General features: G+C 42.6%; 1 protein-coding gene across 1 annotated transcript; it reads right to left on the bottom strand.

The window, feature by feature from the left end:
- Positions 1–6,330: 6,330 nt before the first annotated feature.
- Positions 6,331–107,645, bottom strand: ephb2b (eph receptor B2b). The gene is made up of 17 exons (XM_054617772.1): positions 107,633–107,645; positions 106,025–106,132; positions 79,110–79,189; positions 67,778–68,462; positions 39,942–40,097; positions 37,560–37,895; positions 23,277–23,401; positions 21,841–22,003; positions 19,476–19,584; positions 18,160–18,224; positions 16,357–16,479; positions 15,916–16,163; positions 10,964–11,179; positions 10,450–10,599; positions 8,463–8,656; positions 7,439–7,594; positions 6,331–6,439 (listed from the first exon to the last, which is right to left on the bottom strand). The coding sequence occupies exons 1-17, from the start codon at positions 107,643–107,645 to the stop codon at positions 6,331–6,333; spliced, it is 3,036 nt and encodes a 1,011-aa protein (XP_054473747.1).
- Between the last annotated feature and the right edge of the window lie 17,889 nt (positions 107,646–125,534).

Raw genomic sequence — 125,534 nt, 5'->3', positions numbered from 1 at the left:
CGGCTCCAGGATGTTAGCTTGCTACGTCTAGGGGGAGTAGGGGAGCCATAACACATGTTACTACTGGAAGTTGGGTATTTTAAAATTATAGGAATCTCACCAAGCATAGGTAATGCTGCTCTGCAAGAGAGCAATAACCACTGAAGCAGTCAACTTGAGAAAAATGGGTTTAAAGTTTCCAGGTTGTCAAACTACAGTTGCCTTCATTTTACGCCTTTAAAAGCTGATTATTATTATAGCCAATATTTTAAAACCGATACTGCACTTCTCTTTAGAATCCTCAGAAAATACAAGGGAAAATGCATCCACAAACAGAAAGTGTTCTTTCAGCTTTCTTCAACTAGTTATTTTAAATAAGTTTTTTTTTTTATAATTTACAGTATGTAGTTAAGGGCAAATTAATATTTTATTTATTCTTTTATTATTTAAAATTATATTATTATATAGATAAGATACAGTGTTCACAATTTAATACATTTTTAAATGTGAAATAAAGTTTTAACCACACCAAAATGCATAAATCCCAAGAGAGTCAAAAGCTGAAATGGCAGCTAGTCAGTAGCCTGTTCGCTTTAGAAGCTAAGCTGTTTTTCACTCCGTCTTGATTTGATTTGGCCACAATACACATTTAGCTATTATCTAGAATGATTTTTTTAGCAAGATTTCTGTTCTATAAAATGTACATTTGCAGATAATAACTAGGCAAAAACAACAAATGAGTTAAAAACTTAGTTTTAACTTTAACTAAGGCTAACCAGCTAGCTTGGATGCAGTAAAGCTCACTTGCGTTAGCCGTTTCTCTGTGGAGAGAGTTCAATGAGTAATGTTCTGTTTTGCAATAACTGCACATTTAAAAGGCAGTTTCAGCAAAAAATTATGCATTTTAAAATATCCTCATTAAAATAGTAAAGCAGTCAACACTTTACACAATTTAAAAAAGACCAAGTTTGCAGTTTTTGCATATTGGCTTTTTCTAAAAATAATGTCACATTTACTTGCATTTTACCACTTATAATAAATAAAAAAAATCCCAATTATTAGTCACATGATCATCTTCAGGTAATTCAAATAAAATTACAAAATATGTTCAACCTAATTCAACAGTTATTAACAGCATTTATTAAAAGTCACATTTACTTGAAATTAAAATGTCAGTTAGGTCCAACAACTGTTTTGGTTCTATGCCTACAATAAAAAAATCTTTAAAAACAAACAATATTTGAATTGCGCTGAACTTTAAACAGTTGCTGCACTATCATCATAAAATTAAGAATAAAAAATAAACAACACAATGTTATAGTTTAGATTTACAACGAATAAATAGACCATTCGTCACTGTTTTATAACAGATCTTATTTTTTATTGAGGAGAGTCAAGTTGGGCTTTCCATTTTTAGAAAATAAACCAATGACAATATTACAAATAATGAAATTGTTACATCATTCACAGGGTTACAGTCAATATACATTTATACAGAAATACAGGATCTCCCACATCAGTCACAGTGGTCTGAACCGGCACTGGTTTTACAACGTGGGCCTCAGAGGACCGGGGAACACGTGGAGATCCCCGTCCTGTACTTGCCAACAGCCAGAGTGGTAGTGGGAGGGGGTGTTCATGGGGACAGGGACGGAACAACAGAGGGGGTGGGGGACACAGGGTAATGTAGGGGAAAACAGGTGGCGTAGTGGTCCGAAAGTTTGTCCAACAGAGGGAAAGACGGGCTGGTTCTGAGCAGCAGCAGCAGCAGCAGCAGCCAGTGTTTGTCCATCAGCAGCCTGAACACTGGAGCTCAGCCTGCTGCAGCATTCACACACACACTCTGCACCTGAAAATATCAACCCAACGAGCTCCATCTGACCACCACAGCTGCAGAGGGCGCTGTGGCGCTTCGTGCAGGGCCCCATTTAAGAACAGGAGCCATTTTCTGTCGGCCCACAGCAGGAGGCCGACCTCTCGCTCTGACCGTGCTGTAGTTGGGCGGCGTTCAAACGCAGCCCGGTGGGCACAAACTGGCACGACTAGTGTTTATGCACTTTATCATGTAACAGCAACACTGAGACTTAACGGTTTTTCCTCCGTCCTTCAAAAATTGGCACACGGTGAGGGCAGGACTGAGTGGTTTTCACTTTGCTTCACAGATGTAAGAGGAGAGAGAACAGTATATGTTTTTATGCTGAAAGTTGCAGTTGGCAGACACTGTGCGAAACCCCCACGAGCGTCGCGACCACACTGCGTCTGCTTCAATGTCCAGAGGAAAACTTTAAAAACTTTATTTATTTCTTTAACTAGACTAGCTGGAATCAGCATGTGTGGATGGCAGATTTTGGCGATTTTAAAAAATTGACAATAAAACTACATCAGAAAAGTTAAATTATACATATTGTTTCTAGAAAGCAAACAGTAGAAAACAACTGCATTTAAAGGGAAATGAGCAAGTGAATGTAACATAAAGGGCACAAATACCTTTCTGTATATACATAGTTGACATACAGTGGATTTTAAATTTCCCAGTCATCCAATGTTCAGTTCCTTACTGTGAAAGCCATTTACAGTAATGGACAATAATTTAAGTTGAATGAAATATTTCGTCTGATTTCACAGAGGCGACAAAAGAATAGTCACCATATCGAGTCAAATTTCTTTTAGAAATATGCCCTCCATATAAACTGAACCAGATGATAGTAATTTGGCTTCTTTACATTTTGGACATCAGGGAGTTTTTTCACAGCTTTTGCTTTGGTGTAAAGAAATCAGCCAACCTGCTGTTGAAAAACACGTCAGTACCACTTGAAACACTTGACATAAATGCGTCAATGTCTTCTTCCACTTTCATTGCTCAGCTTGAACTATGTCTTTTTCTTTGAGCCATCAAAATAATAAAGATACATAAATACTTAATGCAGTGCTCTCAAACACTCCACATTCAATCAAAAGGTTTTCTTAAAACTCCTTCAGATAAAACTGAAAAAAAAAAAAAAAAAAACCCACCCTTCAGAAGGAGTTCAACAAACCGTATCCTCTAAGCGGCAAGAAAGTACTGGCAGTATGCAACGTAAAGTCAACTTCAGCACTATTTTATGTCTAGCAGTAAGCATGGCCGCCCTGTTTTAAAGTAGTTCCTTGAAGCAAAGTTCAAGGATAATTGCTTGATTAATAACCCAGCGTCCTGGCAGAGTCCGTGGACGAGCATCCGAATGAGCTTTAATGGGTCCGGAGCAGGAACTCACCAGCCTTGTGTATACATTAGATTCATTTCTCGAACAACATTAAACGATTTTCCTGACGGTGGAGTTTCTTTTTTTTTTTTGCCGTACCGTGAGAAGAGGTGCAGCCCTCTGCCTCACAAAATAAAACTGATGAGCTGTTAAGTATTGAGAAATGGAAAAAGGAAGACAGTCTTAAGCTCCAGTTTATAAAGCAAAACTGCATGTTGGCATCAGTGGCATTTAGGTCACAGCGTCACTTCTCACTGGCTTCTCTCCACGATGACTAACAGCTCGTGATTGTCCTCCTCCTAGTTTCAAATGTTAAAAAAGCTTCCAGGGAAATATTCATTATTGTGTGTTGCACTAGGGATGGATATGACCAAGGAGAGGGCTGTGGGGCAGAAAGAGAATAAAAAATCCCTCCACTTATGTCCTTGAATTCTCTAGAAGGCCGGGGAAAAATCGACATGGATGCAGTCACTGAGGTTTCTCACCTTCTTCCACCAGGGCTTTTGAGATAAAGCTGTCCGCTGGGACGCCACAAACAAACTCAGGTCAAGTCTGAGGATTTGGTTCAAGCGTACATGGAAGCATTGTCCAGTCTTATTCTTTTTTTTTTTCTTCTTTTCCACATACTTCAGTGCCGTGCAGCATCAGGACAAGACAAGACACAACTGCCCCACTGATGACTGTCAGTCCGGCCTGCTGCTGCTGATGCTTATAAAGTCGCAGAGACAAAACCAGACAACTGCTGAAAGCCGGCTGTGTGGAGATCAGTGGGAGCGGCAGACAGGTGGCCGACAGGCATTAATGTGATCAGAGAGAGGGGGAGAGAGAGAGAGAGAGGGAGAATCAGTGCCTGGACAGAGCGGCTGTGATTCAGGGGCGCGGCCTCCCCGCTGCGACCGGACACATCTGACCGATAGTTCACAGCTGGACGTCCATGTCTGGCTGTCAGGTCTCGGAGCGGAGCCCAGTAGGAGCTCTGCACTGCTGATATCATTTAATGGCTGTGTACATAAACCCACGCCTGCTTCACTGTCTCCAGGGAATCACAGCATTGCAACAGACTCCCATCTTTACGCATGACCCTTTACGCCAGGTAACCAATGACGACGTAAAACAATGATTGACAGCTGTGTACTCGGGAGACAGAATCGGACATATCATAAATGTGTTATAACGTCTGTAAAATGAAATCAAAACCAGTCACAGGGAAATGCTGTTTATCTACATGGTTTTGTGCACCAACATGATTCATGTTTCAAAATAAATGTCTAAGCATTGATGGAAGATCCAGAGTGTTTGTTGGAGTCAAACAATAGACTCAGTGCAGAAAAAAAAAATAAAACCCACTAAAAGTAATAATAATAACAACTCAATAATATCCATACAAGAAATTGCAAAAATATAACACGTTGCATTTTTTGTTTTCTTAATTCAACAAAAGCCTGATTGTAAAGTCTATTCATGACTGCATGTGGTATCAAAACTTTAATACTTTAAACGTAAAAATGTCTTTTTTCAAAAGGAAAACTGGAAGAAGAAGAAGAAGAAGAAGAAATGCGGAATATAACGCAGCCACATTACACTCTGTAAAGTGTGTCAAATCCAAGCTCCTACCAAACAGAGTTCTAGTAACTGCAGCAAATCAAAGCACTGTGAAATTAACCACTCACTCAGCATGCTATCAAACACGAGTCCCGACCGCTTCTTTGTGCACGTGGGTACGTGTGTGTGTGTGTGGGACGTGTGCACGTATTCACGGTCGCCGTTGGAGATGAAGGAGGAAGCTATAACAGGACGTACTGTATGTGGACTCTGATGTAAACAGTAGAACCTGTTTCTTTTTGTGTGAATCTTTGTAGGATGTTGTATTTTTTTTCTTCCTCTCTCCACAAGCTATTTTTTCACTAAAGAAAGTAAAGAAAGTGATGTTGAAAACAACTTAAATCCTCCCTGTGGTCAGTTCTTCTGCTCCCCGAACTGATCCGTTACGACTGTTTCTGTTTCATCTTGTAATGGCAGGTCAAGTGCATCTGATATGTACAGTACAGGATCGATGACTGGGGTGCAAAAAAAGGGGGAGGAGTTCTATTTGGCAGGCTGTGAATACTTCACTGTGGAAGAAAAAAAGAAACAAACTTGTCTTTTTGTCTATAGTGAGAGGAAGCATGGTGAGACGGAATTCTTCATCACAAAAATTTCACACAATATAGAAAATTACTTGCAATGAAAAACAAAAGTTTTTTTTTTTCTTTCTTTTTCTTGAGTGTTGATTTCTCTGTGTGAATTGTCAGTCTGAATGGATGTGGTTTTGACATCAGTCTATGCCAAAATGTCCATTTCATGTTTTGTTTTTTTTAGATCTCTTTTCTCTCCTGGGGGAAACAGTTGGGAGAGCGTCTGGTCTCTCACTCTCCTCTCTGGATCGCCTTTCAGAGGGCTGCAGAGAGCTCTGTTTCCTCATGAAGTCCAAAATTAAAAATATTCAAAGACAACATCCACACCTTGTTGAGGATGGCCTCCTCAACTCTTCCTTGTTTTTTTTTTGTTGCCCTTTTAAAGGGTAGCTTTCCTACTCAGTTCGTCTAGTGTACAAGCTTATATCATCTATAAATTTAGATAAACTCCTTGCATTTTCTCGGTTTTCTTTTTTTTTTCCTTTAAAAAATTCTTTACAAAGTTATCAGAAGAAACAAACCCCCCCCAAAAAAAAAAAAAAATTCAATGTCAAATAAAAATTCGGTGGAAGATTGAAAAAAAAAAAAAAGTGTTGCTGGTCACTTCCCATGTTTCTGACTCCATGGATGGGTCGGCTGCGTCCCTCTGATGCCTCATCACTTGGACTTTTAGTTTCCACAACTCTCCACAAGCTGATCCCAAAAGATGCAGGGAGGGAGAGTGGAGAGTGGCGGGGATGGGACAAGAGGACGGAGGGAAGTGGAGAGGGGAGCGGGGTGGGTGGGTGGTGGGGTGGGGGGAGTAATGGTGGTCTGGTTGGAAGACCAGATACACTATAACGCGAGGAAAAAAAAAAACCAAAAGAAAAAAACATCCACTCCATCCTCTGCATCCAGACCGCCCTTCCCTCCCCCCTCCCCCCTCTGCTCCGGGAGGGTCAGACCTCCACTGACTGGATCTGGTTCATCTGTGCCCGCATCATCTGGACGCTGTTGAGGATCTTCTTTTGATGGCCCGCTAACGTCACACCAACCCTCAGGATGTCTCTGTGAGGAGAGACAGATGTCAGGATTGTGTTACCCCGGACTATAAACACCCCTGCCGAATATATCTACTGTATAGTATCTATGCATTCTATCTATCAACAACATCATGTCGCAGCAGAAGGCACGACTAGAAGGCTAGCAGAGAACAGCTGAAAAATCGAGATGACAGCAACAGTAACGGGCAGGAAACAGCTGCGTGTTCATCCATCTTTGAGGCCAGGAAGCTTTTATAATCCAAGAAAAATGTTGATATAACCGGTTCAGTGTATTTTTTTCTGACGTCTGACTCATGCAGTAAACCCCTCCCATCTAACACCACCAGAACAAATGCAAAGAATTACAAAATCACAGCATCTCTTTGAGTCAAGTGTATTGTAGACGCAACTTAAAAATAAAAAGCAAGTTCCTCTCTGTATAAAGGCATTGGCATTGGCTTTCTTATCCATTGTTCTCTGGATTCTGACTCTCAGCAGTAATCACGCTTATTGGATTACACATTACAATCTGTTTTGTTCTTAGAATTGAAGCTCCTCATCTCTGCGGGTTAATCTCTGGCTCGTGACGCTTTTATCCATAGACAGGAAATGATTTGTATCTGTTTCTCTACAGGTGGCATCCTTAACAAGATTATATCTCGTGTTTAAGGAGGATTTTTTCTTTTCTCCTAGCTTTTCTTTTTTTTTTAAGATAACCAACCCCATATTATGATGTTTCCTCTCAATCCTTAAACCAAGGTCAAAGAGACGCCTGCTGAACACATGGCGGAGAATAAAGGGCAATGTTATGGCTTTGAGCTATTGTGCCCGCTGCTCAGGCTTCCAACTGCAGCGTTACGATCTGCTAATTACATGCAGTGCAGCTAGCGTCTTTTATAACGGGCCAGAGGCTGAGTCTGGTGCTCGTTCAGGTTTTTAGGGATATAAACGAGACTCTGCAAACCACCACAGGATAGTTTCCCTCGCGGTTATTAGAGCCAGAACGGGAGTCATCAGCACTTACTCCATGGTCATCTGGGACACCACGTCGAATGTGGAATAGTCAGCGCTGGCAAAATTGTCTTTGTACTGGCCCATCTTGATGGCATCCAGCCACTCGTCCACAGTGCTGAAGCTGGAGAAGTCTGGGATGCTGCGGTCCAGGAGGGGGAGGTGAACGCTGATGGGGGATACAAGAAGGAGCCGTTAAGAATAATGATAATACGGAATGGCAGGTTTTAAAGTCGTAGACAGCCCAGACCACCTGCATGTGATTCAAACATGAATTATTACATTAAGTGCAGAACTCGCAGAATCCCACTGGCCTTATCCATGAACCAATATTTTCCAAACTGATTCCTCATAAAGTGTACTTTCCAAATGAAGTGATAGGCTTTTAGGAGCCAATATATCCCCTCAGTGTCTGTGGAAAATCTGGCTCTCGGTCCTGCACGGCACCACAAATGAAAGTACAGACGGACGGGGGATAATGGAGATCAGTAAACCCTTCGCTCTCAGAGGAAACTAACACCCAGAGCAGAAAACGCTTCAAAATGTTTTGTTTTGAGAAACAGAAAATGCTTCAATCCAGGTTTTGCCTGAAGCATTCGTGGAAAGGATTTGATCTATCAAAGCCGAAAGGCTTTAATTTACATAACCGCTCGGCGCCACGAGAAACAAGAGACACTGTGCTCTGAAAAAAAAAAAAAGAAGCAACTGTGCCATGGATGACACTTTGGCAGGAGCATGAATTTCCTGTGAGGAAGAGGAAAGGCTTTACATTAAGGGAAGATTAGATGCATTATATTGTTCAAGATGTTATCCACATCAATGTGAAATGATGCTAAAACCAGAGGCCTGCAGAGACCAGATAAAACACACATGCAGATCTCACACAGGGAGTGAAATGCAGTGCAGGGGAATAATGAAGAACACACTTCTTTTTTTTTTAACACTAGCCTGAACCATATGTTGTGACTACGAGTGAGACTGACAGACAAAGTCAATCACATAAGACAAATTTGATCAACAGCCTAACTTGCGCTCACCCTGAAGATAACGGGGTCATGGCCTTCAGCGTGTTGGGATTGCGGATCATCTTGTCCAGGTTGTTGACGATCTGACTGAACTTGGGCCGGTTGTTGCGGTCCTTTTGCCAGCAGTCCAGCATGAGCTGGTGCAGCGCGCTGGGACAGTCCATGGGTGGAGGCAGCCGGTAGTCCTGCTCGATGGCGTTGATGACCTGCAGGGGGAGACAGAGATCTCTGACGGTTTGCTACGAGGCTCCACAACGAGGAGATCCATTGATGGAGAGGAGAGAGAGAGAGAGTACGATCCAGTGGAGGAAAAAGTACTCATTCTTTACTTCAGTAAAAGTACAAAGACAGTCTGACAGTATAAATACTACTTAAGTAAAAAGTACAAAAGCATTTGCAACCAAAGGTTCATTGTTAATTGTGATGTATCAATGCATAAGTAGCATTTTTTTCTGTTGTAGCTGGTGAGGTGGAGCTATTAATATCTACTTTCATATTCAGTAAGACTGTTCCAAAAGGTCACAAGATAGTTTGGAGGGGTCGGGAGATGATTTATGTGTAAGGAAAGAAAAAAGTTTACTTTATAAAAATGGAACTGTGAGAAGTTTAGAGGGTGGAACTGCTAACAACTCACAGACGTTATAAAGTATCTACTTGAGGCCACTTATCACATTTCAGATGAGTCACAAACTAAAAATGACTTCATAATCTTAACCTGAAAAATGACTTGCTGAAGCTGTCAGAAAAAAAAGTGTTACATTACCCTCTGAAATGTAGTCAAGTAGAGGTAAAAGTAACATAAAATAAAATTTAAATACTGAAGTAAAGTACAGTTACCTCAAACTACGTACGTATATACAGAATAAATTTGTTTCTATCCACCACTGAAACGGTCCAATAGATAAACATCCTCTCTTCTTTATAGAAGTTATTGGTATATAATAAACATGCTGTGATAGAGTTTTAGGATTATACCCCCAATTTAAGTGAATGGTCTTCTGATGAACTTATAACAAGAGCATCTGTTCCTCTCACTGTGTGGTGAAAACAACTGCTTTAGTCATTACTGTGTGTTACCGACTTACAGTGCAAACTCTTAAATTAAAGTTATTACTCAAACACATATAAATGCATAACTACATCTATTTGTGCACAAATCACCACGTTAGTTCTCCCTGTGTGGAGTTGTTAAACACCAGTAAGGCCATTAAGAACATAAACCTTATTCCACCAACTTCACATTCCTGCCAGATGTGACCTCATTCCTGGCCTTCGCAAAGTATTTAATGCTCTCTCTCTCTCTCTGCAAAGCCACATTAAAAATTCGTCTGGCTTGGGCCGGTGATGTTGTTGGTCAGGGGGAACATAGAGGTGGTGCACGGTTAACGGAGTGAAACAACCCCGGAGGACACTTGTGAGGAGGACGCACAATCCCCTGCTCATTACCGGGGCCATTAAAGGAGCTCCATTCAGAATAAGATTAATCTCATTCATGAGACCTAAGAACGTGGGACCCCGATGGAGCAGAAACACTATCTGGAGCTGCTAATAAGATAACCGTTGAGGTCCTCAGACCCTCTCAGCACATTAGTGTTCTCACTTTCAATTTGAAACTATTTTCATTATCTCTCTCCCCATAATTTGCTCTCTCCTGCGCTACCCAGAGGGAGATAGGAAATGGAGGCTCAAGTCAAGAGCAGAAATTGTCCACTGAGCACTGCCGTGCATTTCAAATGATCTGATTATGTCTCTGGTGAGTGTGGGGGAATTTTCATATAAAACCCATGAGTGAAAGCTGCTGTTTAGCTGCGGGAAAGCAGATACAATGACAAACCGTATCTCTGAGGAGTCTCAGGCTGTAATGAAACTCAGCAAGCAGATGATGTGTGTGTGTGTACTGAGGCCTTGTTTCAAAAAATGTTTAGTGGGGGGGGGTTTAAACTAAAGAATCAACAGCAATTTAAAAAACAAATTGACTTAAGGCAAGTTAAATACTCACGTCTTGATTGGTCATGTCCCAGTAAGGCCTCTCTCCGTACGACATGACTTCCCACATGACGATCCCGTAGCTCCACACATCACTGGCCGAGGTGAACTTCCTGTACTGGATAGCTTCGGGTGCAGTCCATCGGATAGGAATCTTCCCTCCCTGCGAAACACAAAAGAGCACAACGTCAAGAGCAGAAAGCGAGACCGAAACCCGACCGTCACAGTGTCCCGGCTCCGGAGAGAGACGGCGTTCAGGGCAACAATGCTGACGGTAATCCAAACTGGGAGGCGGATATGACAAAACCCCGTGGGAGTAAAGTGTGGTACATGAAATACTGGAGGAGGAGGAAGGGAAGGACAGGTGGAGGGATGATGTTCGTATGGATAGGGAGAGAACTGTGGTGTGCATCAGAATTTGGCACTGGATAAATAGGATTCTCAATCAGGGTTCATCATTCACAACATAATTAAAAAAACCTATTCTAGAAGGCTGTTTGACCAGTGGAGACTTGATTGTTTCTCACCAGAGCGCTAGTGTAGGTGGGGTCCGATGTGTCATCCTCCAGGAAGCGCGAGAGACCAAAGTCGGACACCTTGCACACCAGGTTGCTGTTGACCAGGATGTTTCGGGCAGCGAGGTCGCGGTGCACGTAGTTCATGTCGGCCAGGTACTTCATGCCCGAGGCGATGCCGCGCAGCATGCCGACGAGCTGGATCACCGTGAACTGCCCGTCGTTTTGCTGTGAAACAGACATATTGGGTTACAATATCTTTTATTAAAGAGGCGGCGCTACTAGAAATTCTGGATCACTTGAAAAATATGTGCATTCATTTTAATATTGTAATTTAAGTCAAGCACACAAACATGGTGGGCTTTATAGTTAGTTATAGTTTTCTGCATTAGTGTAGGGGCTTAAAGCAACACAGACGGGCGTTGTCTCAATAAAGGAAATATGGCGTTTGAATTTCAACATGATACAAATACTTCACACAGTGGCTTTAAGACAAATACTTTCTTTGTTTCACTCAATCAAATTTGAGGATTTTCTTTCTTCAATTATTCTTTAGAACTCTATGCAGACCCTATTAACAAAAGGTGCCATTATTAAGACACAAGATGATTCCCATTTGACTGCTTTTCGTCAAATTCCAATTATTTCTTTTTACACATGTCTACTTGTAACCCAACCCTGTGTGTGGCTGATGCAGAAAAGTTACTTTGTAGTATTAGTTTCTGTGAAGAGGCCCAGCCGGACACTAACAGCCAGGTTTGGGTTGGGCTCAAAAAGGCCTCACCAGGACTAAGCCGGGTCTGGGCTGGCTGTCTACAGCTGTTCCCCTCCACGGTTTGGTGAGGGCTTTACCCCATGCATGGGGAGCGTCTGGAGCGGTGGCGCAGCTGTGCCTCCCAACTGTGCACACCTGCACTCTCCCCACCACCCACCACGACGCCAGGAGCACACGAGATTCCAGAGAACGGGGCCCTGGAGTGGGAAGGGCAGGCGAGCAGCGCCCCGAGCACAGACGCACGCGTGAACGGCCTGCACGACCGCTCCACTAGCCTATTTTTCTATTTCAAACACTCTGATGCTCATTAACGGAGCGCACGCTTCTCCTCACGTCAGGCTGCTGCTCCTCGTGTTACACAGCAATTAAGCAGAATGCATTATTCATGTAAACTTTCTTGCAAACAGACATTGTAACCTAGAGTAATCCCTGTGCTGTGTTTGCATTTATTTTAATTGGAAAGATCCCTCCAAAGTCTTTTAGGTCAAGTTAAGTGGAAAAAATAACCATGAATTTGTAGAGCTGTGTGAACAAAGGTGTAGCATTATTTATTTATATGTAAATAACGTTTTATCTCAAAGGCGGACTTTGGTTCGGGTTCAAGCCCCGAAGGAGCAGAACCCTATTGCTTATGCGTTGGTTTGTTATTATTTGTTGTGTGCCACAACAGCTCAAATTCCCACGAGCTGGAACGAGCTACAGACATGAAACTTGGCCCAATAACTGGAAATAATGTGCAGGTTCTCGCCAAGAAATATGACTCCACTTAGCAACATGGTGGCGCTGCAATTAACAACAAAAAACACTTATCAAAAGTCATGAAAAGCTTGTTCACAGCTTATCTATATGGCAAATCATACAACCATTGGGCCAATTATCACCCAAAAAAAATACCCTGAGAGTTTAATTCAAAACCACTGGGGGCACAACAAATGCAAGAAAAAAAGCGAGGCACAACACTGATTAGGCTATAAAACGTATATTGTTTGTCCAATCAATACAAAACTCGCAGGATATGTTTCATGACAATGTTGAACCACGTGTATAACACTATTTTGAAATTGCTCAATATGGGGCGTCACTAGTTCCAAACTTGTGCACCACAAATCGGTTTGTCCAAACATCACCAAATTAAAGAATTGCAACTTGTCCCCAAATGCCAAGAAATACGACTGGTGGGATTTTGAGTGTGAATTTAGTGAAAAGCTGCATACATTGTGATGATGAAGCAAGTTTGTGATTGGTCTCACTCCTCCTAAAGACAGAATTAAAGCAGCTGAAGGGACTTTGGTCAGCGTTGTGAAGCTGCTTGCTGCTGCCTGAGGCTTTGATTTTGGAAATAGAACTGCTTCCTTCTGTTGAGTCAAACAGGGTTTTAACCTGCAGCTATATTTCTCTTTACTTTCACTGCTTGTAGTTGGTTCCAGATAGCAGTCCGGCTCAGATCGATCTATTCTCTTTGTACCCAGCAGGTCTGTCTGCAGGAGGCAGCAGGGAAGACAGCAAAGACTGCAGTGACCATTTTAAACAACCGCCCACCAATCACCTCAGAGAAGACACAAACCATGTTCCGAGGCTTTGACACTGTCAGCATTTGTTGTCATAAACTGTCACCGCGAGTTGCCACAGAGGTTCCCCGTTGTTTTGAATACAATGTGCTGTCAAATATGCTTAGCAAACACCTACATATACACAAACACCCTTCACCGCGAGATCAAATTCCAAAAAGAGCTGATGCGTTGTGTCTCTGAGGTCGGAGGCAGAATGCAAATAAAGACCGAGTCTGAGCTGTGTGCTGACAGGAGCTTGCATGTATTCTTCCCGAGGATGGTTTTGATGTAGGCTTGCAGCAGAGGGCTTAAACTGACGATCACAGTGGATATTAAACCGGGGGAAATCGTTTAAAGAGGTAGAGACTGTTTTCAGGAGATTTAATGATGCTGTTCAGTCCTTCAATCACAGTAATTCACATGGAATATTCTTAATCATCGCATACATAATTTACTGTATACTACATCTGTGGCCAAAAAACAATACCAACCCTCTAATTTACAGTGCTATTGTTCTACGGTGCATAATGCAGCATAACATTTATTTTTTTTTACTTCAGGAATGCCAATGGCTTTTTCGGCCTAGAAAATAAAACATTCCCTCCAAAGAGAGAGAATTGGCAAAACCGTTTAGTACTCCTTTGAAGAGTGTTGGTTATAATTCAGGACTGTACATTCACAGACTGTTCATTTATAACGTGGCCTTCTCACTGCACTCACACGTGGCATTCTCGCTGCACTCACACTGGCATACAGTACTCCCCCTTTCACATTAAATAGTGAGTTCCCATTACATCATTTAAAGTTCAACTAAAATAGACTTTTATTTTTTGCCAGAGATCCTACATAAACCCCAATTTCCATAAATCAGAGGGCTTTTTCTGCTCCTTCCCAAAAAATGTGAAGAAAGCAATTAGCAAGCATGAAAGCTTACGAAAAAAGTTATATTAGAGAGAAAAAAACTTCCCATCCCAAGACGGATGGCAAACGGCCTTGTGACATCTCATCTAGTAGCCAGATTCATTTTTTTTCATATTCATTTTTATACATCTGACATCTCATATTAAGTCTTGCAAAGTATTAAAATTATTTATGCTGGTCGTAAACGGGGGAGCATGGCCGCTTCTCTGTAATATCCCTCTCTGGTTAGATTACGAAAAATAAAAATCCCATGAACTTCTGAGCTCGGCATATTTCTTGTCAGGGTGGAAAATAAGTGTGTGTCCCCTATATGCATCCTTATACAGTCCTGCATAATCAGTAATGGACTGAAAAAACAAGGGGGACATCACAGAGAATCATAAGTCCTGGATTCTAACGAGCAAATGAAGGACAAAATATTAAATATAGAGAGAAAACGTGAAATAAATCAATAGTAGGGGATAGCAGACAACCTGAGTGTTAATAGAGAAGCATGACTTCTTAGACGGTGAATACCTAAGGAACTCACGATTGACAAGACTCTGTGAATAATAATGTTTCCTTGAAGTGGGATTATTGTGCATGAGTGTATAAACCGTGTCAAATTACTGGACAAATATGTGTACACGCAAGAATGTGTCTGTGTGCAATGAGGATATAAATCAATGCATAAAGTCAGCTGTCATAACAACTAAAGTTGAGTATTACGCAGTCTGATTGATTCATCTTTTTTTATAACAAGTACAACTCAAAATAATTAACAGTCTTACAATATGTAGCTGAAACTGAAGACTAATAAATTCACTGGCTAGAATGGCAACTAATTGTTGGGAATAAATTTACTCGGCTGCGGTTGAGAAAATATTAATTCTGTGAGTTGGCGAAACAACAAAAAGAGAAATCTTGGCTGTTTTCTGGTGAATAATTTGTTCTTTGCATGCCGGAGGTGATTGCCTCTAATCAATGTCTTCTTTTTTTCCCTTTTTTAAAAAATGCATCACATTAAAAGCTCTGAATTAAGACCTCTGTGTCTGATTGTGAAGCTAACATTGTTATCAGCTGAAGCAGCTGCAGTGCAGAGCTGTCAACAGCAGCAGTAGCTACAGTCAAGTTTGTCATTATGACCAACTATGCAACTTTTATAATAATAATATAATTCAAATGAATAAAAATGTCTCAATATAACTGATTTAAATAAACCACTAATATAATATCTTATTATTCCGACAGCCCCGTTTCCGACAGCCCCTGAAAGTAGCAGGAGCTCCATGCTGCATGTACGCAGCTCTTCGTCAGCTTGACTTTTATCTTTACTTTTAAACAGTTATATTTTACTAAACAAAGTTTCTACTCACAGGAGGGAAGCGTACATTATCTTCTCTTCTATCTCAATATAACTGATTTAAATAAACCACTAATATAATATCTTAATAAATGTTTAATTGGTCAGTTTTCTTAGTAAGCACTTGGCAAGTTCATGTAGAAGTTGATGTTTCTCTGACTGAAGCAACATAATTAAATAGCAGTATCAGACTCTATGGAAGAAAACAAATTACCTTGAGTTTATGCATAACCATATCTTGTTAGTAGAACACTGCAAATTGCAGAATTCACATCTAATTGCAGAATATGCAATTAGATGTTTTCTTCAATAGGTCGTGTTCTAGGTGAGACACAGAAACGAAATGGACAAACAATCAAAAAATCTGCTTTCTCACTCTGAGGAAGGAGTCCAGAGACCCGTTCTCCATGAACTCGGTGAAGATCATGATAGGACTGCTCTTGGTGACCACGCCCTCCAGGTGGATGACGTTGGGATGGTCGAACTGGCCCATGATGCTGGCCTCGCTGAGGAAGTCCCGCCTTTGCTTGTCAGTGTAGCCAGACTTCAGGGTTTTTATGGCCACAAACATCTCCCTTTTACTTGGGATCTTCAGGTTTCCGCTACACACCTCTCCGAACTCTCCTGTGAAGCGGTAACATGGTGGGGAGAAAAAGAAAAAAAAACAATGGTGCTATTAAACTCAAAGCAATATGAGTGAGTAACAGTAAGCTGTTTTTAGGGACCCATTTGTATTTGGAAATCAACTCGATGCAAAGTCCCGAGCTATTTTACAGCGTTATATTCCGTCCACGTATCAGTGAGATTTTTCCATTACCTGCACCAATGACCTGTTCAATCTTCACACAGGATATATCAATCTCCTTGGCAAACTCCCTCACAGCCTCGTTGGGGTCCTCATATGTGAACGGATCAATATATATCTTCATTCCTGGAGTCACTTGGAAAAAGGAAAGAGCCTCTGTAATATTTGATTTTTTGTGGCCACGCTTACACTCCTATGGGCTCGACAGTCTGATGCATTCAGCCACATTAACAATCAATTCACATTCACACATTACTGTACAATTATGTGATTTCTCTTTTGACATTCAGATGATGAATGTTGAAAGATGGAGGGAGGTGGTGTGGTTACAAATGGAGGTTGTGACTAGTGCCTTGTGGCTACTGTGCGTATCTATTCAGCCAGCAAGGACATGGAACCTGCAGTCTTCCTAGCCGTGATAAGGCACGTTAATATATATAGATATATCGTCTGCTGTGAGTCATAGTGCCATTAACACTCAGGAGAGAATCCTGGACCCTATATCAGCATCGCTCAGCTCCACTCCAAGAAATAAATTGGCTCTCCTAAGCCCCGATGCCAGGTAAATTGGCTTAAGGTGGCCTTTAAGTGTTCTGGGACTTAAGTGTCCTGAGTTTTAAATCCGATTATTCGGCTCTCACCTCCACATCAGGCCTGAGGCTATTTCAATGGATATGAAACACATGCCCGGTCTGCTGCAGAGCTAGAAGAGCATGCGCACCGTCTCAAAAACCTGGCACGCTAATGCTGAAGAAACGTGCTGCAGAGATGAACAGATGGAGAGGATCTGACCAGACAAACCCCCCTCCCCAGTACTAAAACCCTACAATCTCTACCCAAGCCGCAGCGCTGTTCGACAGACCACCCTCCTATGATGGCAAAGACCACCAAACATAGGGGCAGAAGAACTGAACTGAGACTGGTGTGAGGACAGGATGCGCACAGGAACACGTTGGCTTCTGCTAATAGCTGTGAAATACTGGCACACTTCTCACTCTATCACAGACTGGACTTCTCTGCACAGTGTGGTCGGATTATACTGGGAAAGCTATTACCTTTTTTTTTTAAGAAGGGAATTAACATGAAAATGATGAAGCGAGGTGGTAATTACGCAATCAAATAAACAAATTAAGATGGGGTCATAAACTTGAGGTGGGATCTGCGTTTTTTTTCCAATCATGCAGGAGAAAGATGGATTAGCTTTAATATGTTAGGCGGAGCCACGATGAAATTACTTCTCTGCTCTCTCTCTGATTCATTTCTGAATTATTGTCATTTAAGCTCTCTCGCTACTGAACTCTAAGCTGACAGAAAATCATTGAGGAATTCCATTCATTCACAGAGTCTTTGGATTTTTTCTTTTAACAATGGCAAATGACTCATGTGTGCATTAGCATGCTAATGGCGTTAACAGGAGTGACGACTGACCTATATCGACCACAATGGATGTAGTTGACTATGAAATGTGATGATGCACAGAACACACACTTGACATTGTTTTTTTTTGATGTGGTTAAATCCAGGCTCCGAGTGAGCAGAGTCAGACAACAGGCAGGATTACTAGAAGTGGTGGTGGGGATGGTGGTGGTGGGTGGGGGACGGGCAAATGAAGCGGTGCTGTGCTGGGCCGTAGCCAAGGACACCAGCGTGCAAGGTGGTAGTCATGGAGACAGGTGTGTGAGGCAGCAGAGAGGCTGACTGACGGCGGTGGAGAGGACTGTGTGAGATGGTAGTTATGGAGACAGGTGTGCGTGATGCTGAGGGGGGAGGCGCCAGCGGTGAACGCAGGCGGAGGGGAGTGGTGGGTTTACTCACTGTGGCCGCTGGTGTAGTGCTGCAGTTTGTCCGTGTATTCTGAATCAGCCCGGTCAAAGCCACGCCTCCTGGGGGGAAAGACAAAGAAACTCTAGCTCCGGTTCAAAAAGAGAAAGCAGGGAGGGGCAGGAACACAGATCAAACAGCCCCCGGGTCTACCTACACTGAAGATACACCGACAAGCATCACATGGAGAGATAGAAAAAGCCTTTTTTCTGCTTTTGGAAAAGGTAGCCAGTCAGAAAACACAAACCTGCCTCTTCCTTTCCAGTGCACATGAAGTGTTTCAGAATGATTGTTACATCTCACAAATTCTTACTATAAGTAGCTAAAGATCGTGAGCAAGTCATTATTACCAGTTTTAATTAAGATGGGATTATGACATAGGTTGTGTGATGCATTGTGGGAGAGTTATTGGTATCAGTATTCTACACTATTTGTCAGCTAAGCTTGAACTGGCGAGCAGCTTGATGAGGACAGATTCAAATATCTTTTTAACTTCTGTGGAAGGGCCATAAGAGTGCATTAGAACCTTTTTATTTCTTTGACTGTCCGACTGGCTCTCCCAACTCTCAATCACACACTCGTTCATTTTGGCCCTGGCGATGTTCCCAAACGATCCCACAATGCAGCGCACAACCTATGCCATTAAGCCGTCATTGTCCAAGAAACAAATATACTGGAGGGAATCTACTAGCAGAATATATAGTCAGAAATTCATCTTGTACAATCTCTTCTGTGAATCAGAACACTGTACAGGAGCTATGCTGCCTCAATATGTGTTGGCTCCGGCGGGAAGTGAAACTCTAACCTTGGCAGAGTTACAAATGTTTGATACCCGCTGAGCAGGAGCAACTACAGAACTTTAATGTTGGCAATGTTGACTTTTATATATTATTTCTTCTGCTGAACGACTGGAATTTATTAAGAATTAATATCTTCCAAACCAGATGGTTTCATCTCTGCAACATGTACAGTTTTAATAAGAATCTGCTATATTGGCCAAGTATTATGTACACATATGAGGAATTTGATTCTGTTTTTTTTCCTCGATGCTCTCAATGGACTTGCACGCAGCTCCAGGAGCAATGTTCGGAAGATGGATAGAAATAGACTTACTTTTTAAATATGCACATTCAAGCAGGTAAAATCTGCAAATTGTAAACAAGAATACCAAAGAGCAAGCAAACAGACTTCAAATAACTACATTGAATAAAATAACTAAAAAAGGAGAGGAATTCACTTTAGCAGCTAGTGCAGCTGCATTATTGGCTCAAAGGCTCGTTTATAAAAAGACTGGGACAGGACTGACTCACCGGTTGCAGACGATGATGATGACGACCACAGCGATGAGGAAGACCAGGCCAGCTGCTGCCGAGCCGATGATGAGAGGTAGCTTCTCCTGAATACTGGTGTTGTATTCCGCTATAGAAAGAAGAAACACGTACATAAACAAAGTGCCATGCACACACACACACACACACACACACACACAGAGTCACAAGCTGAAACATATGGGGAAGCATCTGAGCCTCTACATATGGAGGGAGCAATGGGTGACAGACAGACATACGGCTGGATGAACCACTGATCATCTTGGCATCTTGACTGGCAGCATGGCACATTTATTTTTTTCCCCAAAGCCCACTGAATGTGCTCAGACGCCGCGGATATGGACAAATCATCTGGCAGAAAGCGTGTGAAGCGAGCGGAGAGAGCATGTTTGGGTGAGACCCAGGCCGATCGGGCAGCCAAGAGCAGGAATCCAGCTACTGAATGGGCACACAGACGCCGAGCCAGGCTCTTCTCTTGAGCGCTGCAAATGACACACGACTGAGCAATTTGAGCCAGAGACGGGTTAGTGAGGTCCCCCCGTGGTTTCATGTGCTTCTGGGTAATGTAAATAAGCATGATATGAATATTTACTGTTTCAAAATACTAATGTGGTTTTAGTTGTAATATGTTTTGTTTGACGATATTTTATATATAATTACAACTGTGTTTTACTAAGTTATTCATTATTTGTTTATGCACCAGAATCCACTTTAAGTGCCCACGGGATGAGTTTTAGTATTCGACAAATACATAAATATATTTTCTTACTAACTACATTCTAACTACATAATGGTGTGTTAACAACATTTGTGAAATGTTGATGTAGTGCTTTTGAATGCTAAACAGAGGGTGTTAAAGTCAATTCTTGAACCAGAGCAGCTGAGGACTGTTGGTTTATTATACGCCTGTACATCTGTATCGGATATATAACCCTGAAATACAGCAGGCATGAATTTGAGGTACCACTAGCAAAGTACTTAAAAAGAAATAAGGGAATTTATGAGTCTTGAGTAACAGTGGAAAATGGGTAAAAAACACAAAATCCAGTTGATACTGTAATCAGATTCAAATAATTTAACATTCCACAGGGGATTTTATTAGGATCGCCAAATACATTTGCAGAATTTACTTCATGGTCTTTTATTTAACATATATATCTGCTGTAGACCTTTAAGCCAAATGAGGGAGCCTGAATGTTTGTATTATTCTGATATTTGAGGCCTACTATAACACTGAATCTAATATGAAAGGCTAGAGTACATTCTGTTTGGTTTACTGATGAGAGGAAAAAAGAATAATAATTGTATTCAATTTAATTTATTTGGTCTCATTTAAAAAGGAATTTAACATTTGTATATGTTTTCAAAGTTGTGATTTATCAAACATACATATTATCAAAATTGCTGGTTCAACTATTCAAGATAATAAAATAATATGTTGAATGGCAGTAAAAATTAACAAAATGGATAGCCAGAAGGAAAGTTTCGGAAACACTGGTTTAAGCCTTTTTTTCATTTTACGAAAAAGACTCATCTTTCCTTTGTGGTAACTTTTTCTTTCCGTAGTTTAAGAATTTTCAAATCTGTGCTCATCACAAAAGTGCATTGTTTACTTAAAACTATGGTAATCAGTGTCTTCTTTCAGCAGGAAACATTTTGGCTGCATGGTCACATAAAATCCAGGTGAAAATCCCTTTGGAGTGATCTACTTTTCTTTAAAAAAATTAAAAAAATTCGGCAAAAACTGAAAACACTGAGCCTGATTTACCCTGGGTTTACTGAATATTTACAGCTGTGAGTCAGTTTTGATTTATCTTTAGTGCTGGGATCTGTGCATGTGGCAGCATCAGGGATGTTGGTATGAAGGTTCGGGCTAATGATGGCCCTGGGCGCTGCAGGCTGAAGGAAATGAGATGTTCAGAGGGGGAAAACCCAGACCTTGGCTCTAACATTAACCTACATGACTGATGTTTACCGACCGAACGTTCCGTCTTCTACCAGCACACTGTGCAAAGATAAGACAAGTTTGACCTCATCCTTGACTTCGAGGCAAATAGCGAAAAGCCATCTTTGGCAAGAAAAAATAGGACATGTGTGTACCGCACAAAGGAAAGAAATCATGAATGCTGAAGCATGAATGAAGAAATAATTGCGAGGTATAATGCGTGGGATGTTTCCCAACCGTCTGGTTTTTGGAGTGCTCTAACTGTTTACTCCACAACAAGATTCCCTTTCATTCCCGCAGCTGTCTGCATCCATGCCACACTGCATGGTGTGTGTCGATGGGCCAGGCATGAGAGGCGTTAACAGCTCCGCGTGCTTCGGGGAACATTAGCTGAATTCTCACCTTCAGTCATGGTCTGGAAGTACAGTTTGCCACTGTAGCGTCCAAAGCCGGCTACGGTGCGGGCCCGGACCAGGAACACGTAGATGCTTCCTGGCTTGAGGCCGCGGATGACCACCGTGTTGGTCTGGCTCCTGATGGCGGTGGCGTTATATTCCGATTGGTCCTGGGAAAAGAAAAAAGGAAGATATGTTGAATTAGTAATTACAGTCCAATTGCAAAGGCTAACAATTATGAAATTCCATGTGAATAAATTACATAGTAGGCTAAGGACTCAGAAAGAACGAATGATCAGCAGTATCAGCTTACACAGCACTTCATTTAAGTATTTATTTATATATATATTTATTCATTTTATGTATAATTTTATAGATCATTATAGCAATTTAAAGGCAAATGATACTTTAAATGCCTCGTTACGAAGCACGAAATGCACCAAACACCATCCGGATCAAATCTTATACTGGAATCTTATTTTGCACTGTAACTGAGATACTGAGAGCAGGAATAGTACAGAGAAAAAGGCAGCGATACTCATCTCCACATTTATCTTCCAAACAACCACAGTAACCACAATAGAAAGTAATCTGAATGATTTGCCACCACATAAAAAAAGCTTTGTGTTTGATAAATCTGCAGGGATGAAAGAGGCACACAGAAGGTAGTTTTTAAGAAGGTAGATTCGGTGGCAGTTTCAGGTCAGGCGGCCTTTCTGAGCCGCGCCTTCTGATGATCAGAGCTACATTTCACTGCCGCACTCCTGACAGGTCTGAGAGCAGCGGAGACTGAGACTCTTTTTTAGCTGCTCCCTTCAACCCGCTGCTCCTCGCTGCACTTCTGAGCCGCAGCAGGGGCCGGGACAATTGTTTTGACAGCTCTCTCCAGCAGTGTCAGAAAAGGGAATTAGACTCAAAAGTGGAACGGCTCAGCGTGTAGACTGAATAAGCATCGACAAACGCTCTGTGTGTGATTGTGTCCCTGCGTCTGTGGATGGCTGTGTGTGTGTTTTTTGTGACTGAGACTGTTTCTTGTGAGAAAGTATGCTGATTCGGCGGAGCTTGCCCTTTCAATACTATTTTTACAGCAGTCGACGCACCATTGTTTAAACCGCAAGCCTCTGCGCATCAATCCCCCGTGGCCCTGCTGCAGGGCTGAGAGCGGTTTCCTTTTCCAGTGACTGACCGTGATTATAATTGAAAGAGAACAAGCAGAAGTTCTGAGCAATGTTTCAGAAGCTCGGACTGCATGCCTCCTAGGATGTGCTGTTATGCAAACGAGTGTGAGGGGACACTCTGAATTTAAATGCACAACTAAACAAAAGAGACAGTTTTTGTTTTTTTTACCATTAGCGTATAATTTATTTAGGAAGTGGAACTTGGTTTAATATGGATCAGGGAGTGAGCTTGGGGGGGGAGAATGTGTTGCTGCATCACTGATACCTTTTCATAATACTGCAGCTCATAGTCCAGGATGACTCCGTTAGGCTGGTCAGGCTGGGACCAGGAGAGGGTGATGCTGTCCACCGTGCGGCTGACCTGGTGCATTATGGACACTGTGGACGGGGCTGCAGGGAGACAAAGGGAGAGTTTGTTAAGGATGATGCAAATCAATCACTGCAGACTTCACAAGTCACGCACAGAGAGTTTTATAGCATCTTTAATCTCAGAGACAAACACCGGCTTCTGCTAAGGTGTAATACGTAATGCCATAAACTCTCTGTAATATACTGCAGTCTCCGTTTTAGAGAGTCTCGCTGCTACACATGCACTGCAGGATGGCAAGTTACAACACTGGCTAAACCACATAAGCAGCCTCGCGGGACTTCCCAGTGTCAACTGTAGTTTTCATGTGATTAATTTATGCTTGTCAAACGCACTGATAACAGACCACCTTCTCCAAATAAATCATTTTGAAATCACCAGACCACCATGCTTTACATGCAGGGAGCCCATTTTGTGGGCCACATAAACTCAGCAAGCAAATACTGTAAATCACAAAGTCACAAAATGCAACACATCTTTTTAGTGCAGTGTTTTGTCCTCTACTTTTTAAATTTGACTTACTGAGTTGTTTGTGTATGTAGAAAACAGTTTAAAGGACCATAGCAGATGTTTTCTATGCTACAAATCACATGCGTTTTAAATTACTGCAAAAGGTTTTATTTATTTAAATTTTTACATTATTTTTGTTACTTTCGAGGCACATGTTGGTTTCCTCTGCTTCTCAAAAAGGTATGAAAATGAACACTTTGATCTTTGAAATGGCTCTTTATGGAAAGGCCAACACAACTCTATTATTTATTTCCCCAGGTGACATTGACTTGAGCTTTAAAAATCAAGTTACCAATGCTGTTGCATTTTAGGGTTTGTGAGACATTTGGTAAAAAGCAATGTTTTAAAGAAAATTTAGAGTAATATTGTTTTTTTTTTTTACAACACAGACATTTGCTTGCTGATTATTACCATTGGAATATTGCAGCATCTCAGACTGCACAATCCGCTTTTGTCAGCATATGCAGTACCACTCACTGATAATGCAACTTCACAAAAAACAAGTTGTGAGACTGTAATGGATTACCTTATAAGTCTCTGCAAATTGATTTTTAATGCAACAGAAACAATATCTCTCTCAAAGACAGAACATCAAACTAAAGACCAATGGGAAACTATGGGCTATCATATGAAGTAAACATTTTTGTAAAATGATTTAGATTTTTTTATGATTTAAAAAAAAACATTTTTGTAAAATGATTAGTAAAATCTCACACCATTGGTATGGTCCTTTTAACAAAATTACTTTAAGGTATAATGGCCAGTGGTCATTAGGTTGTGTTGGACAGTTGATGATTAGTAAGTTAACCTCAAACACTACCTCAATAGGGATAGTGTTTCACACTATCCCTATTGAAAATATCTTTACAAAAAAGTATATTTTCTTTTAGTTTTGGGTTACTTTATACTAGTCATACATTTTCTTAAAACAAGCAACAATGTCTTCAACATTTCATAAGCTAGTGATACCTTTTCCCATTTCTTTTTTTTGCATTAAAACAAATAAAATAATTTAACCCCATTGCCCAGATTTTATTCACATGTTTTCAAGTGAAAACAATTGTCAAAGACTCAGATTTGTTACATCATGGGTGGCCCACTATAGTCTTGCATAGCCCTGGGACATAAAACTCGGTACATTCTTTTCAGTACAACCATAAGGTCAGGGGAGCGTGATCACCTCACGTCCTCCAACAACCATTAAGATTAGTTCAGGGTGCCGTGGGTCAGTGTAAAGCTAAGAGAGGCTGAAGATAAAAAGCTCTGTCTGGGGAGCCTGGCAAGGCCTGAAGGCCTCTATGTCTGAGCCGCTGTGTGTGTGTGTGTGTGTGTGTGTGTGTGTGGGTGGGTGTGTGTGTGTGAAAGGGTAGGGTGGACTCAGAGAGAAGGAGGGGTGCTGGGTTAGGATTTATGAACACCAAGCCCCACACTCATCCCCTACAGGCCCGTGCTGCACACACACACACACACACACACACACACACACACACACACACACACACACACACACACACACACACACACACACACACACACACACACACACACACACACACACACACACACACACACACACACACACACGCAGCCCTCAGCCAGCAGCACAGTGGCTCCCCTGAGTCCCAGCAATAAAGAGAGAAGTCTCTCCACCGGCACGCGTTCTCTACGGAAAATCCACTGACTGGGAAATTACAACTGCCACGCCTCCATAATGAAAGATTCTAAGGCTGCATTTGTGTGTGTTTTAAACCGTTTGTATATAATATCGATGCTGTTCATGTAAAGAAATGCTCTTGCATCTACTGTCCTGAAGTAAGGCGAGAAAATATAGCATGTAAGTGACCACAGTGAGTCAGAGCCAATGATAAAAAAAGAAGTCCCTCATTCTCATCAGCTAATCAGTCCAGCCCACGGCCCTCCGACCCAAAACGAAGCACCCACCTAAGGCAACAAATTATGATGTCTCATATAAACTGTGATGGTCAACGGGACTGAGCATGTCCTCATGCGCTGCTGCCAGCAGATAATAAATAGACGTTCCATATTTCATCTCAGCAAAGCACTTACACCATGATGGCCTGCGTCTCCGCAGCGGAACATACATCATGCCGCTTTCCTGGAGCCGGAGGTACAGTAATGTATACATTCAGTCAGGACGCCGGTCTCAGGAATCTCCTCCATCTCACTGTACACACTAGTTTGTTTGCAGTCGCAGGACGACAGCCTAATAAGGCAAACAGTTACTCTAAGAGGAGCTCACGAGTATCCCATTACGGATGTACATATATTCAAGACTGCCACATGGCCTGTTCCTGCATAGCATTTCCATTAAACACACGGCACAGCCATGCCTAGTAACCTGATACAGAGCCAGGGAAACAAAGGCAGCTCATGTATTCATGTACAGGGGATGGACGCATGCCAACATGAAAAGCTGTTGGAGGAGAACACTGTGGTTTTCTTCTGCTAGAGAACAACTTCCAGACAGCAGGGTGGCAGTCGCCATGTCTGAGCCCGAGAAAAAACGATAAAGTTTGGTGTAAAACTGGGATTAAATTAAAATGTAGGCATGTTTTTTTTTTTTGTGCAAAGTTAATACTGAGTCAAAACATGAAGTGTTGAAACATTCAGCGTGTAGCTATATAAAATATAGCTATACAGCTGTGTTGAGTATTTCAGGTCAATTCAGTACATGCATTTTTAAGCTAAACTGACTTTTTCTACAAATTGGCTGAGGAATGCAGTGGTACGCCAAGTCGACGTTTCTCTGCAGCAATGGTCCACATATGAAAACCATTTTCGTACATCTAATTTATGTAATCTACAAATCTCCATTGTACTCCAGAACTTCAAGTGTAGCTAGAATCCCCCCAAACTTAATCTATAATTTACAGGCTTGAGTAAATACTTGGTTTTCATTGTGTCAACATCATTCCATGAGTTATGCCGCTAAATGCATGTTTCAGTTGTTTTCAAGCGCTTTTCTTTGTTTTTGCAATAATTACTGTTAAACCACGTGGATTGCACCCCATTAAAGACAATTACAAATTAAAACAATAATGTAAAAAAGTTTCCCCATCATTTATATACTGGCGACTAACTAATCATAAACTATGTCAAGTCAGATAAATATCTTCAAAGTGGGTGAGCTCCACTTTCACCGGGATGCTTTATTTATAGGTTTTTCCTTGATGAATGCTCCATTCATGTCCTTAAAACCAATGAAGCGGTCATGATGACAAAGACAGGGATTGTAAGTTTACATAATTAAATTAGATGGATGAATTGTAAAGATAAATGGCCCTGATGAACATGTCTGTAACAGGAGTTTCCCATATACCACCGGGAGAGAGAGAGTCGCAGCCATAATTTCTCATGTCAAAGACGAAGCTGGAGATGCATCACTGATGATTATTAATGTTACATACAAGGTGTTTCATTTTCCCCGTTTCCCCGAGACACACAGTGCTCAACGTGGGATTGTGTGTTTAACATCAGTTCTACTACGACAACATTGTGTTTCATTTATTTTTCTCCAATATATCCAAGTCTGCAAAGAGCTCCAAAAGACAATAAAGAGTTTTAATATGCTGGGGCCCCAGGAGGGGGCCTTGGTGTCCATCTGAAACATTCAAGGTTGTATATCGCATGGCTTGATTGTGAGAGGATGGGAGGCCCCAGCTGTTGTCAAAGAATTAGGTTTCAGACCCCACATCATTACCCAGCCTGGGATCTGATATGAAAGGCTGCTTTGGAGTCTATTCTACCATGTCGCTCTGGCCTTGGCCCAACAACACAGAACACAAAGGGCTCTGTTTTGCTCAACATCTCTAATAGATGTCTTAGTGTTGTGTTTGAACACCTAGTGACTTCCCTAATCAATTAAAGATGGAGTTTACGGGAATATTTCCCCTCATTTAAATCCAGGCCGATTTAATGGTCCGTGCTCCTGCTTAACAGCAGTGAGGCTTTCATGCGTCCCATTAATTTATGTCTCTTATCTTTTATTGCACTAAACTCTTTTGGTGGGCTTTACCACTTTCTCTTTGACCGTTCCCTTGTTTGGCTGGAGCTCTACTGTTAAGCCTCATTACAAAGTACGGCTATGAGCATGATGGGCATATTCATTAGGCCAGGCTGGTGGAGTGAGACCATTGTGGCTGGATGGCAGCAGACGGAGCTCAGTCATGGGTGCAGCGTGTTCAGAACACTCTCTTTGGACAGACTTCTAGGAGAGGAGGGGGGTTCAGGTGCTCCAGGACCTGAAGACACCAACAGAAACTGTTACATCGAGCCGTGCTCGGCGGAGTCAAAATATCAAAATAGTGTCTGTTATTCTCTGTGTGTGACTTATTTCACTGACAGCAAGAGAAAACACCACTTATGATTTGATACATTTTGCTCTGTTTCAGCCATTACAAACAACAGATAGGAAAAAAGAGAGGAATAGCCTCCAACATTTGCTGGCGCATGAATCACATGCTTCTGAGAAAGTATATGTTCAAGGCCTTTTATCTGCATCTTTCCGACATCCTAATGTGTCTAGAGCCATGTGGTTCTGATGATTAGACGTTCTGCTGCAGAGAGCAATAGCAACGCTATGATTTGGGGAAGATGGGGGAGGTAGCGAGAACAGGTCAGGGCTCGTAAAATCCCTTTTCCTTTTCATTGTAAAAATCATTTTCCCCACAGCGCAGTCTCTCCCAAAGGGCCCAAACCAGCTGGTTCTCTACCAGGCAGCCTCCCAAACAGGCTGCCGCTGCTCCACTCCTACCCGACTGCCGTCCATTTATGAGCGGCACATCGAGCCGTCTTAAAGGGAGAGGCCCATATTTGCATGTACTTTTTAGCGTGCTGGCAGCCTGCCCTGTTTTCCCAGCTGCAAGGGATTGTGGGTTTTTAACATCTATAAAGATTTTCCAGTGCAGTAAAGCTACAAAAGTGAGAATTCAGTTCATCGAGCTTTAAACCATATGCAGTGGAAAAGATTGGGGGCTATAATACACTCGTATACACACCATAAGCTAATTATAAAATAGGCACTTCAGGGGCTTGAAGAGTTTTTAGATGCTTGAAGAGGCTCAGGCTTAACTCTAAACCAACCAAGATCAGTACGTATGGAGACAACTCTGCAGAGAATTATTCTGCAGCAACTGAGCCGTCATTCAATCCAAAAACATATGGTTAGAGGTTCTGTTGGTGGATGGTGCTGAATACAATCCTCAGTATTAAAACCACTTTACGCTTTTACATTATATTTGAATAACTGAATAGTATATGAAGTTCTTAATTGCAGTTAAAACTATAAGGACTTCCATACAAAAACAAATGGTTCTTATGTGGTTTCAGTGATGTTCATCTGATTGATGGATAGTCAAGATGTCTAATAAAAACCTGCACAGTCAACGGCTTGATAAAAGTTGTTGGACTGTGAAAACACAAAACTTGCATCCATCCCTGACCAATTGTATTTTATGAATATATTATATTGTTTTTTTTTAATAAACCAAACCAGAGAGATGTTGTGAATGTCTAACATGGCGCCAAATTATGGTTCTTGAATACAATATATTTAAATACAATAAAGTTCAAAAAGCTATTGTAAAGTATATGAATATTGTTTCTACAGAACCTCAACATGGTCAAAAGAGACATTTCTGATGCAATAAACATTTCTGATAGATTGTAACAATACGATTTAAACAGTATGTTACAAAGACACACAGATCCGCTGTGGTCTTTTCGTCTCTCGGGGCGATTTGGGCTGAGCAGACACAATGTTTGAACTGATATGGAATGAGGATTTTGACTCGCACAGCTCTGGGGGGAAACTGGATTCGGTTTAATGTTCAAGCTGTTTTTCTGCATTTAAACATCTTCCAAACTGGCATCTGCGAGCAGAAGAAAAAACTCTACAAACCACAGACTGCATGTCAATGTTTTACATTGTTGGAAAGGGGTGTGTGGGATACGGCTCTTATTTATTTCTCTGATTTGGTCATTGGCAAGCGAAAAAATGTTTAGTTTTATTGGGTTAATAACTTTGTTGGTAGAGGGAAATAAGTAGAATGCTGACAAGAGCAGAACGGAGCTGAATAGCCTTTTTAAAATTGCGTTGTGTGGACTGACATGATTCAGTCCATGTTAATATGACGATTGCAGCAAAATGAATAAGAATATGTGCTACCACATAAAAGTGTTTGGAACACAATTAATTTATGGTGTTTCCTGGATTCCATAAATCTATAAAAGTACATCTGCGATCTTCTAATATGAACAGTTGTGGACGGTTGTTGAAAAATACACACCTCATTGCACAGTCTGAGTATTATATTTAATGTCATATCTAGGAGGCAGACAGTCCCATCACCTCCTGCTGTTGCTACTGAGCAGCTCCAGAGTAACATTTTTCAAACAACATCAAGACGTAAAAGTATGTGAACAGGAGCAGATGTACCACATCTGCTCCTGTTCAATTTAAATGCACAGATATGACTTCCGGATTAACGTCAAAGTCATGATTATCTACACACCCACTGTGAGGTTGCAGCAACGAGTGGCACACAACGGTAAGGATTATAAAAAGATCATCTCCGATTATAAAGTTCCTGACCCCAATTTACACATGAAACCTTGGAAGGGGGGATGATGGTGGACGCAGATCGCATGATCAGCGTGGTCTAACGCGAGTGATACCAGGCTACATTAAAGAAAATGAGAGGCATTAGTGACATCGGAGTGGGAGCAGTCCGGAGGGGCGGGGGGGCGGGGGGGGGCAGCTCGTCGTGTATCAAACCAGAAAAACTCCGGACAATGACGTGCCTGTTTTGCATCAGCCTTAAAAGGAATACTTGATCCGTATGTCACCACAGGAACTTGAACTTCAAGAGTGTGTTTGGCAAAGAGAACGAGAGAGAAAGAAAACGAACGAGAGAGAGAGAGAGAGAGAGAGAGAGAGAGAGAGAGGGGCTAAAAGAGACAGAGAGAGGAGTGCCATTGTGTTTATCACGGATCCATTTTCTTAATTGGTGAAGTTAACTCCATAAAGTTCTTGTATAAATCAATAAATTGGTTCAAGACCCCTTCTTGCTTCATCACCTTTATTTATTATCTCTTTTTTTTTATCATCGTCATCCTCTTGTATGTAAGGAGTAAATAAATGACTACGTTAAAGCCCGGTCAATTATTCAGGCATTTCCATCCTCAGCTAAAGCACTCAACAATAATTACATGTATGTTCACATTATGTTCGCTTTTATAGCCCACTGGGCTGAAAGATCACGGCCTTTTAACCTAGATTTGTATGCAGGTGATGTGCATACTCTATTCCTCTCCTCCCTGCACAGGCTAGAGTCTGCACATCACATCCTGAAAAGGAGGAGATCCATACAGTGTGCACAGAAAAATAACCACATGGCTATTGAATGATTTACCAATGATCAATTAGGTAACTAATTATGACAATGCATGTGTTAATCTTCCTCTGGGGAGTCCTAATTAAATTCATATTGCATGCATAGGTTATTAAAAGTCATCTGATGAGCCGTACTGTCAGAACCTGCAGGCTGCTTACCGCACACTTTACCTCTGAGCTTATCTCCCTCTCTCTGCTGCAGCGCTCGTCTGGGTGTGCCTTTCTGTAAACAGGTTGCTTCGTATCAACAGTGGCATGAATGCGTGACTGGCTGGCTGGCTGTCTGGCAGAGCAGGCCCGTGTGTCAAGGCTCTGTCAGTGCTGGGCTCCAGGTGCATGCTGGGGCCTCCTGTCTGTCTGTGTGGCTGACCCACACCGGCACTCACCATATGTGTCCCTCTTCACGCCTTCTGTCACTGTCACACAGCTCGTCACGTATAGTGGTGGTCGCTGTCTGACTCTCTGTCTCTCAGCCTCTTTGTCGCTACGTCGCTCTCGTTTATTTAGAGCTGAATTATGCTGATGAGATAGAAGCCTGACTTTGTTAATGTTGCTGTATTTTTAAAGTGCATGTATAATTACTCACTGTAGGTAAAATTCATCTTTTGCCATATTTATCTTTCACATGCTAATGACTTCATATAATGAAAGGATGTACTTGTTTTAAGTGGATTTCTTTCTTACTTCAATCGTTGCATTTTTAGAAAACTGCACAATGAAATCTTTCACAGTTTTTAATAAAGCACATTGCTTTTGTGCAAGTTCTGTTCTACAGAAAGTCAAATAGATTCAAATGACTCAACCTGAGATAAAGGCGGGTATTCAAACATTCATTCACCTGAGTAAGGTAGTTACGAAGGGCACCAGTGCATGCTATGATGACGGGCCCTAGTGCAGGCTAGTCACTAGCTATGAAACGCACACTTAGATAAAAAAATATTTATAATATTTTTTGAATTTAACAGTCTAATTAGTTACTTAGGCTATTGTATTGGGAATAGCTCTTTCTGTGGGTCTTTATTTTCGCCCCTGCATTCATTGCCATGACTGTGCCATTGCACCACATATAATCTGCACTTTTTTTTCCAACTGGTGACACTGGCCTAAAGTCAACAGTGTAGTAGCCACGTTTGGCTGGCTGGTGCATCGACACATTCTGGCAGTCCCACCTGGCTCTGCACCACGGCGTTTCACACCACGGCCCAGTGGAGCGGCAGATTCCCCGGTAGCCTGGTTACTCTGGACCCGGGCAATTTGGACAATAATTAAGTCATAAATCTTCCCCCTCTCTGCCACATGAAAAGGCTGCATCCGACTACACCGAACACCCTCTGAGTAATTTGGTCCACTTCCACAATCGGCCAGTTCACCTGATAAGAAACCAATTCAGCCCCTCTGCCTCTCGATGGCATTAGCAGCAGACGCCGTGGCTCACCTTGAGTTAATGAAAAGCCTAAACAAATATGTCCTCTGGAAGCTAATATACCAAACCACTATAGAAGGCAATATGGCGTGTGCACAGAGTATATGGAGATCTTATTCATCTATTGTGCAATTCTGAATTATCTCACAGAATACTGATAGTCTGCATTCGGGTAGGAGATTATCTCACTTCTGTGCACTGAAATTGATGATTCAGCTGCTCCAGAGTACGCTAGCAAATAACTGGCAGTCACGTTATGAGTTAGCTTTGTGTCTTCTTGATTTAAAGCAACAGACCTTTCTGTGTACATTACATTTGTTATTTTTCAATCCATTAAATAACTAAAAATAGTCTTAAATACAGTACCAGTCAAAAGTTTGGACACACCTTCTAATTCAATGGTTTTTCTTTATTTTTATTTTTTTCTACATTGTAGATTAATATTGAAGACATCCAAACTATGAAGGAACACATATGGAATTATGTGGTAAACAAACAAATGCTCAACAAACCAGAATATGTTTTATATTTTAGATTCTTCAAAGTAGTTGAATGAGAAGGTGTGTCCAAACCTTTGACTGGTACTGTTTTCTCTTCTGCCTTCAAATACACATGAATGATATAAAGCTTGTTCTAACAAAAGTGTTTACTCAGTGTTTTACAACTTAATTAAAACGGGTTGCACCACACAAGCTAGTTTTTTTTGTGATAGGTTAGCTCTTATTAAATATTTGCAAACCATATAGGTAGGTGTAACTGTAACAAATATAAGTGAACCAACCGACAACTCTAAATTTTGAGCCGTTTAGAGTGAAGACATGAAATGGAATAGTCAGTCAGAATATCTGAGCTGGAACTTGACAAATACCGTTTTCTGAAGTCGAGAAAGATGATTTTAAATTACATTTAACAAAATGAAGACAAAGTACTTCAATATATCGAAACATTATTCCAGTTTAACTCAAATGTCTGTATGTCTGTCCCTGTCAGCAAGCGTTCACCTGATTGACTTCACACTTGGGAGTTGTAGGACCAAAGGAAGTGCAGTGCCGAGTGTGAAGTCCTTTGGATGAGCTGTTCTCCAGAAAGCTGCAATCAGCAATACCGTGGGCCAAGCTATCGACCCGTTTGGAACAGGCATGATTTGAACGGGCACTGCACCAGTAAATAATGTCGGTTGGGTTACCATAATCAGATATTTCTCTCTCATTGTAAACTGTATGAATACTAGGAATTCTGAAACACACACTTTCTATGTATGCAGACATAACAAAGTAATACATAGATGTACAAATGATACATCTTTTGCACCTCTAAACTGTACCTATGGAAATGATGCTAGCTTGTAATGCTACAGTGACTTCCTGTTTTCATAGTTCATTGCACAAATAATATTGTTTATAATCCAGCACCTCTAAATTATTTTATAAATGCCGTTGTGGTTATGGACTCTCTCCCCACTTTACTAAACTATTAATATATTTTATATTGTATTTTGAGTGTAATTCATTTTCCAAAAACAAGAGACAAAATGCAGGAAATAGGAAAAGTTAAAAATGGTTAAAAATGGCTTTGACTGACAGCATAATTATTTATTTTTCCTTCTACAAAATTTTCTGTAGCAGTAGCTAAAACATTTCTTTAATGGTGCACTGGGTTGAAACTACTTAGTAAGTTAAGGTCTTAGTAAGTTACTAAGACCTTGAGAAGGACCTTACAGATAACTTGTTTGTAGCCTCTCCATCCAGCCATGTGTCTCAGACTGTGTGATGACAAAATGGTAGGATGAAGTAGACTGTCAGGGACGTTTGATTAAACCTCAGGGTGAGAACATGGCAACAATTTTCACTTCATACAATAACAATAAATGTACCGTAGGGCAACTAAGGTTACGAGGTGGGGAGAACGTAGGAACAAATGAAAAAATAGTAAGAATTGGGTTTAAAATGGTAAAGTGGTTAAAAAGGGTAAATATGTGCTCTCAGACGATGGAGGTACTTCAGTGCCTTCTTCAGGTGCAGAGAGGGGTACTCTACGCTGTTTCAATGAATAAACTCAAACATGTGGCCTTCCTCTTACTACAACAGACTCTCTAAAGTCACCTTGCCAGTAGTTGTGAGGCTGCAAAGTACTGCAGTGACTTTTTCAATAAATGTGTGTGCAATCTTGTTTAATACTTGAATGAAACCACTGAATTTTTTAGATAAATAGTTGTAATGCATCGCTGCAATAATATATTTAAAGTTTCCCCCTCCCCTGTTTTGTGACCATATGCCTACTGGTATTGACACTGGTCTCGAGTCACCATTCTCTCACCTGTCAGACCAGTTAATCCTTGTAAGACCTAGAAACACGCACACACACACACACACACACACACACACACACACACACACACACACACACACACACACACAACCTATGATTTTCACCCTCAGTCCCTGACAGAAAGCACCAGATTTGCAAACTCTCCCTTTCTCCCTCCGCTCATTAAATGTCATGCAAAGAGAAACATTTTATAGACAGCTCAAAGCCAAAGGCTTACTGGTGACTCATTATTGTAAAAAAAGGCTTGGAGGGGCATTTCAAGGCTTCTGCATATACAACACAGTACAAGTTTTGGGGAATTAGTCATATGCTTATAAAAACGGGCTCGAGCGCCATTCAGCACGGCATCTTGCCTTTGTGTGGCATTACAGTGTGTAATCAAGCGCCGCACTTTCCAGGGCAATCACGTCCTTTATCGCCGAGGAACTGTCGCCAACCACCTACGGAGTGGGAGGATAAGCCCTGTGGGTAATGGAGTGGGGTGGGTGCTTGATTGGGTATGGTGGCGAGTGAGAAGTTCTGCTCCCGTCTCGCACCACCCGCCCACCCCCCACCCCCAACCCTTCACACCAACAAGTCATAGCTGAGGTTGGGAGTCCGCACAGGATGTGGGACTTTTTCTTTCAGTTTATTTATTAATTCGTTGCTTTCATGGGATGCTTCAGCCTCAGCTGGCCAAAGCCTACTGAGAGACTGATTAGCACAACATTCAAAATGTCATACACTGTGTTATTTAGTTGTTTTCTTATTCATATAGCTCAGTGTAAGAGGGAGGCACAGATCTGCCTGAGGTAATTAGGGGTGACATGATGTTTACGTAACCTCCAAGCCTCACGGACCAGATGCAATTATGGGCTCCTGGTCCCCGTGACCCCAACCCTGTAGCGCAGCCCCGCAAAACTGCAAACCCGCGTCCCAGGGGTGAGCCTGGTTTTTCGCGGGGTGATGGGGGGAAGGCGGGAGGGTGGAGTGGTCGCAGGCAAGAGTTGAGTTCTTTTCACAGCTCCCTCTGACTGGAGCCCTGGCCGCCTAATCCAAAGTGACGGGCACTTCAGTGGAGAGGGCGCGGAGCCCCCCAATTTCCGCCAGGACCCCACGGCAGGGGGAAGCGGAGAAGCCAAGGGTTGGGGTGGCAGACTTATTGTGGCCCAGCGAGAAAGCGCGGGGCAGGGGCCTCATTACAACGCTTAACTGCACTCACAGGCCCTCATTAACCCACCACACCAGTGACTCAAATCAAAACAGACAATAAAAAGAGGTCGCCGTTTGAATAAAGGCCTCCATTCTAGCGCGGCTTGGAGTTCCAGCGTTGTAAATGAGTGCTTTATGTTGCTTTTACACAAACAGATTTCCGTAAACATTGAAGTTTGCAACAATGGGTCATTTTTAGTGTAGAAACCTCCTCTTAAATGTTGTCATCCAACTTGTATACCCTTTCCATTTGACTGCTTCTATGTAGGCATCTGGACATCTGGGAATTCCAGAGGAAAGTAATGAGAGAGTGAGAGTGCAGTTAAACAAAACCCAGTATGTCCGTTGTAATAAAACCACAGTAACCGTTCTTTTAGGGAGCTCAGTCGTAGAAGACTGCCCTGATGTGAGATGACAGGCACTTACATACGTTGCTAATGGGATGCAAAGCCAGTGCAAAGATAAAGACAAGCAAGTATCTCCCCCCCCCCCACCGCTCATCAGTGCTTGGGGAGAAAAGCTTGGCACGCCAAACGATGCGTTTCATAGAGACAATTAAAGAGCAAATCAATGCTGCTGCCTCTGTGAAATAATTAGAGATGCGGCCGACTTCGACCGCAGCCACGTAGTGGAAAGAATGCAAAGCTCCAACAGCTAACAGAAGAAATACCGAAGGAGGTTTTGAGTTATATTTCCTGAAGATCCTGCTGATTAAAAAGTTACCCCAGACACCAAGGGAACCTGTTTTTCATTAGTCCGAGGAACTAACTGGAATACTGTCTTCTTTGAAGTCATGTGTTTACTTTACAAGGTAGCTCACACATAGTGTGCGTATACCTATATACTATGCATATACTCTGTTTTTAATTACTGTAATGTACTGTAACACTATTGTACAATCAAGTAGGTGGATGAAAATGGAGCTGTAATCACTGAACAGTAGATGAAGTGGAGGAGAGGCAGCACCTAGCCTGTTCTCAGCTCCACAGTGTGAAAAACATTGTGATGAGGTCACGCTGTTAAGACCAGCAGGCCATCACATTCTGTCTGTCACATCATCAGCGGCACTCTCCTCCTCAGTTTAGAGCCCTCGATCTGCATACATCAGCATACAGGAGAGGAGAGAACCTAACTTAGTAGAGGTCTGTGCGCTGTGCATTATGTGCTTAGAGAGGAACGAGTGTGATGAAGAGGGACTGAAGCGGCAGAGCAGCAACACAGAAATAGATATGGTAAAAAAATACAGGAGAGGGAAGAGAAGAGGAGACCACATGGGGAATATGAAGGGTAGGAAAAGACAGATGGGCCCACTTACCAGCCTGGTTAGTGGTAATGTTGACTGAGGAGTACTGAGGAGAGTAGGGGCTCTGATCCGACACCCCGTTGACAGCCTGCACCTCAAACGTGTACTGCGTGTGGGCCAACAGGTCGCTGATGTAGACCCGGGGTTCCGTCAGGCCCAGCTGACGGGGCAAAAACTGCACGTTGTCCCCGCAGCGGGTGCAGCCCCCCCGGCCGCCGCCGCAGCTCTTGCAGATGATGTTGAAGACCACGTCCTCGCGGCCCCCCGAGTCCCGGGGAGGCAACCACTCCAGCATCACCGAGGTTTCGTTCACGCTGGAGATGACGGTCTGCGGAGCCGAGGGGACGGCTGGAAAACACGAGAGACGTTCAGTGATTAAAAACGGGGCCACAGATACTTTGGGATGTAAGCTCCTTGATCAATTTGTTGCGTCAAATGTTCCACCGCAGAGTTTGATGATAATTCCCTTGCGGGTTCGTAACTAGAAGTGACCTCTTTCACATAGTTACAGTCATGTGATCCATTGTTCAGTTAAATAAATCTAGATTAAAGCCGCTTTAAAGTGTCTGTGCTCAGGGGACAGAAGGACAATTGGGCTTTTTTTTGTTTAAAAGATGGAAAAAATGTCTTAACTAGAGAGCTTACATACACAGTAAAGGAAGGAAATGTGCTAAAAATGGAAGTCACTTCTTCCAGGACGCTGTACTCTTTTGCATCATCTACATTCCATAGCGTTGTTGTGATCTTATGATGGACGCTGTGTTGCGTACTTAATGACAAAGACGGCATAATTGTCAACCCTACTCAAAATACAAAAGGTAAAGAAAGAAATCCACCAGTCACTCTGAGGCTCGAGCTTCTTATAGACGTCTGAGCTGACAGCGTGTCAAGCCTCCCTCGGGACGCCCATTCACACTCTCTCATTCTCCACGCCGGCGTCCACTTTGTCGAGTGTTTTCTTAACATCTATTCCTGACAGTTTTCTCATGGAGCATCGTATAGAGTTACTGCGGCGCAGAGAAACCTAGCGTCTCTCCCACTGAGACTTTCTGAGCCGCCATAGGCATTACAGGGCGGAGAAACTTTCCACATGGTGCTACATGTTGAGTGACAGGCCAAACAAACAAACAACGAGGGGTGTTTATCTTTTACAGCCATGTGCGCCTCATTATGGAAGTCGTACCCCTCCAGGACTAATGGGATAAACTGCTCCGCTCCGCCCACAACATCCTAAATGTGAATCGATCACTTCTTATTTAACCTCCTCTTAATTGGCAGCAATTAACGGATCCGCGGCTCTGGAACGAAGCCCGCTGGAGTGGAGTGGCCCTCTTGGTGTCTCTCAAACATGGAAACGTAACTCCTCCTTGGCATCTCCTTCCTGGGGGAGGAGAACTCATAACCCTCCCCCCCCCATTAGCTGGCGGGCTCTGATGGGCCCGTTCCCTTGCTTTAATCAGGCCGGGCCCTGCTGCGCTTAATACGGGTGACGTGACGCCGCTGCTTTCTCATTCACAACAGCTGCTCGACTCCCAGAGCCAGGCTTATGCAAATCTCCTTTGTTGGAGACCATCAAATCTTTTTCCCTCCTCTCACCCTTTTCAACAGGCGGAGAGAGAGAGAGAAAGAGAGAGAGAGTGAGGAAAAAACACAACCCAAACGTTGAAAGGAGCTTTTTTTTTTCTTCTTCTTTTTTTCTCACTCCCCCCTGTTTTGTTTTAGTAAGACCGCACTCTATGCACTGATTCTCTTGTCTTTTCTCACATCCCCTCTCCATCCCTCTCAAACGGCCTCTCCTTCATTCCTTTCCCTCATGCTTCACCCCTCCCTCACTCACTGTTGCTTTGGTCTATCCTCCCGTCTCTCTCTCTCTCTCTCACTCTCTCTCTGAACCTCGATGTCAGCCTCAAATTCAAATTCAAATTCAAACAGCTTCATTGGCATGACAAGAGAGAGTCTGGCCTTGGCCCATTCTCTGTGCCTGCACCCTCACAAAACAACTCGCCCTGGCCCAGTAACCTCTGGTCTGGCTCGGATCGAGGCCTGTGTGATGTCGAGGAGGGGCAGCCGAGGCCTTGTGTGTTGGGTCAGATCTGTGGACAGCCACACTATGGGCATGTCAGCGCCGTGTTCGTGTGAGGGACAGCTCTGACAGGATTTCTCTGTTTGGAGTTACACAGACTACCACTGTCCTTTGATCCCTGGGGGCCCTCCTTCTGCTTGCGGGTGTGAAATGTGTTCATGTGCCAAAAGAGTCCATATTTGAAAATCAAAGACTTTGTGGGTACGCATTCATGTCCGTGTACATTGTGAGAGTTCTTTTTTTTTTTTTTTTTTTTTTTTTGCGAAGTGCAAGTTCAAGTTCACACATAAGAACCTGAGCGCTGTACGTACTTGTGCACGGCATCTGGAGAGGATCGGAGTCGGTGCGGTAGTATCCGTTGCGGCAGACGCAGTTCATGGCGCCTTCACTGGTGGTGCGGCTGTTGATGGGACACTGCATACAGGGTTCCTCCTTCTGGGTCGGCTTGAAAAAGCCAGACGCACAGGCTGAAAGACAGAGGAGGACACGTGTGAGAATTTAGAATAAAAAGGATGACCACTTATTTCTTTTTCAAAAAGCACAGACACTTCTTGAACTTCTGATGTTTAAGGTGCACATCACACAGAGAGTATCTGTACCCTTTACAAGTTGGTAGGAAAATAAAACACATGATATTGTATGTAAAAGTACACATACATTCACAGGTAATAATGTTAATATGACAACAAGGATGAGGTTAAGTATTTTTTTTTTAAACAGATACTGTATGATCTCTGTTTGTATTGGGGTAGCAAGTAAAACAGTCAGTGATACGGATTCTTTAAGAGAGATTATTGTGAACAGAAAAAAAATGTGTTTTCAGCCTAGGTTCAAAAGTATCAACTTGCATTCTGAATGTGCTGCGGGAGATTATTCTAGAGAAGTGGAGCTCTGTGGGCAAAGTATCGACCAACAAAAGAGTTTTAAATGGAGGAATGGTTAAGTAACAAAGCAACGGATAGGTTATGTGAGGGTGGAAGATGTTTTGAGGTCAAGCACAAGAATTTCAGCATCGGATTGTGATCAAATCAAAAACAAACAAAAACACTCAAAGTATGGCAGCAGCAGCACAATTCTGTCTCAAATACAATCTTAAAGTATTAGGGCTTCAACTCATGTTTAGTTTTTTTGATTAATCACCCCTCTGTTCCTCATTCTTTTCCCTCAGACAAGATAATCGCTTAATAACAGAAAATTGTGGAAAAAGAACACAATTAGTAGGGACCTAAGGAGATGCTTTTAATTCCTTTGTTTTAGCATCAATCCAAACCCCAAACATATTGAATTTATACAAACTAAAAATGTAGTAAATTATCTGTTTAACTGTCTGTAAATCTACTAATAAATTACTCATATACAGTACCAGTCAAAGGTTTGGACACACCTTCTCATTCAACTACTTTGAAGAATCTAAAATATAAAACATATTCTGGTTTGTTGAGCATTTGTTTGTTTACCACATAATTCCATATGTGTTCCTTCATAGTTTGGATGTCTTCAATATTAATCTACAATGTAGAAAAAAATTAAAATAAAAAAAAACCATTGAATGAGAAGGTGTGTCCAAACTTTTGACTGGTACTGTATGAGAAATAAAAAAAAGCTCATTCACTGGTGGAAAATGAGAAAATAAATATAAACAGACAATAGGCAGCAGGTAAAATGTGGGAGCTTGTACATATGGAAAAAAGGAAAAGTTTAAGATTCTTTCCATTATTTCATATTTCTTTACTCCATTTGATTTGCAAGAAATGACCGACACATACATCAGCTCAGGCCGGCGTATAAATACACATCGGGGAAGCCTTGCATGTGAGGCAACTCTCTCCGACGTGGCAACATGTTGTCAGTTTGCTTTGAATTATTCACAACGCTCTACTTGTCTGAGCAATCTGGATGTGCCCTGCATTTCTGTTAAGAGCCCTTTTTAAAAGGCCCTTCTGTGGAAACCTGGGAGGGAAGCTACATTCATGGTGGAGAAACACGGCGGCTGCCATTCTGACATTCTGAACGTGCATCTCTGCCTGTGTGTGGGTGAATCGCGGGGCTGTGTGTGGGGTGAATCTGTTTGTTTCTTGCCATAAGCATCCATCATTGCAGCGATAAACAAACCGGCTTAGCTGTCTGTGAAATCCCCTCCTCTTCTCCTGAGTCACACACCGCCTCAACCTTCACTGCCTAAAAACGTATCTGTTATTCAGAATTTTGCACCTGCACCATGTCAAGAGCTTTTCTTTTCTTTTTTTTTCTATCTTGGGCCAAAGCAGCAATGGTTTTGCTCGAGGTAACGCGGCTTACCACCTGCCCCGCCGATGAAAGAGGAAAACGCAGAGGTGTTGAGACAGAGGTGTTGGAAGTACGGTAACATGAAAAATTCACACACGGGACAGACTGCGTATCTGAAAATAAAAAAAACCCTCAAGGCCTGCCGCTGCTGTTGCTTTTCTTTAGTTACAGTAGAAAGAACAAGAATGTATTGAGTTCGATAAAAGGAAACAAAATGAAGCCACATTTATGGTACTTCTCCAAAATCATTTATATTGTTTTCATTGAGTTAAAGCTGGTAGTTCAGAGGAATATCTTTTAAAGCTGATTTTTTAAATCATTCCCACTCATTGTGGGAACGGTCCCCCCCCCCCCCCCCTCCCCCTCCCATTTTCTGTACATTTCTAAAAACTTACTATGACCGCAGTGTTCTACATCGTAAAGTAGTAAAAATACAGACACTATTATATTCTGAGGCTGCACAGGCAATTACAACTTAACTGTAGCATCTGGAATATGGAAACATCTGCAGCTGCAACTCCCATTTAAGGGAGGCCGGATCACAAAGCAGAATTAATCCAGGTCCAATCCCAATGTTTATATTAGACAGACACATCGCTGTACTCGGAGACCCCTACAGGCCAGGGATTAATGCTCTCCCCCCTTGTAACTCAAAGCACATGACTCCGCGCCATCACCTTCTAAATCTTGCCATTACAATGATTCAAAAACTCTGCAGATACGTTTCTTCTTTTTTTTTTTTTTAAAGAAAGCAATAAGCTGATATGTTTCTGCAGTTTTGTAAATTCTATTAGTCTAGCTGTCTTTCTATTCAGCGGTTCGATGTGATCGGCCAAACCGTACTACTTGGGAGTGGGCATGGTAAAAAAACAGGCTTGACTAATACAGTGTGCTTAAAGAGAAACTGTTTTCATTAAATGCACATTATGTCAAGAAACTTTGACTTCAGCACAAGAAAGAGAAGAGATGACAAAAACGCAAATGTGTGCTCTGAACACGTTTTATATGTTACTACTATTTATGCAAAACATAAAGGTGTGCATGTGTTATCTTTGTCATATCATCACAAATAACTACTGCTGCAACAATTTATAGATTAGTTTCAATTATGAAATGAATCACCAACTATTTTGATAATGGATTATTCCGTTTGAGTCAAAAGAAAATATCCTTCTTAAATGTGAATATTTCCTGTTTTCTTCTATTTTCTGTGACAGTAAACTGATTTTTTTTTTGTTTTGGACTAAACAAGACATTTAAGGACGACATTTAGAACCTTCTTCTTCCATTTTATAGACCAAACAACTAATCGATTCATCAAGAAAATAATCCCCAGATGAAGCATTAGTTGCAGAAAGAGTTATTCTGAAATACAGCTAAAGCAAACCTAAAGATCACCTCACTAATTATTAGCTTTGACATGTTTTTCTTCTTCCATGATTGATGGGGGAAACGGTTCCGGGTGCAGAGCGAAACATGAGGCCTGGACATTCACACTGCCAGTCAACAGGGCCGGTGAATGAGGCCCGGGCAACAGCTATGTGGGGAATTGGGACCGAACCTCCGCGGCACAGTGAGGTCTATGGGAGTGCGGCGCTCCAGAAGAGCTCCACCAAAGGAAGCAGCATAAAGAGGTAGAGAAGGGAGGGGAAGGAGAGAGGAGAAGTGTAAAGATGTGAACAAAGAGAGGAGAGTGGCTGTGTTTGGGAGTGTTTTTTTTCTTCTCAGTGGAGGAATTCGGCGTGTTTCTGTGCCCACAGTGGATGTATGTGCTGCTACAGTATGCAGACTGAGCTTAACAACACAACAATGACTTTGAAATCTGCGTGGGGGGGAAAAAAATGAATGAATCAAATTGATAAGCGCCTACGAAAACCCCATGATGCCTTGCTACCGCGTTGGTGGTATTTAAATATGCTGTGGTAATTGTTGGAGAGCACACTGGTGGGTGATGCAAATGTCTTTCCACCACGTACCAGACATCCAAAGACGCAAGTTTTATCGTCTACTTCTTTCCAATTCGGTGATAAAAAAATGATTCATGAAATAATAATAATGTTGTTTTATATTGTAAAGGATTATTTAACTCTTCAATGCCAAATTTGGACAATCTTAGGCAACCTTGACTACACTTTGTGGAACAATGTCCATGCTTCTTATACATGCATGAACAACTTTTTAAACAATGAAAAGTGGCAAATCTCACCGATATCTTTCCATCGTTATGTTATTACTTGGTGGTTTGTTTAGACTAACATGTAGCGCATGAGCCGTGCTCACAGTATCAAGAGGATTTGCCGAGTTCATTAGAGAGAAGTAAACAGCATTGGCATTTAAGTATTTACCTGTAAAGGTCAAATTTATTCATGGCATTTGAGGCATTAACCTGGAACCGAACAGAATTAAAACAACGAAACATATTTGTAAAAAAAACAAAAAAAAACATCCAGTTCATGAGGACACTATATGTCTTGGCGTGCCCCTCTGCCCCGACCACGGTCGTTATTTTGGGGAAATATTTGGGGAATTTCCATTTCATACCCAGATGACAGATTTTAAGAGTTGAGAAGTTGTCTGTTGTCGGATGTGGAGAGGCAGAGACGTGGAGAGCAGTGATTAAAAAACAGATCAGAGCCTTAATTCCCTACCTCCCTGCCTGCCCAGATTGCTGCTGTTGAGCTGTTTGATCACCATCCTGGCAGTCTTGCTCAACATGCGAAAGCTCAGGGCTGTTTTTTTGGTATGTTTTCCTCGTCAGAAATCCTTCTGGCAAGAAGAGTTAATTACTGCGAGAATATTCATTGACAACAGCTTCTTCTGTTGTTCCTTCTTCCCATACTTGAACAAAAAAACACACACGAACCACACAGACGCTGCTATTAATAACATTAATATCATCAAGCAAACATGCCACCTTGTCCTATCACATCTCTGGGGACTAAAAAAAAAAAAAAACTTGGATTCAGGAACTGGGACAAACAATGAAATGTGGCAATAAGTCAAAAACTAATGCTTCACAGAGAGAGAATTTATAAACACTTCAGAATCAATTTAGTGGTAGTCGAGTCAAAAGGTCCACATCACCTCAAATTGTTTCCAGAGACACTGCAGGCGCATTCACTCTTAAATATTATTTATCCAGCCAGCGTGGTGAATCCGGTCTGTACCCAGTTGTTTTTTGATAGTTTAAAAAAATAAAGTATTACAGTATTATGTTTCTTTAATCCAACAGTTTTAAATTCAATCTGAATATTACCTCCCCCATGCACATTCCTAAACCCCCAGCTGCTCGCGTCTGTCTAATGTTTACGACTTTTAATAATATACAGTGACATAAAAGCTTTAATTAGAGGTTTAACTAGACTCAGTGAATAAAAATAGTACTGGGAGACCTGTGAGAGGCGAGTCGCTGCGCAAGGGTGCTAGTCAGTTTTTACAGCAGGTAATTTGCTGGTTGTTTCAAAGGTTTCCTGAATATTACAGCCGGGGAGATTTATAGCATGCTGACGACGAGACGTGCAGCTTAAAACCACCTGAATCCTGCAAAAGCAAGTGTGACTGTTTCAACCACTATTTATGTGTGTGAGAAGAAGAGAGGAGAGGAGTGCACAAAGAGATGAAAGAGACGGAAAGACAGAAAGAGAAGCATGGGAGGGTTGTGTTTTTTTGTGATTCGGACGTGACTGGCTACTGAAAAAAACACTCCCTGTGATTCTGGCTCCTCTGACCAAATCGACAATCGACACACACACACACACACACACACACACACACACACACACACACACACACACACACACACACACACACACACACACACACACACACAAATAGCACACAGAGCGAGTGTAAACAAAGACTGGGCATCTGACATTTCCATCATGGCCGCCTGGGCAGTTTTGGACGCTGTGCGATCACAACCAGACAATCAGCTGGCTGACACCAGGTAATCCAGTCTGAGGCCACACCTATTGAGGAAAAGGGGGGGGGGGGGGGGGGGGGGGGGGGGGACAAAATACAAAAAAAAAAAAAAAAAAAAACCCAACACTCATCCAGTCTCTTTCACCCACCATCTGCATCCACACCACCCAAAAGAGAGACTCTTTGTCCAGCAGTCATCACAGCAACAACAACCCCTGTTCCCCTGTTCCCCCTTTTTCATGATCAAATCCCCCCCCCCCAAAACTATTTAATGACCACATCATTAAAGAAGAGCCAAGGGAGACAAAGACAGGCAAGGTGTGTGTGTGTGTGTGTGTGTGTGTGTGTGTGTGTGTGTGTGTGTGTGTGTGTGTGTGTGTGTGTGTGTGGTGTGTGTGTGTGTGTGTGTGTGTGTGTGTGTGTGTGTGTATGGGTGGGTTTGTGTGGTGTGAAAGAGAAAAGGCTGGAGGGGTAAAAAAAAAAAAAAAGAAAAGAAAAAATCAAAGGTGCTAGGTTTTGTGAGCACAGCAGGAAAAAGTGCTGAAAGCGGTGAAAATGGCCAGCGTCAGAGGGATTGTGTGTGTGTGTGTGTGTGTGTGTGTGTGTGTGTGTGTGTGTGTGTGTGTGTGTGTGTGTGTGTGTGTGGATGCTGGGTGTTTCCCTGTTTTCCATTGTGACCAAAGAGGCTGTAGAGAGCGTACAACTTTTTTTTTTTGCTTTGGTGCCGCCTGTTAAAAACTATTTATACCCAACCACTGCGGGGAGAGATCAGAGGCTATCGTGACGCGATGAGTTCCTTTTTACGAGATAGGCCGCTGTTCCTCAGAGGGGGGGGAATCAGATTGAGACAACTTGTTAGCTTTCGATTTAACTCCACCTTAGGCCCACCACAACTACAGACCATCAGCCTTTGAGCCGGTCACTTCTAAGCAGAGCGTAACCTTGTGAAACGGTCATGGCCACGGATTTAACCGGAGGAGAGTAGCCACGAGTTGTGTGTCTGCCCCCCCCCCCCCACCACCCACCCCCTCAACCCTCCTCTACCTCAGCACTTCCATAGGGAACACAAACTAGCACTGTTTGCAACACAGGGTCCCCGCAATTCAATTAGGAACGCGGCCCTCCTCGCAGTCTAATTCAATCAGGCCTGTGTGAAAGCTATTAGACAACTGGCATTTGCTTCACCCCCCCACACACACACACACAGGCACACAAATGAGATATTAATTTCTCCCTCTAGGTTTCCATGTCTGGTGCAATTAACAGGTCTGGGACTCAGTGTGGCTCCTCCCGAGCTGTAAGCCAGGACAGCGCGGGTGACCACTGATGACCTACAAGGTGTAAATCAGACTCAAGGAGAGCACAGGGTCGTTTAAATGGGTTATTTTCTGGGAAATGTTCAACGTTTATAACTGAGGCGCGTTGAAAGTCTGAGGGCAGCACCAGTGCATTACCAAATCACTTTAATAAGTAACTAAAAGAAAGGACGCAGGCACTTTCATGGTCTTACCCAATGAAAGGAAAAACATTGCAGTTATTTTAATGATTAGGTTCCATTCTCTAGTCCATTAACTTTAGTTGCAGATCCCTGACTTCAAGCTGGGAAAAATGCCCAAAATCAAAACTGAAAGACTCCCAGTCTCGCCCAGAAGTCAGCTTTTTCACAAAAACCTGCTCCATTTAAGTGCCTCAAACAACGCACACTTACTGAACCAGACATCCAGACATCTTATAGCATTAATACAAACGTGTGCGTCACTGTGTGAATGTGTGCAGTAAGGGACTTGTGTGTCGTGGGGTGTGGAAGGACAGGGAGATAATTGCGAAGTGACTTTTCCCTCGGTGTCCCTCAGCATTTTTTTTTATTTTTTTATATTTTGCTCTAAGCTGCATCATCTCTCCTGCAGTTGTCACAGAGCTCACATTCCCAATCCGCCCCCCCAGCAGGCTCCTCTGAGACAGATTAGGAGCCAAAGTGAGCAGAGCGGATTAGCCGAAAAAATGTGGGACACCTGGGAAATGAGCTCCGAGGGCGCTGGGTCCTCGGGAGGACTCAGGCTCACAGCAAACACACAAACAAGTGGTGTACTGTGCACACGCCCTAAAAACCCATTGCACCACACACGTCACACACTCACACGTAGAGCTCATTTAATTCCATCTTCTTTCAATACAGGTACATCAACACATAAATAAGCACCATAAAGAAGAAAGCTGCTAATAAACCCCATCTGGCTGCTGGCCAGAGGACAATTTCAGCTCATGCAGCAGGGGCTTAACCTCATATACGTGGCACATATACAAGCCTCGCCATCACAAGCTTTGGTATTTACAAGGACAAAGAAGAGTGTAGAGCGCTGCGCAGAATGTCAGTAGCAGCTAAAAATATACCCTGTAAGGGAAATATTAGTCATGTAACAACTGGTGTAAATTAATTTCCCACTCACTGACCTTATTTCCTGACCTTATTTATTATCTCCTTAACGTGGGCCGTAAATAACAGCAGCAAGAAACTAGGCAAAGTATACTGTGGAGGCAAAATATTGTTCACAAATACAGTATTCATAGATGTATGCAACTAAGGCTGCAAGAAACCATGTTTCCCATCATCACTTCATCTGAAAAAGTGTTGTTTGATTGAGTTTGAGTCCTTGAAATTGTCATGAAATAGAGCAAAACGCTTCTTACAGCTTCCAAAAGCCAAACATGATGTCCTTGAACTACTTTTCCAACAGTCCAAAACCCCAAAACGATTCAGTTTCCAATGATTTAAAACAGAAAAAGGGAGGAAATCCTCACATTTGAGAAGCTACAGGTGGTGTACGTTTGGCCTTTTGCTTGATTAATGCCTTAAACGATTAGTGCAATTAATGTGTTGTTGATCGACTAATCAGTTAATCCCTGTCGTCATATTTCAGCACTTTGGTGTGTTATATTACATTGAAGCAGGCATAAACGCAGCGCACCACTCCGCCTTCCGAACACTCAACGCTGCATGGAGATGGTGCGTCATTCCTCCCATGTGGCAAACGTTACTTTTATTTTTTTTATTCAAACAGCGCTGGCAGAGCGGCCCTCTGTTCAAGACCACAACGCTCTCATGATGATCATCAGGTCATAAATACCAAAGGGAGAACAAAAAAAAAAAAATCAGTGAAAACTATCTTAACCACAGTATTTCCATACTGTCTGATAACTACCATCTGTCAATAGAGGAGGAAACGGAGATGAAAGGAGAGTATCGCTGGAGCCATGCATGCAGCACAGTAATAACGTCTGGAATTTTCACTGCGCTCCCTTTTTTATTTTTTCTTCTTTTCCCACTTTTTTTTTTTTCAGCAGAAGTGGGGGAATGTGGAATGGTTAAATTACAGGCATCTGAGCCAACAAATACACGCACTGGGAAGGAATATGAACAAGGCTGCTGGGCGGTAAAGGGGAATAAAGCTGGAAAGGGTCATTTTCGTGCAGGCCGATCACTTGACAGCTTGCTCTCCAGAGGATGTAGGGGTCCAATCAGGTTGCCCGTGGACCCCTTTTCCGTACACCGGGCTGCAGATGGCTGGGGTGTGGCAGGAGGCAGGCCTCTTTGTCGGCATTAATCTCCATTTAAGATGGCTTGTCAACCTTCGGGGAACCGAATCGCATTGGGACGAGCTACACTGTATTCCATTATTTGTAATGACAGATCGTTCACCAGAGCTGGGGTAAAAATGTGACTTAATGAATCTGAAATCATGGCGTGGTCCTCCGTAATCTGGCCTCCTAATGAGCCTCTGTCTTCAGAAGGGGTAATTAATTCAGACGGAATTCTGTGGCTGCTTGCATAGGGGTTGGAATTAGCAGATGTATGTGTGGTGTTCAGTGGTTCCAAAATAGCCTAATTCAAATTAATTCAGCTCAATAACTTTGTGTAACGATTAAGAATTAATTGCCTTGCGGCCCTAATTTAGGACGGCTTGATTAAACCGCATCGCATGATGTTTTAAAATCTGTTTACACAATAACAGCATTAGCCTCTGTTCAACCTTCCACCACCGGTCATGTCCCCTATCTCTGTGGGAGTTCATACTGTTGAGTAAAGTTCTTCGCCACAAACAAAAGGCAGTTTGGCCTTATTTAACATTGCAAGGCAAGCTGTAGGCTGATACCGGTACTGAACTTTCACTGTCATGTGACACCAAGCGTCAGTTATTGTGTTTGATGGGCTAGAATGTTTCCCATGGTCTTTTCATGAACAGCAGTGCCTGAAGGGGCGTACACAGTTTTGAGATTGAAACAGGTAGGAAATAAGGAGACTCGGATGTCAGAGTGTTAAGCTGTCATTGTTCAGGAAAAAAAAAAAAAAAGGATGCGTGCAGCCTCCGCCCACCGCCGCGCTCACGGAAACGCATCACCTGCTGCACCACAGGCTGCGCCGAATATCACAGCAACCCTGGAAACACCCACCCACCTATGACAAGATTGTACAGAGGGTCCAATGATGAGTTCTTCCCCTTGAAACACATCCAATTTCCCGCCTGCGGACGGTCGCTCATGCACATTCCACGTCATTCATACTCTCTCTGAGCCTTTGATTCATACATTTATTTAAAGGAACAAAATGTGTCTGCGGTGTGTTCTCTCCTAGACACACAGATCGATGTGTCTCAACTCTTTATGAGTTTTGACTGGGGCTGTCATTGCCTCGGCCTCCAAACCCCCCCCCCCCCCAAACGCGCCCTTTTCTCAAGGACAGCTAGTTGCTAGGGGCAACAGGAGCCATTGCCATGTGAGGCAGCTTCCCCGCTCCGTTCCGCAGGCTGCACCCGGACCTCACAGCCCTGATCACAGCCTCAGACTGCTGATGACGGCGGGGGTTGGTTGCATGGCCGGAGGAAGCATGATGAGAGGAGGTGGAGGGTAGAGGTGGAGGGAGGAGAGAAGCGAGACGAACGGAGAGCTGTGAATAACCTCGGTGACCCGCCGGAGACCAACAGTGGACTGGTAGAGAATTCACATGCTTGCCTTGGCAGAGATAAGAAGCAGTACAGGATGAATTACGCTGGCCAGTCCGTGAAATAAACAACCCGGTAAAGTTGCTCCACTGTTTCGGAGCTTGCCGGAGAATTTGTGAAATATCATCAGCTTCATGCTGATTTCAATCTTCCCTATCTGGTACAACAGCCGGCATTTCGCGCCCCAACACAACAGCCCTTTCAGCTGGCATCCTGGCCTATACAGGTGAGGCGCGAGCAGGGAGAGGGGTGGTGGTAGAGGCGGCGTAGGCGGTGGTCGGGGGCTGGCGGAGGGGAGGGGTGGGGGTCTTTTGTGCCCGGAGGCAGATGTAGGAAATAGCTGACAGAGGCAATCACTAGTCTGTATGTGTGTGTCTTTCTGCGTGTCTGTATTTGTAAAGGACAGCACAGAGAGCAGAAGAGAGCGAGACAGAGCGAGAGAGAAAGAGGGGGGAGAGAGGGAGAAGAAGGGGAGGGGCTTTACCAGAGTCCAAACAAAGGCAGCAAGCGGCAGCTCCAAGCTCCTCCACTGAGGCTCCCTAAGGTGCAGCCGAGCTGATGGACAGGTGGCATAAAGGGGCTGCGTGTTGTCCAGTCAGTAGGGACAAGAGGGGTGTCACAGGAAAGGGGGTGTCGTAGGGGAGGAAGGAAGGGGAGAAGTGGGGGCTTTCTGCAAGGAGCAGCTGGTGCTGGATCCTGTCACTGTCCCTGTGTAACCCTCTAATGCACATATACAAACCTAAGAACACACACACGCACCTCAAACAAGGCCGGAAAGATAAACAGCACCCTGAGCTGGACTGGGAGTATCATGTTCATAGGATGGATTTCATATCTCACCCTGGAGTGTATTTATTAAAGATTGTATCAATTCTTCTGACCACAAGCATTTAATGAGGCAGCAGGGAGTCGGAGTGGATTCTATTATCCATCTACAAGTCAGCAAAAACAACAGCTGTAATGCACCATTTTCACACGCATGCTTGAAAGTATGAACAAAAGCTTAAGTATCATATTATTTAAGTATGAAAAAAAGAGGAAACCTAACTCTCAATAACCTGTTTTAGCTGGAAAGTTCATTTTAATATATTCTCCTTACAATGTATTAAGCTTTAAAAAAAGAAAAAAATGTTGTATACACTGTCCCACAACTACAACATGTTTTGTGAGGACTAGCAAAGTGCTCTGAATGAAACCAGGTGAAAGTGTGCCACTCAGGCAGTGGTAAACTCTCTGATCATGTGACCTGAATCAGGCTTCCTTGTCAGTTGGATAATAACCTCATTCAAACCATGACAAGCCACGGAAGACTTAAAACCACCAAAACAGGATTTCACCTGATATCTAGACTCAAAGATGCAACCTGAGGGGATTAAAACACACATTTGCACACACACACACCCACACACACGCACACCATCACATACCAAAACCACTTCCCTTCACCTGCGCCTGAAAAGGCTGGTATTGTTGGGTGAGATTCATTTGAAGGCTTTAATAGCTGCTATTTAGAGGGGGAATACATTAAATAGCCCAATCATGGCTGCAGAGTGAGGTGGTGGCCCCAGCAAATTTAAAGTGAGTGAATAGATCGACTAATTAGCCTTTAAATATGTCATTGATTCATTTAAAACAAGGGATCCCTGAGCTATTCATCTGCCCGCCCTGCGTCTCCTCCTCCTATATGACTACATCCTTAACCCTGATAAAGGAGGGGCTTGGCTGGCTGGGCTCCCCTTCCATTTGTCCTAATCAATGGAGGCTGTTCAGCCCAGACCCAGGGGGTCAGTGAAATTAAGTACCCAGCTCACACAGAGAGGGATCGGGCCAATGCTGGGGCAGGGCAGGGGGGGATAGGGGGGAGATAGGCAAAGCCCTCTGTTACCTTGGCAACCCTGCCACTGCTGAGTTTGGCCCAATATATTCCTTCAGTCCAACTCTTTTCCCCTTGTGGGGATGGTTCGTGCCAAAATGGCTGCCCTATAAGAATATTGCTTTGTGTGCAGTGCAGTAATTTCGCCCTGTGTACGCTCCTTGCAAACACATTCCAGGTATTGATTCAGACATACAATGCACAGACATGAGTAATACATTATTCTCTACTGCTGAAGACACTTCATCGCCATGATATAGTTCCAAAGGCTTTATGGAAATGAAAATACAGATTAATGAAACTAGAGAGGCAGGAGATGTTAGTCTATTGGAATTATTACCTATTTTGCCCATCTCTATAAAATATATTAAGTGTAGAGGTGATTGAAAGAAGAACTAGCGATTGGATGGTGAGATGTTTGCTCATCTCCCCACACGGTGTCTGCCAAATCCAATGAATGTCTTTATGTTATGTAATATGAACTTCCCTGTTGCTTTTTTTGACCTGTTGGATCTTTGTAGAAAGATCCCTTAACTAACATTCTGAACAAGAAGCAGGAGTAAATGTGGAATGGAACGCAGCTTCATTGGACTGTGTGGATGTGAGGTATCTATAGTTATATGCAGTTAGCTATATGAGGGGGGGATGCCACCCCCCAGCAAAATGACCAAAATGCATCCGCCTTGTTTACCAGCCATTCCCAGGTATGCCATGCCACAGAGGCAGAGAGAGTGCAGAGGCAAGGCAAGTTGATTTATGTAGCCTGCAACAGTGTCTCTTACAAAATCACTATCCAAGTAAACTGCACTCTCAATTGCGTCAGGAGGAAAACGTATTTTGTCTCGGATAAGGCTGCAGTTTCAACGTGTTTGTTTGGCTTAAAATCACTACAAAATGAAAAAAAAAAAGAAAAAGGAAAAAAAGTGGTTGGTTATGTTTAGACAACAAAAGTACTTCACACGGATCACCAACAGCAGTCTCCTGGGTGAACCTTGGAGAGCTTGTTTTTGCTCTTCGCATTCAAGTTACCGCACTATGCTGTGATTTTAAATTGCAAAATGCTTTCAACTTCCACTGTTTTGCATTGATTTCTAATCAGTTTTTTTTTTGTGAGTTCCACTTTCTTCTTGGGAATGTTGCCTAACGTTCTACCAGGTGTTGGCAATCTGGTCTACACCAACTGGGATTTAAGGGAGGGAGGAAGCAATGGTTTATTTTTCTGTAAAGTTGGATTTTCCTTTTCTTCCTGCCAGGCCAAAGAAATAACTTCAGCCTTAATGTGAAGTTAAGCTTATTCTACAGTGAATGCCTAAATGAATGATTTCATGTAGTAAACTTACTTGACAGTTTGAATTGTTTGTTTTGTCACGCCCCTGCTAATAGCTTGGTGGTTTAAACCACAGTATATATAAACCTGTTGTTTCGTTCACTTGCTTTTATAGGAAACTGCTTTTCGTTTAATTTGCCTGCTGATAGATGGGGGTCATAGAATCATACGTAATCTGTGGAGGAGTGTCTCTGGTGAGGCCGACATGTCAATCATTCTCAGTTTGTCCTATGACTAAGATTCTTGAGTCATTCATGTCTAACACATACGCATATAACCTTAATGCAACCCACCTAGCCTGAAGGCATAGCTTTCCCCTTGGCATGCCTTGGCACATTCCAGTTCTGCATATCTGACATATCCATACAGGCCGGCACATATCATCTTTGACGGTAATGCTGAGGCGCTGAAAAGGTCATTGTAAAAATATAATGGTTGAATGGATGACTCTACCTTCTGGGGAAAGCTACTGTATTTACTCATACGCTGAAAGACATGTGAGTCATTACAACTATATTTGTTGGTGCCAACTGCAGACCAGCAATTTTAGGAGGAGGGTAGATAGGAACTATTTAATGCACATATACATTTACCCAATCCGTAAACGCGCATAAATCAAGGGCCCGTTTCGTGGCCGTGGTGGTTGCCGAATGTTTGTGAAGGTATTATAGAAGTTGAGGCAGCTTGGAATGAGTGAGGGCTTGCAAAAAAAGAGACTGGCAGATTAGTCTTGGGTTCCTGGAGGCAGCAGGATTATCCCAGGGAGGCTAGTGAGGGTCATGTCAGTTACACTCAGACTAAAATCCCCATCCGAAGCAGACCTGGAAGAAATGCATTGTGCAAAAAAGCAAAAAATATTTTAACCTGGCTGCAATACCAGATGAGGTGTGGTTTTCAAGAAAAAGCCAGACAGGACTTTAGTGCATTTGTGTAACATGTGTTTCTTAATGGCTTCGGTTTCCTTAAACCCCGATCATCTCCTGCTGCAAACAGATTATAACAAATGGGGGAAAATGATGTGCAAAAAACTATTTCAGCAGGTCTGGCACGGATGATGATAAAAAAGGAGGGGCGCAGGCACGGTTAGTCTTGCTTCACTGCCTGGAAGTTTGATGAGGAAATGGGAAGGGCATCCATCCAAGACCTTCGATTTGTGGACCTCTGCCAAGCCCCTTAACCAGAGACATAAACAATTGATCAAAGAATAAGGAGAGTCTTACTTGCAGTCCTGCTTGGGGATTTTTTACAGGCTCTTTCCTTTGGACTGCATCAACAGCCTTTGATGAGTATATCAGAAGTCCGATCTTACTGGCAGGATAAGAATCTGCCCCACCCCCACCCTAACATTTACTGTCAATATGGTGTCTGAATGCTGGATTAATATCAACGCGTCCAATTCACTGTTCCAATACAAACAGACACATTGTTTTATAAGAGGCAATAAAAAAAACAAGTATAGACAGAGATGTTTGTCAGGGTCCACCCTCTGGCTGATAAAGGACCTATCAAGAATATATTCCTCAGGGAACCACCAGTGGCCTCTTAAGAGGTCACATACCTTCTTATCAGCACACAAGCAGGTTCTGGCTTGACAAGCTCAATTAGCCAGCGCTTGGTGCAGTGTATGAGGTGACCACGCTCTCAGCACGAGGCCCATATCAACAGAACCAGGGAGATGACAGACAAGCCGAGCCCACAAAGGCCCGATTGTGGCGGTGCCTGGAAGGTCGGCGAATGGGTAAAGAGGGAGGAAGGACTTGTGTTCTCGGGGGGGGGGTTGTGATGTGGCCGATAGGAATCTCCAAGCTGGATCACAATGCCACTGTAGAAAGACATCTGGATAAATGACTTCCTTTGAGGTCAAAATCCTAAAATGAGCATAATGGAAGAGATAAATGAGTTTTAAATGAGAAATTGTTCCATTGAAAGGGAGGATATACTGTCTCTAATACATAGTTTCCTTTTGCATACTCAAGCATTGACTGACAAGGCCAGACAGCTCGCAGCACGCCTTTGACGGGACAGCTGTATTATTTTTAAAAGGGCAAAAACATTAATGCTGAGCTGTTTAGGCATGTCACCCAACTGTTTTCATAAAACACGGCAGTATTTCTGGATCGCAGCTCTCTCCAATAGCACAGCAGTGATCCTGTTGATGCCCATGCTTCTTGCAACACTATACTGACAGATAACGAAGCTCGTCAAAGCTATGATTTCAATCACACAACAGTCACTCCATAATGGGAAGCCTGCCTGCTGGCAAGGTATACACACAGATGGAATTCAAGCAGTTTTTTTGCCAAGCTTTCATTGGCCCTTTTCCCCATTGCGACACTTTAATAGCAGTGAGGTACGATACTGTGAATAATCCGTACTTAATCACGCTGCTTGCAGGCCCAGATGATTCTGTTGATCTCTCTGACAGCCTGAACACAAACATTCCAAGCTACGGAAAATAAAAATAAAAACCAATGCTTTAATATGTACAGAGTTCTTGCATAGGAAATCCACACATGTACTCATGTTGCCACGAGATATGTTTTGTCTAGCTTGGCTCAGAACATGTGGCTGTGTCTCTCCTCCTCCTGCAGCCTCGAGACAAAGAGCGCAGAAAAAAAAAAAAAAGTACTTAACTACAAGCAATCTGTTGAAATAGGTCATTATGGTGGAGGCATGCTGTGAATGCACCGCGTCCCCAAATCAATACGTGAATTGCTATATTTAGTAAGAAGGTCGCAAGGAGGAGTTATCGAGGCTGTACAAGGAATGAGAGACATCAACGAATCAGGCTCGGTGCTTGAGTCGGGCCTGCTTATTTTAGATGCAGATGGCTCCAAAATGGCTTCTCTGGTGAGGGTTTCTCTCTGCGGAGAGTGGAGCGATCCCTCGTGGTGGCTGAAAATGTCACATTCTGCTCAGTGTCAATGTCAGAAGATTACATTTCAAGGTGCTGCACTGAGGCAAAGTCATCGGAAATATCTGTTGTTCTAATTGATTCAATATGGTTACTTGTATTGGCGCAGTAGAGAATACGTTTTGTGTCATAATCCTTAGAAAAACACTCTCGAGACCATTCACCACTTGGACTTTTGTAACCTCAATACCAGAACACTGTGAAGGGATAAGGTATTTTAAAAAAAAATCCTGCTAAATTTTCAGATGTAGTTTCCCCAGTATTATCTTGTGAAAGCTTCCTCCTGCTGCTGCTTTCAAAAATCTACTAAAAAGCTGCACTTCTGCACGAACAGGTTAACAAGGTTCATTTATTGCCATTGCTCATTGTCATTGGGTTGGGTGTTGTCTTTTAATATCCATCCAGCCCTTTGCAGGCACCTCTTGTCATCGATATCACTGATGCTTGGTAAATGGGTACCAATGACGTTCTGGGCAGTTTTAAGAAACATAATCCATACGTTTAAATTACACCTGCTATTGAAAGCTCCAAATGGAGCCAATTTATATCATACTGTAATAGAGGAATCCACTCCTTTGCCAGGTACATTACATCATGAAGTGCTGTTAAGACAGACATAGTATAGGTCTACACTGTCTTTTTTAACTAATTCTGTCTCCCTGTGAGCTATCAAGGTCTGTGTTTTTTTGTTTTAGCCAAAAACATTCGTTGTGACTTTGCGTATTGGAAAAAAAAAGCCAAGGAGAGACAGAATCAAAACAACCTCATTAATAACTGTGACTAATGCATTCCAGACGGCTCTTTAAGCCTGTTACTTCACAGAAAAGAGATGCCCGCACTGGGAGGGTGGGGGGGGGGGGCAGCGGTGGCGGTGGTGTGCGTCGAGAGACGGTGCCATACTGAGTCACCCCCACGCATGGAAATGTGCCGATCTCTCCCCCACCTAAACCGCCAAAATAACTCTGTGGAGACCACACAGCCTTGAGATGACCACAATACAGCAGAACACTGGTCCCAGCACGCAGTGAGCATTTCCCAGGCATCAATTCACTGCGAGGCCAATCCAGGCTTTGTAGTAAACACTGGCGGGTGGTGAATGTCCGGTCCGCAGGAGTTGGGTACGTGATTTTTCCCGTTTAGTCTGTTGACTGAATCTCACTGTTTCACTGCCTGTCTTTCTTAACTCACTCTCTCTTTGAGTCCTATACATTTCAGACATGGGTTTGCAATGCAGCAATCCATGTTTTCAATAAATAGGAAACCGTCCAAACCCAAAGTACCCCATACTTCTCTCTTTTTCACGTCAATCCTTGAAAATCCATTACTTTAAGGTGATAGATCTTCATCAACCTATTGGTTCTGCCTTGTTATGAACTATAGTTTAAGATACTGGACTCGTATATATAACCATTTGGTCAATCAAACAACATTAAAGATATTGATCTATTCTTTAGTTAATTAGAGTATCAGCTAAGTCTTCTCCTGGAATTAATTCTATTTGATCACCCTAAATGAAAATAAAGAAACCTCCTCGTTTTACGAGCAAATTTAAAGGTGTCTACAATCACACGAAATTGAAAGAACATACTTTGGCCTTTTGAAAAGTAACTACGCAGTAATTACTGTCTAATTTTCAAACATAATGGGGACATAAAAACATTATGATATCCCAGCACTGTACTTCAACTCACGCTGTGAGGTGCACAGGAAGCAATTGTTATTTTTCCACACAAGGCAAAGTAGAGCAGTCTTCTCATTAGCTTGTTGTTTACAGTCTCACCTCCTCCTCCTCTTCAATATAAATCCAGTATAAACAGGAGAATCCCCAAAAGGCTTTAGAGCATAAACTGTGGGAAAATATCTCTAATCATGACACAAAGATGTAGAGGTGGAAGAGAAGAACGGGGGAGAGGAGTAACGTGGTGAGATTATCCTCACCCATAAACCACTGGTACAAAGTACAATGTACTGGTATGAATATTCTAACCGACTAGATAAGGATTAGCCTGGTGGATTGTGCTACGCCTTTCATCTTCCAAAGCGTGGGTAAAAGAAAAAGAAGGGTATCCTTTGGATGAACCCGGTTCTCTTTAAGAAAGAGAAAAAGCGTGTCGAACTTTACCTTTCAGCCGAAAGCTCGGGAATTCCAGAGGAGAGTGGAACAGCTCATTATAGTGAGTAATTTATTTGCTTAGCAGCTGCCCAAGGGGAAGTAAAAAGTTTTAACATCCAGAAAATTCTGTAAGTAGTCCATTTACAAAAGCTGAGCTGTCCCCTGCAGCAAATGAACACCATCCCCCTAAACCAGGCTTCAACAATTAAACCAGGCCACTAGAGCCAAGATTGTTTTTCCTGCCCAGCATCAAGTACGCTCGTCCTGCACAATTACTGTCCAAACTGACTGTGATAAGAAATAGTCGGGAGGCAGAGTACTGAATACTACTGACAATTGACAGATTTCTACAGGAAACAAAGAAAATAAACTTCATGAAAAAAACAAAAAACACTTATGGAGCACTCAGAAAAGTGTTTTTGACAACCAAAGGCTTATTGTCTTTTCTGGCTTCAACTATTTTTAGCCATAGTCTGGGGATAGTTACATCAGCCTGTAGCTCGCTCCACCACTGTAGTTCTAGACCGTAATATTTCAACGATTACTGGATGGAAAGTCATTTATATTTGGTACATACATTCATGGTTCCTCGACAAGTTCTTCTAAAGATGTTGGTGTTACACTGACCTCGACGATTGGCCTGAAACTGTAACGTTTTAACATTCATGTCATCCAAAGAATGAACCGTAATCTCTTTGGGTTATGACCGGATGAAGATCATACTGGTTTCTAAACTTTGTATGTTCAAATTAGTGGTAATTTGTAGTAAGACGTCTTTGTCCAGGTGTTACTCTTTCAACAATATCTCCAGGGCCTTGCCACTCAACATAGTGGATGACATAAGCAATATGTCTATAGGACCCAGGGCTTATTCACATGGATTCCCTCAGAAGGCAGGAACTCACAGGTAGTAACCTGGCAAAGAAAACAAAGTACAATCCTGCAGCGGTGGCTCTCGACAGGGGAGAGCTTAACTTTACATTGACGGGGGCTTTAGAGGCATGTGTTCAATTTCAAACTCAAACACCGCTCGGAAACCTCCCGGGGAGCACGATGACAGAAAAGTTTGCTATGCCAGTCAAACTTTTTGAGGTTAGCTAGTGGATTTCTAAATATTTCGGCATTAAATCCCAAAGTTAAATAATCTCAATATAAACTGCTTGATTCAGTTGTTGGTTTTGCTCAAACACTGCAGAGGCCCCCGGTGGGTAGCTTAAGCTTGTGTGGACATGATCACCTCAAAGGGATGCACGGAGATTAATAGAGATGTTGGCCTTGAATCCCAGGATACTTTTTCTGTTTGTTGGTTTTTCTTATTTGGTCTCAGGAATTGGCTCTTTAATTGAACTCAGCTCAACTAAGTTTTCCTTTGAGAAAAGCCGGGTGCACTTTCTGAATCTAAATCACTTTGATTGCAAAGTCATTAAATGCACAGCAATGTATCTTAATGACACCGCCGGAGAGATACATTGACTTCTGAGAGATTTACAGTGCAATGCTGACTCATGGCACAAAGCAAAGTGGACCTTGCGGAGTCCAGCAGATAATCTACTAGATGTACAGTATATCCGTGTATCCACTCCCTGATTTTAAGTACTGTATGCCCTATTTTGTATATGTTTAAAGAGGAAAAGAGCAACGTTTTCACAGAACATAATCAAATTGTGTACAAAAATGTTTTATTTTCAATAACTGAGGAGAGCAGCCTTATTTTTAGCTTCAAAACCACACTTTTTTCGAAATCATGAAATGTGTTTTTGAAAGACGCTGTTTCAGGGAATCTTCTAAGTAATCCCTGAGTTGCAGTCAAAAACATCAGCATCACAGAATACTGGGGTAAGGAAGTTCACAGCATTAATATTCTGTGATGTCTTCCTTTTTAGGCTGCTCAAAGGAGATGATCTCTCGTGGTTATTAGTGCAGTATTTCTGATGGGCAGTGAGGCATATCACACTGATAAGAGGAGGAGGAGACGAGAAAAGAAAACTCTTTGTGTGTCTTTGTTAATATTTCTCTCTCCCCCTCCGTTGCCTCTCCATTCTCCTCCATCTCTACCCACCCATCTCTCAGCCTCACCCGTTTAATCTTTAATCACCTGCAGTTTAACAGGCGAGAGGTCTCTGCTGTTTGGTGATGTTCCTTATTTTAGAATCCATTATACTCCAGGAGTCTTCTCCATCCGGGATGGAATGCGTGTTTTCTCTGTTTAACTGTACTCTGTCAGAGTGAGGGCCGACTGCAGACTGCAGTCACACAGTTACATAAGTTGCTGTTGTCAAAATTAATCTCAAAAGCAACCAACTGTCAAATAATCTAAAATAAACTGAGCAGCAACACAATGAATAGCCGGCGAGTTATATAACCAAACAGATGTTTTTGTAGTTTCTAGGGGCACACATTCAGGTTGAGCACATGCTGCAACAGTGAGCACCTCTATGAGTGGAGTATCCTACGCTGGGACACTATGATGTAGTTTCAGATTGAATGACCGTGCGGTGTGAAGCCCAATATAGACCGGATCATCTCTGCTTCTTAGTGAGTGACCGAGGGGTTAACTGTGTGTGAACAACTGTGCTCATCTCTCTCGGGCGCGTCGGCCGCAGAGCACACGTGGCACGTATCCCGCCGACGTCGGCAATGGATGGGCGTCCTCTCCGCTCTCACTTTTAGAATAGCTCTAATGTAGGTCATAACGGCACACAACACAAGACGCCCGCGATTTCCTCTCAATGTTGACCGAGTTCTAATACATCAATGGAAAACAAGGTCACCGATACTCCAGAGGGATCCCTGTCTTTAACAGTGAGCGCGGTTGTTTCTCATCTTTTATCCAGACAGATGCTTGATCAATCAGTCTCCCTCAGCCGAGAGAGAGAGCTCTGAGAGGACACGAGTCGAGGACATCCGAGAGAGAGTGAGCACATGGGGATGTTTTGACAAAGCCCCCGGCCTTGTCCCTGATGAGAAAAGAGAGGCGCATATGGAAGGATCTCAATACGCTGCTCAGCTCTTATTTCCTCAGAGCCAGGACAGTCTGTCCAAGGCGAAATTCATCATGAGCAAAACCATACGGTCTCAGGGTTGTCACCCAACTTTGCTCTCGTGGAGCAACACCAGAAAACTGTCAGTGGTCACCAGGCTCTCCGGTATCTCGGAGGCTCAGGGTGAGACAGGGATAGGTGTTACGAGCAAGAACCAGAGCTTCAGGAAGCTTCTGCAGTAGACGAGACCAATAACGCATGGGGGGGGGAGGGGGTAGGGGGGAGTGAGAGAGGTACTGGGATTACAAGAGGTCGTACGGTACTGAATTTGAGATTCAAAAGATGGTGCGGGATAATGAGGAATGTGACAGAGGGGGCATATGGAACGGAGACCGACATGTGCAAAAACATGTGGAAAACGTTTACGGGCTTAGCGGGGCCGTGATCTTTGAGTTCGGGGAGAGTCACGGGGGGGGGGGGTCGCGGGTCACTTTATCACGTCCGCACATGATGAATGTGCTGTGAAAATGAAGATGATAAAGTGCATGTGGGAGGGTGCTTTGTGTGCACACAGTCGTGCGTATGTGGCCGTGTGCTGCAACCGTGATTGGTGCACTCGCTGTACTGTAATGTATATTAGGAGGGCTGTATTGTGTAATGTGGTTTTTTTTTTTTTTTTTTTTTTTCTTCATTAGACTTTCCCCTTCCTCTCATTAAAAGCCCCCCCCCCCCTTTTATTTCCTCTCTCTCCTGCTGCATGCAGCATGCAGAACAGACAGAGAAAAAAAAAAAAAAAAAGAAGACTGGACAGAGAGAGAGAGAAAAAAAAAAGAAGAAATGCACCTGGCCATACTGAAATCCTATCACAGAGGGGAAAGAGGGAATAAAGGCTCCTGAATGGTCCCCGGGGGCCCTGTGCGGACAGAATGACATGTCTTAGAGGCCCCGCCCGTTCGCCTCTTGCTGTTGCATCAGCCTACGCCGTGTACGGACCAAAAAGGAGCTGCCTCCATCGCACCGCACATCATAGAGCCCTTATTGGGTCTAAATGAAAAGATCAGTAATGGAAACGAAGTGATATTGCCTATGGTGCAGAAATGAAGTCACGTTGTCTTGTGAAGCCATTTAACAGACAAATGTTGCGCCGATGAACATCTGCTCAGACGCTAATTTGTATTCCTTGTGCTTAACTAAACGGCTCCTAACAGCAGCCATCAATCTGAGGGAATAAGTGTGGCTTTTACTTTAACATAATATTGTGTGAATGCCTATTGTGTAGGCAGGCAGACTGTTGACATTTGGCTCTCTCTCTCTCACTCTCTCTCTCTTTTACTCGTTTTTCTCCCACTCACTTTCTCCCCCCTCTCGATCTGTTGCTGCAGCCCAACGTGAACCTTCCTTCATCTTTGTTTGCACAATGCACAATGCAGCAGAAAGCCTTGGGGGGGGGGGTGTTTTGTTTTGTTTTGCTTTGCGTCTCGTTCCGGGCACAGAGGACAGTCCCCCCCCCCCCCCCCCACACACACACACGTGTGCCGTTAGTCAATTAGAGCTGCCATTAAAGACAGAGGCACCCAGGGAAATAAAGGCGGCGGCGTGGATTTTGTCTGTGCTACGCTGATTTCCACCCATAAACCCTCTCCAGACGAAGAGATTGCAATAATTGGGATTCTGACAGTGGGTTAGTAGTGTGTGTGGGGGGGGGGACAACTCATTTCCTGCCTTTTCGCCTCCTCCCCTCCTCTTTTCCATGCAATCATGTCTATCCAATCACGCCCGCCCGGCACCTACCTTTTGCACTTCATCCTCCTAACTCTCTTTATCTACAACCACATTTGGCTGAAGAATCACGGCTGCTTTTTCCTCCTTAATCTAATTGCTCTGGGTGCAACTGCGGGAGCATCGCTTCCAAGCAGCTACTGCCCACGGCTGATGCACAACCTCACCGAGCCACTGACATTAAGAAGAGGCACTAGTGTTCTTCCAAATCATCCACACTGTGTCATGACTGTTTAGTACCATTTGCTGTGCCCCTTGTACAGCATATACACTGTATATCAGACTCTGAAAGGGCTTTGAATGTGTAATTTCGTAAGATGTATGCAGGTGAGGATATGGCACTGAGATTGATTCTCAAAAAAAGATGAGAATGTATATTCATGGGCCATTTTTCAAATGTGTCCTGCTTCTCTTTACACTCTAAGAACACTAAGAATTCATCTCTCTCGGGCTATTGGTTTCACAGTCAAAAAAGATCATTTCTCACATCATTATCTCCACTGCACACAAGTGGAGGAGCGTGCAGAATATGTATCGGTTGCACTTTATATTCTATAAACCGCCGTCATGCTGCGTGATGTTATGTGTTGACTATTCCCCCTACGAATCTGGGCCAAAACGCAGCACAAGCCGCGCTGCTTGTTTTACGCTGCTTTCTTATTCCTCACCAAAAACACAGTCATAACAAAACAATAGCGCAACAAAATGTTGATTGTCTCCGTCTGAATGGTCGCTGCACATTAACGCGAGCCACGCTCCCACAGGCGAGACCCTTGAACTCACAATAGCGCGGGGTTAGATGATCAGATTACTGTGAAGCGCACACATGGGTATTGTTAACGGGGGTATGCAATTCCTCCCCACGAACATGGCTCTCATTGTGCCCCCAGTGAAGAGAAATGCTTTTTATTCTGGAGGGAGCAGCGAGGGCAGACAGGACCTTGAGTGTCTCCGTCTCCAAAAAAACGCTCTGAGGTGAAGCAGCATCTCTCTTTTCAAGGCCTGCTGTGGTTCCTTCACTCCCAGCACATCTGAGAGAGGAAACTAAATCTCACTTGTAAGACAATCACAGAAAAAAAAAAAAAAAAAGGCCCTCAGCAATTCGATGTAAGCACCCCCGTTTTTGCTGTCAATATTTTGACAGATTTCATGACAGCATAATTATTTGCCGGGATCCCTGCCAAGGATTTAATTGTTACATGCGTAATTACACGTTTAGTTGCTGGGATGTCGGGAACAAAGCATTGGTTTGCGTCCTTAATATCGCAGTACAAATAGTCTCTTTCATCTTTGGCCGCTTTCTGCTGTCTCTGCGGCTCCATAATCCAGCTATGAAAGAGGATATTCTACAAACCCCTCTGAGGGCACCTCTCACAAATCAATTCATTACCCCGTAGTATCGGCGGGCATAGGCGCATCTTTCATAGATCAATTCATTATCCGACTTCTGACAGTTGAAAGATAGATGTGGCTGACCACGGCTTCAAGCAGCGCTATCAGCTTTCAGTGTTTAGGAAGAAGACTAGAGAGCAGACCAACTGCTGGCAGCCTCCCGTCAAACAAAAGGGCTTCTTAAGATCGAATAATATCCTTTTTTAACAGTAATGGTTTTATTTTCCTTCTGGGTAAAATACACTATTTCCTCCCGTTGTTTGTGCTGAGGCTCATAACTATTGTATGGAGCCATAACATCCCTCTCCGTGCATCGCATTTTGCTGCATTCCACAGCTGTGCTCCTCAGATAATGCATTCTTTTCATTAAACTTTAATATTCAGTCGGTGCGTCACATGATCAGGGAAGACCAAGTGACACCTATATGTGCTTCCGTCAGAGTCACTACTGTTTGTCTCTGAGCCCTGCAGTGCTGTGACTGCTGCATTGGGGGGGTTGGTAGAAGAAGAGAGCATGCAGTCAGTGAAGCTTCTCTTCTGGTGGATTGTGGGTAACAAAGCTAGGGTTAACAGTAAGAAGATATGAACCTGAAACAGAAGGTGAAACGCTACATCTTTTTCAGTCACCTAGTCCATGCTGTGCGAGGATATAAATGAATCAACATGCTTTCCCCATTAATCTGACAGCATTTAAATGTATGATCCCGTTTAGTACAAAAAACACCATGACCGAGGACACCCGTGAGATGTTCCAATCCACCGCATGCGGGGAATTACTTGCTGGGTCAAAACACAGGCAGATTTGTGTAATGACGTGGGGATGTGAATTCAGAGCAGCTCTCCCAACAGCAGAGCAGCTGTCTTCACGTGACTCCCATCGGCCTGCATACTCCTTAAGGAGGAGCCGGTGCCTGTCCTCATTAGTAGTCATTGAACGGGGGCCTGGCAGCGTTTGGGAGGCAGCACCCATCACGCTTCTCCTCCCCAGCACACAGACACTGGGGGGATGTGTTGTAATTACAGGCGCACACAAGAGAGGCAACAGCGACACGGCGATCAAAAAAAACACAGGTGGGTGGATTGTTGTGGCGGTCTGAAGCAGCACGGCTCCGGTCTGCAGGCGACGTGCTGCCGTGCTGTTTTCAAGTGATCATGATCCCCGAGCACGTTGACCAAATACCACCTGCCAGACGGCGGATAGGGCACGGCACAGGTAAACGTTGGGTGCATTGATGTTTTGAAAAGCCAAAATCGATTTGCCTGTGAGGGATTCCAATCTATAGGAAAATGCTGGCAATTTTGAAAAATATCCTCTTTGTCCCCCCCCGGGGGGAAGGAGCGTTTTTCCAACAAAAGATTGGTGCGGAAATTTTTACAGGCTCAAAATTGCTGCTCTTATTTTCTTTGAATTTCTGTTAAGCATGTGTTTTGTATTTTTTTTTCTCAGTGTTTCTCTGTAGGCTGAAAATGCTTTATTTATTTTTTCATTATGAAAACAAGTGCGATTTGCAAAAAAACAGGAATGCACATACATCCACGCAGGTATGCATTCACACAACCTCACAGAAACTTAACGTCCATGGCAAAATATAAAAATGGAATGCTCTGCTGAGACCAATGATGCCTCCAACGAGAGTCTGCGAGAAATGGTTTACGAATAATGAAAAGGGGCGTGGTTTAAGTATAGGGGCCATACCAATGAAAGAGGAACTCGCTGCTGGGAGGTACGACGCCTGCCACAAGACTCTACGACAAATGGTTCATGAGTTATCAAAGAGGGCGGGGCAAACTGACGCTGATGTAAAAAGGAACTTTATGCGTCTTATTTTTATAGGTCACTCTCTCTACCTGCATTCGAGCAAAGCCTTCTTGAAAGTGATTGGTCTATAGTACTCGGACTACAAAAGGAAACCAGAACGCTTCCGATACCATAATATTGTCCCGTTGCCTTCAGATGCTACGATTGAATGCAGATGTAGAGCTGCTGGTTGCAGAAAAAACTACTTAGTAAAAGACACAGCTGGAGGTTTTATTTGTAGATGTGCTACAAGGTCCACATGAAGGAAAGAAATGAAATAAATATATTTGTCCCCTGACAAGCCTGTTGTGATTTGCCACCAATTTTGAGCGACTCACATCCCTTTGTGGCGGCTCAGAGGAACTGAATATGTTCTGCAGCCACAACTTCAAAAGGCAGCTGTATGTTCTCAGATCAAATTATCATGTGAATTGCCAACATTCAGCAGTACATTCCTGTTGGAAAATGAACAGAAGAGGGGTGCTGATCATTTTCATGGAAATATGATGGCTCCAGTTAAATAATCTATGCACAGAATGTATATACCTCTCCATCATGTTTCTTTTAATACATGTACACGTTGATCGCCAGCTTAAACCATCAGTTGAATGGGATTGAATAGATGCCTGCAGCTTACAGTTTGGAATAAAAACTGTGTGGACTGCATCCTAGAGCGTTTGGATTACTCTGTTATGATGGCAGGACAGACTGATTCATAAGGCTTAGCGGATTTGATGAAAACAAAAATAAAAAGAGAAAAACGTACCTCGACAAACAGTCCCATTCTCCACGGCCTCGTTCCCAGCCTTGCACATGCAGCGTCCGATGGGTACCATCCATTCTCCGTCTCCGTTGCAGTACAGCTTGATGGGCACGTCCACCTCCTCCGCGTTGGGGATGCAAACACCTCTTGCAGCCACCAGGGAGGTGCTCTCTGCTCCCGAGAGCGTCTCCTGGAACAAGGCGCCGTTGGTGATGATGCGGGGGCACTTCCGGTAAAAGACGCGTACAGCGATGAGCGACATGCAGCCGCCGTAGTCCTGGAAGGCCAGGTAGAAGCCGTTTCGTGACACGGGACCGAAGCTCCGGACCTCGGTGTTGATCTTCATCACTCTGCCCCCTAGGTCCACCTGGGAGAAGCTCTCGTCCGCTGCAATGGTGTCAACTTTGATCCAGGGGTTCTCCATCCAAGCTGGCGAGGTTCTGGTGGCTGTGTCGGAATCTGATTCGTAGTAATAGAGGTTAAATGTCTCTTTACAGGAGCCCGGCACGTTGGGAATGCTGCTGCAGTCCCTCACCGAGAACTTCATCTCCACGTGGATCCGCTGGGCGCCACGACGCCGGATGTACTTCGTCCGTACCCAGTTGTTCTGATTGTTGTCGAAAACATTGCAAACCTGGTAGGTCCGGATGGTGTTCATGTTTTCATCGTAACCGCTCACCTCCTCCCACTGTTGGAAAGAAATAAACAGCCAGTTAACACTTGACTATTCTGCAAAGAAGCCTAATTTAAAAGCAGAATTTTCAATTAAAAAAAAAATTGGTAATTGCAGCACAAAGTTAACCCGATTCACTCAATTAAGTTCAATTCAGCTGTAAAGCAGTAAATGGTCTGTGTTTTTTCTATTAATATAAACTGCCATAAAGTCCCCGCTGATACCTTTTTTCCAGCAATAACAAGAGTGTTTTCATGCACACTTTTAATACTTTGATTACTGGGAGTAGGCAGCTTAAGCAATGTTTTGATTGAATTGATTACATGGTGCAAGGACACGAAATATCTCAAATTAACCAATTTATATGGATGAATTAAACAAGTATAAATAAACAAATGAGAACTACCGTTTCCATTTCTTAAATTACTACTGGTACGGTAACAACTCTACTCAGAGGTTTCACACTCTGACTCTTTCTCCAGTTTGTTCAGGCAAGTAAATAAAGTAGTTTTACATATCCATAATAGTCAGAGGATTGGTTTATTATAGTGAGATATAACATTAGGGTTCACTATTTGGGCATTATGGGTAAAATGACTTCCAAGAGGTACATTTTGTATCCACGAACAGCTGCTCTGTGATTACAGAGTTCCATTTTAAGGACTTGGTATCTGAACTGTGTGTCATCTGTTACCTGGCACTTTGTATCTGTCAATCACAAGATAGCTCCGCCCTTAAGCATGCCCTGCTTTATGGTCTATTTTACTCTAAATGTGGCCATATTTTCCTAATTAAACATCATGCTGTATTGAAGAAGACTTGAAACTACTGATTAAGACCATAAACTCATGTTAACAATGTTTATTGATGTTAAAATCAAGTTCGGGTAATTTTCTCATAGACTTCTATACAGTTATACTTATATTTGCAACCAGAGGAGACGCCCACTGATGGCCAATGGAAAGAATGCAGATTAAGGCACTTCTGCATTGACTTCACTTTTCAGACCCGGAGGTTGCCACCTGGTTTATTGCATTTTGGGGTGTCAAAAAATGCAACCCCTGCTTTGTAGAGGCAGAGAGCTTTGATGTTTATCCTCTCCTTCTCTCCCTCTCATTGAGGAAACCATTCACATCTTGGAATGCTTTAAGAGAAACTGGAGACGTGACAATGAGTCACTTGAACAGAGCAGAAAGGGTTTCTGGTTTACGTGTCCTACTTTTTTTTTATTGTGTCTTAATAGGACACATTCACAGCACACACTGTAATGGGTTACTGACATTCTAGTGAAAGCTCCTTTCACTACAGTGAAGCGCTGAGGAAACATGACTTGAAATTTCCACAATCAAAGTCACACTTAGCTGACATAATCATATTACACAGGTAATCATATAAAGACCAATCAAGGGGCAAATTTAAATCCAGATTTTCTGACTGTGCTGTTCAACATCAAAGTGCACATATTGCACACCAATGTGAGCACTCGCTCCGACTCCAGATGCAGCCTCGGTGGTTTTCCTGCCCTTTGGCCATGGATCAAACCAGCTTTAAACACCATGCGCTCTAACCACCGAGCAGGTCACGACCTTGACCTCAGCATCTCAGCCAAGATAGAAAAACCCCCAAGAGCCACTTTGCATCAGCTGTACCCTCTGCTGCTTCTACAACTCTACCTCCTCCCCCCCTTCACTCTTCACTTCACAGCTGATATAATTTCTCAAATTAGTGCCCACTTAGTGAGGATTCTGACAGATTTTGACGGGTTTGGAGAAGAAAGTCACCTCTCTTTTTACAAACCGGCGTTCGATCAAACACTTTCTGACTAATTAGAACAGCTTTGGTTCTTAATTCCCATGTCCTAATTAATCAGTGCTAGTGTAACGCCCGGCTTGACCCTGACTCAAATTCAAACCATCACAAGAGCCAACCAAAGCAGAAAAGACTGATGTGCAGCCAAAAATAATAATCATAATGAGAGTTAATAGAAAGAAGCCTTTTATCTGTGTTTTACTTATCAAACTGAGCCGTTCTTCCTAATGAACACAATTGAAGATTGCAAAAACACTGTCAAGAATGTTTTTGTTTTTTTTAAATGTTAAATCACAGTGCACTGTGCTCGGATTTAATGTCTAGCAGCTTTAAAATCCTACAAATATATAACTACACGATTTCACAAGCTCCAGGTTATTGGTAGTGTGGTTTAACGATAAAACCTGTCAAACTGTCTTTTGGCCCTTACTGGCAGACATCATCATCGCAGGTCATGAGTAGCCATTGACCTTCCCACTTGTTGAGGAGCAGTGGGGAGGCTGTGGGCCAATTAAACGAGAGCGGGCCGTCTGCTTCTACCGAGCACAGAGCGTTGGACAATCGCAGTTTAATAAAATGAATGCGGAGACAGGTGGGGGTTGCTGCTAATGAGGGATGCAGACAGGGGAAACTGCAGGGGAAAGTGTTGGCAGTGATGTGGGGGGAAGGGTTGATCCAGGCTAAAAAAGACCCCAAACAAAATGTGTTTTGATGGAGGGCCCCTTTTTGTCCTGTCATGGCCTCTTTGCCCTGCTTTCATCACAGCCAGTGGAGGGAAGCAAATGGGGCATAATAAGAGCCTAACGATCAAGCGCCGAGTGTGAAATTAGAAGAAACGTCTTCATTTTCACAGCTCTCTCCCCTGGTTCTTTACCGGGAGTGCTGTGAAAGGGTGGTCATGTGTTTTACGTATGGAAGGTGGAGGTAACCCTGGTGGTGGATGTCAAGATGGATTAGTCGAAGGCGATGAGCTGCCCTCAGATCACGACGGAAACCAAAACTCTCCAGATCCTGTTACATTTGGCAGAATGTTGTTTTTCTTGTTCTCTGAGAGTGGAAATCAACAGCCATGGGGCTGAGTGCACTGAATAGCGCCCTACCATAACATAAAATAAATAGATGTTTAATGCCACATTGATCAAAGGGGTTTTCTTAATAACCAAAGGCATTCCAAATATTATAAAAAGCTAATTTGCATTTGGGAAAGTTACGAGACATAAGAGTGTTAGACTGCAAGGTAAATAACAAGAACTGTGTTTTTCATGGTACACTGAATGTGCTTCCTTCCTCTGAGATACACAGAAAAGTACTGCGTTAAGTGAAACAGAACGCACGACTGGCTCCCAACAAAAATACATTGTTTTATGTTTTAATTACTCTCCTTGGGCTCCATTAAACCTGGGTTGTATAGTGTAGGCAAATAATTGTCAGTGTGTGGTTTGACATGCTGGATGTTACCTCTCCATTATTCCACAGAGACTAAAACAAACACTGGGGATGCACCTGCATGTGATATTTATTGCTGTACGTATACAAGCCATTTTGACTAAACTGTCATTTGATAGTAATTCTGTTTCAGTCATTTTCTCGGTCTAGGCGTTGGTTTCTATATATAATAAAACTCTGTATCGGTTTGATAAGAGTGCACACCTGCTGTTTTGATATAGCATGTTAGATTTAGATTAAGCAGTATTGAGCAGCTGCCCTTCATCGGCCCCTAAACAAATTCCTGCACCTTTATAATTTTGCCAATTCAACTGACTCCTAACCGCTACAAATGTTGTCACACCATCGCTTCTTTGTCAATGAAACTACTTTTCCCACACCAGCCTTCGGCCCTCTATGGTGTGCCTGTAGTTTATATATTGCAGAGAACTAGAAAACCTGTCTGATGTGAGTATAGATTGTGGGGGTTGGACTACGGCAGGGCTAGTGGAGACTACCATATGTCAGCTGCTCCTCTCCTCCTCCGGAGTTATTCGAGGTGTTACAGTTCAGTGATGCTCACTGAGAATGAGCTTCAGAATCCATATCTCCTCTGCCACTCCGGGAGAGAGAGAGAGAGAGAGAGAGAGAGAGAAAAAAGTTCAGCTGACCTGCAATCCATACGTCTCCATGACAGTAGGCCTCCGCTTTATCTGTAAAGCCAAGCGTAACGCACCATCGAGCCTGAATTATAGGCCATTCACCGAAGACAGCTTTTTGCCTCGTTCACCAGGAGAAACCATGGAATAAGTGTAGTCCTTCTTGGACTTCTTTGTAACAACCAATTACCAAGCTCCGTTGTAAGCACACATTATGCAGGAGCTACTATATACTTTCCTACTTACATTAACATCTTGTCTATTTACCCAACATTTTAATCCAGGTTGTTGTACGGTTAGGAAGAACGCATAATTCATGCATTTGTGTACAGACTCTGTCTATAGTTATAGCTTTAGGGTGATTTACAACAGCAACGTTGACTCAAAAGATATAATCAGCAACTTCCCACTGTTAATCATAAATAACAACAAAGAAACTCTTTTAAAATCCTCATTCAAAACTTTAAAATAAACCTTGAGATTTTGCTGATTATCCACTTTAAAAGCCTGTCAGGCAAGCATCAGCAGCTAAGAGTCTGCAGACAGATATGTGCATGGATTTTGATATGTCATCCCTTTTATTGCTCTGTTGGGACAACTATGCTCTAACTGTGCATTCATACTGCAAGCAACACAATCAAGTTGTCAGAATTCTCAATTTCCTGTACATCTGCGCAACCGGCAAAACTCGAGCCAGTGAGCAGACGGTCAACAAGTTTGTTGGCTGCAAAAAGTTGACCACAATTACACTCTTCATGGACAGTGGTCTTCAACGACCTGTCAATTCTTTATTATAAATAGATCTGTTTGGCAAGCGCTAGTGGAAGAGTTGTTGATGGACATTACTGTTTGAATCACTTTGAAACTGTTACTCAGAAAACGTAAGGGAGAATCAAACTCTAAACAAAGAACTATAAACTAATTTGATTACGATATGAGGGACAATAGACCCTTCTATGGCGGTTTCCATCACAATGTTGGCAATGGAAAAGGCCTTTTGGCCCAGCCGTCCAGACGATTTAGCAACTTTAAACATTGAGTTGAAGCTGTTAACAGCATTAAAATGTCTGGTTGTAACATGTTCGGTTGTCAAAATCAATATTCCAACAGCCGATTCAAGTTCTACAGAATTCCAAGAAGATTACGACCGTTTCAGAGCATCGTGTCTGGTTGAACTGGTGACTTTCAGTCTAATGGCTCCATGGTTGCTCGTAATAACTTCTATAACTGGTTGGCGTACATTTGTGGTAGACGGCCTGAGGCCCGCATGTCACCATTGGCATGTGGTAGCTAAACCAATGGCACACTAGCAATAAGTGTATTAGAGAGTTTTTGGAAACGTTTAAATGTCATGTCATCCCCATGCCAAGTTACTCCTTTCACAGCCATTGGCAGTTTTGTGACGTTTATTTTTTTTTGGTAGTTTGATTGATTTTTTCTTTTCTCCATCCGCGTTCCAGAAAGAGCCGCCCTAACTCTGATTGGCTAGTACGCTTTGCCTTATTTGCAGAATTTCTAACGTTTATTGCTGATGAACAAGATTGGTGGAAGCTTGGCAGGGTCAATGAGTATGAGCATTCGCCTCAGAGTCACCAGTTGAATCAACGGCTGGGACAGCAGGCTATTAAACACGTTGAGTAAAATTGGACTCTAAAAATTGCTTGTGTTTGTAGAGCCCATTTTAAAACTCAGAAAACTCAAAACTCTTATTTGACGTTCTGTATTTGACCACAGATAACATAGTTGTAAGCATGTAGCGACTTAGAGGCTTGTAATTCATGGTTGGTGTTACAGTACACGTTAGGTTTCTCCACCAAATATGTGAATATATCCAAGTATGTTGGACTACTTGCTAATGTATGTTAACCACTCACTCATAGCACATGGATCAGAAAGGTCAATTTGTTTAGGTTGCATTAGCGATCTTTGGTGGTTAATGCCCTTATATGGCTTGACAAGCTGTTTTACTCGGCCGTACTTTCTTTGCCAAACTCCACGCACAGACTTACATACGTCATCATCGTTTTCAAACCGTAAAAGGCTCTACTACAACAAAGCAGCATTAAACACATCTTCTAGTTAAAGCTAAAGCTGCACAAGAAAAAATAGAAGTATGAAAACAGCCTGTCCTACGACCTACAAACGGTCAGAACTGAGTGACGCATCTGTCAAGTCGCGGTGTAAACGCGCTGTCAGAACACTCCAAGATTGTATTGTTTTGACAGAACATGAACTGTGTATTTATCACATAGTGTCATTAAAGTGTTTGAGTTAACCTGAACTAGCTTCGAGATCCAGAGGCGAGCTGCATATCACCGCTCTATCACTGACACAAGTAAATAAATTATTCACACAAAAGCAGGGAGTGAGAGCCAGTGGAAAACTCCCGGCGGCACATTCGCCCCATTTGCAGTTGTGGGAAATCTGTCAGAGCAAAGAGTGCCTTCCCCAGAGGGACAGAGGACAAATGACACCCACTCTCTGCATTCAATTACTACCAGAGAGAGGCCATGGGAGCCAAATCCTGCTGGAGACCGGGCTTCACGGAGAGGAGAGTCTCACACACACACACACACACACACACACACAGACTTAAGTAGAACTGTCTGTTGCAGTCAGATCCAATTACCACTGTCCACTACTAATGCACAACATGTGAAACTAGAAGAACAATTCAATATTTTACAGCCCCTCCCCCCCATTCCACAAAGTTCCATATGGATTATGTTTGTATGTTTCTTCACATTTAATTGTGAATCAAAGTCACCGTCACAAATTAGTGGTCACTTTAAGTCCCAGTGTGTCCAACACAATGAAATATGTTCAACAAATTACTTGCAAAGAACAAAAAATGATGCATGCGGCATGCTGTCGGTTGGCCACACAGCCCCACATTTACGTGTAAACAACCTCAATCTTATTCCAAAGGAATTTAAATACAATATGCAGTAACTTTGTTAAATCATCAGGAACTGATTTGCTTGAAAACAATGTTGTTTTTTTTTCCTTTCCTGCGTGCCGTGTCCCCAAGTGACACCAGCTATATCCTGGTTCAGCACATTATGACACGTCCATAATGATAACCTAAGCCTCTCTCACACACCACCTCATTATGTTCTCCGCATATGCAGGAGACCTCGGTTTTCTCTGCATGGTAGCTCTGTGTGTGTGTGTGTGTGTGTGTGTGTGTGTGTGTGTGTGTGTGTGTGTGTGTGTGTGTGTGTGTGTGTGTGTGTGTGTGTGTGTGTGTGTGCTCCTTGTGGCCATTGGTCTATTTCTGAACGGCTGCTGTTGTCAGAGCTTCAGGTCAGGAGGTCTGACCTGATGTTCACACGTCTCTCAGCTCCACTTGAGAGGAGAGCGTTGACCACTTAACCCTGCTCTTCCAGCCGTCCATACATTAGCTCCGTGTCACAGAGTACGTTGTCAATGTGTCGAGATGTCCGTGTAACTTCACATGGACTGATGTTCGAGTAGCTGCCCCAGTTTCTTAGCAAATGTGGCGAGCAGTAGTAGATTTTTCTTTCCGCTTAAACTACTTTTTCAATGGATTCTTATGGTCAAAGTATGTAAGACCATAATGCAAACTATAGCAAGGTATCTATACATATAAACGTAGTTATAGCCTTATTGTGTATGCATGCACATGGGGTTAAGTCGCCCCAGAGACACACGTATACGTGCTAATCCGACTGTACTGCCTGCACCGGTTTCCCTGTGTGGGTGGAGAGAGGCATGCGATACGTACGTTTGATTGATCACAGAACGTTCAGACAGAAAACTTCCTGAACTGCCCCGGGTTCAAATTCTGGTTTTGTAAATATTACAATGGTTGTCTTTGTTTTTTTTCCGGCAGGGCTATCAAGTATAATGAAGATGTCTTGCTTGTCTGGCTGAGGGATGACGCAAATCTGGCTGTCATTGTGCATGATTAAAAGGAAGAACTGCCTCGCTGTACACACAGAGAGGGTTAGACAACTTGATTTACAGACGACTTTCAACTGTATCACTTCCCAAAACCTGTAGAAAGTTGATTTTATAGCTGTGCTCTAAGAGATTTCAGATGACTGGTTGCAATTGGCAAACACTTTAAGTAATTGGCCACCAATTGTGTTTTATGTAACATAAAAAAACAGCTAAATATGTACCCCAAAACATTTCTTTTTATATATTTGTTGTATGAATGATATTTATTAATTGCGCTGCAGTCCAAACTGTAACCAGACAAAGCTTCCTGTGTGTTGATGAGTTTACGTGTGTGCAAACCTGTTTAAGAAACAATGGCGAAGCAAATTAAGTTGTTTGACTGTGTGGTGAAAAGTCTAATGAACCTGTCAACATCACAAACGAGAGCACATTTATTAAAATGACAAAGAACCAGATGAGCCTGAACAAAAACAAATAAAAAAATGAGGAGGTTGTGGGAGACAAAGTGTCCTGAAATCTTTGCGCTGAAATGAAAATGATAATATAAGTCACTGTAATAAAGCCTTTACTTTATGGCACATTGTCATTATTAAGAATATAACTGCATAGTATCCTAATAGCTCATAATATAAGGTAACTATATTTCGGCAACCCAAAAGCTGATGCCTTGTTGCCTGAGCCTGGCGTCCACTCTTTTAGTTAGTGTTGGGCCCTGGAGGTAATATTCAAATATTCTTTAAAATAATAGAGTGAAATAACAGCAACTGCCATAACATTTCTAACTTAATATCACACTGTTACTTGACTGCACTTCCATTGTGTCTCAAAGTATCACATGTCAAGTTAGGATATATTTCATGAAGCTGTACAGAGTAGTGAAAGCCAACTGCTGGTTCGGCGCTCTGCTGGATGTTACTGATCCACCGGCTAAGCCCACGAAGCCATGCATATATGTGTGTGTAAGACAATAGCTTCTGTAAAGCACCTCTCGCTGTTCTACTGAGAGGGAGAGCGAGCTCTGTTTCCACACCTGTTGCCTCGGGCCATGAGGGACAAGCTATCTCCAATCGCTCTCCCTCTTCACTTTCCAGCGGACTGTGCTTTTGACAAGCTCTGCCGCATCATCGTAAAAACTCCAGCGCCCACGCTGATAAGACCTGACTTATACCTGACTAAATCCACGGGCTTAGGGACTTGTTTGCATTTCATTGCACCCCATGAGAGGGATATATATCATAACCGCATATGGGGTTTTTTTTCGGAATGGAGCGTTGAATAATCTGAAGTGAAAGCAGGAAATAAGAAAGTCCTCACAGATAAGCCTTTTCAGTCAAACTAAATGTAAATATATTTGATTTGGAAGAGGAAAACTACCGCAGAACCAGGCGGTTCACCACATGGAACAAAGATGATTCTTGAAGAGGCCTTCAGTTTGACGTTAAGACTTTCATTTCACCTCACTTTTGACCAGAGTGGGCATTTTTTCACTGCACAACAGTGACCTTTTTCTGGATTCCTGTGTGTATTCAACTTTTAAGTCTGAAGATTCCACTTAGTATTAAATCCGATTATGAAATATGGTTTGAGTGAATGTTTTGCTGAATCTAACATTTTGCATAGATGAAAGGAAGATGTGATGTAAACTGTCTTTGCAGTCGGCATGTGTGCGTCAGCTCTCTCTGGGTAAATTGGATCCAGAGCTGGCGAGAGAAAAGGAAAGCAGGCGTCCTTTTGCCTCGGTATTGATTGTAGGAATTAGCAGGGAGGAGACAACATGGCCTCAAGGTTGGGAGAGATGGAGTTATTCTAAATCAGCGCTGAACACCTTTGAAGTTGTATCACAGCGCTGTCGGAGGAGCCGGCTCTGTACGCTGTGAGTTTTTGCTTCTTTTTTTAAGCCCCAAAAAGACACAGCATGATAAAGTATAATTCAAACCATCTTTAATACTGACCACAGAAGCATAAATAATTGAATAAAATCCGCAGCGGTTTTTTGAAATGCACCAGCAAATAAGTCTACAACATTTTTTCTCTCTCTCTCTTGGGCTCGCTCTATGAAGTCTAAATCTTGCGGTGGGGAGAGAAGTGAAGGAGACCGAGACTCTGGTTTTGGCTGACTTTAAGTGGGCCTGGCTTGCATGTGGCGAGCAGGAACCGATGCCCTGGCAAACCGTGTGGAAATAGTTTTGCATCAAACACCAACGGGGCCCATATAACACATAGCTTTAAAGCCTGGCATATGAACACACGGATTTAGATTCAAGTTTACAATTGTTCGTTATTATTGTGTTTGTAGTGAAGCAGAAAGTTCAGAAAAGGTTAAACTTTACAAAACTATGTACAATATATGGATCATTTTTGGAAGAATACCCCAAAGGAAAGTACACATATGGATATTCAAATGGAGGGGTAAAAATGTATGAGCTTTTGTGGATGTACGGTAAAATGCAAATAGAGAAAGTGGTAGTATCTAAAGATTCTACACAAAATCGAGTTTTCTTCTATCTAACTTTTACATTTTGACATCCCCTTCTGTTTTTTTTCGGGGAAATAATTGAGCTCACTTCTCTGGGGACTAGGCCGGCTCATTAGTTGATCTTTGACCTTAGAGTGAGAAACCAAACCACCAACAGAAGTTAAGTTCTCATGGGGGACTGAACACATTTACACATCAGCTGCACTGAAACGTCTGACAAAAGAGAGGGCCACCACACACCTCACCTTTGTAGTGAAGATAATGTCCCAAAATGACTTTGGCAATTATGTTATTACTGAAATAATAATTAAATTAAATCTACATTATTAGAAACAGTTTAATGTGAATGTGGAGCTTGTCACTTACGCTATTGTCACTGGACCCTGACACGGGGTAGACCGTCCAGCCGAGCTCCGCCGTGGCTGTAGTGGAGTCCATAAGTGTCTCTGTGGGGAAGACACAAAGAGAAAGGGCGGTCAGATATCCTCCAAACAAGAAAACATTGCTGCGGTTCGATGGAAACCTCTTGAAGGTTGAATACAAATATTTGGACAAGGGGAATATAGTTTTTCTTCATAAATTGTCAGAGACGAGTGCAATATTTATTGAGCATTGAGGTGAGACATTCTGTCTGACCAACAGCTGAGGACTCAAAATAAGCTACAAAACAGCAAACAACTAATAAACAATAGAACTATGTATTTAAAGTTTTTTAAAACCATTTATAAGAGTAAAATATAAGCAGAAGGGCTTCATATTTCTGAATATTATGAAGGGGCTGTTAACAAGTTTTAATTAGGGGATCAGCACAAAGTCAACAATTGTTTTAAACATGCTGGTTCAAGCTTTGCAAATTAAATAATTGGCTTCTTTTTTTGTTGTTTTACATAATCTAAAAATAAACATTTTTTGAGTTTTGAACTGTTGGTTTGGAGAAAACCTCGAGCGCTGGGAAGTTTCAATGGACATTTCTCACAATTTTCTGTTATTTTATAACCTAAATGCTTATTTGGTTAACTTTAATAAAGTATGGACATAGCAAAAAATGATGAAAAATGATCATAAGCCATAGGCCTACAGAAAAAGACCCATAGGAAACAATTCATGCCTTAAGGTAAAGAGAGCTTATTATAGTTTCACAAAAAGTCCACATAACTATGCCATCATCTGTTTGACTCGTATGGAAAACAACAGGCTGGAGGAGTAAATCTCCACGGCGCAGAGGAGGGGCCACCCTACACGCCACGGATTAGCTGGTGGAGAGAAACACCTCCGGTAATTGGGGTCAAAGAGAATGTGCCTCCTGTCTGTCATGAGCTCCTCTGCGGCTCGCATTCCACCAGTCCGAACCCAAACGTCTGTCATACGCTCACTGACCCGTCCACGCTGTCACCTTTTCCTCTTCCCCTTCTGCGCCCTTTTTTTCTACTCCCGACTCCAACCTCGGCCATGCTCTCCTCTCTCTCTCTGTGCTCGACAGAGGGCCGGTCTAATGAACCTCCCCCTGCTGATTAGGGCCCTGACTCAGTCTTGTGCTCCGGCGTTGAGATGCAGCAGATGGAGAGAGCATTCGTCAGGTCCGAGGCGTCAGCTGTGACTCCGAAATGCCACAGAGGGATTTAGAAACCCCCCCCCCTCGACAAACACGGCTACTAAGCTTAGCATAAGTCACAGCCAGCAGGACTGGTGAGAAATGGCCCTCTGCTTTGGGCTCTTCATTAATATTGAATTGGTGCTTATAGTGTGAGACAAAGCCCCCTAAAATCAGAGAAAATGTAAAAGTTTTTTTTTTTAGAAACGTATTACAGGCGATGGGTGAAGTAAATCAAAGATGGAGGATCTGAAGTTACGTCTCACAGGATTTCGTTTTAACGCTTGAAGGATATTTTAGAAATTCCGAGTTGTTTCACAGCCCTGGATTTGCCTCTGATTTATATTCCTGCGTACGCCGGTGCATTTAATTAACAGGCTCCACACGCGTCGGTTTATTTCAGGGCCTTCTGCTGACTTTCCACGTCTCACCAGCGCTACTCGCAAAGCATAATGCTAGATCCCACCATCCCTTTTCAGTTATCTCAAAGCCCAAATCGTATAATTAGGCAGATGAGGCTGCAATTGAGCAGCTATTGATAACCTTGTGTGTGACTCAGAGCCGAGCAGCCTGCATGGGTGTTAGGCAGTGAAATGGTAATTATCCCCCATAATGATAACGATAATTAGTGGAGGAGCAAAGTGAGAATAATGAACCCCCTCTGTGGTGGTTTAAAGGGAGTGTTGTGGGGGGAACTGGGAGACTTCCCACTGGAACGTTGACGCTGACTGGCGACACCCAACCTTTTCCTGCCCGAAGCCGCACATTTCCTCTCTTTCTACCTGCTCTCTCTCCCTATCCTCTCTCCCTTCCTTAACTCCTCCATAACTCTCCCTTTACTCTCCTCTTTGACCCTGTCTCACCTCTTTCTCCTTCGTCTTCTCCCCCCACCCCCACCCACCCCCTTTCTCTCTCATGCTATCAGCAGGCCCACACGCCGGGACAAGTAGTACGTCACCCTAAAAAGACGGATCACTTTCCTTCCTCCTGCTGTCTGCACTTCAGTCCGGGCGGCCGCACCGATTCATTACAGAGCGCCACATATCTCACCGCTGTCAGCCGCCCGCCTCGTTCACAGTCTGAACCCCCGGCCGCGGCGGAGCGTGGACGCTCAGCGAGACGCGTTTTGGCTATTAATCAAGAAGGAAGACAAGACGCAGAGCTCCCCCCCCCCCATGAATCCAACCGCAGGAATCACTTGTTTCTTGTTTTGTGGCCGTAGCAATTGTGTAGGGACAGAGTTTCCCTTCTGTCTTCTGAGCTTCCACTATACACTATGTACAATAGACAATACACTGCAAGATGATATAGAGTTCCAGATGCCATCAATCTGTATTGTCTATTGTTCACGCTCTCTGGAACACCCTGTGAGGTTCAAACCAGGTGGCATTTTTAAACCATTATAACAGACAGCATAAAGGCTTTTCGGGTAACTTTTCTCCGTTCTCTGCTTAACGCCGAAAAACACGCAAGGCACATATTTCTGCAGCCTGGAGGCCTGTTCATGTGTTTCAGGCATCAGACATTTGTTTGTAACGTAGGTCACAGGAGACTCTGTGTACCGCCTGGTTGCTGCTTCTCTCTGGTCGCACTTCGCCGTTGAAGTAGAACTATCCCCATATTTTACTTTGGCTGCACTTCGCCGCAGAATTAGAACAGCCTCCGAGCTCGCCGAGCTCAGAGCGGCAGCCACAACTCTCCACAGACATTACTTGTATTGCCTTAACACAACCAAAGTACTTTTTGCTGTGTTTTTGTTTAGTTTTACTTCAATTTTGTAGTCATTTAAAGCCAAACCCCTGTTATATTTTGACGAAACCAAAGAAAATTGTTTTGTTGCCTGAATATAAACAAGTAATTGTGTTGTTTATCGTTTTATTTTACATCAGTTTTGTAGTCATTTTAAACCACACCATGATGTTTAAGTTAACCTAACAGATTTTTTTTTGTTTGGGGATTTGGAGGACTTACAAAAAATATTTTTTTTGTCTTGATAACCTTTTTTTTAAGAACAATTTGTAGCTTTGTTTTGGGATTCATTATTTCAGTGTATATAAAAAAAAAAACTGGTAAAAAATAATATCATTTTTACTTACTGGTGCAATATCAGCAACGTATTCTGCACAATTACTTTGTTTCTGGTGATTAGTTTCACTTTTTAGAGAGACAATTATTTTGTAACTAATATCCTCATTCCAAAAAAAAAACAGTATTTTTTAATATATCCCACTAAATGATTTGCTGAAAAAAACATATTGCAGCTTGCTCAAGGTTAATAAAAAGCGCTCGTCTGGTTCTGTGTGAACCTGTTTGTAGTGAAATGGATTTGCCCAACATCACAGTTTTAGATTCAGGAGGACACATCCAATGCTCCCAGATCTGATGAAAAAAACTGCAGCCTCTCGTTTTCCAACTTACAGCCGTTGAATGTCTTTGCATTATTTGTGTGGCAGTGCAGAGTGTTGCACGAAAGTGTTTTAACAGTTTGAGCTCTTGGGAAAATGGCCACCATAGCGGTCAAAGGCAGCAGCAATACTTCACTCTCTACACACACAAAGAGCTGTTGTTAATATGAAACTTTAATATGCAAACCTAATTCATTTTATAAAATTACAGAGAGTTTGAGCAACATTACAGTGAATAATTAAAGCTTGTGTGTCTTTTTTTTCTTTTTTTTTTTTTTAAACTTGATACCCTCGACTGTGGAGGGGGCTATGAATATGCAATGAGACCTAGGAGTCTAAGAAAAGCATACTACGCAGAGAGTGCTTCCTCCGACACTTCCTGGGACTAAGGAGAGAGTTTAGTGCTGATCTTAGAGAGAGCCCTCCAGTGAGAGGCTGTCTGAAGTGACGGGGGGGGAGAGGAGGGGTCGCCGTGGTACTACAACAACACTCCTCTTCTCTAAGAGGGGTCAGTGCTGCATCTCGGCTTTCTAAAGAAAGCAACAGCATTTTCAATGAGGGAAACAAAGAAGACCTGCTCACCGGAAAGATATTTAAAAACAGCAGCGAGCGAGAAAATAAACAATCTTACGCTGACAGACAAAGACTAAAAGGGCTTAAAGCTACCTACAAGCTGGATTAATAAATGAGAGCAACAAAAAGAGTATGGAGAGAGCATCTCTGCTCCACGTGCTGTGTATGCTGATGATTCACTGTTTTACAAATGTAATCATACGTTCACTTTCTCTCAACAAGGCAGCGTTTGCTCGTGGTTATATGCTTATTTTCAGTCAGTTGGTTTACGATGACAACTGACCTAGAAATCAGGATCTGACAGATGGATGGCCAATCAGTAAGAGTGAATAGATTTAAGATATGTAAGATAAGATAAAAAGATTTCTGAAGTCTGAGTGACGGATTGAAACCTTCTCTGCTGCCATGACTAATCCCTCAATACAACTTCCAACTTGGACATCTTTATTCCCAGAGAGGGAATGCAAAAAGAGCAGACTTCCAAACCAAAAGTGCTGGAACCTTCTTGTATATACAGTCATATAGTTAAATGGCTGATTTTTCTCCTTGACTCTCGTTTTCTCTGCATGAAGAATCTAATTCGACAAATTGCTTTGCAATTTATTGCATCGCTATTGAGGAAAATCCCTGCCTGTAAATTGCCTTAGCATCGCAGTTCAAACTGGAATCAAAGAGAATTTACCAATTTCCTAACAAACTAGCCTGTATTTAGGACATGCAGTTTAATGAGGGTGTTTTGAAGAAGCAATTGACCTCCAAAACAGCGTGAAGCAGCTTGCAGGCATGACTTCTTTTTTATCTTTCTCGCCAGCGGAACTGTAACCTCTGCTCTCTGTGTAACAAATCCCTCAACATTCAACTCAACATCAACACAAACCACATATGGTGCTTTTTCACGCTAGTGATAATGTCAGCTAGCAGGGCTAAAAGGCAGCTAAACGTTCTCCCCATAAAACCCATGCTGGGTAAAGTCCAGTTTAACCGCTGCTGAAGGGCGCAGGAGCATTTACTTGCCTTTCACTAAACACCTGAAACCATAGTATTTGAAGGCAAATGTGGGAAGATTGTGGTCTGCAGAGTAATATGAGCAAGCTGTTCATTGTGCTAAAAACAGAACCCTATAGAGTGTACCCCACACGGAAATCTGCCCAGATTAAGAGGCAAGGCAATGATATACCCCTGAGGGAGTCGGTGCAAGTCCAGAGACATGATTCATAGCTTTAATGATGGACAGGGCTACTGTATGGCCGGCTGGAAAGAATAACAATCTGTTTAATTTAGAGGGAAGAAGTGGAAGGAGCCCCTGGTCCGGAGGAACTCAGCTCAACTTATCTGTCAGCACAAGCTGGGCCCATTAAGGTACAGCCGAGCTCCCACCACTGTCACATGACAGCATATCCCTGTGTGTTAAATGAATCCTTAATCCCGCTTTTACAATGAAACAGGGGCTTTGTGGACCATGTGGCACTGGCCCAAACCCAAGAAGCTTGCCTTTTTTTTTTCTCTGTTTTGAAGAATCAGAGGCCGGCTGGCATGAAGCCCTGGTGTATCCAGGGCGCTACCCGGTGTGTCATTGGTGAGACATCACTCTGTCGGGGGAGATTTATGTGGTGCAGGTGGGGGGGATTTGTTGCGTCCTGACGAGGCAGGTTCCAGAGGTTTGGGAGGTGATGTGGGTGTTTTCGGGGGGCAATGAGAAAGGGCTCAAAAATCTGCCCCCACCTCATCATCAGGGCTGCAGAGTGGTGTGTTTTTCAAGTCAAGGAAAGATGAGGTAGGAAGCTGGGTAGTTGTTTTTGGCAGAGGACGGTGCAGTGTGAAATATGGTACCGCACACACAAACTAAGTAAAGTCGAGCACTCTCAGGGCACTAACTGTTGACAGAATGATACAGCGCTGCGTTCCCAGGGGCCTCCAGCAGGATGTACCACAGTAATCCCTACACAGCCGAGCTGTGTTATCAGTCAGTGTAACTTAACTTGTCAGCGATGCCAAGGAGGCAACAGCCGAAAACAAATGTTAGAAAGCAAAACAATACTACTTGACGTATGACTAAGAAGGCTTTCACATCCGGGACCTGTGCCCGGATGTGAGTAAACTCGGTAACCCCGAAGTCCAATTCATTTCAGATGAGTCTAAACACTATGCACTGCATTGAGGCACAGTTTGTCAATGCGTGCCCTGGTCCACTTGAAAATGTGGTCTTCAGTGCAGTTCATGCGTACTCAGGTACAATTCGCATCCGGTGTGAACACCAACTGTAGCGAGTCAATGAGCAGTTTTGAAAAGTCTGGCTTTTTTCAACACAGAAGGTCTTTTCAGAAATGTGCATAACGCACCCAAGACTATGGTTGTTAAAGCTGGAAGGGTTTACTAATTTGAAAGCTGAGCAGCTGGGGGGAGTGGAGAGGACAATGGTCACAGGCATGGTACGGATTAATGGTAACTAATATGAAAACGCCCTTAGAAACCAACTTGACTGTTGGTTGTCCAACCGGAATGCTACTGCCTTTGAGTGATTATTCTAACTTTCTAAATAACCAGATATTGGATATGGTGCTGCATTCTCCAACATTGTATGTCTTTGTTTGGAACTGTTCAATTGCACAGCCAATGAAAGAGAAACGATTATCATCTCAAGAGTGAAGTTGGCTCCACTCCACAGCTGGTGGATTTTACAGATCAAAACCCTCCTGGGTTCCTACCTCGGATGAAGAACAGTAATCAACGGCATGCGGTTGGCCCTTGTGGCCCTAAAATTTCAACATAGCAATTTGTTAAAAACAGGGGCATGACAATGTGTGGCTGATGCGTTCTCCCTTTGTACTTTAAGATGACATCAGTATAGAGTGTGCTGCAGGAAGGAATCCTGAAACCTGTAAAGGAGTTATGCAGACTTGGTGTAGTTCATTTATTTAACATTAGCTTTTTACTCCTGCTGATTGCATTCATGCTTCAAAAATCATAAGAATCACTGTGTTCATTCTTAATTTAATTTATGTAAGTATCATAAACTATCATAATCTTATTTTCTGCAATAATCCAAAATCCAATGGAAAAATCCCACTGGATTTCTTTCGAGAACCAGTGCGATGCGTGTGAACTTTCAGAGTTGGCCTACAACCTTCTTTCCGAACTCTGGACACAGATAAAACTCCCAAGCTTCTTAGGTGTCACTTCTCTCTTTTTGTTTATTATAAACACCTTCTCCTTTTTCACTCTGACGTTTATGAGCTGTTCACTTTTGCAAAAGTTCCTGTAAAACACGGATCCCATTTTCTGCAATAAACAAGGGTACTTGAACAAATTCCCTTAAAGTTTGTTAACGTCTGGTTAAGACAACATCCATGCACCGTCGCTGTTTGAAGGTTTTATAACACACTTCCAGTCCCCGCCTTGTAGAGAGAGAGTGCAGGGTCAGGACTGGAATTTGGCTCTGTGTTCTGTTGTTTTGCTTTCGTGTGTGTCTGTTCTATGTCTGTGTGTTCTAGGTGCAGCTCCCTAATGACAGATTGAGGACACCTGTGTGAGGACGAGGGTTCGGTCTATTCAGGTGGCTCGTCGCTCTGCTCACACTCTCAACTCTCTGACACGAGATGCAGCTTGTGTGTTCCTTTGTTTTTATCCATTTTGTCTTTCTGTAAATCAATGCTGTATTCTGCTGCATCAAACAACAACAAAAAATGACCAACAGTTCTGTAAAATACAAGTCAGCCGACGAGCTAGCAGGAACAGTTGGTTTTTTTTAACAATCCACTATTAAATGGAAGGCTGCAAATCATTTTTCAGTAACTGTCTCTGTCTTATCTCACCTATGATTACAACAGCCCATTGTCATGCCAATCATCTGAAAGTATAGCTTTTTCTTTCCATAAATCATGATGTGTTTTTGCCATTAGCAGCACCTGTAGGTGGATCATTAGTGCAGTTCCACCATTAAAATGTAGTTAGTTCTGAGTGACACCATATTTCATGGCAGACAGACATCAATGTACGCAGTAAATCGCGAGCGGGGAAACGGTCACCTGGCCAATCATAAGCTGTGTGAAAGCAAGCTGGCTAATAACACTGGCTTGAGGATTTATAAGTCCACTTTCCATATTTCCCCAAATCCCCGACAACCCACCCGCAACCTGTTTAACAGATCAGCACATTTTAAATTCTGCGGTGGAAAAATTCTGTAAAAGTGGGTCCCTCATTTTTATAAGCAGCAGCTGAAGGGGAACATGCGTATGATTGAGGGAAAATGACATTCATCCGTCCGTCCATCCGTCCGTCCGTCCAATCACTTTAAGTGCCGCTCGAGCACTGCGATGTTCATCTACGAGTGCGCTGGAAATACCTGCAGCAAAGTTCGACGGAGATGTACAAATCACTTTTCATCAGAGTGACAGCTTTTCAGACACCGCTCCTAATTTACTTGATGGAAGTAATCATCGCGGGCCTCCCACGCCTTGCCTACAAGCCTTGCCTACAAGCCATTAGTTAAAAAGTGGATGATTAAAAAAAAACGAAAAAAAAAAAAAAACGTACAGAGCGAGCTCATGCAAGAACATGAAGCCATCCTTTATTTAACGGATGTGCGGTTACCGGCTTCACATGAGGAGTTTTGTTCCCTCCCTCTGCTGTCTTTCTGATTTTCTTTGTCTCTTTCTCACATTCTCCCTGATCCTTTATTAGGCGTAGCAGGAAATAACCCCCTCCCATAGCCCCTGTAGGAGCAGTACAACCAGGATACGCTTGTATTAACCCAAAAGACAAGACGTTCCCCCCCCAGCTTAGAATATACTCAACTGGAACTGTGGTGGCAATGGGACCAATTCCCCCTCCTAATTTATCCTACATGAGACGATGTCTGAGGTAGTCAAGGGAGCAGCTATCTCCATGCCAACAGTTTTTGATTGGCAGCTCTGGTAAATTACGGTTTAAGTTGAAGAGGTGGGTGACACCAACTGAGAAACGTGAGGGAGATACGGAATACGAAAAAAGCACTTTGGAGATGAATAGAGTGGAGACTGATAGGTAATAGGTCAACTTTGTCTTGGAAAGGAAGTGTAGAGGTTTGTTTGTGTGCGCATATGTCAGTGTCTGTGCGAATCGTTGACTCATTGTTACGGCCTATCTTTGGCTGATATAAGGATTCGCCCTCTACTTGATATCTCGCCAAACTACCTCCTCGCACATTATTTGTGCCAAGGCAAGTCATTCAAGTCTGACAAACAAATCTAGTTTATGGCCTATTATGCATCGGTCTTAAAGAGCCTTTCATCCTCTGCTAGATCCTTTAAAAAACCTGCAGTAAATTCCTGAGCAGAGGCCCTGGGTTTCTTGTCATGTTGAAGTTTTGGTGATAAGGTTTGAACTGTTGACCTGGGGGGGGCGCCTTCAGCTCCGTGGTCTATCAGAGAGACATTTACGAAGCCCGTCAATGTCCCGTCAAATCAGTGAACCAATTTACTGCACATGTCGGAGTCTAATGGAGAAACTTTAAGATGAAAAGAAACTAAACAATATTCTACAGCAGCCATGTGATGCCCCACAGCTGTCGGCTTGACCGAGAATATTCACTAAATAGAAATGTGCTCGATAGCTGTTTCCACTTCTTTTATTATGGTAACTACAGGGAAATATTCTCTTCCCCATTACTAATTCAACGTCTCTAAATGATAATGCTGATAATAAGCAGGTAATCGGCAACTTTTACAATTGAAACATATCAAAAAATGTAATAAACAGAAGAAAAAAAAATCAAACAAAGACTAAATAAAAATAAATATGGTTTTGCATGACCCACAGTGACATTGGTCAATCTAACTGGCAAAGCAGCACATTTAGAAAACACCTTTTAATGTACCTAAGATGTGAACCAGTCTTATTTAGATTTATTCCATTTAAAGCTCAACTTTCAGCTTCTCAATTTGAACTATACCAATATTTGAGACCCTTCAACAGTGCTCAAAGATTTACCAACACCCCGCTGCTGCTAATGACAAGTGAAGACCCCAGCGTGCGCTTGACAAATTAGTTTTGCATTTCATCATATATCAAACAAATCTGTCTCGAAAAACACTTCACACGCGATGCTTTCTTTTCCGTTTTCTTTTTTTTTTTTTTTTCTGTCTCCGATTCAGTTTCTGGGTCAAGTGCTGGGGGAAAGAGGGTAAAAAGATCCTTAGACTTCCTTGTGTTGAATGATAAATGTGACTCATCTGGAGCTGTAAATGTTTCACGAAATCTAAATAAATGAGGAGCTTTTTCCTTGCTTCTTGCTTCAAAAGTATGTTTGTCTCGAGCTTAGGTTTTGATTACGAAAACACAATGATGCAAACCGCCGTACTCGTGAAGAAATTCTGCTCTGAAAATAATCTGCTGTAATGGAAAGTACAGCAAATTCACTGATGCAGTCAGCAAACACTGCAAAACACTGATTAGCTTCATTAACACATGAGGGGTTTTTTTGGTAGCTCATGTGCTACATGCTGCTGAAGGAACAAAGACTAGTTGCTTGTTGCCGACTACACTCGTGCTATGAAACACGCATCTGTGTCCTGTGGACCATCTGTGTGACTTTGGGGCATTACCTGGAACCAAATGTATTCTTAGTTCTTTTAAGAGGTATAAATAAACTTCAGTATTAGTGCTTTCCAATGGATGAAAAATTATAAAACAGAATATGGTAGTTTATTTCATTTTAGCTTGAGAGTTAACGGCTGAATAATTCAATACAGTGTTTAATGTGGAGAATGGAGAAATGGTTGGGTCTGTCAGCACCACAGCCAGGGAAAGATTATAAACATTCATTAATCAGTGTGATTTAATGTTGATTTCATCTGGTGTGATTGGTTCAAATCATCTTGTTAGAAAGATTATAAACACAAATGTGGAAAAAATATGCTACATACTCATCTTTCTTTCCTTTCTAACACTTGAAATACACTGAAAATGGAAATAAATAAAAAAAAACTGCATGCAAAAACCAATACGTCTATATATATATGTTCAAGCATATCTGCTATGAGAACTGGCTTTGCTCATCTGCTGCAGGCTTTCACCGCTGCTGTTGCTGAAATGCATTCTGTTAAATTAAACCAGTAATATATTTGATTGGCAGCGCCTCCACAAAAAAGACACCTCGGAGTCGACAAATAAATCAAATGCGCTCCGAGCGGAGAAACTTGACAACCCTGAATAATTCAACCGTGCTGCCCATAAGCCACTAATGACTGGTTGTCTGTTCTGTTTCCAGGTGCAACACTTCCTGTCTCTGTGTCATGCAGAGGAATTTTGAACAGCGTTATTGATGTGTGAGATACATCACTGAGGGTCATGACAGGAGAGCTGATCTCTAGCCAGTCGATGCTGCCGATCTGCCAAGAAAGTCATCAGATCGGTTGTTTTTCTTCTCTGTCTGGGGCTGATATCCCCCTACCCACACACTCACACAAACACACACATACACACACATCCACCTCCAACCTTTCGCTAGTTAATCAATGCCGTGACGTACTTAGCAAACATATTTTCCCCCTTCCCCGTCGCTTGATGTTAGGCGCAGAATTATACTTAAGACAAGAGGCCATAAATTAGGCACGCACATTAAAAAGCTAAGAGGAAGGTGTGGAAAAAGGGAAGGTGCTGTACGCGCTTCAGCGACTTGCAATAAAACCTGTTCCGTTACGGATGATGCGGTATTATTACGTAAGGAGGGAGGCGAGATGTAGGGCTGTAATAATGTGTATTAATGGGCATCGTTATGTGTGTTTTACAACGCCTGCAGTCATGTAGGAAAGGTAAAAGAGGAGTGATGATTTATTCTCACTTAGCCGTTCACTATAGACACCGTGTCTGGCCTCTTCTTTTCCTGATTCATCTCCCACCCACCCCCCCCCCACACACACCTGCCCAGTCTGTTCCATCTCTCCTGTTTCATCCTTCCTTTTTCCTTCTTTACTCCCTACCTTTGCTCGCCTCCTTTGTTTTATCTCCTCTCTGTTTTGCTTCCCCCCCCCCCCCGCCACCCCTCAACATTATTTTATTACGGCCAACAAGACGCCCCATATTCATCTCTTGCCCCCCTGTACTCCCTGACCCGAGGAGGAGGCGAATGTACCTCCCACCAGCCGTGACTGTTTAACCATCACCACGGCTGTCTGTCGTCCACCGCCGTGCCTCTCTTGATGGAGACCACACATTTCACGGAGGAGCATTGGTGGATTCCAGGCCTGTGAGCTAGCTCTTCTCTCTCTGGAGTTATTGGGGGGGGGGGGTCATGACCCCCTGAAGGTCTATAAAGCGGAGAATGGGAGGCAGTGGAAGGCAGTGCCTCGGCCACATGCCTGCCTGCTGCACTGCTGGGACCATTACCGGATCCAATCCCACGGGTAAGCAGCAACAACAGGCCTCGACGTAACCCAAATATCACTTACAGCACAGGCACTCCCGCAATCAACATCCTCTTAATCACCGACTGCACGGCACAATGGAAATTGTGTTGGGCAATCATTAAGGCACCTTAAGGACCTTCCTTTCGTCAAACTTACATAAACTGGGAGATATCGGATACCAGCGGAGCAAAAAACAGAGAGCTAATGGTTTCATGGTGGTCAGCTGCGAATGAGGGGAAGACAGCAAGAAAATGAGAGTGGGGGAGAGAAAAGTGGGGAAGGGAGAGGATAGATGGAGGAGACTTAAACAAAGCAGTTTATGTGAGGGGAAAGAAAAACAGCAGACTGGTTTCGATATCGTGTGTCTGTCCTCACAGCGTTACAGCGCGTACCGTTCATCTCAAATAACGCTTTTTTAAGTGTTTTTTCTTCGGGGACAAAATGAGGTCATCTACCATTTCATTTAAGTCACAACTACTTGAATTACTCAAAGCACAAACAAAAACACAATGACACATTTTATGAATCGTTTTAAATTATGACAATCAACTTGCGGCCTTGTTTTACTCAATCATAACACTTTTACAAGCAGACTCATCAACATTTTATAGATAGGGCACTGCAGCAAAAATGTTCCCTGTGTCTTTGAGAATGTGCCAGGCATTCATAAATCCATATATTTCCTACTGGGGGGAAATATAGAAATATTGTGGGGTTGGTGGCAGCCTTCAAAACAATACAGTTCAATAGAGAGATGCAGGTATGAGTCCTAAAACCTGAAAATGAGTTAGCATTTTTTGCACTTTAGGTTCCATCGTCTGGAAGTCAATGTTGTTGTTTCTTTGTGTGTTTTTGGTTAAATGCCTGAAAAAAGGTCTGTGGTCAACAGAAGCTTAGGAGAGTTACGCGTTTTGCTCTACCAAATCAAATTTATCTATAAATACTCGACATATGGACGTTAAAACTATGACACGTCTTTAAAAAGGCGGATGCTAACAAGGGGCTAAATGAAACTACAAAATGTCATCCTAGTCTCCCTCCGCAGCCTCGTTGTGCATACTTCCACTCATACGACCGTGGTGTGTTTAAAGCCTAACGTTAGATTTTTATTTCTGCCGGTTGCATTCAAACTTCAAATCATACAAGTGTTTATTTCTGGAGATCTTGCTGAACGCGCAAGTATCATAAAAATGTGTTAAAAACTTGTTTTCTGCAACAATTCTAAATCCAACAGAAAAATGACATTTTTTGTTTTGTGAACATGGCGACGCTTACATAAAGAAAAATATGTCATCTCTGCAGCACTCAATGCGTTGTTAGAGCGTACTTTGGTGTGAAAAAGAATTGTTGTGATATTCTTTCAAAGGGGACAAAGAAATAGTACAAGGCATTTTTAAGAAAGTAAACAAGAAGCACAATAAGAACTGAAGATTCTTTGCTCACCCTGTTTGGCATTGAACTGACAATTTGATTTTAAACTCAACGTTTTGAAATGAGCATTTTTCTGTATTACGATCTGTACTGCGCAAGATCATGCAAAACAAGTTACCTAATGTGGCATTAATTCCACAAACAGGAAGGTGTGGAACAACTCTTAACCCATAAACTCAGATAAATGTTTGCATTGCAACCTGCAAGGTAAACAAACAGTGTCTGGCTCGAGTTAAGTCCAGAGATGCTTTGTGGTTCTCTGTGGAATGCAAAGTCCTTCTTTGCTCTGAAGCAACCAGCCCTCCATCTGTTTGTTTTGGAGCCATTACAGCCACTTAGCTTGACAGAGCACTTTGTTTCCCTTATCTCCTGAGCAGCTAAAACGCATAAGTGTTTTCAGCGTCTGTTCAACCTTGGGTTTAACTCCTATCACCGCTGTTTACTCGTGACACAGATCAAAGACTGATTGCTTTTGAGTGAGCGGTTGTAAAAAAGGAACCGAAAAAACTTCTGTCTGCGAGTGACTTTATGGTTTCATTTCGACAAAAATCCAAACAAAAGGCATATTTCAGCACCTCTGACAGGTGAGCACAGGAGGAAGACATCCAAACAGAGCTAGGTGGAGAGTAATGGAGGGAGATGGAGCTGAGCAGAGGAGGGAGGAGGGAGAGGAATATTTATCCGTCTGAGTGATTTGCTCAAAGTCGGGACTCGGTGGGCAAAAGATTTGTCGACATAGCAGAGCGACTGCTTGTTGCTATGGTAACTGGTCAGCGGGGTGCTGAGGTGTGATGGACAGCATGTCATTAACAATATAAGACGACTCCATCCCCCCCGAGTCAAGATAGCGTTGCGCTGTAGGAACAAGCAGAGAGTCATAAAGGAAGCTGGTTATCAGTGGGGGAGATAAACCTGTTGAGCTACATGGTCACAGACAGCGCTGTCTCACCCTCCAGGTATTCAAGGCTCTGTGCTTTGAGTTCCTTTTCCAAACAATGCCATCTTTGTTGCATTGCAGCAAACAGTAACGACAAAATATCTGATCTCAATCTGCAGTTAAGAACCAAATAATTAAGTCTTTTTTTTTTTTTTAAGCATACCTAACCCCATCTGAAGAGCAAGGTTGCTTTGAAATTCCACGCAAAAACAGTATGTGAGAATTTTAGGTATGTCCCAAACCTTGGTATGAAACCAACTGCACGCAAATTGCATTTGATTTTATGGGAAATAATACAGTATGCAAACACTGGACACTACGCCGGCATAAATGTCCCATAATGCAATGCGGTAATGGCGACAGTGTATTCTAACAGACAATGGCAGCTCTTTAAAATCAATAACACTTCAAGTGTAAGTATTAGATTCCACTTTGCTTGATTTTTTTAATTAGTTCAGACTTAATGATTATCTCAAATCATTGTTTGGTCAAATGAGATTTCCACAGGTTACCATGGTTACACGTCTCTAACCGGCAAGGAGGCTCTACAGTTAAGTGACTAGGTAATTAACGTTCAAAGCGTCCGAAAAGATTGTTCATTCACACAAAGTATGTTTCACATAAGTGCACATATTGAGTATATAGTACACAGTATGCAATTTTGGACGCAGCACACGTTTTGCTATCGATCACCAGAACACAACTGTATCTGAAAGTAGCTTACTTCATCTGTTTAACCAGTTTAGTTATTCCATAACCGCTTCACTTAAAGAACTATCTCTTCTTTTTCCCTCAATTTTAAAGTTGGCAGGGAATTTGCAGATAATAAGATAGTGCCACGCATAACAAAACTGTAAAAGGTTTTAGGTTGAAATATGCCGAGGGGAGTTTATTTTGAAAGTACAGATCTTCAGAAGGTGGCAATCCCTTCATGCTATTCAATATCTGTACTGCATGGTCTCACATATAAAATGGTGTTGAAACAGCTTAAACTTGAATCGGCTGTATGAATATGTTCATTAGAAACTCAATAATGAATAAGGAGTAGGACTGCCCCCTCTTAGTGGATTAGTCGATTGATTGTTCGTTATGGTCTTAGTTGATTAAGATTTCTGAAGTCGATTAAGACGTTTTTAAGAGTTTTTCCAAACTGACTGACTTATTTCTAAGAAACTTTGATTCACACAAAACACAAGATTTAAAGCGTAGTGATTGTTTGTGGAGAAACTCAGATGTGTCGATTAAATCAACTACTCGATTAGTCAACAAAATCGTATGAATCTTATTCAACGAAGAATTTCTTTGGTGAAGCACTCCATATGGAGAAGTATGTACTAATGGTGTCATCATGAAAGTTCATTAAGGAACGAAAATATTTTTGTTCAAACTCAACTTCAAATTATCATGGCTGATGGTTTTTTTGGGGGTCTACGGAGACAATTACTTTGTGGATCTTGAATTGAGTCTTAATTGCCGTTTGTGTGTTTGTGTGTGAAAGACCAAGGGACAGGATGTGTGTATGCGTCCGTGTCTTTTCAGTTTGAAAACTTTTTTTTATAAAGGGAGCTTACAAAGCCTCTTGAGTGAAAGGCATCAACAGGTGGCAAAGAGGAACACTGAAGGGAAGGCACAAAAGTGAAACGTTCTTGTCTCGGAAAAAACCAAAAGGACGAGTGCAGACGACAGGAACCGACGGGAACAAAACGATAGATAAATAAACAGATAGATGGAGAGACGGAGTGAAGGACTGAGCCGGCTGAGGCACAGAGGGATTGATTCACAGGCCTGGTGCGCGGTTGGCATGCTAATCAGGCCTGTATGTGGTGGCGGGCAGGGTGAGAAGCGGGTGTACGAGGTGGCTTCACAGGCAGTCATTTGCCAGCATTCAGCTCCCATCAATATCAGGAGCGATTAATGAGGGGCTAGAGGGGAGAGCAGGGAGAGGGCAGAGAGGGCTGGGGGGGGGGGGGGGGGGCAACGGCCAGGTGTCGGAGGAGGAGGAGGCACAGAATGGGAATAAAGAGGGCGCGGGCAGTGATCCGCGAGGAATTCCAGCCGAGCGGCAAAAAGAGTGGAGGGGGGGGGGGGGGGGCTGCTAGTCATGCACTGCAAAAAAATGCCTGTTAATAAAAGATTCACTTTGTTCAGTTTTTCTTTTTTAACAAGCGTCTTATCAGCCCAAATGATGAAATGAAGCTGTGACACAGAAGGGAACATTCTGTCAAGAAAAAAAGATGGTATTTTTTGGACATCTTTATAGACCACAATCCTAAAAATAAATACATTTTAATCTCTTACCATTCCTGTAAAATTTGCTATAAACGCTTATCCAAATATTCAAATTATAGCATAGCATACCAAAAATTTGTGTGGCAGTACTTTATCGATACACAGGTGCAAAGTATAGATCTTATATTGTATATACGCTTTTTATATTCCAAATACAAATTAAACTTCTTTTTCTTTTTGCTTTTTGAGTTTTTTCTGGTGTGATCATTGGTGAATTCCCCCCAAAAAATTGGCAGGAAGTTGCTCAACCAAAACATGGAGTGTTGGTCAGTCTTTCTGCTTGACTTACAAACCCATTTGGCTGCGATAAAAATGATTGAAATGAAACTGAGTGAAAACTTAAAACAGATGTTGACTAACTGCATAATTTGCAGGAAAAAAAACCAGGTAATAAATCACAATATTTGTGAATCGCAATACTCAGTTTATTACTAAATTTTAAATTGCTAAAAGATTGAATCGTGACATGAATATTTATTGTGATATTTATCTGGTGATTCCCACCACTAGTTTGAACACAGTGGAAAAGAGGGATTTTTCTTTATGTCTGAATATTCTCTTGAAAATGCCTGCAAATATCTACAGCTGGGACTTATTAACTGGAAAACACAATGGGAGAGCATGAAGCTTTATCCAGTCCAAGTTAAAATGTCATAACTACACCATAGAAAATGAATATTTTACACATGTTTGTATAAGGGTGTATCCAAAATCCTTGGTTACCATGGTCACCTTGGTCCTGTGGTCTACCCACTGAATCGAATTATTGCAGGATTCAGAATTTCATTGACTATACAAAGCGTCAGATATCAGAGTGTAACTGGCTCTGTCTTTAAACAAAAGAAGAGGGGCGGGCATTACTTTTTAACGCAAACATTGTTTCTTCTATATTTTTTATTTCAGTTTCAAATATATTATTTCTTCAACTATTTATGTATGTGCTTTTTTTTTTACATTTTCTTTTCCACCTTCCAATATTAATAATAATTTATTATTATAACATTTATTATTGTGTATTTTATCTGTGAGCATATTGTAGCCAGTGGACGGACAGAGAAGCTCTTATTGGCTTAAGTGAGACCGCCATTTTGATACTAAGATAACATGTCAATTGGAGGAATTAGAATACTTGGATGAGCAGACCCGAGCAGTCTGTGGGTATTTTTTGATATAGTTGTGTCTTTTGGACTAAATATCTTACTGTGTTAGATCATCTGGACCTTTTCCAATGTAACAAGACCAGAGGATTACTAATGAGGCTCCATAGGTGAGTTGCCTCAATGTTTAAATCATATGTTTGCTTGCTGGTGGTCTGGCCAAGTATCCTAGCTTTTCCAAAAATATGTTGCATGTGAAACCACTTAAAAATAGCATCTGTCAACATGCCATAGCTGTGCTGGCTGACCGTCGAAGTGTTAAGGAAGGAAAAAACTTATTTCTGATGTTTCTCTTTTTTTTTTTGTCCACAATTTTATCAAATCAAATATTACTACCATCAGAACACATGTTGCTCTACAGGAAGAATAAGGATTTAGGAGCCAGGATTGGATTACGTGACTTATTAAGGTTTTTCTTGCCCTGCGGGAGATAAAAAGACATGATGGGGATAAAGGAAGGGGAAGTACGGCTCGATGTCCGTGTGTGCGAGCGTCTGTGTGAGGCCTTTTTAATGTGGTGGGACGAAGGGTTTAAAGGCTAAAATCATGTTTCGACCCTGTATGGTGCCCCCCCGCCCCCCACCAAGGAGGAAAAGGTCCCAGTATGGATGACAAAGGGTCGTGCTCTTTCAGACATCTGCGAGCCCCGAGGTTGTGTTTTATAGTCGGTCGTGCCTGTTGTGCATGTGGGTGGCCTTGCATGGAGTCATGGGTGGAGTGTGGATACATGTGTGTACACGCATAGGTGTATGCATGAGTGAGTGTGTGTGTAGGTTTTAATGCTGTGTGTTGATGATGATGCGTGTGTGTCTGTATGTGTGTTGGCACAACAGAAAGGCATTAGCGCATAGTGGTTTAGCATGTGTGTGAGAGAGAGAACTGTGGGCCCAGGGGAGTGGGGATTTCAGGGGGACCACAAAGGGTGAGAGAGGGGGGTGACAACCCCAGAGTGCAATGACTCGCCAGGTCATGTGACCACTGGTTCTCACAGGGGGCACCGGGCAGTCGGGGAAACAAGAGGGCAGCGTGTTAGGGCCGCATGCCTGTTTCATTGTTTGTGCGGGGGGGTGCCTCACTGCTGAATGCGGACAAATCAATCCTGAAACATCAGCATCAAGCCACGAGCACGAAGCCCGGACCGGCCGAGGCAGGAAAGAGGCAGCACTGTGCCGGCTACGTCTCTGGGAACTGACTCACCAGCGGCGAAGAGCAGTTCCCTCCTCATTTATCTGCCTGTATGCCTCCTCTGTCTCTGTTTCTGTTGTCTGTTTCTCATGGCGGGGGTTAAGAAAAAGGACAGCATGTCTCCGTCCTTCTCTCTTTGTCTTGCTGAAGTAGTTCTCCATTTTGCTCAGGGAGGTTGTAAATCCAACGACAACCAGAAAGGTACTGCATGTAAAAACGCAGAATGTATGGGTTGCATGAATACAAAAAGCTAATTCGATATCCTCGGGTTACATCTCTGGTCCGACGCCCAGCGGTCGCATTCCTTTTCTGACAAAGTGCACGAAAGCAAGGGAGCAGTATATCAAGACAGTTCTACAGTATTACCAAGGGTCGCATAAAAACAGTGTGATAGAGTTACCAAAGGTAAATGTTAACCTAGCAGGCTGACTGGGAAAACACTGATTTAAAAGGCACGTCCAGGATCGCAGTTGGGGAAGGGAAACATCCATATATTCTTAAGCCTCAGAGCTTGCTCAGTGGATTAGTGTCCTGCTCAGTAGGGCGATGAGGTGATAGCTGTTAAAGATTAATGTCACTCATTTATCTTAAAGCTACACGGCCATCAGGGATCCACACTGGAGATAGCAAGGCCAAATTAGCTTCCTGAATGAAGCATGTATTCCGTGGCTTTTTGACTACATTTCAGAAGCCACAGAATCATTTGAAACCCCCTTTTGCTCTGAGACACACTCAGCCCCGCCAAACCGATGACAAACTGTTTTTTTTTGCATTTCCAATCACCGCAAGCTACAGATATCGCGGATCAGTCGAGGTAGCCCCTGTGAGTCCCCCAACACTGGCTCCCAGATTGGTCCGTCGAGTTCTCGGGTTGTGATGGTGGTTATCGTAAGGTCAGCTTCTACCATCGGCTAAATTAAACAAAATAAATAAAGGGGATTCTGGCTTTCGACTCCTTGGGAAATAAATGCCACCGCAGCTGTGAGAAAACCGCAAGACACAAAGGTCGCCTTGATTTCCAGACAGCTCCATGATTCCCAAGGGTGGGGACTGGGACTGGGACTGGAGAGGACAGTGTTGGGTAGGCAGAGGGACAAGTCTGACAAGTCCTCTCTCTCTCTCTCTCTCTCTCCCCGGTGACCTGAGAGAGTGTCACGGCCTCCGCTGAATAACCAGCCTCATCCGCCACATTCAGACTAAGGGGCTAAGAGGTTAATTGAACCTCTGTGCTGCGCCCTCCTCTGTGTAATTTACTGTGATTAATGCACGGAGGTTACTGTCAGACTCTTTCGCTAATTGTCCAAAGCAATACGTAATTAACCACATCTGCACAAATGTGTCTGGAACTGTACGGGTTCAGGCAGAACACTGCGGGCTGTGTCCGGACAACCGTGGGCCTCTTAGTCAGGATACAACCACCTGAAAACATCAGCTCTCTAGTTACACCGTCAGCCTGACTCAAAGGACTTCATGTACTGACAAGATCTTCTGCCTTTGCGTGTTTAATTCTTCCACGCTAAGTTTTCTAGGACAAATGTTCTTCTCCATCGTCAAGAGTCAGGATTGGTCGTTGGGGAGAAGAGACCGCCCGTTGTGAAAGTTTCTACCTGAAACTAAACACCGCTCTGACGTGCAAAACTTGCCATCAAGAGAAAAACCAAAGGGATTACAGTGTACTCTCTCACTCTTTAAATGTGACTAACAATCCGATACCCAGGCTAAACTTTTCAAGTTGTCTTTTTTTTTTTTTTTTATTCCCTCCTGTCAGCCACAGCCCGTCTGGCTCTGTTCCCTGTGTCGATTCTTTCTGGAGATCCTTTCTGCCAGACTGTCAGACAGCTCCTGTATGCAAAGCAAGCAGCTCTCTGAAGTGAGAATGCCCCGTAGGTAGCTAAAGCACCAGTTTGTGTTATCTTTGTTTTGCAAAAGCGTCAGATATTCAAAAGCTTGAAGAGTAACAGGGAACGTTTTTTTTTGAGGGGGGAGGGGTTGCTTTCCTTGAGATAGCTGCAAATAAATACCAGAAATTACAAATATAATGTCATAGTCTATAAGACTCAGCTCTTGAGGGGTTTAAAATTTAATGGAGCCTTCGTTTCTTTTTTTTTGTATTGGACGATATGGATGGCCAAATTCCCCCGACGACGTGTGGCCACAGCTTATCTCTGGGAGAGGGTGTGTGTGCGCATTAATTTCCTTGTGTATTCTCCGTGCCGGGGTGTGTTCCTGCATACGTTGAGCACATTCTGCCCGGCCCGGCGCGGTGACCTTGTGTCCGTGTTGCGTATGTGACTGTGTTTTGTACTCAGCGCTCAGGGTGCCCGGCCTATTCTCTCGTTCCTTCTTGATAATGGGTGTACGTACATTTTTAATCTTGGATTACTTGGCTGACTCAGAGGAGGGGCTTTGTCAGCCTGGTGCACGCAGACAGCAGTTACAACATCCCGAAGCCAGAGTAGGAAAATCATTACTGTACGCTTTACTCCCATTTTAGTGCCGCTAACTCGAGGTGTCTACAAGCACAAATCCATCCAGACTGAACCGAGACCAATCCGTAGAATGGAACCGATTGATGCGACCCTATTCTCTGTACAAAAGGATCCTGAAAATAGCAATCTAATTCAAAGTTGCTCTTTTGAATAGCGACGGACAATGCTGGCGCCATCCAAATCTTTTTTGATGAGTACACAAACTGACAATTATTGCATTCACATCAATTAAAAAGCACTTTCACCCTTAAGCTGTAATAAGATTTCCAATGTCATGTTTAAACAACAGTCTCCATATTTTCTAAGGGCATCGTTTGAAACTAATTACAGCAAAGTCAAACTTGCCTGCCATTAATTGTTATTTATGAGGGTGAATTAATTTTCTGGAAGTTGTGGGCTCTGTTTTGAAATGTTCGCTGACCTTGGCGGTGGGGCGCCACACAGTAATGCATTCACACCTTTGGCAGATTTTATGCAAACTAAACTGAATATTTGATCAGATTTTTGGCTCACCAAGGTTACATAGTTGGAGTTTTTTTCTTTTTTTTCTGTGGCTCTGTATGCTTTGTAGATGCTCACATCCCATGATTTCCCTCTCTGCTACTGTACAGATAAAAGTATCATAAACGGTTTAAAACGTTAAGTATTTACACATGGGATGTTTACAATGTTCTTGGTTGTCACTGACATCCAGCCTGATGAATGATGAATGCAACTGTGGTCATCTCCTGGGGGAGTGCAGAGGGATTGTGGGTTGTAATTAATTTACTGCTAGATTACACTGGATAATGCCCGTATCATTGCAAAATTAGGTTGACAGTGGTCCTGGTGTAGCTGGTGGGGGGGGGATTTGTGTGTTTGTGGAAGCCATTGTGGCCCTTGAGACACCCATAAGTGGGAAATGGTGTTTGATTATACACAAGCAGATGTACGCGCAGGCAAACAGCCTGCATAACTCACTGAAACAAAACAGCTTGAGCAAAATGATTGAGACTCTTTGTTTGTCTTCAGTGCATGTGAGTCTTAAAATGGGAAACTGAAAACTAAGTTCAGCTCCATCATCATCAAAACAAAGTCCATTAAGGGATTACAGTACCTTGCCAAAATATTCTTTATTTTTTTTGTCAATCATTTACCCCTTTTTACCTGGAAAGTTGCAGTCCTTTTAAGGAGAATGGAGCTTTGGAAAATGGTCGCCATTTTGGATTTACTGAAGGTGAAAGAGCTGCTTTTACAGGAATTCTGATTTAAGATTTTACTTCACCTTTAAGCGCAGTAATGAGTAAAATACCTGAATCAGGTACTGGAGACAATGGGCCCGGTTTATTAAATTGAATACAATGTATACTATATACAATATATACTGGAATTTCAATTTCAATTCACTAATTAGTTGCTGCATTCAAAAGGTTTTACACTTGACTGATGTTGCCTTAAACGTAGAAGAATGTTACCAGTCGCTTCCACACAGCGAGGCATTCAGCTTATTAATTAAAACACTGGTATTAGGTCTACTCAGTATCAGCCAAAACCCAAAGCCCAGGTTACGGTTACCGGTATCAGGACTGAAAAAGTCGGATGAGTGTCTCCCTGCTGAGTACATCACCTCATGAAATCCTCTCATCTACGAGAGGATTACGCACCGAGGGACAGTCCAAAGCAGCATATTCTTTTAAAACCTTTTCATTTACAATTTAGGTTTGATGCTTTAAAACTGACCAGCATTGAATATAAAACAGCAATAAACCTTTCACGTTTATCTTCCTTAAATTCCGATTCTAACTGCTGAAAGTCGTTGTGAGTGTGAGTGAGTTAACTTCTGCAGTTGAGTGGGAAAAAGCGACCTCTATTATTATGGCAACTGTTTCTTCTTCTTTTTTTCAGGTTCAACGAAGCAGAAACAAGAAGGATTCATCCATCATGAAAATTTGCACATTGCCTGGTCTGCAACATCACAGCCTGTCGCTGCTGCTCCAACATGGACAAAAAGTTTTCAAGAGGAGCCTTCGGAAACCTTAAAAGCATCCCGGCATTCTGTCCTTTTCTCTCACTCTTTTCCTGTCTTTTGATTTGCACTTGCACAAAGGCAGTCAAAAATGCAAAAAAAAAAAAAAATGCTTGACCATTCAACAGGCGCTCTCCGCTCTGCATAAACTTCTTGGTTGCCCCTTTGTCCGATTAATACCTTCATGTCTTTCAGCCTCTCCTCCGCCCCCGCCCTCCAGCCCCAAACCCCACATCGCCATCCCAGACAAGCCTTAGTCCTCATTATACGCAGCTTCCACTCTAGTTCCCAAGATTAGGCAAATGAGCTCCCAAGCACAGTCTATAGACAGAAAACTCGCACCACACTCACAATCAATCCTGACATTCACCAAAAACTCAGAAGCACTTAATAAGTACTATTTTACTTCCTAATATAATCTCACATTGTAGTCTGATTTGATGTGAGCCACAATCCTGGCATGTGGCTATTAAACGTCCTTCTTTATTTTTTTTCTTCAATTCGGCGTGATAGATTGAGAATGAGAATGAGCATTCCCATCGATGACAATAGGACATTCTCAAGCAGAGGGGAAAATCCCTTAACGGAGCTCTCGAACAAACCCCATCACATGCAACGCAAACATCTTTGAGCATCAATTGAATCACTTCCTGTCGCTTCAAAAGCCGCATGTAGTAATTCACTATTGCTCACTTATTCTCCAATGAATTCCGGCACTTAGTGGAGGAGAAATGCAGTAGTTTGGGAGAAAATTACAGAGAGTGATAGAAAACAATTTTCACTGTTGACCTACCAGCAATTTCATGCTTAGTATTATAGGCTGTATCAAAGTGAATGTAATCCATGCATCAAAATGTCTGAAACATAAATGTAGCCAAAACACGATGAGCCGTAATAAAGTGGGCACTCTGATCCAATTTTTGTTTCAATTCTTCAGGGACAGTACTCTTTTCCTTCCACTACATGTATGTTTATCTGCATGGACACAAATGCAGTTTTCTTGTACTGTCGCTGTATATTTTCTAATGAAAGATTTACTGTAAATAGTAAACTGTAAACAATTTCAAACCAGATGAGAGAGTTTTAAATTACAGCAGCAGTCAAAAGCAAATCAAATCTATATGATATGATTGGCCATAGTGCAAATTGCAAGTTCATTTGGACTGGTGTAGTTGCACGCATTCCATTTCCAATTTACTTACTGAGCACAATAAATACATTTGCTGGGAAAGTCCAATCTTTCCTTATCAGATAATGAAATCTCATATTCGGGAGTACCATATCCCCGCTTGGACTGCATCCCAGCAACGTGGGCTTTTTCCATCAAACAACTTTGCGGCACGGTTACAGGAGGACACAGAATGGAATTGAGCCTCAGACTGATGTGGAGCTGATTACTGCTTCCCGCCTCCAGCAGCTCTCTGGGTCATCCAACAGTCTTGTGCTGCGTTCACATGGAATCAGGCAGACGGCAGACAGCAGACGGACGGGAAAAACAAACAAAACAGTCCGACGGGATGCCAGGGTGGCAAAATGAAACATGCATGAAGATATGTTGCTAATGTGATGGAACAAAGTGTTAAATAAAATCATTTTGTGTCTACTATTTTATGTAATTATTCTTGCAATGTATGAAGCTAAGAAAATGCAACTTTCTCTTAATATTCCATTGAAAACTCAAACAACGTGCTCCTTGTGTGAGGGAGCTAAATAACATCCAGTTGTACAATCTGTTGCAGAGGACAGCAAAAACAAAAAATATATATTTTGGACAGCAATGCAGTCCACTGTTACTGTTGAAGCCTCATCGATGTCCTTACAATATCCCCTTTGTTGTCCATCTGCCTGATTCCATGTCTATTCAGCATTAACTGCCTTCCCCCTTTTATTATGACGCGCAGGGCTGGTGAGCTGAGACGGGGTCAAAGGTCAGGACCCACGCAGATGTACGGCACCAGGAGTGGGAACCTTTGGCAGTCATCAATTTAAAAAAATCAATTCAATAAGATGCTGCCCTTTTTATGAGTGTTCATCTTTTATTGAACAAATGTTTCCATTGTCTCAGGGTTGTATTGTTCACATTACCACAGCGAACGTCATTTGTTTAGAATGAGTGCAATTCTATTAGCTTTTTCCAAATAAAGAACTGCGTACTCCCAAGCTAAATCAATTGTGTGTTCGCATGCAATAGGAGTCCGAGCACGACGTCCCTAAAAGCAGCTTATGTTATGAGTCAAGTCAAACTCAGACGCATCCAAGTTCTTTCCTTTGTTGAAGATAGGCCGTGTCTGGGTAATGTATTTGTGGCACAACCTCCATCTTTTTCCATGTAGTTTAGCAGAGATACTATATCATTGATGTGCAAGATTTAACTTTAAGGATTGGGATAAAAAATAAAAAAAATCGCTGTTATGTAGGTTTATATGGATGTGGTTAAAACTCACCCAAGAACAAACACATTGCGTCTGAATGGAGTGCCTGATAAACGTGGGTCTGACCGAACATAGTGACCATGTGATCATATAAGAAGTTTCTGCCTGTGACTTATAGATCCTAAGGACAGAATACAGACAGGTGACAGACATTATTAAAAATGTAAAAGTTAGATAACCTGATGCCCCAGATGTTTTTTTACACCGAACTATCTGAGAAACCATCATTGAAAACCGTTTGGAGAAGGGCAGGCACTTTCAAAAAATACTTGGCAGGTGATTGGATGAACCATATGTCAATCAAACTCTTGCTTAGGCCAGTCGGGAGAAGAGTGAAAAACATATTTTCCATCGGGAAAAGCATTCAGTGCTGTGCTTTACTCTTCTTCCAATGAAGAAATACCATCCAGTTCTGATTCGCCTGTAGCTGCCAGTAGCTCGTCAGACAACTCTGACTGGTCCAGAGAAGTGTTGGATTTTCTTGTGATCTTGGGATCCTGCGATTTTCCAGCTACCATGAAAAGCAAATAGTCAGAAGCAACTAACTGAAAATCAAAATTGTCCTGAGGTTGATAAAACAACTCCCTCCATCTGATGGCATTAACCTTGATGTACACTTCTTCCCCCTCCCCTACACATGAGAAGAACCAGAGAGAAAATTGATGTTAACCCGGACAGTGCTCACTGCTTGACACTTGCTCCCAATTTATTCTGCTTGTGTGAGCTAATCTGGGAAAGAAGGGGAGGCAAACTCACTGTCTAATGGCTTCATGAACGGTACTTTGCTAGAATTCAAGAGACGTGCATGAAGGAGACATGGAACAGAGGCTGGGGAAAGTAAGGATGGGATGCGTGTAAGTTGTCCAATAAATCCCCGGCTCTAGTTGCATTTGTTTGGTCTGTATTTGTCTGGTTTCATCCTTGTAGAGTAAGACTTGACATATAGTTGGCAGGTAAAAAACTTAGCTTAAATCCGCTTCACTGCCGCTTAATGCAGGAAGATGCTGCGGCCCTTTCAAACTTGGAGAGAAGTGTGAATCCTAAGCAGGCATCCAGGATAATAACAATTCATCATACACAGCCATTGGTCCGATCCAAGCTGGAAGACAGCCAAAACAGCACTTTCAGAAGAGAAAAGACACCTTTGCCTTTTAAAGGAGCAATAAATCCCATTGATTGGAGTTAAATGCTTTCATTCTGTGGATACTGGCTATTACACCAAGCGGCGTGTAAAAGGGGGGAGAGATCATTCGGTAACAGCAAGGTACTCGACTAATGTTCATTTTAGATGAAGTCAATATTAGACTAAATGTGTAGAGCAGTACAGCGGATCAGAGGCTTTTGAAACCTCTGGAAACATGACTGTGCATATTTTCAATCCGCAGCAAGTGTCTTGAAGCCTAATATGTGTCTTCACCTTTGTTCTCTCTGCTTATACAACTGTGCTTTTTGACATTTAGGAGAAATCTTAATCCTTACCTTGCAAAGTGCACTTTGCAGAGAGAGAAAGGACAATTTACACATGCTGGTGGTTAATGTCAGCATGCGCCAACATCAGCACCAGCCTTCTCTCTGCAACTGCGACCCTCTGCGTTTTCAAGAAAGAACAAAGAAAGAGACGGAGCATGTTGTAACCAAGGCTCACTCACTGGAGGGAAACGGTATTTCTTGTCTATGGACCACTGAGGCTATTTTTAGCATCTGCTTTTTGCAGCAGAGCTCCACAACAGCTTTGACCCGAAAGACGGCTTTTTGGGCATCAGTGACACCAAAATGACCAATGAAAGCCTTTATGCAACGGTATCATTTACAAAAAAAGCTGCATAGACAATCATAAAGCTAATGGTGATATTCGGTTTATCCACCAGGTCTGAAAGATAATGAGTACCACTATACAGCATTAAACTTCTAATTAGAGACACAATTACCCTAATGTATTTCCCTGTTCTTTATTACATTTAAATGACCCAGTGTGTAGGTAGCCGAAGCCTTTTTTCCTCACATATCTGACCTGTGTTCGCCATTATGCCAAATCAGCAGCGTAATGCTCCGAATAATTCTGCGTTTACTGGTTCGCCTGTACATTTGTTTAACAATCAGACTTGAGTGGGGTCAGGGCTCCGCCATCCACGGATATCGTGTTACTGCCTGTGTTTATTTTGCAATAACGACACAAAATGGAATCAAGGACCTTGAATTTATCGGTCTCCGGGAACCAGGTTGAATGAGCAATTATTCTATAAAAGCCTGATTGCCCTGCGTTGTTAAACGGATAACACGCCAATCCACATCAGTGGGTAGGCTAACGCCAAAGAGGAGGAGTGATTTAGCAGAGATGTGATAGCAACAGATAAAATCGACTGCGGTAATAATCTCCACATGGCAAGCATTAAAGATTTCCGCTTATTTTTAGGATAAAGTAAATGACTTTAATTGCTTTTCAATACCCGTATGAAATTGTTTTATTTTTTTAATCAGTGAGATCTTTCCATTCACGGTGCTTTTTTGTAAAATTACAACATTAACAAGTAATCCCAGACATGTCCTTTTTTGGAAAACAGATTAGTTCCCCATACTGAAGAGTAAGACATTAACTGAGGTTATTTTCTTAGTCAGATAGCTGAATTACTGTTTAGCTGGCTGAATGACTTGTTGATTAGCTGTCTGGGACAACATCGGTCTCGAGTGCAGCCACTACAGATGGTCCCTCCCCTCCCTGAACGCTATGGAAATCAGCACAGCGAAGCCTCTCTGCTCGCGCTAAGGAAATATATTGAGCCTATCGATGGATACTGTGGCTCGCGGATTTATCTCTGCAGTAATCTGTAGATTTTCTCTCAGAGAACCATAAACACGTCAGTCTGAGTGTGCATATCTGTTCCAAGAAGTGCATGATGTGAGGCAATGATTAAGCAGAGCTGGCCAAATCCTCCCGCCGATCTGCTCCAAGTTGACATGAAAGCGGCTCTGCACTGGAAAACAAGGGCAGAGTTCCTTAAGTTAAAACCCGAGCAGACATGTCACTTACTGTATTAAGAAAAAGGGGAACAAAGGGAAAAGATAGAACATGCTGAGGAGAAATTATAGGGCGATATTTTCCCCTGTGGTTTCGGTGCTATAGCCGAGGGATATTACACTCCTTTAAATGCTCATCCGCCCTTCTGTCTCTCTTTGGCGCTATCTTTCTGTACAAAGAGCAGCGGAAAGTGGAGCAATTAAAACACAACTCACTTCCTCATTTACAGTAAGAGGCAAAATAGTCCTCAGGTGTTCAAAAAATGAGTAAGCTATCCTTGCAGTCACTTGTTCCCCCTCAGGCCAGTGGGCTCAATAGGGATTGCACACTTGCCCACGGCAAGAAAAACACCACGTGGGGCTAGTGGGGTCTAACAACTCAACAATTCTTCCCACTACTTTTATCATTTTATATGTAAAAGGAAGGTTTTTCTGTTTTTTGTCCAACACTTTGAGTTACACAGTCTGTGTGAAATGTGCTCTTACGAATAAAGATTATAATTATTTTAAATTATAGACATTTCTTTTTGTCCCGGAGCCGATGACGGAAGAAGCCAAAGAGTGAGACATCTCACATGTGCAGAATAGCAGAAAATGTTAAGACAAAGTTTATGACCTGAAGCGGAGGCGAGTATTTAGATTATTAGTATTTAAATTATTCCGGAAACAGAAGTTCAGTTGGGCGACGTTCAAGGATGTGGGCGATACGCCAGTTTCATTTACTTAAATAAACATTAAATGTGACATATAACTGTGCACTTTGTTATTTGATAACTGCTGGTGAATAAATCTATTTGTATAGTAGCAAGTGAAAACTGACTTTGGGTGATCCATATTTGGCAATTGAACAATAAACTTTAAAAACATTACCCTGCAAACATCCCTACACTTATTTCCCTAAAAGACAAATAAAAATGCAAAGTCACTACTTTCATGTTTTCCATATGAGAAATGCTATGTTTATGTCTCATGAATATCCTCCATTGGTTGTGGTGAATGTTAAACTCGCTCAGCTGTGTTACTTTTCCAGACTAATTGCATTGAGGAGGACATGATGTGTTGATCATGACAAAAACGTGATGAACCTACATCTAAAACCTCCATTCGTATGCACACCCACATCCACCTCTGGTGTGTGAAAATGAACTACAGCCTACAGCAGCTGAGCCCATCTCCTGATGCTGGCTGTCGTTAGGTAATAAAGGAAGCTCACAAATCAGGAAGAAGAAGATGACATGCTGACTTCTGCATTTCTAATGAGTAGATTAGGTATGATTTTCCTCCCCGAGGTTTTGGTAGCAAACGTCATCATGTGTCTTTGTAATTTATTGTTCGGGCTCCATCCTGCCAAGCGTGGCTTCAACAATCAGCACATTAAATACTGCTGCTGACAAGGGAAAAGGCAGTTGGTTGCAGTTAATGCAAGATTTTGCTCTCCAACAAAAATACGTGATTGTTGTTCGCAGTAAGTCCCTCAGCAATCCCAGACCTGAGTCTAGTAGGCAATCTGTTTGAGTCGGCTGGCCGGGGAGCTAAAAGGAAACTAATGAATCATGCCCTACTGATGGATCTGCTGTGTGTGGATGTGACGGCGTGTGTTTTGAGGAGGACGGGGGAAGGGAGGCTTAGAGATTAACCCCTCACTGTCACATAGTCCCCCGACCAAGATGGTGGACAACAGTGAGCGTGTCACGGCAGGTTAATTCACTCAGGGAACGAGCGTGTTTACCGGCCCTGTTATCTACACCACGAAGCATATGCCGCTCGCACGAGTCCAAAGATCCTCTGTGCAGATGGTCTTCGGTGGAAAATCACATCCGAATCCCACTCAGCCGTGTAAATTCCTCTTGTCATTGGCTGAGGGGGCTGTAAAGACACGCATAAGTAAGGTGGGGAGGGGGGGGGACTGAAATGAGCAACTGCTATTTTTGCATTGACTGAATTTTGGAGATCATTAGAAAAAAAAAGGCTCACAATGTTAAAATGACCCAATTTTCTGATATTTATTGATTGATCATGTTTATTTGGAACATTTTCCTCTTATTGAATTATTGTCAGGTCCTTTCTCTCAACCTCCTTCTTTAAAAAGCTACATCCTGCCCACAGCGAGATGAATAATCAACCTTGATTCTGATCGGCCTGCAAACCAATTTAAAATACAGAATAGGGTGGAGGAGTAAACATGGGATCTGTATATGGGAGATGGAAAGTGGTATATGTGCAATATATGCAAGTGATGGTGGAGGTGCTATTTTCTATCTGAATGGTGATCACCACATGTTCCCATTGCTGTATGCTGAATACATGAATGGAAAAAAAAGACACTTCATTTATTGCAGCTCCTCCTGCGTGATGGCAGCTCGGCTGACAACAGGAGAGCATATCAAAGAAAACACAGAATAATCTTGGCTGCAGTAAGATAAAAAAAATGTAGACAGTTTTGAAAATCCTCTCTGCTGCTCATAGTCTTTAAGATAATTATTGAAACTGAAGCACAGAAAAAGAAAAGCTGATAATTCAAAAGGGGATCATCTAACGCAATGTAGCTCTTGCTGTTTGCTGAGATTGTATGAATGAACTCTCGCCGACTATTCATCCACTTCTTAAGGGGCTCTTTTGGCTGAATCAAACCGCCGCCGCCGCCGTTAGAAGTCTGCCAAAGGCCTGGCTCCCATTTGAAACTTGATTATTGAGCAAAAAATCAACGAAAAGGATTTGGCCTGTTATCTCTAACTGAAAGCTCAAATCCTCTGTGGCACCGTCGGAAAGCCGGACTCTGAGGTTATAAAACGCTGTATAACCAGAGTGAGCGTGAGTTTTAATTGCAAATGATTAGGGTTCAATGCAAAACTTGATTAATGCCATCTTTAAGAGGTTAATCATCATTTGCTTTTCCCACCCACTGTGCATGGTGTCTGCAAAAAGATTCTCCTGACATTTTAGACAAGTACTGCAAGAGCAATTACAACTGAGAATTTCACAATTTATGCATATATATAGTTTTCTCGGTAGATACCTATATGTTTATATATGTCTATATCGTGTTTTTAACATACAGCTCGTCCGTCTTGTGTTGGATGGATGGATCAATAATTGTATTGTACTGTGTTGTTGTAGTGTTTTGGCTACACAAACATATCCTACAGCAATTCAGGTACCTCCACTTGTTGATACTGTCCATCTCGCCATGATTTGCACACTAGCCATTTCCCCAATGGCCCTCCGTAACGGCGCCTGCCACGGTTGCAGGGAAATATGTGATCCAGCTGCAAAGCTTGGATATAATGAATGCCTGTTCACTAAACCCAACCACACTCTGCTTCTGACACAACCTTGCACCTTCTCCAGAGTGTATCCCAGAGGAGCAATTCACTGTCAATGATGACGAATACCCCCACCAAAAAAAACCCACCCAGCCTCCCAGCCTCCTCCTTCCCTTTTCTACAGCTCCCCCGGACTCTGCAACCCTCACACTCATACGCTCAGAACCAGTCAGAGGTAGTTGCTTTGCCAGATAGAGCGGGTAAGGTTAAATGCACAAGGGGCTCTTTCTCTCCTATTTCCGTTGGGATGCCCTTGAAAACTCCGTTGGGATGCCCTTGAACTCGAATGCCCAGCTGCTTTGGTAGGAGCTGCTCAACTGCCGTCAGTACAAGTTCCGAGTAAACAGATTGTACTGAAATGTTTTAAGTGTGTGCACAGTGCTTAAAAACTTTCCCACCAAGCATGTTTTTTGGTGGAAACTGGGAGTTGAGCAGGGATCTGGGCTGTGGCTGCAGTGGGAGGAACAGAGATAGAGCCGGGGAGAAAGGTCGGGACTAAACCTGGGAGTAAAGCCAGGCAGAGAGGAATGGGGCTTGGACTCTGACTGGAGGGATGTGGTTGAGACAGCGCTGAATGAGGCCAACTGAGGCTTGGAAAACAGCAAAAGAAAAAAGACAAAATCTTAAGTTATTTATCCATGTACTTAGCAGTTTTTAGTGAAAACACATGAAGACATGTCTGAATGTGACAGAGATAATTACTCTTTCAGTGTAGTTTCCGATGCTGTTTCACCCCATTTTGGATTTCCCAGTGAAAATACGCCGTCCGTTTCTTTTGCCAAATAAATACCACCAGCTTTCAAAATCTCTAAACAAGGCCTCACTGGAAGCTAATCAAATTATGTCATGGCTGATGTTTTTTAAGAGGAACATTTTTAGTTTCAAGATAAAATAGGTAGTTAAAATCGACATTTTTGGCTGGAAAGAAAGTTGACTGAAGGGAGATGAAAAACAACAAAGACGTTTCAAACAGAGGAGGGGTTTTTTTCGAAGAGGAAAAACAAAACAAAAGAGGGACTGTTGCAACCGATACCGAGAGCTCCATAAATACTCCACATCTGCTGCAAAAATGCTCCAGCATAATATTATTAATCAAGCAAAGTTCCCTGTCTTGGCTCATAGCTCACCTTTTGAATAAGAGCTATTTTATCAGATCCAATTCAGTGATGAAGAGCCGCACGTCGGGCTGGATGATGGTTTCAGACAGCCCATTAACCGCCTCAATTAGACCTGCTGGTTCTCACCTCCTCCTCACTCCCTGTGAAACGGACTTAACTCTTCCGCCGCGCAGCTGTACAAGGCGTCTGACACACGCTGAAGTGAGAAAAAAAAGAAAAAGAATCCAACACCATTCACCGCACACATCTGGTACTGCCTGCCTGACGCCTTCAAAAAAAAAAAAAAAAAAAAAAAAGAAAACGGCACATATGTTTCTTTATGGCCACAGGCACAATCATGTCTCTCCTGACAACCTAGCAAAAGGCCCCTTAAATCATTTGGCACCGGTGAAGTCCTAATTCCAGAGACAGAGTGACAGGTAATGTATTTCTACGAAGTGGTGCGTTTTCATTCAGGCACTCGGGCTGTTAATGGTTCACATTAGCATGGGGATGACAGGTGGCGGATGGTCGGAGAAAGAAGTTTTTCACTGGACGGGCCTGGAGCAGGACAAAGGAGGTAAAGATGGCAGCCGATGTGGCGTTTTTGAAAATCGGGGCATGTGAGGCTGGCTGTTGAGAAGAGCCCTCCAGCTACCTCACATGAGTGTAAGCGACAATGAGTGAGAGTTCAGCACACTTCTTTTGTCCGGATGGAGGATTAGGTGCTGCTGTGAATTGGTGGACCGACAGTTTTGCAACCATTGAGAGAGAGAAAAATAAATCTTGAGAGCTACCGTTTCCTTTTTTCCCCTGTTAGTGCTGAAGTAATCACTTTCTGAAATGTAGGGTCTTATTCCCGTCATGCTTAAATGACCATTTGTCAAAGAATAATGAAACACTTCCTCTGAAGTAGTCGGGCGGAAAATGCACCAGTGCAAATGGTCTAGTGACTGTTTGAATCTTTAAAGCCGGGTGTCCTTTTAGAAGGCTGTAAATGTCCCTTACAGTAAGGTGTCCATCAGTACCAAACTGTCCTGATGTCACTCTTTCTCTGGGTGTCATTGTGAGCTGGAATCCATGTGCTTTAGAGCAACTTATCATTATATCCATCAGTATGGTGGTTGGAGTGCAGTGAAACATTTCAAAAACAGCACATTCACTGGGGCCGGAGAGGCTCTTCATACCCTTTTGAAAACGGTTCATTGGGTTTGTCAGGTTGCACACGTCCTGTCGACAATTCCCATTCCATCTAATTTCATCACTTCAGTAAATACTTTTTTATGCGCTGATGTCGCTGTGGTCCGTCACTGACATTTCCAATTTCCCAAATGTGCCAGTAAATGCTTCGTCACGATGAATGTAAATGTTTTGTTCTAGTCTTAATGAGACAAAGCAGAACAAACCTGTGCTGTGGTGGGGTTCTTCTGAGCACACAGAAATGATGTTGACAGCAATTTCAACCGTATTTCCAGCAAGACTCTCAAAGCTTGGGTAGATAACATTAGAGAAAACCAAAAGGGTGAAATAGATTAACAAAAAATGAGTCCAGCTAAAAAACCCAGCACCCAGCACTAGCTCCTAAAGCTGCTAAATCTAGCGAGAAAGTCGCTAAGTCTGCAACACTGACAGCCCGTCCCTTCAAGCCTTCCTTCCAAAGCCACCCCCTACAAAATGATCAGTATAAACATTAACATATTGTAAAGAATGTAAACAACAAACATGGATATTGTTTGTTCTCATAGCTGTAAAGCTAATGGCTTGTGGAAGACTCACAGTTAGGTAGGCCGTCCAATCATTTCATTCAGCCAGACTGAACTGTTTAAAACAGTCTTGCAACACTCCCACATACCAGATTTTCCTTTTTTCTTTTTGTCAGAGCATTTGATTTATTGATTTCTTGGGATGTAAAGAGAATTTCAACATATGTCACAAATCCTAGCTTGAAGAAGCTGCTAGTTTCCATAATCTTCACTCAACAAAAGGATACTTAAGGGCCCTTAAAACCCCTGCCTCAGGCTACAACGTATTAAAATGAGATGGAACATCAATTTTTAACGTTTGTGACAGCATGACTGTCAGTCAGTATGTGCAAAGTACTGTGATAAGACACACAGGAGTAACAGTACGAAGACAAAATATTAGCTGGAAGGCCATCTTTGCGCTGACTTTTGTGTTCACACCTCCTCTCCACTAATCCGGCTTCAGGCCTCTGGTTTTCATGTTAATGCTGTAAACCGAAAAGAAAGCCTGACGGCCCAACCCTGCAGGTGTTGGGTTTGAACAGTGTAGACAGAAGTGTTCATACAATTTGTGTGTGTGTGTGTGTGTGTGTGTGTGTGTGTGTGTGTGTGTGTGTGTGTGTGTGTGTGTGTGTGTGTGTGTGTGTGTGTGTATTAGAGGGACACACAGACTGGAGTGACAGAAACTGAGCATGCTAGTAGCTGAGAAATACAGATTCATAATGTGTTCAGGACAAAAACCTGTCTGTAATGATGAAAACCACTAAACACTGTTATGGGTCTCATTTCCATTTTGGAAAATAGGACATATTACCATAGGCACTGAGATCAAAGCATTTTTCTTTTTTTGCGTAATGTGCTGTTTTTGCTGGCTCTCATGGTGGGAAGAAAAAGTTAAGTCACATATTAAAAATGACCCAAAGCCTTTCCATTTTGCTCAGAGAGGCAAAACGAAGCTTAGTCAAAACAACAATTGCATCTCTCTTTGTGTTAAAACTCCTGAAGTCGATGTGCCCAAGGGACATCTGGAGCATGGAAACCATCTCTCCCCGTGCATTCCTCTTAGCTGGCGACATGAATAGGCTGAGCCACAGAGCAGGGGCATGTGTGCCTGATAGCATGTGCAGGTCATGAGGCAAAAATCTGTTTACAGCATGAGCATGAATATGCGTGTGTGTGTGTGTGTCTTTGGCATTGTGAGAGGCTGTGTCAGCAGGGTGCGAGGACTGAGGTCCAGCTCTACCTATCGCTTCTCTCAACACCCATGCGGGCCCAGCGAGCAGCACAACCCCCCCCGGACACACGACCCCCTTTGCCAGGGCGTCACACGGACGACGACAGACGGCTAATCCCAAACATGCCTTTTCAATCACTCCAAACTGGCAGCCCTCCTGACAGCAGCGGCCGCCGTCAGCTTCGCACAGGCGCTACATGCGTGTAGAGTGCCAGCCCGACCGACTACAGAGTGTCAAACCATTTCTGAAGGAAAGCAGATTGGAAAGTGCTCAGGAGAGGAGTGATCAGGCTGTGGCGGTACAGAGAGCGACTGTGCCCCCGGTTTTGGGGTTCCTTCCCCGCTGAGGCCACCCACCCCACAAAATGTATTTTCCCCTTTATGTTATTGCAGGAATCCACAAAATGGCATATGTTTGCAATATCCTTTGAATTACAAATGTTGTGTTTAACGGCTTAAAGATTTTGCACAGCTATTACGCTGCATAAACTGACAACAGAGTGGCAAAACGAATATATTTCCATATAGATGAATAGAAAAATGTAAGCCTATAAGCAATATTAAAAAGCTGAAAAGTTTGGTCAATAACTGGAGTTTTCAAGCAACAAATTAGATTAGTAGTTCACTTTTTTGATTAATTTTGCTGCTTTTTGCTGTCTTACTTAACAAAAAGCTGAACATGTTTTTGTTTTGCACTGTTGGTTGGACAGCACAAGCAATTCAAATTTAAAATTGTAAAAAAAAATGTATGCAATTTTCTTGACATGTTATAGACACAACAATGAATCAATCGAGAAAATAATGGTAGATGAATCAGTAATAAATATAAGCCTATTTAAACTAACGCAGACGGGTTCGATTTTCTTTTTAAAGTTCTCAAACAAGCCCTCTTTCCATATTAGAGAGGATTTCATGTGAGTTGAAAGAAAAATGTCCACTTATACCAAAGCTACAGTTGTTGGCCTGCTTTTATCGTAGAGTGCCCACAACCTGAGTGCTGCTACAGTACTTCTTATTTAGTAATAAACCACAATGAAACGCAGACCAAATACAGTAAAGCTTCAATTTATTCACTCTCTCTCTCTCCGGGCTAACAACAGGTCAAAGACATGATGGACTGCTTGCATGTAAAGGCGCTTTCCATACAGGACAATCTGTGGTGCCTTTATTGACGTCCACGCCTGCTTGCATTATCCGCAGATGAAATACCTATTTGGACTGTATGAATAATAATATTCAACGTGTTTAACCCTATCATATGACATTGGTTTCATTTAATGGTCTCAGCTGGATCTCTGTATTGATTCCACAGCCACAGCAGGCCTCCTGAGATCCTCTATGGATTTTCCAGCTGCCCTCCCGATTGATCCATTGTTATTTCTCCCCCAGAAGACCCTGGCCAGAGGGAGGCATGGAAAACAGTCATCATTTCACCATCTCCTTATATAGGCTACCTGGCTCCTGTTTGGTAAGCCACGTTACCTCATGGCTGTATTGTGATTCCAGACATGGTTTTATTGACCCCAGAGGACGTGTATCGGTCTTTCTCTGGCAGCTCTAGAGTCGCGGTCATAGTCTAGTGTTTCCTGCTGGAAATCTTTAACAGGTTTTGGAATTAGAATAAAATAACATTGAATTGCTGGAACAAGAACGGGGGACGATATGTCATTGCATTACCAGGAGCTCGTCCAAATGTAAGTGTGGCAGATGCTGCTGATTGCTCCCCCACACGAGATCCACTTCCAGACAAGTGATTATGTAAATTCAGGTAAACTTTCTCTCCGCCCGCGAACGGTGCATTTACCGCCAGCTTTGCTGAATATGAAACGGCTGCAATGAAGTGTCAATTGATGGGGCTCCGTAAACACTATCATGAGGGTATAATCTTTGCTGAGTCTAGGTTATTGATTTTGGACTCGGTAGCCGAGGTAGACTGATTGCAGCGGTATGAGGTCGGAGAAAAAAAAAAACCGCTGTCTTTCATTCATCTAAATTATCCCTCTGTTTTAAAATAAAATAAACCTTCCCAGTAAAACCACAGCACCGTTCACTGTGGACTCAACATGTCGCCTCCTGATGATCTAACATATATTGATTGCTGTTGGCCACTATGGAGGGAGATATATCCCCTCTAGTTATTTCATTTAAATGATTTATCAAAACATGTACAAAACAAAGCCATTTTATTGTCTGACTGGCTACTGTTATTGTTGGCTAGTTGCTAGCTAGCTTCCTGACATTTTCTAGGAAAACGTTTGTTAACTACTCGAGAACAGCTGCAGGAGTGAGTCCTAAATCTAAAATATGAGTTGGTATTATGGAAATTCACGTTTCTCATCTCACAGTGAATGTTTTGTTTTAATGGGGTTTTGGTTGGATGTGGTTAACACAATCTTAAAAGATTTAAACCTTTTTACTAAGATATGAAATACATCAGTAAATACCCCTTTTGAGAAATTTGAAGCAAAAAAAAATCATAAAAGTAGTGTCTTATCTTGCTGGAAAATCATAAAATCATAAAATACATCATCTGCAGCACTCATTTAACCATGCCCTGTGAATGATCAGTTCACGTTCAGTAGATTCTACGGTTGCCATTAACCATGAAGCGTACTGTACGTATACAGCTTGCCTTGAAATTTTGAGTTTAATTTATCTTGCATGGTTTTTCTTTTTCTTTCTATTTTTATGTTAAATACTCTGCTTAGCTGTACTAATGTCTGTCCTTGTGCTGCTAAAACAGCTTAATATCCCTTCTGGAGATCATTAAAAGGCTTATCTTATCTTTTTATCTTATCTTTTTATCTTATCTTTTAGTCCTTGAAATGTCATAAAGTCTTCAGGCAATAATAAATAAATGTGCCTTAATTCAACACGAGCATATTATCTTTTTTAAAGAGGAAAACAGAGTCTGCTCACTTTGCACTCCCACCACTTTAACCAGTTTAACAAAAAAACTCCATATTTGTGGTTATGACTGCATAAATATATAGCTGCTTATATCAGCCAACATGCCCCTTTCTCACCCCAAGGTTCAGGTCAGGGTGTAGTGTTGTAGTCTATGACACACATGGATGGAATCCTATTAAGGACACACCACTCTCTATGATAAAGAGATGAATCATGGTCCATTCTTACAACCATGGTTGTTTTCTGCTACGCACCAACCAATCTCAAATGTGTTCACTCATTTCACCGACATATATCAAGGTTTCCCATTGTCGGGTTTACAAGGTCGCCGCATCTGATTGAATGCCATTTTCTAAATTAATGTATGAAAACACAAGATGAGCTCCAGCTCGCTAAAACCAGACGAGTCACAGCCAAAGGCCAAATCAGCTAATTGCCTCGTGTTAATTCCCTGTTCTCCAAGCTAATGCAATTACGAGTGAATAGAAACCAACTATCACACTTTAGGACACAAAAAGTCATTCTCCCCCCCCCCCCCTTTCCGTCCCTCCCTCTGCTTTTTAAATGTCACACCCTGTTCAATCTATTGAATTTATTCAGTGTCTTACAGTAGACGGGAGATAGAAAGTGTGCCTTTCAGCCTCAGTTAGCACGCCTGAGATAGTTCTAACACCTCCGTATCTCTCCAAGAATGAAAATTTTATTTCACAGTATAAAGACAAGTGCGCGTTCAGGTCATAAAATATGGAAGGAAGATGGGGATTTTTAAAAGTAGTTGGCTTGATGATGTTGAAGTAGTACAAAGCATATAAAAGCTATGGTATGTACAGGAGCATAAGAAGATAATCCATACTGGGAAGGTTGATGTATGTTATGGCTGCAGGACCTGCCGGTATCACCAACACAAGACAACTGTCATCAGTCACAGAGGAGCAGAGCCGGCATGGCCGCTACACAAATCAGACAAAACATGTCTGCTTACTGGCAACACCTCATCTGGGTGTGTTCTCTCTGTCCGAGTGAGACCGCTAGACGTGTTAGGGTCTGACAGTGGGAGACTGGGCCTTTTGTTTTGGTCTGATGCGTCTGCGTGTCGTCTGAGCTGCGATACAGCTAGCCAGCCAGAGCCAGAGGGGAGAAGACGGGGGGAAAAAAAAAATGTGTAGAAATGTGTTGGTGGCTCTCCGCAGCGAATGATGATGATGATGCACGCAGCGCTGAGCACATAACTACCGGCAACAACAAAAAAAATAGGAAACAGTCAGTGCTGGTGCAGACTGAGAAGCTAGTTTCCACTGGTGAGGGAGGCGGGGGGGGGAGGGGGTCCTGCTGTTGATAGGGGCCATGGTGGACAGACGGCGTGGGTCAGGGAGAGAGAATAGAAGGGGGGGGACAGAGATGGACAAAAAGAACCAAAAGGCAGATGTCACGTGGGTCTAGAGTCGCTGATAGATGTGATGTGCAGCGCGGCGTGCGGGGCGGGCAGCGGCTCAGGTAGAAAAAAAAAAAAAAGATTTCCCTTTGTGATGCAGATGACAACGCAATCAGCCCGCGCTTTGTCTCCGCCGATGGGCTCCGCTCCCGGGGACATTGAGAGGCAGACACTAATCCGCTGGGTTTGTGTTCTCCGGGCGCGCTCATAAAGGCAGTGTCACAGTACCTGGGGTGTGCGTGGATGGGGGTCTCTGAAACGAGGTCTGACCTCTCTCAGGGTACACTCTCCCTCCTCCTCCTCCTCCTCCTCCTCCTTCTGTCTCACTCCTTTTTTTTTCTCCTAGCTTAGTAGCATTGCTGGGTTGAATATCAAAAGCGCCATATTGTTAATGTGTATGACTCAATGTTCACATGAAGGACGAGAGAGGAACAGGGGGTCACGTTAATCAGTTCATCTTCGCCTTTTCGGAAAAAGCTATTGTTTTTCAGACTTGATGAACAACAATTTTACTGCCTGGATAAGAGGAGGAAATTCAAAGAGCAAAGACATAAAACACATTGATTCCACACAATGAGTAAGACATCTGTCAAATTAAGGAGACAGGGACTAGAAATTCAGACGGCAAATTAGGCCTCCTATTTGGCGGGGCCATTTTGATTGTGAACGCTAACACGTTTCCTGTTATGAATAATATCTGAAAATACACTGCACTGTCCCCTAATGATTTCTATTCCCACCGGGTAATAAATATGACTTACAAAGAGACAGCGCATGGCCAATTAACATGTGCTAATTAAGATAGCAGGATATAAGAACATCCTTGATCTAGATTCCTGCGTGAAATATCAGAGAGGTTACATGGAGGTAAAGCAACTTTTATCCATAATATCCAAACTCTAATCAGCAAGAAAACACAGAATGCAAACTTTATTCCACAGGGTTGATTGGAGAAGGCCCATTAGTCACAAACTCCAATTAAATTTGAGAGTTTAACTCCCTGAATGAATTGATAACATCGGACTGCAAACTTGATTGGGTATATACATAGCAGATATTTCAGAGCAGAAGTTGGATCTTTTGTCCAGTTTTAAAACTGTTTGGATCAGGAGTGCTACTTATGCACTATAAAACTGTTCCAAAAGCCTTAGACGTACTCTTTCATTTTTTGACCACGCTGTTTTCCCAACGCATACTGAAACAATTATAGTCCTCCAATTAAACGGCACACCTAGCCTTAAAATGCACCTTTTCACCATTCGCAGCACACAGTTAGTTCCAGTAACAAATTAGCAGCATGATTTGAGGTTGATAAGTATTTTCTGAACAGAGATTGGGCTGTGCATGACAACGACTCGTACAGTAATATATATTTGATTTGTTCCTGGACTAGTGATAGGAGGAACTTTGATTTGTTGTAGCTTACAGCCTCATGGGTGGAAAACAAAAGCGCCAGAAACAGTTAAGACAATCAAGGAAAGTATTTCAAAGTCATGTTGTGTATTTTTCTGGGACTAGCAATTAACTATGAAGTAAATCCCACCTTTTATGCACCTTGAGAAAGATCCATCAAATGCTAAGGCTTTGGTACAACTATCATTTAACCCATGCATGCTTTTGTTTGATATGACCCAGCCTAATCTTAAGGGAAAGCGGTTTGGTTTTAGTTTTTTTTTAGTGTGTGGTTAAGATTTATGAGATTGTAGATTAAGATATCCTCGCAGACTTCCATCGCCAAGAGAAACATGTATGTACTTGCAAAGGTTTCCTCATGACTGTGAACCCATAACAATAACTTTGCTTATATGAATCATAGCTCTCACGTTCTTTTTTTGGATATAAACAAATGCATTAGCCACAGTGATATACAACCTCTTTCCAGGTTCTATCACATGTTTCCAATTGTTGTACAAATATCCATTTGTCATTAACGCTTGCAGTCTTAAGAACTTTGTATTCACTTTTAAAGGAACAATGTTTTCGGTTGACATCATGCACGGGCAAGTAAAGACTCCGAGCACCTGTTGATTATGAAAATATTTTCATTTTCTGATAGCATCAAGTAGCAGCCATATCTGACCAGCTGGTCCCTCCAAACCAAACAGGGCTGATTACAGAACAAAGAGACAGAAGATTAAACACCTGTTCTTTCTTTAAGAAGCTATTAATAACAAAAGCCACTCTAAATGCAGTAAACCTACTGTATATGAAAACTGGAGTCACAGTACCACGAGCACACTGTACGCGCACATATAGTAATATTAAGTGTTAAGCCACTAGGTTTAGTCTGTGCAGTGCGATACGGCTCTATTTTGGCTTGGCTTCTGAGGTTGTCATTGAGCAGGTTATACTGTGTTTTTAAAAGTCTAACAGTACTTCCCAGTGTGGTAGTTAAATCCAGGACTTCGATAAACTGATTCTTCCACTCCTAACTCGGTAGTGGACTCAGGGAAGTGAATGTAAGCAAACTTGACACAAATATGATATGCAAACCGTGCATAAAGATCTGGGGGAATTATGCTGTAGCAACAACCAGAACCCAAGTCCTGTTCTAAAAGGTGATTTGTCAGTGTGCTTTGGGACATTGGACCAACACCACACCTCATCAACCTGTTTAATCAAACGATGTGTGGTAAACAAATTAGCTGTGTTGCCGTCTACACTTGCCGTCTACCACACATAGTTTCTCAGGTGCCAATGATACCTTTTTGGTCAACATGTTAGCTATTATTGGCAGCTCGTTTTGTTTTGATGAAGCGTAGAAATGTTCAGATACCGTTCTTTGGGCGTATATTACTAGCTTTCACATGTGCAGTACAGATTTGCAGGATGTATGGATTTGGTAGTGAGTGACATGTATTGTTTTTTTGTGGTGTAAAGGAGCTGATAAATGATATGATAGCGTAATATTGGACCAGGGTAAAGACACGTACTCACCAATACCCAATCCAACATGTCAGGCTGTACCGGAGGCATTTCCAATTCTGGTATCAATATCAGAACAACTCTGGTGTAATGCTGTCAAGAATGAAGAGCAGCACCCTCTTAAAGTACCAACATGGCTTGTCAAAAACCATTCCGGGCCACACAAGTGACGGCCTGAAGCCATACTTCCACTACTTAAATACCATTTTGAATTCGCCGTTGAGTTTTTGAAACTGCAGCTCTTTCGTCAAACATGTTCCACAAGCTAAAACGCCACTACTTTAGCATCACCTCCAGAGGGCAAATACGTTTGGATTGGAACAAATGAAGATTTGGCTCGAGACGGAGAACCACAGCAGTCAAACAGCTGAAAGCATGGAAACTGTGTCGAACACTCCATCATGTCTTGAACTGAATCCTTGGTTAAGTTGTTTGAACGAGCTGGAGCCAGGAGCAACATACGCAACTACTTTGCTTGCAGAGCGAGCTTGGACACAAACCTACAACAATGGAATTCCACATGTGAAGGTTTTTACAAAAAAATGCATTCTGTTTCTCCTGCTTAACTTTTAGAGAATAAACATTGTATATTCAAACCTATAGTCATTTCCCCAAGGGCTAGGACTAATACACACAGTGGCCATAACAAAGCAGAGCAGCTCAGTGCCAGTATTGGTAACCTTATGCAATGCAGGATTTTCTTCAGCGACGTGGTGACATTGCCTTAATCTCACCCCAAAGGTAGCCATAGATGTCTCTGAAATGTGACACCCCCCTTCAAGTGAAACAACTGGTACCAGCACTAATTGAAATTTTGCATGCAAAGTGACAATGCCTGGGCCCTCGGCAGCATGGATTAAGGCTTGAATAGAGACAGATTCTTTGTGAAAGCCCACTGTGGCGGTTGGCGTGCAGGCCGGCTCCCTGCATCTGCTCATTGGCTGGACTGAGAAAACACTGGATTGGTTTACGGTCGCTCGTTTTACCTTTTATCTAATCCTATTTCGGAGCCCACCGCCATCCGTCTTTTGTTACTTTCTTCCACAAAAACACAATGCTTCCATGTTACGCTCACACGTCTGTTCCTTACAAAACAATTCCGGTCAAAAACAGCCACTGGATTTACATATGAAAAGCGTCTTCGACCAAACTTGGCAGGATTTTTGAAAACATTAACAATCATACTGTGCCTTGTTTTTGTGAGAAAATGGCACTGAAAAGGATATGCAAAATACAAATATAATATGTAAATTTCTGAATGAAAACAAATTTTGAAAAAATGAAAAAATTCAAAACATCATCTTGGCCAGTGTTTGCCAACTTTAAACCGAGGGGGCTCCGGTGCTCAACGGAGCACTGAAGGAATGCAGGCACACATTGAAATGCAATCAAATCTGCTAGACATTTTTGAAAGACTCCACGCTGTGATCTCATTCTACCCGCTTCGACATCCTCCGCTGTGGTTTTCTGTCCCGTTATGCTTTCTTCAAAGAAGAAGAGACAAAAAAAAAAATGTGTTTCAAACTCATCTATCATCCTGCTGACCCCGACAACAACTAGCGAGCAAGTCTGAAGGAGGTTGTTATTTCATCATAGCAACACCACTCCTCCCAGCAAACGTTTGCTGTTCGCACTGTACAAACGGTAATACCACAGCAGAAGGGTGGAGGGGCTGGGTGGGTGGGTGGATGGGGGTTTGGACAAGCCAAATGATCCGTCTAGTAAATTTCATCTCCTCCCGACAATACAGGCTACTAGAATTTTATGGCCGAGGATGAATCTGAGAATATCCACTCAACAGAATTAGATGAGTGCCATTGTTAGCATTGGCTGTCAACTGAGCACCGATGACAATGAGTGGGTAAGCTAATGAACGGATAAATCCACAGTGGGTTTTCATAGACATGTTTGACATAGCTAGGCTCATTTCACTGGCAGTACTACCTCCATTAATTTTTCAGAAAAAAAAGAGCCTGTCTGTTCCTGTTTACTAAACCAATAAGAAGTGGCACCAGTGGCAGATTTCATTAACACTAATCAACAATTTAGACTTGTTTCACATTCCACAGGGTATATTAAAATGCCTTTTGAAAAACCATGATGAATAAATGGCATTTATAGTTATCCAACATGGCGATACCACTACAGAGAGTAGTATGAATAGAGATGCTGACTTCACATGGTGTGCAGCGTTGACACTAGTCGCAAAACGGATACTTGGGACACCGATTGGAT

Source organism: Anoplopoma fimbria, chromosome 17, assembly GCF_027596085.1.
Source record: "Anoplopoma fimbria isolate UVic2021 breed Golden Eagle Sablefish chromosome 17, Afim_UVic_2022, whole genome shotgun sequence".
Taxonomy (NCBI): Eukaryota; Metazoa; Chordata; class Actinopteri; order Perciformes; family Anoplopomatidae; genus Anoplopoma; species Anoplopoma fimbria.
Note: the sequence above shows the minus strand (reverse complement) of the source record. Positions and strands in the feature narration are given on the sequence as shown.

What these genes read in the sequence shown, in the direction of transcription:
- ephb2b (XM_054617772.1), bottom strand. An exon ending in CATTACCACTAACCAGGCTG is followed by an intron (nt 23,402 to 37,559) that starts GTAAGTGGGCCC and finishes GTCTCCCTGCAG; the next exon opens with CCCCGTCCACAGTGTCCATA. An exon ending in GCACTACACCAGCGGCCACA is followed by an intron (nt 16,480 to 18,159) that starts GTGAGTAAACCC and finishes CCTTTTTCCAAG; the next exon opens with TGACTCCAGGAATGAAGATA.